Below are 144,179 nucleotides of genomic sequence, written 5' to 3'. Positions count from 1 at the left end.
GCCCAGGCCTCCATTGTTGAATGTGCTGCAGAGGGAGGTTGTTTGTTTCCCCAGCGACATGTGACTGGCTGATTAGATTATCTGTCTGGAAACTGTAGAAATGGCTCCCTTTCTTTAAGATTTTTCAGAAATGTGAGTTGAACCCCATAAAAATGGGGCTTTTCCTCTTTGCTTTTCCCTCTTTGCAAAAGGAGCTTTGCTTTTCCCCCTTTGCAAAAAAGCTGCAAAACTTTTAGCTAACCCTAAAAAAACAGGGCTTTTAAAGAAGGAAAACCAGAAAAATATTTTTTTTCTTGTTTCCTCCTCTAAAAACGAGGTGCGCCCTATGGTCCGGTGCGCCCTATGGAGTGAAAAATACGGTAACCATCTCATCCTCTGTTGTCCCCTTCTCCTTGTGCCCTCCATCTTTCCCAACATCAGGGTCTTTTCCAGGGAGTCTTCTCTTCTCATGAGGTGGCCAAAGTACTGGAGCCTCAACTTCAGGATCTGCCCTTCCAGTGAGCACTCAGGGCTGATTTCTTTAAGGATGGATAAGTTTGGTCTTTTTGCAGTCCATGGGACTCTCAAGAGTCTCCTCCAGGACCATAATTCAAAAGCATCAATTCTTCGGTGATCAGCCTTCTCCAAGGCTGAATTACTTGGTTTCATACAACTTCATAAACCATAGCTTTAACTATACGGACCTTTGTCGGCAAGGTGATGTCTCTGCTTTTTAAGATGCTGTCTAGGTTTGTCATTGCTTTCCTCCCAAGAAGTCCTAATTTCGTGACTGCTGTCACCATCTGCAGTGATCATGGAACCCAAGAAAGTAAAATCTCTCATTGCCTTCATTTCTTCCCCTTCTATTTGCCAGGAGGCGATGGGACCAGTGGCCATGATCTTAGTTTTTTTGATGTTGAGCTTCAGACTCTCCTCTTTCACCCTCATTAAAAGGTTCTTTAACTCCTCCTCACTTTCTGCCATCAAGGTTGTGTCATCAGCATATCTGAGGTTGTTGATATTTCTTCCGGCAATCTTAATTCTGGCTTGGGATTCATCCAGTCCAGCCTTTCGCATGATAAATTCTGCATATAAGTTAAATAAGCAGGGAGACAACATACAGCCTTGTCATACTCCTTTCCCAATTTTGAACCAATCAGTTGTTCCATATCCAGTTCTAACTGTAGCTTCTTGTCCCACATAGAGATTTCTCAGGAGACAAATGAGGTGATCCGGCACTCCCATTTCTTTAAGAACTTACCATAGTTTGCTGTGGTCGACACAGTCAAATGCTTTTGTGTAGTCAATGAAGCAGATGTTTTTCTGGAACTCTCTAGCTTTCTCCATAATCCAGCACATGTTACCAATTTGGTCTCTGGTTTCTATATATGCTCACCCCTATTTTTTCAGGAAGTTCTTAATGTTGGCCTACTAATAACTTCTGGTTTGTGCATTTAAAGTGGATTAAAAAGCTTTCTCTGCCACACTAGAGCAGCAAATCCACTTCAAAAGCAAAACAAAGAAACGGAGATGAGGCTTAAGTAGGAAAATCCACTGAGAAGTGTGGGGTGAGCAAATGATTCACGGGAAGATATGTAAACACTCTGCAGGCAAATTGGGATGAAAGAAGCAAGAGGGATGGTTATTGTTGCATAACTGCCCGGTAAACATGTCAGGGGATGTGTGTGTTCTGTTTTCTCAACAGGGGAAATGTGAGAACTCCTTGTTTGGAAAGGCCCTTTGCCAAACCAAACCAACACCCTAATTGTCAAACAAAGACCCAGTTTAAAGTGTTTGCTCCGGCTGCTCTTAAGAGAGCGGTGAAGTAAGAGCCTTAGAAACTGTTGTGTCGCTGAGAGCCGCATCACAGAGTGGCTTCAGTGAAGATGCCAAGGCAAAATTTTGAGTTGGCCACCCCAAGCAACACCCTCCAGAAGCAATGCAACTATTGGTGCAGCATTGCACAATCCAGCCCCCTCTTTAAGATAAGCATCCAGAGGTTGTTGCGTTTGAACCTGCTCTTTGAAATATATGTAGGCATGAATTCGGCTGCCAGATTCCGTGTGTGTGTGTGTGTGTGTGTGTGTGTGTGTGTGTGTTTGCCTTTCAGAAACTATTATAGAGGCTTTACTCTGATCAGTTAGATATGATTTTGTAGAGTGTGCCTTCCAGTAATATGACGCATACATAACCTGAGATCAGGTGTTGTGTGCTACAAAAATTGGATTGTGAAGTGTGTACCTTCACAATCTGTACCTTTAAAGCGTATTTGAAGCACATTTCCCCCCTCAGGTTTGTTAAGCATTGTTGGGAACTATAACTCTATGAGGGGAAAACTCATGCTGCCCAACTTTTTCAGATCCAAAACCAGGATGCACGTCTTCCAGGACACACTCCCGGGCGAGTTACGTAAGCTGTGTGGCGATCTCACTCTGGAAAAAAAACCCAACACTTTTAGGGGTGCCATCTTGCATGGTGCCCGAAATGCCCTTTTGGGGGGGACAAGAACCCATGAGGTCACTTTGGCTGGGGAAACCCAGATGGGTGGAGTATAAATAAAAATGAAAACTTTTTCCGGGACAATTGGTGGGTATGAAAACAGCAGTGCTTAGAATTCTTTGAGGTAAAGAACGTGCTTCAAATGTGTTTTAAAGTTACAGTGTAGACACAGCCAGAGAGAAAAAATGAAAACGCCAAGCCTGCTTTGGGGCTACTCAGGAAGCTTCCAGAACAGGAATGGGGAACTTCAGGCCTGGGAACCAAATACAGCCAGCCTTCCAGTGCTCTGTTGGGGCCTTGGGATTTTCCCTGGGCCACAGCCCTCACCAGCCATGCCCTTTGACTGCTTTTGCCTGGCTGGACTGTGTCCTTGAACAGTGAAAATGCTTCTTGCTTGGCAAGGATGGAGGATGGGGAAACAGTGTGTAGTAGAAAGGTCTGGCTTTTCTGTGGCTCAGAGTAGCCTACTGCACATACGTTAAGCCCGCCACTGAAATGTGAAGAAGAAGAAGAAGAAGAAGAAGAAGAAGAAGAAGAAGAAGAAGAAGAAGAAGAAGAAGAGGAGTTTGGATTTGATATCCCACTTTATCACTACCCGACGGAGTCTCAAAGCGGCTCACATTCTCCTTTCCCTTCCTCCCCCACAACAAACACTCTGTGAGGTGAGTGGGGCTGAGAGACTTCAGAGAAGTGTGACTAGCCCAAGGTCAACCAGCAGCTGCATGTGGAGGAGTGGAGACACGAACCCCGTTCCCCAGATTACGAGTCTACCACTCGTAACCACTACACCACACTGGCTCTCTGTGGCCCTCAGAAGACTCCCCATGAGGGAATCCAGCCCACTGGCTAGAAAAAAGGTTGCAACAGTTGGCCTTGGTCATAAACATTGCTAAATGAAAAATATTCTGATGTACCCTGGAGTCCTCAGAAGAGTGCTTACCTCTCTTGCACCCTGGTACCAGAGGCTTTGTTATTATATGGGCAAAGGTTCCAGTTCTAAATGTTTTGCTCTAAAGCACCCGAGGAGCATGGCTACATCCCTGCTGCATGTACCATGTGGACCAAGGAACGGCTTTTACAGACATGCACATCATACTTCCCAACTACAGAGCATGAGTTGACTCCAGTCCTCTGAAGGGCAAATACACTTCACAAGCAGCTAGCACCAAAGAAAGCCCCCTTCTGTTGTATTAGAGGAGGATATGTGGCCTGAAATAATAGGAAATGGTTTCAGGTGGTTTCCACTGAACTCCCTCTATCTGCCCTTGGTCATGAACTTTCTATGCATCTTCTTGTTTTCTAAATTGTAAGCAGTGATAATGGATAAAACTTTGCTTCCTTCCTCCCCCTTTTTATTTTTATTTTATTTTGCAGAGTGGAGAAGTGTACTATGTCAGTTTGATTGAAGCTTCTTTAACTGTACCATCTGAGGGTAAGTGACGTGGCGTTTGAACAGTTAGCAATTACGAAATTTCGAAGCTTCTCTTAAGAGTCAAGGCACTGGGTCACGCAGAGCCACCAGAACTCATAGCTGGCATCTGAGTAGCATGTAAAGGAAGTTAGAAATGCCTTTTTCAGCACTTCACTGTGTGCATTGATTTAAGATGTGCTGGGTATGCATCAAGCTTTCAGTTTCATTTTCTCTCAGCTTCTATTTTCTCTAGCCTTCAGCTTGACCTGTTTCCAAATCAATTTGCATTTTTAAAATATATATATATTTGTGAAAATTTGCATGCATTTTGCTCACATTTCTCTTAATATACATATTTTTGTGCACCAAACTGAACACATATTTCCAAGCAATTTCCCCTAATATTATGCTCCCCCCAAAAAAATATTATATTGGGTGGTATTCAACTAAATTTTATTCAGTTCCAGTTACAGGTGGGTAGCCGTGTTGGTCTGCCATAGTCGAAACAAAATAGAAAATTCTTTCCAGTAGCACCTTAGAGACCAACTGAGTTTGTTCTTGGTATGAGCTTTCGTGTGCATGCACACTTATTCAGTTGTTGGCCTGCATCTGTCTTGAGAGACAATGGAGTGTGCCTATGGGGGTGAAGTTAAACCACTAGAGGATCACAGCGCCAGCTGTGGGTAAGGAGCATAGCATGGGCAGGGGCTGCCAGGGTGCCATTTTTCGGGGGGTGCTGCTCACGCCACCCTACCAGCCCTGTGCTACTTTGCAAGGCTAGGATCAAAGAGTGCATGGCTGCTGTGTCCTTTGTAAGCCACCCTCCCTGAGCCACTTTGCAAGGCTGAGATGATACAGTGGGAGTTGGGCTGGTAAGGCAGTATCCCTTAGCCCAGGGGTCCCCAAACTAAGGCCTGGGGGCTGGATGCGGCCCAATCGCCTTCTAAATGCGACCTGTGGACGGTCTGGGAATCAGCGTGTTTTTACATGAGTAGAATGTGTCCTTTTATTTTAAATGCATCTCTGGATTATTTGTGGGGCATAGGAATTCGTTCATTTTTTTCCTCCAAAATATAGTCCGGCCCCCCACAAGGTCTGAAGGACAGTGGACCGGCCCCCTGCTGAAAAAGTTTGCTGACCCCTGCCTTAGCCCTCCATGCCCTGCCCACCCGCCCCAGGCACCAGCTAAACATGCTCCACCACTGCTATGGCTGCAGAGAATGGTAACTTGTAACTACCGCCTCCTGCATTATTTCTGCTGTGTGGGTCATTCCACGTCAGTTCAACGCGGTCATGCCACCCACCGTCTCGGATTTTGATTAAAATTGGTGTACACCCTTCCCTTATGGTTGAAAGAAACCCCCTTAAATCCCGCCCCCCTCTATCACAAACGGTTTTGATTTTATAGCACTTCAAAGTTTCATGAAATCTGCGTTTCTGTCCATCTTGAGAGCCTCGGCCTTGTGTGCATTTTATTTTTCTCCATAACCAATGATCAGATCTGTTTGAAATTTTACAGAGCTCGATAACATGATGAGGATTTCAGGGGGGAAAATACACCAGCACTCAAAAGATTTTATAAATTCCATAAAAAATGTATAAATGTAGGTTTTTTTGGTGGAGGGAAGAGGCAGGGCAAACGGAAGTGTATTCAGACAGTATTTTGTTGTTGTTTAGTCATTTAGTCGTGTCTGACTCTTCGTGACCCCATGGACCAGAGCACACCAGGCACTCCTGTCTTCCCAGACAGTATTAGCACCCTCATATTTTAGACGGTGGAGGGGGCTGAAGCTGCGTGCCTTGCATTATGTATGTAATGAGTTTGTGGGAGAAGTGAGATTGCATTTAAGGATTCCTGGGTGAAGACTTTCCTTTTTGCCACCACACTCAACTTTTTCTGGATTGCACTTCTGAGGCTTATTTTATGAGGATTAAAAAAACAACAACAGTGGAACTTGAGCATACATTTAAAGTACTTCTTAAAGTACTGACTTCAAAGAAGCCGACTCTCTGCAGAATTTAGAATTGTAGCAGGCTGTTCTTTTCCTGAATAATCATCCACTAAGAGTCAGTAGAATAGCAACACATGAAACCCCACTCCAATCCTGGGAACTATAGTTTACCCCTCACAAAGCTATAATCCCCAGTACCCTTAAGAAACCAGTTCTCAGAAGTCATGTGCTTTAAATGTATAGTGTGTGCGCAGAGCTAGTTTGACCCTAGTTCTTCATAAATTTGCACAAATGTCTAATGACCAGGTGGAACAGGCACTGTAGGAGACAGCTCCGAAGAGCAGCCAAGAGAAAGCTGGTCTTAGCAGAGCTGGTGTCTCGTCTGCTGCGGTCAGGTGAAACTAGTGCTATGGAAAGACAGTTCTGGGACTGGAGGAGATGGATGAACCTGTAGCCTGCCATATGTGCAACATATTTGCCTCCCACTGTCAGGCACCCAGTTCTAAGTAGAAAGGGGTGGCAGGCTGGCCGGCCAGTTGGCAGGTAAACAGTCCGGTGGTAATGAAGATTTGTATGGTGGCTTTGGGGCACTCTTGGGGGTTATCTCATCCCCTGAACAGATCTGAGGTCTTAGTGTTTGCAGTTGAACTGCCTGCAATCCATCCTCTAAGCAGCAGACCTAACAGCAAACCAAACAGGGCAATGTGCTTGATCTATAGCGGGGTTTTCCAAACTTAAGTCACCAGCTGTTTTTGGACTACAACTCCCACCATTCCTAGCTAGTAGGCGCAGTGGTCGGGGAAGATGTGAACTGTAGTCCAAAACCAGCTGGAGACCCAAGTTTGAGAAATCCTGATCTATAAGATCGCAGCTCAAGCTATGCAGCGCCTATTGCACATCAGTTGGTGGCCCTTCATCCAAGGAAAGATTTTGCTTCCAACAACACCATCTGTCATTTTTTTATTTCTGTATTCTTCAGGTGTGCTGTACAGTGGAATTAAAAGCGACCAGCTCTTTTCAGTGTCTTTAGGGAATTGCTTCAAGTGTCTCAGCATGCAAACTATAGAGCTGTCCAACAACCTTCAACTCCTGCTTTCCAGCTCTCAACTTCAAGCCTTTAATATCGTTGGCAACCAGTTTGGGAAAGGTTGGTAGCAGTGCTTGTTACTGGACCTGTGTTGAGGCACTCCTTCTCATTCAGTTGATTTAAACACACCACTGTGAGCAAGTCCAGGCCAGTTGCATGTTTTTAAACAGCTAGATACTCCTGTTGTAATCAACAGTGTGAAGTACGGTTCAGTTTCAAGTTATTATCAAGGACTTTCTCTCAAAAAAATATGAAATGCAGGCTCAGGTAGTATTTCTTGCTTTCATTTGTAGCTTAACTGGAATAGCTAGTCTGTTCATTTCACCAGCAAGCACATAGCAACTGCAGTCTGACTGTGGCAGGTGGCAGCTCTTTTCCCATGGCAATTGACAATTGCATGGGGATTGCAGGTAACCTGTATGCATGAAAGGGGATTCCACTTGCTATCCCCAGCCAACGTGCCTTCAGCCAATGGTCTGAACAAAACCTGTATGCATGCAACTGTGGGTGCAATTTGTGACTCTGCCATTTATTTGCAGGATTCCCAGCTGCAGAGATATGCCATTCACATGTTGCAATTTATAGACATAACCCACACCTTCAGTTGAACAAGTGAGGACCAAGAAGGGGGGCACCAGGTGGGATCCAGATCCCCATACCCACGTGGTGGCTAATAGGAAATGTTCAGTTCACATTTCTGCACTGAGTTTGTAAATTTTCGTTTAGTCCTCATGAAAATTCTTGAATATTCTAGCGAGCATATCTGAGCACATTCACACTTTTACGCAGCTTTGCCCAATATACACCTTTGCAATTCATGTAATGAATTATGTTTGTTTTCACAAACTTGTGCATTTTTCTCAGGGCCATGATGTGGGGGTGGATAGTAGCTGTATTTTACTGAGCAAGAAACTGATAAAAGCATATGATAATTGTGTAATACGCCATAACATCCTGATTTTTATTGCAGAGGAAGAATGTGCTCTTGACAGAAACAAGAGATTAATTCCAGTTACCGTGGGCCTCAGTCTCGCAGGATTATTTGTCATTGTCTTTGCCACCTGTGCGATTTACAGAAAAAAACACACCTCAAGCTATGAACGAATCTAAACCACTTCATTAAAGATCTGTGCAGCAGCGAGTGAAAAGGTTATAGATAATGGAACGCTCTGCTTCTGCCTACTTATTCTATTGTGGCAACTACAATTGTAAACTGATTGTGTTGTGTATTCACTTGTGTGCACTTGAAAATTGACACTATTATGTTGTTATTTCTATATTCATAATTTGCCTTTCTGCTTAGGCAAGAGCAGATATAGCCTATATATGTGTGTGTGTGTGTGTGTGTGTGTGTGTGTGTATGTATATATATATATATATATATATATATCACCTTTAAGGAGGATGCAGCAGATTTTTAAAATATTATTTTTAATACAAGTGCTTACAAAAAAAAATCAGGTTTCTATCTTCAAAAAAGCATTTCCCCTTCTCTCATACAACAGGGAATGCTTCTATTCTATTATGTCTCATCTATAAACAAAGGATGTATGCCTTTTGCTTCAAACTATGGTTGTTTTTACTCATATGCAAATATAATTAAATTAATAAATTAATCAACTAAAATTTCTTTAATTGTGTCCTATCCCTAATAAGAATAATCTCTTTTTCTCTATCTTTCACACATACAGAAACATATACACATCTCACCCACATCTCTGTCTTAGGTCCAAGGAACCCAGTTCGGACAAAGGCCTCAAAAGAAAATTCCAGCACAGCTTTGATTAAGGAGGTGCCATTCCCCATGTCCTAAACCTAATATGGACTCATGTAGCCAGTGATGGGAATTTGCTTTTGTTGATGCAAGTGGTGGCATTCATTCTTCAGATAGTTTGATTAGATCTAGATTTGAGCAATGTTTTCCTCCCTGGAAGGCAAAGACATGCAACTATTTTTGGATTGCAATGATTGCATTGTGAAATCCTGTGCATATGACTTGCAACATCACTTCCACTGCGTTGACTCATTTAACACTTTCCCATCGGGTCTCCTGAAGCCTCTTTACCAAGAGAACCAAACAAAAGCCGTTCTTATAATCATACATGCAAGACATAGTAGGGTGGAGTGTCTCCCAGGTTCATAAGTCCCCCAACACTACAACCTTTGCTCAGTTACTTGGAGCTTCCCAGAATGGTAAATGGAGAATCTCCTCACTTTCTCTGGCCCTGGGAGCAGATCCTGTCTCCAGGCAACTGTAGGGGTTTGTCAGGGGTCATACCATTAGGGCCCAAGAAAAGGCACACCGGGTTAGCCTCAAAATTTTAACACGGAAGCAACCTTGCCAAAGAGTTTCCTCCCACACTTAAAAGTGTTGATAGATATGATTTCCATAGAGGAAAAAAACAATTACTGCTACTTGTGAAGAGTGGCATAGTATCTGCTTTACTATTACAGGAGTTGTGAAACTGCTATAAAATGTTACCATTGTGGGGAGGGGCATAATGACAAGAATATATTTTTAAAAATAATTGAAGTCATTAGGCCTTAATTGATGCCTCAACGCCTTCCACATGTGTGTCAGGAAGATTTTGGGCATCACATGGCAAAACAGTCTGTGCTTTCCCAAGCCCACATTCCCAGCATGTTTGCACTCCTGTCTCAGCGACGTCTACGCTGGCTTGGTCGTGTCCACAGAATAAAGATGGCAGGATCCCCAAGGATGTGCTCTAGGGGGAGCTGGCTTCAGGCACCAGACCAGCTTTGCACTACAAATATGTAAACGTGGCGTGAAGGCTGCCAACATCAACCTCACTGTGTGGGAAACCCTTTCGGAGGACCACAGTGCCTGGAGTCAGACAGTCAGGTTGCGTATCCACAGCAGCGACCACAGGAGGAATGACCACTGGGAGGAGGGCAGAGAGAAGAAATGCCATGGTATATCTGCATCAGCAGAACTGAGTGCCTTCATCTGCCCCAGCTGCAACAAACCATGTCTCTCCCATATCGGTCTCTACAGCCACAGCAGACGCTGCAACCTTCCAACAGTTAGACTTCACTCCCAAATGTGCACTCCTCCATTGTCTCCAGAGACAGACGGATGTAAACAACTGAAGTTATGTAAACCTATTTATATAAAAGGTCATTGGGGTTTTGTTTTTTAGGGTTGCAAGGATCTCATCAACTGGAACATTCCTAAATTCTTAACAGCCTTCCCCGCCCCCAGCTGTTTGTAGTGTCTTCTTGTTTGGAATCTTGGCTTCCACGTGATTATATGTCTCACAAGGGGCGCATTTTCTATGGTACTTGCCTCAAACGCAAACCATCAGTTTATGAAGAAGCCCTGCTGATAACTAAACAATTTCAGAAAAAGGAATGATAGGGGAATTAACCTTACTAGATATTGTAGACAAGCTGTATGTAAAATGTGAAAATGCTAACACCTCCCTCCCTCATGTGCCTGATTAAGATGGCACCGCCAGTGTATTCATTACAGAGTAACAAGCAAAAAGAACAGGTCCCTGCCCTGAGAAGACTGCAATCTAAAATTCAACAGAGAGTGGCTATTTACAATTTACAATTACAGGTGCCACATAATACTCATTCCACAGGGGTAAGAAATTGATATTCTAGTGTGGCAGCAGCTACTCTTTGGAACTCCCTGCCTCCTAACATAGCCATCAAGTGCTCCTACGGAAGGAAGGGTAGGATGTAAATTCAATAAAAGCTGAGGCTTTTGCTCCTTAGCTGTGAAGATAAATAGCAAAAATGCATGTCACAGTACTTAATCAATTATCATTTAAATGTATGGTAAAGAAAGCAGTGTCCTGTGACTTTTGTCTGACTGAAGCATAATAAATGCATTATACAGTTTATTTCTGATTTTGGGTTGAGTAGCAGAGCCACTAATTTTGACAAAAACATGATTCAGAGGTCATCCTTGAAACACTGTTCTTTGTTTATAAGAGAAATGCTTACCAAAATTGGTGGAGTCCTTTTTCCTTGAGCCCTCCTTTCTCTGAAGGTAGAATATTCTCAATTCCTGTAGCAATACGTCAAATTTATTTTGGCATTAGAGATATTTTATATGCATACAAATATTCAGCCCCATGAACAGGACTACTAATTCCCATAGATAGGATGAGAAAATAGTTTCCTAATCACACTAAAATGTGTGTCCTCCTAAAGTCAGTAAAAACTCCTATTTACCGGTATTGGCTCATTAAAAACAACACTGTCTCTTGTTTTTTTTAAAAAAATAAAGCTTAATGAGAACAAATTCTTGTGATGATTCACATTATTAAGTTGCATATTGTTATTTTCTAATCTAAATTGACAAGTAACTTCTACGCACGTTAAATGCTATTTAGCAACCTCTTTTTCAACAAAACTCAGCATTGCTTTCCAAGACTGCTAAATGATTACGTAGGTTGCCACCTAGTGTACAGAAGCACATATTACCCAGTCACCAAGGAGCAATATTGAACTTGATCTGGCTCTTTGGAACAATCCATGAACACTCAGTCACACCTACAGAATGCGGATAATTGGCAAAGTTTTCATTAGTTTTTGGTTAAACCTTGTCTAGTACGGTGCTTTCCTGTTTCTGCAATGCTCTATCCAGGGAGGCTCATCTCGTGCCTTCTTTGCATATACAGTATTTAGGTGCCAGGCAAAAACATTCCTATTCTCCTATATATCTCCTATAGAAGCACAGAAATTACTTTTCACCAAAAATAAAAATAAAATGCACAGGTTGCCTCAAATAAATATCGATACACTATATTTTAATTCTCTTTCTTTTTCTTTCAAGTGCTCTGTTTCTGCCCATGGGCCTGATTCCTTTGCTTCTGGGGAATCGGGTAGATTAACGGCCTGCCCGGTTTAAAATTTATTTTTTAAAATATCTAATGGGTACATACTTGGTTTTGACCAATAAATTTGTACAAGGCTGTGATGTGGGGGGAAACCAGGAAACATAGTTTGATGCTGACTAGTTTATAATTTTGTTTTGTTAACAGCCACTGGAAGGAACCTAGAGCACCCAACCCTACCCTGTAACTCATCTTTTCAGCTTCGTTATTTAACATGCTGCTATTATTTTCTGCTTTATACACATCATGACTATCTATCTCCCCACTCCCTCACTATATTTAAGAGTCAATGACCAACACGGCTACCTACCTGTAACTGTATCTATCTATCTTTCTATCTATGCTTCTTTATTTCTGCCTTATACTGTACACATCATGACCTGCACGATTTTAGCTGTTCTTATTTTCATCTGTGAACTGTCTTGAGTCCCCGACAGGGAAAAAGGTTGGTGTTTATAAATACATATAGAATTATCATCATCATCATCATTTTGCTTTGTACCTGGTGACCAAGACCCATTATTTGTTGTTTTGCGTTGTTTCATATTATTCTTACTATAACTTCTATATAGAAGGCTCCTGGTAGATATATATTTCTTTATTATTATTATTATTATTATTATTATTATTATTATTAAAAACAACACTTGCAGACAAATAACAAGTGCTCGTGTTTCTGAGGTGGCCGCTCGCAGCTCTCTGCTTTTCCCCTCAGAGAGGCGACAGCCCTTCGCCTTCGCCGCCTCAACCTGAGGCGGGAACGGAAGAATTCATTCGCTCGGCCGGGAGGAGGGCGCTTCCACTTCCCGCGTCGTCGTCCTCCTCCTGCGGCCGCCCCTGCCCTGCCTCCTCCCGGGCCTTCCTGATAGGCCCCTCCGCCGCCGCGGCCCAGCCTCCCGTCCCCGCCCGGCCCACCTTCCTCTCAGCAGCCATGGCGGCCTCTGCTCTGGCGGCGGCGGAGTGGCGTCTCCAGGCCCTGCGGGGCCTGCAATGCCCGTGAGTGCGGCTGGGCCCCGACAGGGAGGACGGGGCGCGGAGCGGGAGGCGCAGGACGGTCAAGGCCGACGCCTCGGGGCCTCGTCGTAGGTCCGGGGGGGGGGTGGGGAGCTGAGCAGCAGCATCCTTCCCCCTCCCCGCTTTTCCTTCAGCTGGAGGGGGGAAGGGACGAGGCTTCACCCCGGGGCTCAGAGGCTCCAGAGAAGAAGGCGCCTCTGAGCATGTGCAGAGTGCATTTTTATTCCTCCCTCCAGTCAACAAGCAGGACACTCGCATGTCTTTCGTCCGAGGCAGAGTAGATGAGGGATACTTCTACTGTTAATTTTCACAAAACTGCTGGGTTGGTTGTTTTTTCCGGTGTGTGTGTTATGTTTGTGCGCTCATAGCGAGGGGAATGGGAACCCTTCTGAATAATAATAATAATTTATTTATTTATACCCCACCCATCTGGCTGGGTTTCCCCAGCCACTCTGGGCAGCTTCCAGCAAAATATTAAAATACAATAATTCATCAAATATTCTGAAAACAGTGCTCGCATTTAATAAGAAGCAGCTCTGGCTCCTTCAGATCTTCCAGATGCCTCTTGAAATAAATAAATACAGGTGTGCCAGGGCCAGATTTCACCTGACCAGCTGGCAGCTTGAAAGGGCATTGGAGTAATGTGTGTATGTTGTCCAGGAGGAAGCAAGATCTGTTTTTCTCAGGCAAAGTATTACTCAAGAGGTATCGGAAGGAAATGTTTGAAAACTGATGAACGACTATTATAGATAGATAGAAGAGGAATTACCCTACTTGACTATTTTGTGGACAGGTAACAATGTATAAAAGCCATAGCAGAAATTGGTAATTGAACAGGTGATGTGTAGGGGGGAGAAGGGATAAAATGTATTTTGAAATGATAGTTGGGAAACTTATTTTACTGGGAGCAGCAAAGGAAGGGGGAAAATAAATTATAGAATATCGATACTGTGAAAATAAATGGCAAAAAATTAAAGGGCATTGCTTCTTGGCCACAGTGTTACTTATGCGATATAAGTGGTTTGCGTGTGGAAAACCAGGCTCTGCCATAGGGTCCCGGTGATGCTACAAAGCATTGCTGCCAACGAGTGGGTTATGTTTTTGTGTTTTTGTCTGCAGAGGCTGGCTTGCATGGCAAACTGTTGCACGAGGATGGCACGGCTGCATGGAGCAGCTGGAAGAAGGGTGGTGGTGTTTGGGCGAAATGGACCTTAGGGCTGTATTCTTAAGGCTGTATTCTTAAGTTGCTGGATCGGCGTGGGTAAACAGTTCCCGTCATCTGTAAATAGAGCCAAGCAAATTCCTGCATTGCAGAGGGCTGGACTAGAGTACCCTCGGGGTTCCCTTCGCACTCTACAATTCCCATGATTCTATATACTCTTAAAGGACACAATGGAGGAGCTTTTGTGGGATCAGACCACAGGCCCATCCAGTCCCACCATTGTGTCCTCACAGTAGCCAGCCAGGTGCCTGTGGGAAGCACAACAGCGCTCTTCACACCTGCCATTCCCAGCAACCGGTCAGAGGTTTACTGCCTCCCACAGTGGAGGCAGAAGATAGCTATTGTGGCTGATAGCCATTTATAACCTAATCCTCTGTGAATTGGTCTGAACTTCTTTTAAAGCCACCTGTTTGCTGCAAGGAACCAGACACCCCAAAGGGCTCGTCCTTGTGGAAATTGTTGAAGGGGTGTGGGATTTTGCCCTGGGAATCCAGTAACATGAATTCAAAACAACTAGGCAGGGGTGTAGTAGGACAAGGACCTAAGTAGCTACACCCCGTAGGTGAGACAATATTGCAATCATGCTTCGTGGGATGAGCCCCATAACTTGCCTTCAGACATTTGATAAGGCAGCTTTCTGTATAAATAATAGTATTATTATTATTATTATTATTATTATTTATTTATTTGCTTCCTAGCCTGGAATTTCAAACTTGATGCTGTATACTGAGCTGACATTTCTGTTGACTCCTGAGATTTCTCTTTTGGTTAGTTACCATCAGTTCAGACAACGCCATCAGCACATAGGTGAAGTTAGGGTTGTCCCTATGTGCATTACTTTACACTTAATGCATAGCTGTCAACTCTCCCTGCTGTTTCCCAATGCTATAATAAGGGAATTTCCTGCAAAAAGGAAAGGTTGAAAGCTATGTTAATGGAACCACACCTTACTTTTCTTCTCTATCTTGCTCTCAGCCATGTAGATATGGCCAAGTGTACATTTTAAGTGCTGCATTCACATAGCTGTGTTCTTCAGAACAGTTACCATGTAGTAGCTCAACTGCAAAAAGAATTGTTCTAGATCAGTCAGGTGTTTTTTTCTTATTGGGTTTCTCTATCCTTAACAATTGTAACCATCATTTTATTTCCACCCCAAGAATAGCTCAACCGGCTAAATTTTTACTTTTGTTTCATACTATGCTGTTTCCCTCTTACAGAAAATGGATCTGGACAGCAAGAGTCAGAAAATACTCTTCTGCAAAAGGTGAACTGTTTGGATTATTGTATTTACAGGGGGGGAAATGTGTTTTTAATGTTAACATTTTCGTAGCATCAGCTCTGCTTTTTTTAAAAAAAAATTTAAATGCTCACCCTGGGTGCTTGCCTCTGAAAGTTTTATTTGCAAAACGCTTGCTGAAATATGCCAAGCAGGTAGATGGCAACAATGTTTCTTCACGTATTGAGATTTCCTCTAGAAAGTGTAAATCCAGATTAAATGGGAGAAATACACAAGCTGACATTTCGATGGTGTTGATGCTGCAAAAAACTTGCATGCATGCGGAGCACCCATCTCACGCACACACAAAAACCCTCCTCTGCAAGTACCCACTTCCTTAAGCGAAGCTTTTATTCATGATATGGAAGACATGTTAAAAAGAATAATAGGAATGAAGTTGTGCTACTGTTATCAGTAACAATCATGGTTTAACACTTTTGAAGCTTATTTTCTCCTTTTCTAAAACAAACAAACAGGACAAAGAAATATTGAGAAGGTCCTTGTGGCAAATAGAGGTGAAATAGCATGCCGAGTGATGCGGACTGCCAGGAAGATGGGAGTGAAATCTGTGGCCGTTTACAGTGATGCTGACAAGAATTCAATGCATGTAGCAATGGTAAAACACACATTCGTTAAAACATGCAAGGGGCCAACCCTGAAAACAATTGTAAAGCGGAATAAAGTTCAACATGCAAAGCTGATTTAAACTGAGTCAGATTGTTGTACCATATGGAAGTGGGTTGTCTGCTCTGTCTTCTCCCCTCCATCTGGCAGATTCGTTCCCCAGAGTTTGCAGGTGTTGGCTTTCCGATTGTAAATTGAAGTGACATCTTTTCTTTTAAAAGGAAGGGACAACTGAACTTGGAAGAAACAGAAAATGCTTGTACACTCATACCTTGGTTTTCAAACAGCTTAGTTCTCGAACCTTTTGGCTCCCGAATGCCGCAAACCCGGAAGTGAGTGTTCCAGTTTGCGAACTATTTTTGGAAGCCGAACGTCCGATGGAGCTTCTGTGGCTTCCAATTGGCTGCAGGAGTTTCCTGCAGCCAATCAGAATCCGCGCTTTGGTTTCCAAACGTTTTTGAAGTCGAATGGACTTCGGAACGGATTCCGTTCAACTTCCAAGGTACGACTGTAGTAATTACCGGTAATGCAATCATTTCCACATCTGGGAACTAATGACTCAGTCCTGCTTGGTTTGTATCTAGCCTTGTTCCCAGTTCCCTGGAATATGTTGGAAAGCCAGTATACAGATTTATTCTTAATTATGTTGCAGATCCAAGTTAAGGGCTGCTTTTTTCTTTCCTTACTTTTTTGTCATGCATCCAAACCTTTATCTAATGCTTCAGACCTACACACTTTCTTATGTTTAGGTATCTGTATACTCAGTAGAACATAAAGAAGACTATAAATTCTGATTCAAGAAATTACTAAAGATGATTCACAAGGAACACAGAAAGTGGAGACAGGAAGAAGTCAGGATACAATGTTAAGGATAGATGTTAAGGATAGCATAGGTTTTTTGTTTTTATTGTAGTTTTGTTTTTGTTTATTATAGTTGTATTGTTTTGTATTGGTGTGTTTGTATTGTTTATATAAAATTTAATAAATATTTTTTTTTTAAAAAAAATCTGATTCAATTGTGGTTCTGCCGTTTAAGGTTTTTCTTCTTCTGAAAAAAGGTGTCTTGGAATGTAGCTCTAAAATTAGCTGTTCTGCAATTGTCTGAAATGTAGCCAAATAATAATGTAAACACAGGTCCCTTTATTTCATTACAGGCAGATGAAGCGTATTTCATTGGACCAGCACCATCTCAACAAAGTTACCTGTCCATGGAAAAGATAATGCAGGTGGCCAAAAAGTCAGCAGCACAGGTATGTATTATAACTCGCTTCTTCATTCAACCTGCTTCTACATGTCTTTTTAAATAGATGTCAACTCTGGATGCTATTCAGTATTGAGTTTTATGGGGCAGCCAAGGCCTTAGGAGCAACTTAGCACAGAGTTCTGTAGTTCTACAATTGTTTAAAAAGGTAAAGGGACCCCTGACCGTTAGTTCCAGTCACAGACGACTTTCGGGTTGCAGTGCCCATCTTGCTTTACTGGCCGAGATGTTTAGGGAAGCTTTTAATAATAATTTATTAAATAATTTATTAGCCTTAGTCCTATGTATATTCCCAACATGGACACTGTCGTCACGCCCGCTAGTGCTTTTTATTTTATTTGTTTTAACCCGTACAATTTTACTGCCAATTGTTTTAACTGTATCTGTTGTATTCTCTGCATAATCGTGCCAGGCTACTGCCTGGTCTTTTACTATGTGCTATGGCCATAGGGCTAATGCAATAAATAAATTGCTTGCTTGCTATCTATAATAAAAAGTAGTATAATCAATAATTTATTTATACCCGCACATCTGGCTGGGTTTCCCCAGCCACTCTGGGAGGCTTCCAACAGAACATTAAAATGCAATAATCTATTAAACATTAAAAGCCTCCCTTCAGATGTCTTTTAAAAGTCTGGTAGTTGTTTTTCTCTTTGACATCTGATGGGAGGGCGTTCCACAGGGCGGGTGCCACTTTTAATGTTTGACAGACTATTGTATTTTAATATTTTGTTGGAAGCCGCCCAGAGTGGTTGGGTATAAATAAATAAATTATTATTATTATTATTAAGATATGAACTTCACTTTAAATCAGATAATTTTCCTTGGATCCCCCACAAGACATTTTTGCCTTTCTCCACTAAAGCTACTTGTGTGGCTCATCTGAACTTTACAGGGAGTGTGTTCTCTCATGCGCTCCTCCCTGTGCCCTGCTTCATAATGCCTTGCCTGTTGCTGAGGGGAAGTTGGTGAGGATATGGGACAGGATTTTATTCGTGATGGCACACACATTGTGGAATTTGCTTCCACATGAGGTCCGCCTGACTCTCTCCTTAGTGTTTTCCACCAGAAACCAAGGATATCTTAGAATAATAAAATCCCAGAATCATAAAACTGTAGAGCTGGAAGGGACCCCGAGGGTAATCTAATCCAACCCCCTGCAATGCAGGAATATTTTGCCCAACGTGAGGCTGGAATCCACAACCCTGAGATTATGATTCTCATGCTCTAATCTTAATCATGAGCTTTCCCATTTAGCTAAAACATTGCTATTTTCTTTTGACTCTGATATTCCAGTTGGTTTTGTTAGTTTATACATTTGCTGGTATTTTAGCTTTCATTTTAAGTTTGTAAGGTTGTATATCTAGCATTTAAAAAACAAAACAAAAACATGGATTGTGTGTTTATTTCATTGGTTTGTTGTTTTATTTTGCTGCTTTGAATGTCCATTTGGTGGAGAATGCTGTAAACAAATGGTTCAAATTAATTATTAGGGCTTTAGCTACATAGGGATCTGCTTTATACCAGATCAGATTTCTTCTTCATCCAACTCAGCATTGTCTGCTCTGACCAGCAGCAGAGGACTTTCCTACCACCTGCTAATGAAAGATGCCAGGAACTGAACCTAAGTTATTCCACATGCATTGAGCTGTGGCCATTTCCCATAAGTCTGAGCTAGGGAAGGCTGTGCTCTTGCAGCACTGCTGATGCTACTGGGGTGTTCTGTGCTTCGGCAGAGCTTAGTAGTTGCATCCAGGTTCCTGGTTACACTTCAGTGACACAACATGTGCTGACTGAAGCAAATGAAAATTTGTGCATTAGATATAAAAGTATAGAACTGTTTGTGCCATAAGCAGTTAATAAAACGGCATTTCTCGTATCCAATCCCAGAACTTGATGCTATGTACCTCACTGACTTTCAAAGTAAGCTACAAGAAACCAAGGCAGACTGTGGAGCATCAGAATGTCCTTCTGATGGGCAGCATCCATCAGATATTAGGTCGCAGCATTTGGGGCTCTCTGCAGCTTCTGAAATAGTTAATTGAGGGAAAGCTCATGCAGGGCACTGTGAGACCTGCAAGTCTCATACAATATGCCCTTGATACTTCCTGTTTTAGGCTATCCATCCAGGCTATGGCTTCCTGTCAGAAAATACAGAGTTTGCAGAGCTCTGCAACAAAGAAGGAATCATTTTTATAGGTCCTCCTTCATCTGCCATCAGAGATATGGGCATTAAGAGGTACTCTGTTTTGCTTCACGGCTAAACCTTTTTATACAGGGATGTTAACTATAATGGTTAAGATGGTTTTGTGTCTGACTGTGATGGTGCTTTACCAGCCTAGTGCTTTCCAGATGTTTTGGACTACAATTCCCATCAGCCCCAGCTGATGGGAGTTGTAGTCCAAAGTGTCTGGAGGTTACCCAGTTTGGGCAAGGCTGTTAATATAGCCTTGTGTTTGGGCACCTCCATCCCCTCTTCTGTATGTGCAATGAATTAAGCCTACAGCGTTTTCACTGGTCTGTGGGAATGACCACAAAGCGATATGGTGAACCTCAGCATGGAAGGAAACCTGACTGTGTACAAGGCTGTAGAGCAAGACTAGAATCAGGTTTCAGAGCGTGACATGGCAGTTTTCTTATGCAAGCATAAAATTTGCGCTTTTTGAAATTAGCCCTCATAGTAGAGTTGTGGGAAGAACTCTATAAAGAAAAATAAAACAGACAGGAATTTCCCATGTGCTAAAACTGTGTTTTAAATCTCATGGGCTGATCAAATAAGCATTTTATATGCTGCATACCAGCAAGTTCTAGTTTGCCCCCTTGTGGCTTCCCAGCATGCATACATGGCATGGAATACAGTTCCTTTCTGTATGAGAAAATTGTAATGTTTGAAGTAGTCCTAGATTGTGGGAATAAAATGCAGACAATGAGATGTGTAACAAGAAGCCCTCACTGTCATTGCCACTGAGTATCAAAAAATATTCTTTTGAAGCACCTCCAAAGCTATCATGTCTGCTGCCGGGGTTCCTGTTGTTGAAGGTTACCATGGTGAAGATCAGTCTGACAATTGCTTGGAAGAGCAAGCCAGAAGAATAGGGTATCCAGTCATGATCAAAGCAGTTCGTGGAGGTGGAGGAAAGGTAAGGGCAAAGGAATTTGATCCTCGGCTGATCTACTGTACAAACAGAACAGAGCAAAGATCTTCAGCTCCGGGAAATAAATGCTTAAGGTGTAATGTGCCAATCATTGTGCCAGCCTGATATCTTGAACCCTGGTCGCACTACAGAGTTATCCTTTATACCAAGGGTGGCTAATTTGTGGTCCTCCAGATGTTGCTAGATCACAACTCCCACCAGCTGCAGCTGGCATGGTCAATGGTTAAGGATGCTGGGAGTAGTTTCAGCCACATCTGGAGGACCACAGAATAGTCAGGCCTGCTACACATTAATAGTGAACTCAACTTCTTTGTGAGAATCTGTTTAATCAAACAGCACCATTCATATTCAGGTTTGCAGGAATACAACCCCCCCCCCGCAAAAAACCCTCATGGGGGGAAACTAAAGGGTTTGGGGACAGGGGCAAGCATGCAACAGGACTTCAGAAGCTGCCTAATGAGGACTGGCTGCTCAGTGGGCACAGAATGCTGATGGGACAGAAACAGAAAACCAGGGAGGCATAGGAATGGCGTGTCCTGGAAAAGACATGATGACTAGCTTGACTGGTGGAAATATGAGCCAGAGCACTCCATGTTGCAACATTTGCATGTGGGCCTCAGTTGTCTTTTATCCTTATTTAAATTGCTAGCTGTCATCTCTCCATTAGCACCAGGGCTTCTTGTTGTTGTTTAGTCGTTTAGTCCTGTCCAACTCTTCATGACCCCATGGACCAGAGCACGCCAGGCACTCCTGTCTTCCACTGCCTCCCGCAGTTTGGTCAAACTCATGTTAGTCGCTTCGAGAACACTGTCCAACCATCTCATCCTCTGTCGTCCCCTTCTCCTTGTGCCCTCAATCTTTCCCAACATCAGGGTCTTTTCCAGGGAGTCTTCTCTTCTCATGAGGTGGTCAAAGTATTGGAGCTTCAGCTTCAGGATCTGTCCTTCCAGTGAGCAGTCAGGGCTGATTTCCTTCAGAATGGATAGGTTTGATCTTCTTGCAGTCCATGGGACTCTCAAGAGTCTCCTCCAGCACCATAATTCAAAAGCATCAATTCTTCGGTGATCAGCCTTCTCCAAGGCTGAATTACTTGGTTTCATACAACTTCGCCATAATGCATGTTTTGACCGTTGCGGTAATGCTCCTAACAGGAAAGCATCAGACAGCGGTTGCCAGTTGGGTCCCTCCTCAAAGTTACTAAAACTACATGTTATGTACTCAGTGGCATCTGAAAAGCAGCTGATTCAAAGTTAGTACTTGTGTGAGTGATGCATCCATATTGTAAAGCAACTTAGCAAAAATGGATTTGGGACATCCTATTGTTTTTCACTCACAATTTTTTGCTCAATATTATTCTAATACTGTATACTGGTTTTGTCACACCGTAGGGCATGAGAATTGCTCTTTCTGAAAAGGAGTTTAAGGAACAATTGGAATCAGCCAGGAGAGAAGCCAAGAAGTCTTTCAACGACGATGCCATGTTGATAGAGAAATTTGTTGATAATCCAAGGTAACTAAACCATCCATCTGCTTGTAATCTCTTTAATGAATTTGTAGAACAAAAGTAGGGAAATTGATTGGGGTGTCTCTGTGTGTGCATCCTATGGCAGGTGAAGCACCAGCAGTGAATTTGCCCCCCCCCCCCAGCAAAAAACACAAAAAATCGGAAAAGCATGTTTGGGACATTGGGTAGGTGCACAGCACTCGTGCTGCCCTGGAAAATCCAGCCCTGGTTGGAGGGAGGTCAAAGCTTGGGTAGCTGTTGGGGCGTTGAGCAAGGGAAACTGAAGATGCCTGATAGACCACTTCCCCAGAGCTCTAGGGACATGGCACTGATCTCCCCAAACTTGCTGTTTTTGCTGGGTAAGGATGGAATTTATGATAGTAAGAGATGCAGCTATCTCAACCCCCCCCCCAAAAAACCCTCTTTCTCTTATCACTTTCCCCACCTCAAGATACTTGCAGACTACAATGTAACAATGAACTATCTATTTAGAAGGCATATGCTGTGTTGTATGGTGCATGCTACAGTAGACTTCACTACAGTATAAAATATTTCAGGGTTATAGTGATCTCTCTAATCCGTGTTAACAATTGTGAAGCCCCCTTAAAGTAATTGCAAATCACAGGTCCTTCAAGATAACAATTGTGAGAACAAAACTTATAACACACTGAAAAAAACAGGCAATAATAGTTTATTTATATGTGTATACTTTGGTAGCCTCGTGACACATAATGTGTGAAAATGCATTCTGAAGTGTGTAGTATTGATTCCAATATATTAGTGATAATTATTCTGGAATATGCTCTGGCCCTGTAGACATATATAGTTGTGACAGTGCAAAGTGTAGCTTGCTATCAAAACTTCCTAAATGGGACACTTTAAGTTCTATGATAACAGTTTACTACAATGCAGATCACTTGCTTGGTTGTCTTTCTGATCCTTCTGTTCATTTAGGGTTTTTAGCACAAGGTAATGATTCAAGACCTGGTATGTGATATTGCAAGCATCAGACATGTTGACCTTGTTCTGAATTGCTATGTTTGAATTCTGGATCTCTCTGATAACTTACTACTATTTAAAAACAAAAGTGTGCTTTTGATAAATGTTTGCTTAAGTACACAGACCTTCCTTTTCCTAGAATATGATGTTAGAGATTAGCATGTTTAAAGTTATTTTAAGTATGATGAAGGGTAGAAGAAAACACTGATCTCCCCGAAGCTTACATTGTTTCCAATTCTGAAAAATAAGATTATCTTTAATATATGATATGTTGTGCTAGTTGTCTTGAAGTGGCACAGACTACTGTGATGGAATAATGCACTTTGCTCTTTAAAAAATGGCACTAATGGTCATTGCCACTGATGGACATAAACCTTTATTTATTAACATTTGCATCTGAACCTTTATTTATTAATTTTTACACCCGAAACAGGCATGTAGAAGTTCAGGTATTTGGAGACCAGCATGGCAATGCAGTTTATCTGTTTGAAAGAGATTGTAGTGTACAGAGAAGACATCAGAAAATTATTGAAGAAGCTCCAGGGGTGAGTGACTAGTTTCTGAAAAGGTGATTGAAATAGACGTAAGTGTCTTTTTTTTGTTTACTTTATTAACATAATTTTTGTTTTTCACATGTGATACCAATGGCTTCTTGGTGTGTGTGTGTGTATATATATGTGTGTATACAGAATATGATACTAGTTTCAGAGACACCCAAACACTTCTAACATGGGATTTTGTGTGGGGTTTTTTTTTTTTTTTTTTACTATATTGAGTTTGGAAATCATGTTAGCAACCCCAGTATCCTGTTGCTAAACTGTATAGCACATGCACACACTTCTGAAGAGCTACTTTTTCTGGAATATTTTGTTAGTTTATCCAGGGTATTCTCAGCTATCTAAGCTATTCCTGAAATGTATTTTATACTAGTCATGCCTCTTACTTCTTCCGTCAACGTGCTTATATTTAAAGGGGCTGGATATTTTTCTTTGCAGGGTTTTGAAACCATCAGCGTTCAGTTAGGTGATCTGTTCTGGTACAGTTTACCAGTGAGGTTCATATAGATGAAATGTGGCTTGAATAACTGCATGTGAAAAGAAGGGTTTTTTTTAAAAAAAAATCTGTTTTTCCCCAGGTAGATGACACCTGCATACAAGCACACGATGCTGTGTGTGGTATAAATGTAGTAACATCATTTCAACCTTTTCTTAGCCAGGAATTAAGCCTGAAGTAAGAAGGAAGCTTGGAGAGGCAGCTGTCAAGGCAGCTAAAGCTGTGAACTATGTTGGAGCAGGTATTGCAAACTTAACTTCCTTTTAGTGCTGTATTTAGGTTCACATTGGAAGTTACGTACCCATATGGGAGGCATGTTTAGAGGAAGGCTGATTTGAGTGGAACTGTAGAGTTTATAAAGTGATTCTAGCTCTAACTTGGGTGGTTAAAATTCTAAACTTAAAAGGAAAGATTGAAAAAAACACCACCCAGAATAATATTGTCTGTACATTTATTTATTTTTTCAATCTAGACGTGAAGTCTGCAGCCAAAGATTTAGCTAGCTATTTTAAGTGAACATGTAAAGGTCACTCGTCTTTATCTTTGTGGCTCTTGGCTGTGTGTTCCCTTTCTCTCTGCCCTTTCATTCCTTGTTGCCTTTCCCCTCTCAGTCTCCTGCCTTTTGGCTTTCTTTTCATGCCCTTCATAATTCCCTGCACCTTGTACTTTTATTTTCCTGGGGTGTTCAGCCCGGACACTGAGATCCAGCGCTGAGGGCCTTCTGGCGGTTCCCTCACTGCGAGAAGTGAGGTTACAGGGAACCAGGCAGAGGGCCTTCTCGGTGGTGGCACCCTCCCTGTGGAATGCCCTCCCTTCAGATGTTAAGGAAAAATATCCTACTTTTAAAAGACATCTGAAGGCAGCCCTGTTTAGGGAAGTTTTTAATGTTTAATGCTGTATTGTGTTTTTAATATTCAATTGGGAGCCGCCCAGAGTGGCTGGGGAAACAACAGAGTGGCTGTCCTGCACTATCCCAAAAAGCCCAGGGAGGGGCAAAGTGACTGCAAGCTTCTTTTCTGAAGCCAGTGTGTTTGTGTGGTCACAGTAAGCCAGAATCTGGACAGGTTTAAGGCTGCATTTGACTGAGAAATATTCCCACTGGATTAGAGTGTTACAATTCCTGGAGGATTTCCAAGCTGTGGTTTTGGATCAGGTTTTTAAAAACATAGTTTCTATTTAAGATGCTTCATATTGACAACAGACAGCAAACTCTGTGGACAATGGCGTTATGCTGATTTTTGTATCTGATTTTTGTTGGAAGCCGCCCAGAGTGGCTGGGGAAATCCAGCCAGATGGGCGGGGTACTAATAATAATAATAATAATAATAATAATAATAATAATAATAAGTGTTATCCTGGGACTTTGTTTAGAGAAAGCATTTCCACCGCTATTAAATGTACCAATCTTAAATATTTCAGGAACAGTGGAATTTATTATGGATAGTGAGCATAATTTCTATTTCATGGAGATGAACACCAGGCTGCAAGTGGAGCACCCAGTTACTGAGATGATCACTGGGACCGACTTGGTAGAATGGCAACTTAAGGTAATGGCTTATAAGGGCAGCATCCATAGGAACACAGGAAGCTGACTTATACTGAGCCAGACCCTTGGTCCTTCTTATTGGCAGAAGCTCTCTATAGAGTTTCAGACTGTGGGCATTCCCAACCCTACCTGAAGATGCTGGGGATTGAACCAGGGACTTTGTGCATGCCACTAAGATGCTCTGCCTGTGCCCCCATTTGAAGCCAAGCATTGCTTCTTACCACCAGTGTGGGAAGGTTTCTCCTTGCATCTGGGACAGTGAATTCTCACTTTTTCTGTCTGGGCTGATGCTAAATTGGGCACTGAATGAGGGTATGTAAACGCAATAATATTAGAAGATAAGAATGCATCAAGAACAGCACACGGGAAGTCACTTGAACAAAATTGTATTAATTAGGAAATATTTTGTATACTTGGGTTGAGATCTGGAAAATCAATAAAAATAATTGGCAAAAACATGAACGAGGATCTGGAATGGATTTGCTTCAAGTTATTCCACTGTGCGAGTGCTCTCCCACACAACGTTTGCTACAGTCTGAATTAAAAATGGGAAGGATTAGCTAGTTGCAGGTATTATAGAATTCAATCTGTTGCTCTGTAGATGGTTTGTGAATGAGTGTTTAAAGCAGGAATTGCCAACCTGCTTGTCTGTCTGCTGTACAGCTGTCAAAGGCACAAGAACCCTTTTTTGTGTGCAGTGTAAACACTAAACCTCAAATACCTCAAGGATTTCTACTACTTAAATTTTGCTGCACGATTTCTCTGTGATTCCTTGATACCCTCACAAGCCAAAGACACTATTCTCAATCCTGTGGAAAAAGCAAAACTCTTTTTCTTTACAGGTTGCTTCAGGGGAGAAGATTCCTTTGGCTCAGGAAGAGATCTCTCTTAATGGACATGCTTTTGAAGCTAGGATCTATGCCGAAGATCCAAACAACAACTTCATGCCGGGGGCTGGACCCTTATTGCATTTGTCTACACCACCCTCTGACAGTTGCACCAGGATAGAAACCGGGGTAAGACAAGGTAAACTCCTTGCTGCAAATTAGTGTCGGGAACATTTTTTTCGCTTTAAGGGTGCGATCATCGTTTCAAAAGCAAAGGGGATGGTTTACTAGTCTACCCTTTGCCATGACCAGGTTTTCCATACCTGACTAAAGGAAGTAACGCGGGACGAACTGACTGCTTTTTAAGTTACTCATTCTGGCAAATTGCTTTCCCAACTCTTCCTATTTCAGGGGATGAGGTTTCTATATACTATGACCCAATGATTGCTAAGTTAGTCGTTTGGGCAGAGGATCGTCAAGCAGCATTAAGGAAATTAAGATACTGCCTTCGACAATATAATGTAAGTACAGACAACATTATGATTTATAAAATTTGGGTCCTTTCCAGTGCTTTTTCTCTGGGGGGATGCAGAGGTACACGTACCCCTAAACATTTTATGTTGCCCTGACCGACCGACATGCCAGCTGTCTCCGCAATAGCAGTGCGGACTGGAGTTTTGTCATTTTCCCCGCCGGTGCCCGGGGATGGGAGTCTGGGGTGGCCGTGGTGAAAGCGATGGCACTCCTCCTCCTCCTCTTAGCGGGCTAGAGCCAGCCAGTGAGTGCTCGTCCCTCCTTGTTCAAGCTGACTCCACCGTTGTGAGTGCCTTCCCGTCTTCTCAGCGCCACCGCCTCGAGTCCCTCGTGAGAGGGTTAGGGAGGAGGGAGAGGGGGAGCAGCCAAAATGAGAATACCCCTAAACAGTTTTTTTAAAGAAAAAAAGCACTGGTCCTATCTGATAAAGTAGGGGAGGGAGACCTGTGGCCTTCTGGATATTCTTGGACTGCATCTCCCATCATCTGTGACTATGCCTGTTGGAGCACGTGACTGCGGCAAATGGCTTGCCTTCACCTGGTGTGCTTTCTTTGTTCCCCTCCCTCGGCAGATTGTAGGGCTAAGCACCAATGTCGATTTCTTGCTGGACCTCTCAGGCCACCCGGAGTTTGAGGCTGGAAATGTTCACACCAATTTTATCCCACAACATTACGATGAGCTATTTCCACCCAAAGAGGCAATATCTGAAGTGGCCTTATGCCAGGCAGCGCTTGGACTCATACTGAGGGAGAAAATTGTGACCGACACTTTTAGAATGCAATCAGGAGGTAGGCTTGAGGCATCTTTGGCTTTTTAGAATACTTTCTGTTACAGGGGAGAATGTGCCATGTATGTGTACACACACAATCTCTCTTTTATTTATTTGTTTCACATTCATAAGCAACAATTTTTGAGATCCCATAATTGCTAACAAACAGAATTCTCTACTTGAAAGAGCTCCCCCATTTATTTCAGTGGAGCATTGACGGAATCTTTCTCTCTCCATTTTTTATATTCCAGATAAGTTCTCTCCATTTGCATCCAGCAGCGGAAGAAGAATAAATATACCTTATGTTAGAAACCTGACTCTTTTAGATGGTGAAAATAGTAAGTGACTTAGTTCTGAATGCCGTGAATTTGAGTGTCAATCTTTATTCTATAGCTGAGAAGGACAATTAGACATACAATAGTACAATAATTCAAAATGCCGTTCTTTTATGTACATTGGATTGATTTATATAGATCGCTTGGCATGTACTTAAACTGCAAGCATGGCTTTTTTGTTTTCTTTGTTACTTTCATCAGAGCTGTCCCATATTTCCTGGTTGTTTTTGCAAAGACCTGTTTTGTTCATGCTGTTCAACATTCTCAACACTTCGGGAAGCAGGCCTTGCCACTACTGCATGCTTACATAGGATTAGATGTGCCCTAGGTATAATATTGAGGGATTTTAGTATTTTGTGGGAGACCTTTTTGTGCTAAGGGCTGCTTCACCCTGCTGGAAAGCTGTTGGGAGGCTACATATATTTTTCAGTGTTGGATGGGGGCCAGGCCCATGCACAGTCACACACCTTTAAGACATGCAAAGTCATATATGCACAGAAAGCTATTTCCCATGAAAACTCGAGTTTCACATTCTGTTTCCTCTAAAGTTGCTGAAAAGAAAGGAAGTTCTCCAACACCCTGCCCTGACATGCAAAAAGAACTCAGTTGTCTAAACAGCACATCTGAACCACAACCCCTCCCTTAAAACGATACATTTCAGGATGCAGTTGCATCCTAAAAATTGATGGCATGCAGTTGCAAAATGCATGGATGGCTTTTTTGCACACTTGCAAGGGGCCACAAGTCAAGACTGAGCCCGAGAAGGCCTGCTTCTGCATTGACACCAAGTGGATATCCGCAACTGGCAGTGCCTTCTCAGAAGTTCTTAAAGATCAGCTTGGGCTGTATTGAGGAAGGTGGCCTGCTAGGTAGCCTAGTCCTAAGTTGTTTGTGGCTTTAACCACTAACAACAAAACATTGAGCATGGCTCAGTAGCTGACAGGTAGCCAGTGCATATCTAATACAGTGGTACCTCTAGTTACAAACTTAATTCATTCCGGAGGTCCGTTCTTAACCTGAAACTGTTCTTAACTTGTTGTTGTTCAGTCGTTCAGTCGTGTCCGACTCTTCGTGACCCCATGGACCAGAGCACGCCAGGCACGCCTATCATTCACTGCCTCCCGCAGTTTGGCCAAACTCATGTTAGTAGCTTCGAGGATACTGTCCAACCATCTCATCCTTTGTCGTCCCCTTCTCCTTGTGCCCTCCATCTTTCCCAACATCAGGGTCTTTTCCAGGGAGTCTTCTCTTCTCATGAGGTGGCCAAAGTACTGGAGCCTCAACTTCAGGATCTGTCCTTCTAGTGAGCACTCAGGGCCGATTTCCTTGAGAATGGATAGGTTTGATCTTCTTGCAGTCCATGGGACTCTCAAGAGTCTCCTCCAGCACCATAATTCAAAAACATCAATTCTTCAGCGATCAGCCTTCTTGATGGTCCAGCTCTCACTTCCGTACATTACTACTGGGAAAACCATAGCTTTAACTATACGGACCTTTGTTGGCAAGGTGATGTCTTTGCTTTTTAAGATGCTGTCTAGGTTTGTCATTGCTTTTCTCTAGTTCTTAACTAGAGGCGTGCTTTTGCTAATGGGGCCTCTTGCTGCCACTGCGCCGCCGGCACATGATTTCCATTCTCATCCTGGGGCAAAGTTTGTAACCTGAAGCGTTTGTAACTCGAGGTACCACTGTATGTGTAAAACTGTGTCTCCCACTGAGCAACCTAGCAGCTACATTTTGTACTTTTTGGCCACCTAAACCAGGTGCAAGGGTAGCCTCACATTAGTTTAATTGTGAATCACTGTAGCGGCACAGTGTGGCAGAAGGTGGAAGATGACGACGGGAACAAGGAGCCCACACTTGTGGAGAATGGGGAGAGAGAGTGGAGGTGAAACTACTTAGAGCTTTCAACGGATAAGTGGAATAAATTTTTAAAAAATAAAGATAAATGGAGAGGAGGTGACTTCAAACTTCAAAGAGGTGCAGCTCAGTTGGATGTGCATTATATTTGGGTTTTAATTCCTCCTCTCCCCTAAAAAAACAACACAAAAAACACACTCGGAAGTAATTTAAATCTTTATTTTCTAACAGAAGTGAATATGACCGTAACCTACAATCGTGATGGATCATATGACATGCAGGTAAACGTCTTCTATGTAGTTTGAGTTACTTTTTCTGTGTAGTTTTTTTGCAAATCCTTTGTGGCCTATATGTATTTGACCTAATCTGTGGACTGAGACAAATTGGATAGAGTTTCTAAGGGGCATATTCCCTGTATGGGTGCCTTTTTTCATATTGGTGAGCCTTAATGTTTTCTCCTCTCATCCATCCTTGGAATGCAGCATGATATATCCATCTCCCAAGCTTATTTCCTCAAAAGTGGTACATGGACCAGGGAGTTAAAATCCTGTATTCCTGCATTGCAAGAGGTTGGTCTAGATCAGGCATGGCCAAACTTGGCCCTCCAGCTGTTTTGGGACTACAACTCCCATCATCCCTAGCTAACAGGACCAGTGGTCAGGGATGATGGGAATTGTCATCCCAAAACAGCTGGAGGGCCAAGTTTGGCCATGCCTGGTCTAGATGATCCTCAGGATACCTTCCAACTCTGCAATTGTATGATGCTGTGTAATTGTATTTCAGATACAGAATAAATCTTTCCATGTTTCTGGAGATCTTTCGAGTGATGGTGATTTGGATTGCATGACATGTTCAGTAAACGGAGTTGTTCATAAATCCAAGGTGGTAATTTTGGGCGACGCCATTCACCTCTTCTCACCGGTAATATTTTCTACTTAATTTATCTGGAGAATAAATTTCCAGCCAGGGAAATGAGTGTTTTTTCAAAAGGGAAAAAATTATATAGATACATCTACCCGGTATTTACATTTGGGAGAACAGGGACTGAATGTGTGGCTCTAAACTTTTATGTAAGCAGCCCATCATATTTTTGTAACATTTGAAAATCCATAGCTTTAATTAGTAGCTAAGGCTAATTAGTCAATACTGAACTGTTCAGTGAATAAATTGGCTTGTAAAGCTAAATGCCTCACATCTTTAAGTCATAAGGATGGGGAGATGGGGCATGGATCTTAAAATTTAAAAGAATATCCTAAATGACCAGATGTCTGTGATAAGCTCCTGTGAATCAGGGCTGCAATATTTGAAATGTCTTCATGAGGAATTACACATTTTTAATCCAGCCCATTCATATTCATGCTTTATATCATTTCCAAAATATGTGTTGGCTTAGACTCACATCCTTTTCATACACTACTTTATTGTTATTGCTACATCTTGGAAGTAAGTTAAGTCTAAGTAGGCTAGGGAAGTAAATCCAAAGTAAGGTAACAAATTACCTTGGTGTTTTCTGAATTACATTGACAACCTCCTTTATAAGAAGGAATATTCTGTTGGTGGTCTCAGAATGCTGCTTTTTCAGTAAAAAGTGATTAAAGGGAATTAAAATGGTTCTCTTAATGAACATCATGTAAACTCCCTGTCAATAAATCAAGTGTTTAATGTCCATCCTAGTTACACCTGTCATTTCAGGATGTGGAAAATGCAGGTGTGTACTAGCTGTAAAAAGTGTTGTTGCACTCATTTGCTCTTGGTGTATTTTTATTTTCTCCAGGAAGGTAGTGAGCAGATTGGTCTTCCTGTGCCAAAGTATTTATCCGGAGTGGGTTCGGTTGGAGATCAGGGTGGGGCTGTGGCCCCCATGACGGGAACAATAGAAAAGGTAATTCTGGAGGGATCTGTGTGTGGGTGTGGCAGAGCCTTTTCTCTCTGTAAACCACTTTACATGTTTTTTTTAATCAATTGGCATATGAATTTTATGAAATAAATAAATAAATAATAAATAAATAAATAAATAAATAAATATAGGAGGTGCGTTTCCCTTTTGTATCAAAGGTGATGCATTGATGTGTCCTGCAGAGACTGTTTTGCACATGACATTCACTCCTGGTTACTTATCATCCTTCCTTACTTATCATCCTTCCTTACTGGAGAGAAACTCTATATTTGTATAGGAGGAACGTGACACCTGGCTTCTCACTCACTTTTCAATTTGTTAGGTGTTTGTGAAAGCTGGTGATAAAGTCCAAGTCGGAGACCCGCTGATGGTTATGATAGCTATGAAAATGGAGGTGAGTATCATAACATTTTAATCAGGAAGACAAGAGGGATTTGGTTTTGGTTTATTACCACAAAATATAAAGTGTGCCTTAAATGTTGCAAACATAGTATGTTAACTGACTAGTTGTTTAAGGATTGTGCTGGTTTTATTGGCACGAGTGATTTCTAGCTGTAACAGGCTATCCTGATGTTTCCCAGGAGCAAATCTTCCATTGCGTTTGCATGCTGGAATATTATTTATAATTTAGAAAAATGACCCCTCGCCCCACCCTGCCATTTAAGCATTTCTGTTCTATCCAAGGCTTGGTGCTATACAAATTCCGACAAGCAAAGAATCTCTCTAAAAACCACTGCATTTTTTCTTCACAATGCTCCTAGTAATTAATCTAAACCATTGCAGGGTATACATTTATAACTTGTTTTTGCCTTGCTGGGTTCCTTAATAATAACCTCAAACAAACTGGCTCAGTTTGCCTTATTAATTGATGCTGGATTCCACCTTGCGCACTGATAAATGGAGTTAAGCACTGTTGTAGGGCAGTGTGTAAACAAAAGTGGTGCCGTGTCAGAAATTGTAGTAATCATAACTTGATGCTAAGTGACCCTTTTCCTCCTCAAGCATTACCGGTATATCATGTGCGAGCTTTTGACCCCATCATTTTGATATAGCCTTGCATGACACACACTTAATTTCTAAAGCCAAAACCCAAAAATATCCTCTTAAGCACTCAGTCTAGCCTTAAAGGTTTGGAGCAGGGGAGAAAAAGACAAAATCTAGGGCTGGTAGATGCAGCTCATGGAGGGCCAGGTGATATAACCTTCAGCATCCTACCAGAACTTTGGCCAATGTCCCAGCCACCTCTGCCGAAGTAATTAAAATGTGGTCTTCAATAGAATATAATTCATAATATGCTTTTACAGGTATAAATCTGTGAAATTTGTAGGCCAACAATAAAAGTACTCTGGGAACAGTGCTATCATGGCACCGGTCTGTTTGGGAGGAAGGAAGAACCTCAGCTGAGTCTGGGCACCACTTCCTCCCCAGCAGACAGTGTGATCACCTGATTGGCTGATGGGAGGATGCCCCATAGTTCTGATGCACCACAGTGCAATAGATAATCAGCGTTCGCACAGAAGGGTTCACACTGACCCATCCTACTCTGCAGATAATTGTTGCTGTGGTAAGGTTACCTAAAAGCAAAGCGAGATGTTCTTATCTCTAGGGATGGAACAGAGGAATCTAATACTGATGCTAAGTAGCTCTCTCTACCCCCCCCCCAAAAAAAAATCTGTCTGCTGGGTGTGAGGCAGGTATTGGGACTGAATTTCCCCCTAACATTTCTGCATACATTGTTGTACTTGGATATTTATATGTATCGATAAAAATTAATAATTTCTGTTCAGTAAATCAGAATTCTTTCATTTGAGCCCTGAACCATTGGTTTTGGGTATACATGTCTTCACAGGAATCCTGTATTGGCAGGCGTGACGACAGTCTCCATGTTGGGAATGTACATAAGACTAAGGCTAGGGGAAGTTGGCCAAAAAGGTGGTCCTGAATTTCAGGGCCTGTAATATGTAGATGGCCACTCCACGTCAAACCAAGGGGTTGGCATCCACCAGAAGATATTTCATGCGGTATTGGCTTATAGACGATCTGCATATTTTAAACGAGGTGCCCTAATGTATAGCTCTTATTTGTACAACTGCTGGTGGCAGCCTGAAGTTTTAAATAGAGAAACAGCGATTGTTTAGCTAATGTATACTTCTTTCTCTGCAGCATACCATACGGGCTCCAAAGGCGGGAATAATTAAGAAGGTTCATTACCAGGAAGGATCACAGGCCAACAGACATGCTCCACTAGTTGAGTTGGTGGAAGAAGACTCTGAATCCGAATAATCCCTGGTGAATGTCGGTGATGCCTTTTGATTTTTCCTTGATTCTTTTTTACTCCTCAAGAAAACATCTTTATATTTCATTAATTTAATTATTACTAATAAAATGCTATTATTTTCTCTGCCTTTGAATAGTTTCTCATCACAACTTTAGACGACTGCCTCCAAATTCTGTGCTTCACTTGATTACTCAACAGCTGATGCAAAAAGGACAGTTTTGTGGCCCCTTAAAGACTTAACACATTTATCACTTCCATGGGCTACAGCCCATTTCACCAGACACAGGAAGTGTCATTCTGAGTTGTGGGCGCTTTGCGCATGGTTGGGATGGAATTATAAGCAGTGAGGTCACTAAATTGGAGAGAAGAACAGTGATAATTACCAGCCAGATGGGCAGGGTATAAATGATAAATTATATGAATTATTATTGCATATTTAACCGTGGTCATTCAGACACACACACACAGTTGGAGTATTCAGGCGAGCAAATCATCACTGGATGCTGTAGTCAATGAGTGGTAAGGATGCATCATTGTGGACTCTCCTTCATTTGAGGTTTTAAAGCAGAGGTTAGATGGCCATCTGCCATGGATTGCGGGGGGTTGGACTGCAGGGGGCTGCATTGCGGGGGGTTGGACTGGATGATCTTCGGGGTCCCTGCCAACTCTGCAATTCTATGATTCTATAGTACATGCCACGTAATGGCTAGCTGGTTGTGATGTACGCTGACAGAGCACTCCAAGCACAAAAGTCGAAAGAAAGACACTTGTTTATAAAAGTGCAGTCTCCTCACTTTTTGCACAGCTGAATGTGTTCCAGGTATGTTAATGCAGTTTAATTTAGCTAGGCTAGTTTGTACAAAGGTTTCATTTTGGACAGCTGGCCAGCTCTTTTGGCAAGAGTGCCACATCAGTTCCAAAGTGCGCTTAGTACAGAATGCTCCACTCCATCTGAAGGCAGCCCTGAATCGGGAAGTTTTTAAAGTTTGATGCTTTATTATGTTTTATATACTCTGTAAGCCACCCAGAGTTCCTGGGGAAACCCAGCCAGATGGGCGGGGTATTATTATTATTATTATTATTATTATTATTATTATTAAAGTTGCTCCAGCTTACAGTTGCACTATTCAGTTTCTTTTCTAAACTCAGCGTTTAGAAAATGCAAGTAGAAAGACATAGGTTGAAGTTGGCCTGTATCAAAAGGGGTTCTGATGCTTCTCCAATGCATTGAAAAAATGCATAGGAGGGGCTCTGTGAGTTGTCATGTCCTCCTCACAGTTGGATTAACATATGTACTAAAATACAGTATGTACTTAGAGCTCTTCCAATGACTCTTTCCTTGTATGAATCTCTTAGCACATTATTATGGTTCTGTATTCATTTACACCCAATTTCCCCCCCTGTTGGGACTCAATGCAGCTTGCATATAAAAATGAGAAGATGATATAGATAGATAAGATAGTGTCTATTAAAACCATACAAATAATTACAATAGAAGCAGCATGACACCAGCCCTTTCATTAAAAGCAGTCAATTCCCAAAAGCCTGTTGCAACAAAAAAAGTCTTCCCCTGCTGGCGTAAAGAGAAGCAAGCCAGTCTAGCTTCTCTAGGGAGTTCCAAAGTCTGAGCAGTGGCGGAAAAGGCTCACATGGACCCCCTTAATCCACCAATCACATGTGGAGTATAGTTAACACTCCACAACAAACCATAGTTACACACAATTGATCACAATTTTTTGGGTTGACTGTCTGACAAGCTATGCTTAAATCAAAAATGGAAGCTAAAGCTTCCAAATGTCTTGTGGCAATGTGGGAGTAAGAGAGGGGAATTGTGATGCTAACATAATTTATTCTCATCATGCCAAACTTGTTTATTAGCACAGGTGGGAATCTATGGCCCTCCAGTAACTCTGGTTACTACCAGGCCCAACCCTTATAGCCAATGATCAGGGGTGATGGGAGTTGTTCAGCTACAGCTGGAGGACCAAAGGTTCCCCAGCCCTGTTTTAGTGTGAACAGGCCACTGCCTCTGCCTCTGTTTACACCTGAATGATAATTAGGTAGCAATGCCTTAGAGCACCCAGGAAGAAGAATTGGGTCAGAGATTCAGGCAACACAGCTAGGACACCCTTGACCTGTAACCCTGATATATGTGCCATAAACTAATTGCCACTTCAAAGTTGTCATACTATTAGGAGTAAACAGGAAGAGAAAAGTTACATCAGCCTTTTCCTACGTTGCTTTGTAGGTTTGTAAGCTTTGAACAATTTAATTATCCATCAACTAAAGCAGCAATCGTAGATTTGCCGCGTGATGAATCGGTGAACCAGTGAAACTGAAGCAGGGCTTGAAGGTGGCAGTATTATCTGCAGCCCCTCCTTGGCAAGTGGTACCCAGCTGCGTATTGCCTCTGAACCTGTCACTTCTGTATCGCCGTTGTGGCTAATAGCCACTGACAGAACTATCATGCGTGAATTTGTCTCATGCCTTTTCCAGGCCAGTGGGTGAACTCCGCAAATTAATTGCACGTCGTGGGAAGAAGTACTTTATTTGGCTTGCACCCAAATCTATTCCCAATCTATTTCATAGCACAGTCCTGAGTTCCAGTTACCTTTGTCTGCTTTCTCAACACATTGGGAGACTGTACATTGGAAGGATAAATCAGATCAAAACAAAACAAAACAAAACAAAAAAAATTTGCATGCTGAATAGTTTTTCAGAAATGACAATTTACAGTAATGCCAGGCAGGGGACTGGCAAGATCAGCGAAAGCTTCAATGAAGTCTGATTAAGTACAGTAGTAGGTTCTGCACTAATTGTTCTTGTTTATTGAGTCATAGAGGTACCAGGAACCAGACACATCCAAGCCAAGATCCTCCAGGCTTCCCAGTAGCTGACACATCCACATTGTGTCACAAGCAGGACTTGCCAGGAAATATAGGGCATTAATTCAAACTTATTGCCTGATTGTGTGTAGTGTTAGCTGTGCCTTAACCAGCCTAGTTAAAAAAGCTGCAGTAGCACCTCTCCATGCTGGCTGCATAGCTGGAGAAATCTCATTCACAACCAATACGGAAGTGCAAGGTACTAGCCCCTTAGTAGGTTTATAAAAATATATATGGATAGGCCCATCAGTCACCTGTGTGAAATTCCTAGTTGCAAGATGGTGAGTTGTTAAATACAATCTAGCCTAAGCTCATTGAAAACTGCAAACGATTGGGCTGCATGATGCCTACAGAGTAGAAACTATTTCCCTTTCCTAGTTGCCTGGCTAGTCCTGCATCTTTTCCCCTCCCTGGCTTTTGTGAAATCTATTTTTGGGAAATATGAAAATAGCCATGTTGGTTCATAGGAAAAGAAAACACATTCCAAAATATAGGGCATCACCTTTGTTAGAATTAACATTTGTGATTGTTTTTGAAAGATTGCCCACTATTTGGGAGGAAATGGAGTCTTTGAACTGCATTGCCTGAAACACCTTGGAGGAGTTGAGAGACAATGTTGGGAGTATGTATAAATAATTGTTTTCTCTTGCTTTGGAGCTCCTATATCACACTCTTGAGCAAAAAGAGATGGAAACAGGAGGTGGGAAGATCTGGACTTGCCAGGAAAAACAGGGCACTAATCCAGATAGTTGGATTCAGGAATTAGCACCCCAACATAATATACATGTATTTTTGAAAGATCATCAAATAAAGAGAATTGGAAAGGGTCTCAGGGACACCAAACAGCATACATCATTTTGCAAATGTTGGAAGGTTATAGCATTGTGAGCAACCTACAACTTCAAGGAGGAGGAGGATGATGATGATGATGATGATAATAATAATAATAATAACAACAACAGTATTATTATTATTAATAATAATAATAATATTTATACCCTGCCCATCTGGCTGGGTTTCCCCAGCCACTCTGGGCGGTTTCCAACCGAATATTAAAAACAATACAGCATCAATCATTAAAAACTTCCCTAAACAGTTGTCTTTTAAGAGTAAAATAGTTGCTGATTGCCTTGACATCTGCTGGGAGGGCGTTCCACAGGGCAGGTGCCATTACCGAGAAGGTCTCTTTCCCAGTAGGTGGTCAGTCACAGTGAACTGTGCGATTCTGTTGTTTACCCAATTCCCTTCTCTCTGCCCACTGGAGTTTGTGTGTGAAAGGCAATTGCAATTTTAGTCAATCTGGAGGGAGAGGAAGGTGAGATTTCTCCCCAGTACTATCTACCCCATGGGATATTCCTCTCCCCCACTGCTTTCTTCACACAATATAGGTGTTTTCACTCCCATCAATTTGCTACCCTCAAACCAGAATCAAACTGCTGTGATCGCTGCCATTACAGATCTATCCCAACCTTGGGAATTGTAGGGTGGGGGGTACATTGGGGTCGCCCCGTTTTCTCTCCACAATGACCCCTGTGATGTGGGTTAGGGGGGGGCATATGCAACTATAGTCCAATACCACCTAGTGAGTTTCATGGCTAAGTAGGGATTTGATCCTGCATCACCTGAGCCAAAGTCCAAAGCTCTCCTGCATCCAAGTCCAATGTTCTCCTATTTCACCACGCCATTTCAGCCACCCCAAACAGGCGTGCACATACAAACATATACACAGACACACGTCCACATGAACTTTCCAATACCCTCCCTATCGGGATACCAGTTTTCTTCCTTTTCCTCATTCATGAACCACCTCATTAAAGCCCAAGTGTCTCAGTGGATCATGGATACAGGATCATGATCCTCATTCACATGTCAGGGAAGGCGTCATTAGCCAGAAGAGGGGTGTGAAGGAGTGACCCTGCTCACCTTTGCCCCTTAGGGGTCTCCATCTCAGGTGTGGCCCTACAGGGAGGTGTTTCATTTGCTTCCTCCGGGTGTGTGACCATCAGAGGTGCCAACTCGAATACAATATTGGAGGGGGGCCCTGCCCCACATAACAGACCACCCACCCACCCATTGAATGGCAATGCCTATTAAATATGCACCCTCCACGGCCCTTTCAAATATTTAATGGGGGGAGTAAAGGGACCCTGGCCCCAAGGACTATCTAAAGGAGGAGGAGGAGGAGGAGGAGGAGAAAAGGACCAAATCTCTCCCCCCCCCTCACACACCCCACCCCATAAAGAACCCCTGTGATACGAGGCACGACTCACATTGCCTTGGGGTTTTTGCACGGGCGTAGCCAATATTTTTGTTAAGGGGGGAGGCAGCCAAAGCTGCTTCTTTTTTGGGGAGGGGAGATTGCCCCCTAAAGTTGTTGAACTTTTTTGGGGGGGGGTCACAGGTAAAAATACCCCCCCTCCAAAGAGGCCACTATTGGGAGCAAGCTTTCCTGGATGTTTCCTTTTCGATGCTTTTCGATCATTTTTAAAATGCTCTCTCTCCCCCCCCCCAAAAAAATTGGGATTCGCCCGCCCCCAACTGAAAGAGAGTTGAGCAGCTCCATAAGGCCTCCCTCTGCCCTTTCCCCACATAGGTCACCCCACTGAGCCCCAGGCTCCCGCTGTCACCCCGGGAGACCCCAATCTCCGCCCATCTTATACCAGGCCTCCTCCGCTTCGCCCCTAAATTTGTGTGTCGGGGGTGTGTGTGTCGGGAAGATCTCTCCCCCCCCCCGCCTCCCTTGGAGGCTTCCTCGCGCGTGAGGAGAAGCGCCCCCCCCCCACGGCCTATTCGCCTCGCCGGATCCCCGGCGGGCGCCGTTCTCGCTCTCTCCCCACACCGGTCGGTCTCGGCCCGGGGCGGCCCCGCCGCAGTGCGCATGAGCGGGTCGGCGGCGGAAGGCAGGGCCCGCGAGGAGGAGCCCCGGGAGCCGCCGCCGCCGCCGCCACCGACCCTCCTCCCGCCTCCTCAGTGTCCGCCTCAGCCGGCCCGGGAGGGGAGAGAGGCCCGCGCGCAGCCCCCACCATGGTGAGGCCCTTCGGCCCCGGGAGGGAGGGAGAGCGGGCGGAGGGAAGGAGGGAGGAAGCGCCGCCATCGCCTGGCAACGCGGGGCCTAGTCGGAGGTGGGGTGGGGGGTTGAGAGTCGGGGGGTGCAGGGGTTGGGGGGGGGCGCTGGCCTCGGCGCCGGTGAGAAGCAGCCCGGCCCTCACCCGGTTCCCACAAGCCGCATATGCTGTGAGGGTCGGGGGCTTTGAGATATAGGGGCTGGGGGTGGGCCCTTGTGTGGAAATCCACCCCCCACCACCCCTCAGGGAGCTGAAGTGGGGTGGGAGGGATTTTGGGGGTGCCCCGTTGGGGTGTATGGAGGGGCTCCAAAGGGTTTGCGTGTGGCTGGGCTTCAGGGGTGTCTGTGTAGGATGTGTCAGGGAGGTTTAGGGTTATTTTCTCTCCCCCCCCTTAAAAAAAACCTTGGAGGAGGTAACTGGTAGGGGGAGAAAAAACCCCTGGGCATATGGGTGCTGCTTGATCTTGGGTGCCTGGGCCTCCTCTTCCTTGTTTCGTCCCCCCCTTTTTTCCTCCACCCCCCTCCAACCTGGAGGAAGCATCTCTCTCTCCCTTTGCATGCTGCACCTATCTCTGTTTGCAGTTGCGTTTTGTGCAGACACCTCTTTTGTTGCCGTGTGTGCACGTGTGCATGCAAGCAGGCGGGTACTCCAGAGAGGGTTAGCTGGGGTTAGCCTGTTTTCAGCAGAAGCTCCCCCATTGCCTCGTGGCACCTCAAAAGACAGTTTTAACCCAGCGAAAGCGTCCGTGGGCAGGAGCAGCAGCTGCATGGTGGTTGTCCTTAACTGGCAGTAGGGGTGGCATCCTGGCACTTTGTCCTCCAGCTCTGCCTTGTGGTAGGCATTGTTAAATCTGCAACACGTCATGAGGCTGGTGCCCAGGAGTTGACGCTCACTACAGGACAGGACCTGGAAGAGAAAGTGGAGGAAATGTGCTTGTTGCCCTCTGCGGCCGCCAGCCGAAAACTGCTTCGGAGTGACATAAATGACCTATGGAAAGGCCCATTTTGCCAATGGACAGCTCCATAATCCAGCGGTTGCTCACTTGCAACAACTGGCCGCCTGATAGAGATTCAGACAAAGGGGCTGAGCCCTGCTATGAACCCAGATGCCAACTCTGCTCCTGTATTGTGTCAGGTGGTGCTATTGCAGGACCTGACGCCAGTAATTCCCCTTAGGGGCTTGGTTGCTTGCTCATCCTGCGATGTGAATGTGCCATCACCTCTCATTAATGCCTTTTCGTTATTCACATAAAAGAAACAGGTAAATGCCAAAAAAGAAGAAGGGAAAATAGAGACAGAAGGAAAAACAATACTGAAAAATGGAAGTGTTCAGAAGGTAGTGGGAGAGAATCTATTGCTCACCTCAAAATTGCCACATTTCAACAGAAGACTCCAAAGTGAGGCTCCGGTTTGAAATTGCTGCACTACAGTTTATGAGCAAATTCGGTTCCGGTTGATTTAAGCTTGACTTTTCTTCCCACTCCAGATGTTAAATTAGCATAGTGCACCTAGAAAGATATTGAATAGTACCACCACTGACTGCTGTTGTGAACAGTTTGCAAACCTGTTGCTATGCTGCCACCTGGATATCATGACTTTTTGACCTCACTGTGTTTATTTGTGCATCCCATGCTGTCCTTCTGTTCTTTGCAGTCCCCCTGTGCCAGTGTGCATGCTATTTAGGGAGTGGGGTGTGCAGAGGCAGCACAGGGAAGGCGGGATTTCCCCCCCCCCAAAAAAATGCCTTCTTCCCTCTTTCATTCACAGAAAGCTTTACTGAATCAAAAAGCTTTCCATGAATGGAAGCACAACATTGGATACATACTATATACTATATATATCCGAGGAATAATCTCAGGTAACTGCTGAGTAATCTTTTATGCATCTGTTGGAATGAGATCCAGTTCACAGAAGCTTAAGACCATAGAAATCTGTTAGTCTTTAAGATGCCACAAGGCTGCTTGTGGATGCATGTTTCATATATGTTTCTATGTGTTACACATTTTTTCTTGCTTAAGTGGCAAGGAAACCATATCAACCATATTTATTCAGATGTAATCCCCTCTTATTTCAGTGGGAAAGCATTTTAAGACAACAATCATATGCACACTTACTTTAGGAGTCTGTCTCATTTAGATTGGTAGCTCTTACTTCCTGGTTGTTGTTGCAATTATTTATTAAATTTATATATTGCTGTTCATCCGAGGATCACAGGGCAGCTTCAGATATTTATGTTAGAATAGGGTTATAGGGTGCAGTCATCTGTATTTACCTCTTAGACTAGATTTTAAACATCATGCTGAAAGGCTTCAGTTTACATACCATTTTTTGCTATTATAAATCCTTACTAAAATGCAAGCAGAAGAGGAACAGATTTTTAAAAATGATTTTCTAGGTAAAATTATTTTGCAGAATTTATTCAAGTTAATGGGGTTGTTCCATAGTAAGTAGCTTGAAAATTGTAGCTTATGTAAATTTAGTTTACCGTATTAGTGGGCTTCTGAGGTTCTTTCAGGTACTTTAGCCTGTTAAGCAGTTTGAGAACTTCTAACTACTGGCTTCCTCTGCCACATTTCACAGGCTTCATGAAAATGTCATGCAAGATTCTTCAGGAAATACAGTGAGTGTACCAAGGCTCCTGAACTACTCAAGGTGTTTTGAGTGCCTTTAACTTTGGCCTCACAGCACACACACCCAGGATGTTTTCTTCTTAAAACTAATTTATTGCCTTTGCACAAATCAACACCCAACTTCCTGTGAGGAGACTAACAATGGAGCACTTATCCAGTCTAAATATAAGCTGTGGCAAGACATATTTACACTGTAATAAGTGTCTCAAGAGGTGTGGGACACCTTCCTCTTTCTATAAATAGTTGGGCTAAAGAACTAGAAAATGATTGGATATGTCATCTGGACTTGACACGTTTGGATATATAATTAGGTTCCAAGTTTGTTCTTGCTATCATAAGTTGGTGTTCTTCAGTAAATGTGGGCCAGTAAATTGAAGCCGAATCTTGAAAAAATAGAGGTGCTGTTATGCGTTATGAGTTCTTGAGTGCGGAAGATGGGAAGACGGCCTATTTCATCTGAAAGGTGCAGATTTGTAACTTGGGGGTGTTCCTGGATCCAGCACTGTCACTGGAGGCTCAGATGTGCCTTTTCCCAACTCTGACTGTTTTGCCCCTCATGGATAGAGATGACTTGGCAATGCATTTTACTTCAGGCAGCCCTTGAAAACAATTTAGAAACTTTATCTGGTTCAAAATGTGGCAACCAGATCACTGGCCAGGGTTGCTCTTAGATGTCATATAAACCCTGTTTTAAAACTGCTGCACTGGTTGCCAGTGTGTGAATTAGGCCTCAGATATATGAAAAATATATATATGAAAAACTGCCTTCATCCAGAGGGGCTTTTCTTGGTAGTTTCACCGCCCTCAGGATTGTGAGGAATGGCAACCCGGGGGAAGGACTTTCTTTGTAGCGACCCCCAAATTGGGGAACTCCTTTTGCACAGAGGTTATGTTCTGCGGTTGGTGCATAGACATAAAAGCACATGAACAGTCTTACCTTCTGGAGCCAGTGTGTCAAATGGTCTTCGCCCTCAAGCAAGGTACAGAGCTTTAAAACTCCCACTCTGGTAGGCTTTGCAAGATCTTGTGGGGCTGTTGGAGATCTTGTGAGAGCCTCCCAGAGCGTTGTAAGAAAATCATAGAGAGCTTAAAAGTTCATACTGGCATCAGCCCATTGCCGGATAGGCACATCAGCAACAGCAGTTTGGTCGCAGTATGGGGGCAAAGATTACTGCTCTGTTGTCCTCATCACCTGCTCATGATACTGCGTTTTGGGATCATTCACCGATATTTAAAGAAATGTAGCCCCATTAAAAGTGGTTCACGGGTACTGAAGTGCTGAGGACATGGAGTTGCTGTTCAAAACGGCACTATCCCTTCTCCCTTGTAACCTGCCACGTCATAATGTCAGCATGCAGCACATTTCTCTGCCTGCGCTCCACCCCTTGAATGATAGGGACGGGGAAATACACAACACAGTGACATCATAACATGGCTAAGTGCTGATGAACACTATTGTGGGGAGTGGAGAGACTTTAACAGGGAGGTTCTTTCTTTCTTTCCCCCTCTTTTTTAACAGCAACACACCTGTTATATGTAGTTCCACTCCAAGATGTTTCCTTAAGTGTTGAGTTAGCACTCCAAAATGTCACCTCCTTAAAGCTGTGCTAAGGTGCCTTATCTTATGTCCATTGCTGAGGGCTGAGATCCCAGCCTCACTGAACAGCCAGCATGTGCGTTGTGCTCATTTATCTTAGCACCTGTTTTTCAAAGGGAAAAAGTAAACAACCTGCCATTTTTAAATTTGTGTAAACAGCATTATGGAATTTTATGACTTTTTTCAACCTCCTTTGTTTAAATTTGCTGTGGCTGGGATGCAAAGCTAGTTTGTTTGTTTATTAAACTTGCATACTGCCCTTCATCCATAGATATCAGGGCAGTTCACAAGATAAAAACGCAGAATAGGCCAAGGGGGCAGTGGGCTTTAGTTTCTCAAGCAACAGCCCCTGTGCTGTAAGGCAAACTGAGACAAGGTTAAAAAGTAGTTTGTGATAAGGCACTCTGTGCATTTCCTGCTCTTTGAAAAAGGAAGGACAAAGGTCCCATGGGTCATTCCCAGACCCTTGGGCACACCTAAAGTGACTGTGGATTTTGGCCTGCATAATTAGATTTTCTAACTATCGGGGTACTATCGTCTGACTTTATATAGAATGTTGGTATTTGCTTTCATGTGTTTGGGTACTTTGTGTGTAGTTGTACAAACTTTGAGATCTTTTTTGTAGGTTCTGTTCTGAGTATTCCTGAGTGCCTGTTGAGGTTTGGTGGGTGGGGGTCTGGGCTAAGGTATTCCCCCCCCCAAGTGGTGGTGTCCCATCTCTGAGGTGTCAAGGTGGCAGCAAATTTGCCATTTTCCAGGAGACAAGTCAAGAAGGTGGTTTTTATTGTACAATGTATTTGACAGATGATCTCCTTTATTGCTTATCACTGCCCTTTTCGGTTTAATTTGTAATGTTCTTTGTTGTATGCATTGTTTTCACTGTTTGTCTTGTTAGCCACCTTGAATATTTATTGATAAAAAAGCAAGGGAGAATCTCTTCAAATAAACAATACAAGATAGAAACACTTTAATTGTTTTTTATGTACAGAAGCAATTAAAATAGGAATGCCTATAAATAAACTTGTAATACAGCATATTTCCTTGTATAAGTTGAGAGACATGAATAGGAATTCAGTGAAGCTATATTCTGTTTGTACCATTTGTGGCTTTTACACTTGCCTTCTTAAGCCAGGGGAAAATAGGTAACCATAGATAGATGTGGATTCTTATCACAGTCGTAATGTCTGAAACCACTTGCTTTATCATGTGACTGTTTGGTGTAGTTTCTCCACCAGATGATGCTATCATATGGCCTTGTTTACTGGCTATGAATCTCCATTAGTCAGGAAGCCAAATTAATTGTTGTGTGATAATGGAGCAAATACACCAACAATTTGCAATACTGAAGACTGTGCCAGGCTGTTAGCAATAAGGCTTCAGGGAAGGTATAGGCTGTGATCTAAAGGGCCATATGCATATGCTTCCTGCATGCTCCTGCATTGTTGCGTTTTCATTGCAACCTCACATAGCTCTTATACAACACTTCAGCCAGTAGTTTGGGGAATTTGGTGTGAGAACAGTTTATCGGAAACATGCCAGTTGTGTCTGCGTAGTGCTGAAACCTGTTGGGCAGGTTTCCCTTTTAACTGCTGTCCTGGAAACTGACATATTTGGATGCATGGTGTCTCTTTGTGTCACAGCTGTTGTCCCCTCCTAAGCCCTGTAATGTTCTTTCTGTGGAACATTTAGAGGATCTGCCACGAGTGTTTCTGTGGCTGCTACATCTTCCCTGTCACAAAAGAGTGGGACACATCCATGAGCCAAGTTGCTGGCTGTCTCAAGTAGAAAGGAGAGCCATCACACAATGTTTTATCCTTGATTCTGTTGCATAGCTTGTTTGTTGAACTTGTGAGCTGCTTTGGGCACCATTGAACTTGGAATTAAATTCTTAATTAGAAGGAGTTGAACACCACAGGTAGGCTTTCTCTATGTCCACCTTAATTCTCTATCAGGTACCATTCACTTGAGGAGACTGGCCCCTTTGAGCTACAGGTTGAATTTGGATATTCCTCCTCAGGTAAGCACACGGGAGATCTCACTGTTCTTGTGTTTCCTTATTCTTTTCTAGAACAAGCTGAAGTCATCACAGAAAGATAAAGTTCGGCAGTTTATGATCTTCACACAGTCCAGCGAAAAGACCGCAGTGAATTGCCTGTCTCAGAATGACTGGAAGCTAGATGTTGCAACAGATAACTTTTTCCAAAATCCTGAACTGTATATACGAGAAAACAAAGGATCATTGGACAGAAAGAAGTTAGAACAGCTATATAATAGATATAAAGGTAAATATAGTGCAGTTTTCCTTTTCCTTTTCAAAAAGACGTGTTATGTGCATCATTTTGCTGGCAATAGATTCCATTTGGAATCTAGGCCAGAAACTTGAGTTTCAGCTGTGGCCAGAACAGACCAAGAACGCAATGCCCTATAAGCATTACAACAAAGGCTACCCTTTATTTATGACATTTCTACCCCACCCTTCCTCTAGGCAGCTCAGGGTGGCAAACATTCCCCCACCATCCCACATTGTATTCTTGCAACAACCATGTGAGGTGGGTTAGACTGAGAGATGGTTAAAGGGTCTTAAGGGGAGTGTCATGGCTGAAAGTAGATCTGGGTCTTCCTTCTGATTGCTACACAGATGCTCGTTCTTGCCATCATGCTGCTAGACTTACTGGCAGAGCATCTGGGTTGCCCGGTTTGTTCTCATCCTCCCAGGCAATCATTTGTCAAGCCATCTCATCCACCCTGAGACACAGGAAAGCCTTCCTTTTTCTTCTCCCTAGAATCTTTTGTCCTGGACTGCATTTTAACTCCTCCTCACAGAGGTAAAATCCAGTCCTTCAGGGAGCACATTGGGTTGAGTCATGCTCTCTTTCTTGAAATGGGAATAAGTGACCCACCTTCCAGTGCAATTGTGATTGCAGGTAAGATGAGGTTTGCAGAGGGAGCACACTTAAAACAGCACATAAAAGTGACTGCTATGTAGCAGCTGACAGCATTTAATGCCCTTAGGAAGCAGGTTCTTGAACTTGTGCTCGGCTCCCATACCTTTTATTAGAAATGGTTTCAAAAAGACGGAGACTTCCATTCATTTTATTTTCTTTCATTCTTATACTCCAAGATCCTCAAGATGAGAATAAAATTGGCATAGATGGCATACAGCAGTTTTGTGATGACCTTGCGCTTGACCCTGCCAGTATTAGTGTATTGATCATTGCCTGGAAGTTCAGAGCTGCGACGCAATGTGAATTCTTAAAAACGGAATTCATGGATGGGATGACAGAACTAGGGTAAGTGCTCAACAACTCTATGAAAGTAGGCCGACCATGCTATTCTGTGCAAGGAAAGGTTTGTACTTCCATGCTTGAAGCAGAATCTTACATAACTTGGGAAGAGCCATTCAAACTCTTATCTGGTGGAGGAATGTGTATTATGTATCTGTGTCTCTATGAATGAACACAATTTATTTCACACACACACACATACTTGATTTCCCAGTGCCAGCCTCAGGTGCAGCTTTGCAGTAGCACCTCTGGGCTCCTTTCAATGCCATGCAAAGGGCTCCTAGCAGCTCCCTCAATCCCCCACGAAGCTCCTAGGAAATAATACGTACTGCTACTTTCAACTCAGTAAAAATATAGGTCTGGGCCATATGCTGAAATTTAAAACAAAATGCTCCATGCAAATCTTCAGCTGCAAGGAATTCAAACTATCTGATGCATACATTTGCTCAGTGTTTTGTCTTCTAAATGCCAATAAGCATGTCGGTGCAAGATTCGATTGAGGTATGAGGGAGCACAGATGGTGTATTTGAGCATGGCATTCTTTGCACTCCTGATAATGCATTTCTTTGAGACCTTGTCTGTTCACAAGAACAACTCGCCATCTGCCAGATCGTTGAGATTAAACAGCCTGTTTTCAAATGTTGCCCCTTTCCAGCTGTGGTATTTTGTTTGATTTTTCTTGGATGATGTTTGCCGCTGTAATCGTATTCATAGATTTGAACAGAAGAGGAGTTGGTGCCTAAAGGGGGTTTCTTGCATTTCTTGGAGAGGTGGCCTCAGCCCCTGCCTCCCAGGAAAGTTCCACAAATGTATTGGTGATAATGTATTTTCAGCACCACTTAATAGAAAAGAGAGCTTCAGCAATGATCAAACTATATATTCTTCCCATAATGAATGTGACATTACTTTTTTTTTGTTAAAGCAACTATTTAGTAATGCCAGTTTACAAAGTATTTAGAACATGATCCGAAACTAATGCACAAACTTTTTTTTTAAACCAAATAAATAAACCCAACAACAGATGTGACAGCATAGAAAAACTAAAGGCCCAGCTTCCAAAAATGGAACAAGAATTGAAAGAGCCGGGAAGATTTAAGGATTTTTATCAGTTTACCTTCAACTTTGCAAAGAATCCGGGACAAAAAGGTTTAGGTATGTATGCCAATATTTCCTTGTACAGAAATGAGTGATCCAAGTCACGGTCTATACTGGGCTACAGCTGAATGTGATGAGAGAAAACACCCCTTGCCTCCAATGTGGTGTTTATACACATTGAGATTACCCCATCAAGGTTCCCTAAGCAAACATAACTTCTTGCAAAAGTGTCCTGATATTTTAGCACGCTTGTGCACTGGAGGACTGCCGATAAGTTTGGTGCGTTCAGTAGTGTTTCTAAGTTCTCTTTTCCCAAAAGCATTTTCAGTTGACAGGGAATTGTAAGAATTAAAACAAATAAGTTGTCTTTGAAACTTGGTGTAGTTTAGGAAGCAGTCTTTGTCACAGCATGCAAGGCTGTCCAGGGGGAGGGAGGGAGAAGGTGATGCCGCATTGAACATGGGTGAACTCCTGCCTGCCCGCTGCCTTTAATATCTCAAGGAAAGGTCGGATACCCAGGATCAGGACTGGGAAGCCTTGGGCCTTACAGATGTGGCTGGACTACGACTTCCATCATCCCTGACCATTGGCCAGGCTAGCTGGGACAAACAGGAATTGGAGCCCAACCACATCTGGAGAACCACTCATTCCCCAGTCCAAGATCCCAAAACACTCTTAAGTGTTATTGTACTAAGAGAGTGTTCTTTTTAACCCCCACTTTTACTGTACAATTCCCGAACAGGTGTGTCTGGACAAGGGGGGGGAGGAAGAAAGCCTCAATTACTTATTTAATTACACATTTTCTTTAATGTTGCAGACTTAGAAATGGCCATCGCCTACTGGAATTTAGTACTTCACGGACGATTTAAATTCCTAGACTTGTGGAACAAATTTTTATTGGTAAGCGCAAGTATGAATTGCCTCATTAGTAATGACTAAGTGCCCAGTTCTGGGAGGTTCTGCAGCCAGCATTATTGCCTGACTCTCCCCTACGGGACCCAGGTCAACAACCTTTTGCCGCACGTGGCATTGGTCAGCAGCTAGCGGCCCACCAGCCAAATCCACACCGTAGATAACCAGCAGCTTTCCTTGCCCCAAAACCTTGTTTGATTTTAAAACCTGAAGAAAGAGGGTGTTGGGATGACAACCAAAAGCTGAAATCCCAAATGGCATTCCTTTTTAAAAGGATTATTTTGGATATCTCTTACCAATTTTTTTTGTTGGTCCCCCCCCCCCCCGACCCACCATGGTTCTAAAGCCTGTGGGACTTGCAGCTGTGTAAGGCGCCTGACTGGCTTTGCTGCAAAAGCAGGCCTGGTTGGTGGGTTGTGTTTGACTTCAGGGCTGTCTTACCCATTAGGGTTAGTGGCGCCTGCCCATCAGGGGCACCCAGCAGCGGGAGTCCAGGATCGACTGCGAACAGCTGCGAGGGCATGCTGGGCGGTGGCAGCGGCGGTGGCTCTTCCTATGGCCAGCCGCACTCTCTTGCTTCCTGCCTGGGAGAGGAGGCAGCGGCGCCGAGAACGTCGCCCCCACCCCTTCTGCACCACGGCGCCGGATATGCTTAAGACGGCCCTGTTTGACTTCACAGGTCATATGTGAACATGCAGTGGTACTGCATGTTTTGTATCTTGAGCCACTAGCCCAGTATGTTCTTACTGGCAGCAGCTCCCAAGGAATAAGAACAGGATTCATAGCCAGTCCTAAGGGCCTCTCAACTGGAGATTGAAGCTGGGACATTGTGCATGCTCTTCCGTTAAGACAAAGCCTCTCTCCTTCTGGCCCTTCCAGGGATGTCATGTATAGCTAATGCTTTTCACACTCTGATTTCCCTCAAACAGGAACATCATAAAAGATCTATACCAAAGGACACTTGGAACCTTCTTCTAGACTTCAGCGCGATGATCGCAGATGATATGTCAAATTATGACGAGGAAGGTAAAGTTGCTATTTTTTCCTTTTGGGGCACTTTGGCCCGTGTGGAGTGAGTGCTCTGTCCCCAAGAAGCTTCTCTTCCTAAGTGATCCTGCTTTTGCCCTGGACCTTCAATATTTTTCTGTTGGCTTCCCCTCCTAGCATAATTTTCAATTTGTTGGAAATCTCTGATATCATAAGGGGCACAGTGGGTATTAAAACAGTTTCTGGAAAAATAAAGCCACTCACTTCTTGCGTATACCAAGCTCAATCCAGGACGCAAACAATTCTAGTCATTGCCATCCTCATAGTGACCACGAATCTAATTCTGGCAAGCGAGCCTCTCCACAGCAAGGAGCACCTGCTGCTGTCTCCACTATTGAGTTGCTTCTCTTCTTACGCTGCTCAGTTGGGTTGCCAGGCTGGCGCCTGCGCCACTGAATCTGCCGCACCTCCGTGTCCGATTGGCTGAACTAACCACCATGTGTGACTTCCCGTTCTGCCTGCCCTTGAGTGTCCTGCTCAGCTCCCCAGACTTGCTCTCTTCACGTCCCTTGGGTGCGAACGAGGAGCTGCCTGTTTCTGCATGAGGGCAAAACCAAGATGGTGGGGATGAAAGACAGCTCTTAGCTGTGTACAGCAGGAGAGGGGGATATTGTTCAGTTTGAGGGCTGCCTTTCCTTCTTAGCCATCTTCCTTCCAGGGGCCACTTGGCAGTGGTGGATGGGACCAGATGTGGATAGAGCAATGAATGTGAACTGTACTTTCATATAGTGGGCAAGTTCCTGCACATGTTCTCCCCTCCAACCAGCCGAACAAGGCATTTTCAGAACACAATCCAGCCAGGAGTAACACCCCATGAAAGGAGCGAAGCAGGACAAAGGGTGTGGGTGGTGGTCTGGGGAGACTCTCAAGCATCAGATAGAGAGGCTTGGAGCATCTCTATAAAGAGGAGTGCAGAAAACAAGGGGGGGCAAGCCTTGTAAACTTCTCTTTTGTGCTGGGCAGGGGTAAGGCTGCACTTGCTTGGTGGGGAGTGAAAGGCACTCTGCCCATGTTTCGAAGCTTTTTAAATATAACCCTGCTGGTCCTGGCTTGATCCAAAGATCTCCTTCTGTAGCAGGGTGCTGTGTATGGCTCTGTGAATGCTAATCTTTCTTTCCTTTTCTTTTAAAAATTGTATAAAAACCCCAAAATTAGCATTCAGTCTTATAGAACCTTGTATAAAGTTTTCTGACTAATTGCTCTCACTTTTTAAAAAGTGTGTGTCAAAAGAGTGGCTGTCCCAGGATTAAAAATTTAAAGATTTTTTTTTAATTAAATGATGAAAATAAAAATACTAAATAAAATGCTAAATATTTTCTGGTGACTTTTTCTTGTAACAGATGGGGGGGGCAGCATAGTCCCCAACTCTTCTGATAAGGCATTCTGGAAGCTTAATAATTCCACCCCTCCCCCTCTTTTCTTCCAGGGGCATGGCCTGTTCTTATTGACGACTTCGTGGAATTTGCACGCCCTCAAATTGCTGGAATAAAAAGTACGACAGTGTAGTGCTAAATGAACCTTCTAGAATGTACATAGTCTGTACAAAATAAACAACATGGGGGAAAATTGCACAGTCAATTTCTGCTGACTGACTGAACAGGACTGAAGACCAATCCTCAAGAAATAAAGGCTGGGGGTTGAGTCAAACCTTTAAGGATCTACTTTGGACCATATCAGACGATGGGTGGTTTGGGCTTCTCATCTAGCCTGGGCCAGCCTTGCCCATTTGAAAACTCCAGCATTGTGGATATCATTATTTTTCTTTTTCTTTTTAAATGAAGCACCCTAATCCTTTCCATAAATCTTAAAATGCTTTTTGGATTTTTTATTTTTTATTTTTTGTTCCTCCTAAAGGCACATGCTGTCTTTACCAAGCAAAATCTTTTGACGTAATAATTTCACAGATGAGCATCGCAGTCTGTTTCAGAAAAGCTTCAAGTAGCACATCTTTGGGCTAGCTGCAAAGACTTCGCTGGGAATATCCTAAAAGAGTGATTCGTTGGATCTGGTTCCGTACGGTCCGTTCACAGCTATTGTCTATGTGAGTGGCAAGGGGTTTCTTTGCTTTTTTCTAAAGCAAGTGTCAAAAATACCCCAGCAAAAGGTCTGGGCTTTTCTGCCCACCAATATCGGGCTATCCATCTATGTAGGTGCTTGTCTGAAGTTCTGTTGTGTCTAACAGTGAACACTGCTGAAACGCAGGACAGATACGGCGCTCAACAGTATCCATATTTTAATAATCTAGTCGGAAACACTGGGTGCCTAATGTTGCAAGGGGAACCATCCTTTAGGGCCCCGATCCTCAGTAGCTGGGCCATGTGAATCTTGCTAAGTCTCTGCCTGTCCCTCACACTTCATGCTGTTCCCCCCCGCCCCCCGCCAACACTCGGCGGCTTCCCATGTCTGCCAGCACTCCAGCCTTGACCACCATGTTTCTTTGCAATGCTATGCATGCAGAGAGAAAGAGGCAGGGCCTGGAATACCTGTGCCCACCTAAATTAGTGATCCCCTCTCCACCACCACACCTCCAGCAGACTGTTGCAGCTAACTTGGATGACACCATTCCAAGACGGCAGGGGTGTCCACCTTCAGGGAATTGGGGCACTTCTCATTACCCCTCAATCCTTGGGGCGAAGTATCATGGGTCATCTTATTTCTAACTTCCAAGAGTGGGGTCGGGTTTTCTGATAGAAAGGCCAGCAGGATTCAACCTAGAATGTGGGTGATAAGTTGCTCACAACTGCTCTTAGTTACCCAATATTTTTTTTTTTTTGTAGCATCTCTTTGTCCAGGAAATCTTTCCCGCCCCCATTAACTTCTACTGAAATGTTAAAACTTGAATACAGTACTGAATTTATAATGTTTGCTACACAATACATAGAATCCTTGATTAGGGCCAACAGAGGTTTTTGATCGTGGGTATAACAATGAGTGTGATATGCATTTTCTTCTATACTTGATGGTTTGAGCCATTAATACAAAATTTTTATGATGTTAGCGGTACTGACATTATGGTCCACGTCCTTCATCAGTGACAGGCAACTTACCGTATTAATTGCAGATCGCTGTGCTTGTCAAACAGAGGCATCCCTACTGCGAGCAAAGTTCTGCCAGGCTCTAGCACATAAGACACCTTGAGCAAGTAGGAACGCCTCAATTTTTTTTTGCAATCGTGGCCACAGAAATCCCTGCGCGAGGTTATTGCTAGCACAGGAGCTCTCCTGCCTAAGTGAAGCCTTTGCGCGAGCTCCAGACATGCTGGGTTCACAAGTTTATCTTTCCCAAGCAAGTACATATTATAACTAGCGTAATCCGGCCAAATGGGTTAAGCGCTATTAGTGGGAGAGTCTTAAGTGTATCGTTGACTCTTTTGTGGTGCTTAGCTTTGGCTGGGTCAGGCGAAAGAAATGTTTTGCTTAACCATGGTGGAGAAATTGGGAGTTGCGCTTTGGGCTCATGATCCCCTCTTCCCTTTTAGCCGTGTGTAGCAATCCCATCTCCCCAATGCTTTTAAGACAGAGTTTGAAACTTAAGTGAAGGAGCTCGTTTGCATACCTTGGTTAAAGTTGACCACAGTATTGATCTTGGTTCAATTGCCACACTAAACATGGTTAATAAAAGGAATGGGGAGAGAACTGGCATGGGAGAGAGTTGGTGGGATCCCCTGGGATCTCCCAGTCTTCCCCAGTGCCTAAGCAACAGGGAAACTTTTGCATCTGAACTGGGCTCCAGTGCACTTCATTTGCTTCTACACTTGTGTCCAGTTCAGAGTTTGGCTTTTCCTTTTGAACCACAGCTTTAGTCCTTGTGTTTTTACATGGCAAAAGCAGCACTTGAAACGCCTTCTGGCTATAATGTCATGTAACTTCATGAGTGATACTAAGCTGTTTTCTGGAAATCATTTCACAGAGAAAACAGGAGTTGTTTTCTCATCCAATATTAGAAGTCCTTTTCTAATCTTTTAAAAAAGAAAGAGTTCAGGCTTGGCATATTGTGTCCTGTCTCATTTATCCATAAAAATTGAAAGAAAGAAAAAAACACTTATGCACATGCTAAATAATTTTAGGGGAAATAACTTGAGTATTAAATTGCTTTATCTTTTTTAAAACCTGTATGAAGTTGTGAGAAAGGGGCTTCCCTTTTTCCCAGCTGTGCCCTTTTGGTAAAGCTCAGACTTGTGTTAATTTAAGAAAACCATTAGATAAAAATTGGGAATCCCTTCTTCAGAAGCCAGAGTTGGCAAAGTCAAATATATTGCTTTACTGCTTGCATTGTTTATTTTCTCTCTCTCGTGTAAATATCAGTGGAGACTTGAATTATGAAAACTACAAGGTGTGTGTGCTGTTTTCGGTCTTAAGAAAATTTGGGTACAGTTTTTTCAGAATGAGTCATTGATGTATGCCGTGTATTTTTGTGTTTTGGTGTGTTTTTTTTTTCAAATGAGATGTACTTAACTCTGTCCCTGTGGAGAAGGTTGGGGCATAAATGCTGTGCTGTTTTTTGTTTCTTTTTAAAGATAATTCCTTTTGCAATGTTGAGGCCTTTTCAACAAAATGGATTTTGCCATCAGTTTGGTACTACACAATTTATAATTACTGTGTAATTATAAAACTGCATTACATAAAGCATTGCTGTCTTAAGTAGCAGAGAAACTAAGGTTATTTGTGTGATCGCATCTCTGAATTTTAAGAAGAGTTTTCAGTTCAACAGGCACAAACTGGTCAAATTTTCTTTTCAGTGGGAAGTGTGCTATCAAATCAGCGCTTGGTTGGATTGTGTCCAGTGGCAAGAGATGTTTGGCTTATTGTTGGCTTGCTTCTGAATGTAAATGGCCAGCTCTTCGAGAGACTGAAAAATGCCCAAACTTTATGCCCATTTGTATGTGTGTGTTGATTTTTAAAAAAATAATAATTAAAAGTTGTGAACCTTTTTGGGTTGATAGTATTCATAAAATCAACCCACTCTTCAACTTGGCAGCAATCTTCCCCTTCACAAATCACTTTCTTTTGCCAAATATTAGAAAAAGTGAATGCTTAAAACAAAATTCAAACCCTCGTATTTGATTTATATATATATATATACACCAATATGTAGAATTAGAAATACCTTGCTACATGAAAATATTTGGGAATCAAGGCTTTTATTTCAGTCACATGATCAGAATCTGTAAGTTAAATTGTAACTACCTAGAAAAATCCCTCCGACAGACCAGAGGCAATAAAGTTCCAGCCCAGTTGTCATGGTGAAACTTTCTCATGAATTACTTTGTTTAAAAAACCATCCCGAAATTGATGCATTCTAAAAAAAAATTAAAGCAAAAGCAACTCATGGCAAGGAATGAGAAAGCAGAACCTTGCTAACAGCCTCCTGTTTGCCATGACATGCCACGACTTTCTGGTTGCGCAGTGGAGGGGTTTTTATTCCCAGTCGTGTCACATTGCTTTGAGATTACTTGGGGTGGGTGGGGGAGAGAGACTGAGGTACCTCCATGTTTAATGTGGTTGGTCCAAAAGCTACAGCATTTGTCTCTTGAACAACCTGTTAAATAAAGTAACTTATTTCTTAAAACTATTCTCTGATGAAAATCCATTTGAGTAAGTTAAAAGACGATTCATATAGCTTTAAAAGCTTTAAGGTAACTTTTCTCACGGGTCTTCTGTTTCCAAGATGTGACAGGAATTTCCAGAGGGCTCTCTTGAGAAAGAGGAGGTTAACTTAGGAGCGTTTTACACATTACACAGAGTCAGATCTCGATTTTGCCCTCGATTGTGCCACGAGTGTAAACTCTACATGGCTTCTTCATGAATGCACCTACGTGCTATGTGCATTTACGGTATATTTATGACATTTTGGGTGTACACCTAGAATTGACGTGGAGGTAAGGTTACCACCCTGTGCACCAAACTCCATACCTCTGAATAAACACTTGTGTAATGATGTTACAAAATCAGCAGCCTCAAGAGTATGGTACACAAAAAGTTTCAATTTCTTGGCTTCCCCCAATTTGCAAGTGCTGTATTGATGCTTAGGTGCTTGTGAGCCAACTCTCCATTCACTATTTAGAACACTGGCTGACACCCCCCCCCCAGCCTAATTTCATGTGGGTGGCAAGGATGGGGTAAATGGAGCTGCTCCCTACCCGCTGCCAGCTTCGTGTGCCAGCCACCAGCACTTGGCCTGAGAGCTTCCCTTGGAGGAAACGAAGGTTTTTATCCCTGCACTTGAGTATCCCAAGAGGTCACCTCAATCTCTTCCTAGCACAGCGTGACGACGGGTGCTCAGGAATCCAAACTGAGTAATTCAAGAGCATCATTTGCAATGCTTGCTACACATGCAGCTGCCTTTGTGGTTGTACAGCAATTTCTGATTTGAGCAATCAGGTTGGTATGCACTGGCCCTATTTTTTTCTTCAATGAAAAGCACAATATAAGCCATGGCTATTTGTTGTGGTGGATTATTTGTGTAAATGTAAAGCACTGTATTAACAGGTTGTTTTTTAGCTTGGTATTTTAATTGTAGACCCGACAGTGTAGGTTAACAAACAACAGATAATGGATTATTGTTCAATGGGTGAATGAGTGTGAACACTAGCTGCTACTGTGGTGCACCCTAAAGAAAGCTTGCAAGTATTGCAGCCCTGCTTTTAATGTGACTAAACAAGAATCTAAACCAATGCGTTAAAATCTGCAGAGTAAGGATGGGGAGCCTGTGGCCCTCCAGATGTTAGAATCAAAAAGTTTGAAGGGCCCTTGGATTCAAGTGGGAGGCTACTGAAGACTCATCCCTACCGTGGAAGCACAATGAAATACACAAAACACTGGAAAAAGCTGCCACCTTCTAACTATTTGAACTCCCCCCCCCTTTTTTTTTTAATGTAATTTGCAGAATGCACTGAAACACACAATTCCTCGCCCTCAAATCCTTAAGCACCCATTCTTAAGCAGTGAAGAAAAGACAAGCGGCATAAAAGTCAAAAGATTTATTCAATAAATATAATTTCCACAAACTTTTGTAGAACAACCTATTGACATAGCAGTACGGTCAGCACGCTATATTAAACTCTGTTTCCACAGAGAAACTAAAAACAATGGTAGAAGTGGCCACAGTGCCCATGGTCAAGATTACTTGGTACCAATTATTGCTCTGGTTTCCAACAGGCAATGCTGCTTTAATGTCCAGCTTGCACAGTTTCAAACAGCTAAGATGGGGCTGCATTTGTGCACCACACCATGCTTGTGAGAATCAAGAGGGCTTGCTGTTTCTTCGTGAAGGAGTACCAATTTGCAGGACCTTGAATCAAGCATGTTTGATGAAGCGCAGTCTTTGGCATAGTAAGAATGTCTCGTACCTGAAACCACCCTCGTTTTAAAAATAAAGTATTTCCCAGCTTCTTAAAAAAAAAACACAAGTCAGTAAATATTTAAACCTGCAGCTAAGTAACAAAATAGGCTTTCTCTGAAATGGCAATTCTTGTTGAAAACGGTGAGTACACACACAACAAGCACGATCTGTTGCACGGGATCTCATCGAAACCTAAATTCTGCCCCAAGGCGGAGATTATGAGCTGTGCATTACCCCCCACCCCCAACTGATTTCAGTGAGGCCGAATTACAGCACAATCCTATCCAAGTTCACTCTGCTACAAAAGTCTACCATGCACAGTGGAGCTCAGAGACAGCAGGTATGAGCATGATCAACCATCCCTTTGCAGCAATTTTTCTCCAACTTGGTGCCCTCCGGCCACTGCATGTGGTACTTCAACAAGAGGACACCAAGTGAAGGAAAACACACCCCACATACTTCCTAATGTGTCTCTGGGCCCTTCTCAGTCACTGATCATTCTACTGTCCATCAGCTGTTAAGGAGGTTTAACACATTTACATGACACATGGCAAAAAAGGATAAAGATGGCCATAGTTGTGTCTGCCACCAAATTATTGTTGGCATTGTTCCATGATGAGCACACAGGCTCTACTTGTAGTTAGTCCTTCAACATTTCCAGGGTCCAGCGTTAGCTACATTTCTCAATGTGGGGCCTGAGTTTAACACAAGTGTCCCTCCTCCCTCAGGCCAGTCTACACTGCAAATGTTTGGGTTTGCATTCCTTATCCTTGGGGAACCCTGGAGGTTCTGTGTTGGCAATATGTTACAATGTGTAGTACCTGCACCCAATTGCAATCCCCAGGATTTTAGGGAGCGGAGCCACAGCAGGTTTCCACAGCATCCTTATGACAATGTGTTACAGGAAGCCACTATGCATCAACTCCCTAGTCCATCTAGCTCAGCAGTGTCTACACTGGTTGGCAGCTCTTCGAGGTTCAGTCCAAAGTGTTTCAACGCCCTACCAGTTGACGCCAGGGCCTAAGCTTGGAACCTTCTGCATTCAAAACAAGGTCTCTACACTTGAGCTACCTGAACTCCAGCTCCTGGCTGCTTTTCTCCAGCTTTTCCTATTGGGCATTTAAGTCACTCCCTGCACAATATATAAAGAGATTTTGATATACAAATGTTCTACTGATTGCATGTTAGATACACTTGGAAAGTGAAGTTCACAAAGTAATCAAATTTGAAATATTAATTTTTAAAAAGAGATTCTATTCAGTCTTAAAACTTTTTGGGGGGAGGGGGAGGTAGGTCAAAAGAATGTTTCAGACTACCTTCTTTCAATGGCTGAGCAATGTTTAGCACTACAAAATACAGGGTGAAACTTTACATGGGCAGAGGCTGTGCAGGCCCACTGGAGGCAATGGGACTTTGCAGGTAGCATTTTTGGTACAATGCCCCCTCCCCCAAAATCCTTAAATATGCATAACATGTTTTAAGTAGAGAAAACTCCATAGTATTTGGAAATAAATTAAGTAGTATCCTTGGGGCTCTGTAGATACCCCAAAAATAGAGCTGCATGTAGGAGATGCCTGACCTGCTGAGTCCCTGTATAATAATAATAATAATAATAATAATAATAATAATAATAATAATAATAATAATAATAATAATAATAATATTTGTACCCCGCCCATCTGGCTGGGTCTCCCCAGCCACTCTGGGCGGCTTCCACCAAACAATAAAATACATGCTTATTTATATAAATAAGCATGTATGCATGCTTATTTCCTGTCTGTTGTCATTTAGTGTAAACAGAGTGGCTGAGTTTCTTTCTCCAAGCAGCTGCACATCTGAGGATGGCCAAGTCCCCTTTTGTGGAAAAATCTGTAAAGTCTGAACTGATTCTAAACAAGGGGGCCTAAACACCTGCTGATTTCCTTGGGCATTTAAGTCTCCTCTGAACTGCACACATTGTACTCTCCAAGCCATGGGTGAAGAACTCATGGCCTGCCCCACCATCATCCCAGACCACTGGCCATTTTGTATAAGGCTGGTGGGAGCTGGACGTTCCTTACGCCTGTTCTCATGATAAACAAGGCCCAATTGTCAAAGGTTACTGTGCGAGGAGGATTCTATTCTGTCCCTTTTGAGACAGTTACATCCAAATATTTTCTGCTGGATCTCTTGAGGGTAACATTTGGGGCAGCAGCAGAAAGCTTGTCAGCAATGCCAAAATACAACAGATGCAAGTTGCAAAAAGACAGCTGCAAAACCCTTCCCGGAACCACTCCCACACCAACACAAAAGTGGAGAGCAGGGATCATGCTCTACAATCAAAGTGTGGCATTTAGAAAAGGCACACCCCGCTATGATTGGGGATGCCACAAACCTGGCCATGTGCTGACTGGGGTTGCAAGAAAGAACGGACTTGGCCAACTTGAAGCAACGCACAGAGCTGCCTGGCAAGATTTAAGTGTAAGGTAGAGGACAATCCATGTTGGTTTCTTCTGGGCAGGACTGTGCCAGACAGCATGAGGTTATATGCACGATATCAAACTGTGTAAGAGAGATGGCTTTCTGAGTCATTTGAGTACCTCCAGAAGCCCCATCTAGCAATCCTAAGGAGCAAAGTCAAGGGTTTGATGCAGATGCGGTTCTCCATTGCCAATGTTTTTGAAGACAGCTCCTTGCTCGAGTTCCTACCTTGGTGAAGGCTTCCACAGTGATATGAATGAAGATGGCCCTGTTCGTACATCATGCCTCTTCGCAGGGTTTTGGACTGGGAATCTTGTATGAACATTTGACTGCTGAACTGGGATTTTGCAGTTCAGATTCTTCCAGGGGATCAGCAATACGCAATGCTAATTTGACACTAGGTTTCCTTGTGTGTATTCCGTGAACTAGAGAGACTTAACAGAACTTACCTACCCCTTACCTAAAAACAGTAAAATTGGGAAATGGGCCCACTCTACTTTTCCTGGCTGGTCTTGACAGGTACAAATATGTTATAATTCATGAATTTCACACTCGATTCATTTTGTTCTGCCTATGGCTGAACCTAGAACTAATCAGACCAAGAAACCAAAATGCACAAACATATATATATATTTAAAAAAGATAAAATTATAAAAGCATCTGTGGTCCAATACAAAATATATTAGCTCTGCTTCCATTCACCCCAGGTCCTGTTTATCATGCACAAAACAAATGGTACAATGAAATAAATCTTCTCTGACTTTGCTTTTTTCCCTTAGATAGAAAATTATACCTGGGCTTGGACAGATGGACTCTTATACTCTTCCTGAATTTGTTTAAATACATGCTTCTTCTGCGCCCTTACATACACTGAGGAGGGGAGGGGAGAGGGGGGGGGAGAAATGGGAAGTTTTGAAAAAATTAAGTCAATCACTCTTCAAATTGCGCAACTGTGGACAAAAATATTTAAAAATCTAACTCTTCAAACACTTAAAAAAAAAAGTAACTTAAGTTATACACTTCAATAAATGCTTGGAGCTGAATTATTTGTCAAGCCCGATGCCTTTTCTAACCCTTTGCCTGAAAAGATGAAATGAAAGGATGAAATGAAAAACCAGGAGGGCAACAGCATGGATGAATTAGTGGTTTATGTCACTGACAAAATGGATTGAATAAGGAGGAAAAAATGGAGACAAAATCACTTATGCAAACAGTAGCTATCTGATCACAAGGGATGTCATCCACCGGGAACGCCTTCCTTCCTTTGCGTATCTAAATTGAAATGCACGAGAGCCGTGTCAGAGTGCTGCTGGCATATATTTCCCCCTTCTAAGGAAAACATGAACTTGTGGCAAAAAACACAACACCTGCAGCCATTCCTAAAAGTGACACAGACTGCAAGCAGAGAGCCCAACCCAGAGGTCAACGCAATGAGATCCAAACACAGAACGGGGTTCTTCGAGGCTTGCCGCATTTTTGAAAGCAGCCACCGACGCAGCTAGTTAAGGCCGCCTCAAAAACAGCGTGGTGGGAAAAGAAATGGGAATTCCAAAGTGGACATTATAGGGGCACATGGCTGGTGAGAACAGCAACCCCACTGGTGCCTGGCAAAAGATGATGGGTGTCAAGAGCTCATTGCACTCAATGCGGTTGAGCCCCGATACGGAATCGAAACACAATGGCCTCATTTTACACATTGTTTTTAACAGGTCAAAAAGGAAACTGCAGTGGACATGCGAGCAATTTGCACGGGGGTTGCATTTTGAAATGTGAACTCCTGCACAGGGGTGATATGGGATTCATAAAAGGGCTGTCACTAAGTCTGCAGTCCCTGCAAAAACTGAATAATGAACTGCTTAAAAGTGCTCTCGTATTAAGAGGATAATATTACTAAATAAATATATGGAGGGGGAAAAATGTGTACAAAAAGCAGCCCCCTGATCATGCATGCCTGGGGAACAAAACTATTATTCATTCAGCAACACTTTGCTGTGATTTTCCATGTTCAAAACTTCCAGGTAGTCTTAACAAGGGTATGATAAATATTGAGTTCTCAAATTTGTGGATGATGGAGCTACCACATTAATAGTGCCAGCAATGTCCAATCTTGATTATCTTCTTAAGAGTACGGATCTCTGGAGAGCAAATCAAACCACGACTTTCTTTTTAAAGTGATTCCAACATATTGTTGATTGACTCGATCATGGAAAACAAAGAGTATCCATTTGAAGAATGCCAATAGGTTGCGGCTCAATTAAATGGCATTTTCAACATGGTTCGTTACAAATGATAAGCTGGAACCTTCAAAATCAATATTCTTATAGTAGAACAACCCATAATTGCCTTCCAGCGACATTCAAATGAAATACAAACTATTCCACCCAGGCTGTTTGGCACAGAACCCAGAGGAAAATCTCCTTAAATCTTCTGCAACAATTTGGGGGGAAATAAGAGACTGTGGGAGGCAGTGGAGGATAGGGGTGCCTGGCGTGCTCTGGTCCATGGGGTCACGAAGAGTCGGACATGACTGAACAACAACAAAAGACACTCCAGGACAAAAATATTTTTCTTTTTTAAAAAATGGGGGTGGGTAGCAGATTTGCGAAACCAGTGGTATGCTACTGAATCTGTTTGTAAGCTAGCAAACCTATGGATTTCCACAAGACACTGAGAAAAGTTTCAACATATGATTGAGTCCATTGTGGACAACGTCAAGATGCTTCGGTCGTTGGTATAGAAGGGTTCCGTAGAGCTCCATGATCTAAAGTAACAATAAGAAAGAAGTTTTGCTGACTGGAAATGTGAATTTCTGTTTGGAAAAAGTGGGGAGGGGGATTTTAAACGGATTAAAAAAATAAAAGCAAAAGGAAGTGAGCCAAGGGTCCATGTTTCCCCCCTCTGATGTGAATAGTTTAAAAGCAGGGATGGGGAACCTGAGCCCTTCCAGAAGTTGCTGGACTCCAACTCCCATGAGCTCCAGCCAGCACGGCCAGTGACCAGGGATGATCATGGGCAATATCTGGAAGGGCCCCGGATTTCAAATCTGTGCTTTGTAACATTTTGGATGTGATCAACAGAGATGCAGAACATTCCCAGAATGCAGAAGAAAAATGGGAAATAGCTTCATGTTAGAAGCACCCCCATCACTAGCTCATAATTATGTAATCAAGGCCCCTTTATACATATGGGGCTTGTTTTCATGTAGTGGCCATGATTCGGGACCCAACTCCCATGGAGGATTCTCAGGATTTTATACAGGGGAATTGCTGCTTATCATGCACTAGAGGTGGCTAACCTATGGCCCCCCAGAAGAATATCCACCATTCCTGACAATTGGCCACACTCGATGGGGCCAAAGAGAATTGCAAGTCAACATATGGAAGGGGCCATAGGTTAGTCACCCGTGGCATGCAGTGAAGAGCAGGATCGTCTAGTCATTGTGGAATATTTTCCTCTCAATCGAACGAGCGCAAAACCTTTGTGTTCTGTGGTTAAAGATGCATATTAGTGGCATGCAATTGTGCCACATGTATTTTGGGAGAAGGGTGTAAATGAGCACAGGTAAAAAAAAAAAACACATTTGGAACAAAAAAACAAAAATAAAGAATAATGGAAACACACATCTCCATCCCAGCTATTGAAATATCTTGAGGAAGTAGCTATGAACATGTATCGTTAATAAAACCACACGATCCGGTATTAACACTTGAGTGACTTAATGCAATGACGAACAGTTTGATTGATGGAAGACAGACGAGCAACATATTTTGGCAACTTAGAAAAGTCATGCACAAATTCTTGTTTTGAAAAATCAATGAAAGCTCAGAATAGAAATCATATTTTAATTTTAAAGCATTAAAAGAGGATTTCAAGTGCTGTACCCATTTCCCCTTCACTCCAAGCATTTAACACCATTAGATGAAACAAAAGCATTCCCATTCAGAATGTCACCAGGTACTGATTTCACATTCCAATCCTCTTATTTGACAGAATATTCAGTGCTGGTAAAGATGGGTGTCACACAATGTCTCTGAGCCAATAAACCAGGTAAATTGTCAGCATGGGTAAGTCAAGAGACTTGATGGATAATGGACCTGTTGGCCATGTGGAAAAATCGCAATATTGGAAGTGGATAGCTGAAATGGCTGAAACAGACGTTCTACCTATACTACCAATCATATGGAAAACAGAGCCTGAATATGTGTGCTTCGTTTGACAACAGATAGTCAGTCCTGGGACAGATAACTAGAAAGTTCTCAGCTCACACCCAGAGTGTTATCAGTACAAGCCGAGTCTACTGTCATGAAGCTTACTTATTTCACCCTGGCCCAATGACTCAGGACAGACACTAGGGGCTCCCTGCTAAGAACAGGTTCCCCATTCATTCCCAGTGCACCAACTGACCTGAATACATGCTCTGCAGCCTTTCATGAAAGTGAATGAGGACTCCAGGTGCCCAAGAGTCTATTCTGGGTGCACATCTCAGTGCTCTGATAGATTCAGCGAAGAAATACTGAAGGACTGATACTGTGCTGTCTGTCTCAGATCACAGTGATTTGGGCAACATCTACTCCGTGTCTAGAGTACAACTGCTCTAAATCCATGATTTTAGGGAATCAACTTTTACTCTACAATTGCTGCAGTATAGTCTTGGCGAAGAGACGAGCTACAATTCCAAACTGTCTGAGGAAAAGTGCTGTGCAATTACAGTCATACCTCTGGATACAAACGCTGCGTGTTGCGTTTGTCACGGGTTACGAACGTGCCAAACCCGGAAGTACCGGAACGGGTTACTTCTGGGTTTGGTGGTTCGCGCATATGCAGAAGCGCAGAATGGTATCGCGCAGGTTGCGCACTGCTCACGTTGTGAACAGGGCTCCGGAACGGATCCAGTTCACAACCAGAGGTATGACTGTACAAAGTAAAACTGGGACAGGAAAGTTATTAAGTCTCTTTCAAGTGATGATCTAAAGGGAAACCAAATTATTTCAGCAGAATTTCAAACCAAAACAGAAAATGCTGCGGGGTGGGATGCTGCGCTGGGATGGTGCCAAGTCATGTTCTCGGATTGCTTTTTAAGATGCATGGCAAGTTCGAGAGGGTACTATTCTGTCAAATAGGAGACTTTAGTCACACCATGCTGGCCATACACTTATAGATGATGCAGAAACAAAAGCAAAAATGATCAGAATTGTAAGCCAAAGTTGAACATGAAGCAGATTATACCTACCTTTTGTGAGAACCATGCATAGGCAGAACCTTTGTGACACTGGCCTGGTTTGCAAATAACACTAAACCCAACGATCGCTTAGGAAGAATGAGAAAGCTTTGCTCCACCCCCAGTCTTGCTGCTGCTGCTACTCAGAGCTAAACCACAGCTGCACACTCTTGCCTTGCATGAGAATCTGTGCTCATAGTTTGTCTCACTTCCAGCAAATCAGGAGCTGCAACCAATTTTTTTCCTTTGAGTAGTCGCTCGTGGCGAGCCAGATTTGCAGGCAACTCTAAGTCTATCCATGGTTTAGGTCCGAGTAGTATGGTGGCCACAGGGCCAGAGAGGGAGTGAAGTGGCTATGATTTTACAGAACATGTTATCGTTCGGAGGTGTTAGGAGAAATTCAGCTGCAACAGGTGATTTTCTACCCCACAAATATCTCTCTGTGTTTTTGTTGTGCTGTTTCCTCCCAGCTACCCTAGTTTCAGCCGAAGGATGAAGTTGCAGACAAATTCTGCAGATTCTAAAATTTGCTGTTCTAAAACGGTTCCAAACATAACCGTGCTCATCAAGGATATTTATATGGGCTCTACTGGATATACTGCTTTTTTAAATTATAAAAAATAGGTATCTACAACTGAAGGAACATTTAGCACTGATTTATGAATGGCATGTATTGCAGGTAGAAGTAGAAAAGTCCTGAAAAATTAAAAACTGTTATATTGAGCTGCTTTAGCTCTGTCAAGTTTTGCTGTTCAATTATAAGTATATAAAACTCCTGTTCCATATTGTTCCAAAAACGTTTTAAAAAAAAAAAAAAAAAAAAACTGCCAGTGAACAAATAAAAGCCCCAAAATAAAATAACACCCTCCCCAAAGCGTTCCTTTTACATTTGCAGAGGGAGTTATATTTCAGGGGAGAAAATCCAACCTTTGTATAACTAGAATCAGACACTGGAATATATGACTAGTGAGCAGACAAACACTGAACAAACAAGGGATTGCACAAACCGTTTTCTAATTTGCGAACACAAGGAAGAGCTAAATCAGGGGAATAAATCAGGACAGTGATCAGATTTTGAGGAAAAGGAAATACAAGGCAAGAGAGGAGGGGGGAAATCATACTGATATATGCACACAAGAAAAGGAGAAGCAAAAAACGGAGCTTTTTTTTTTTTGGACTGCGGCACACACACAAAGCTTGGCATGAGCAGAAGCTACTCTCTTCTGCTCACTGGCAAATGCACTCGTATCACTTGTTGGTATTGCAGAGAGCAGGGGAACCCCGGCTCATGTGCAGCTTCATGCGTATGTCAAAGCCACTCTAGGCACACTGCAGCTGCTGGATCGGACGACGTTGCGGGAAAAATTCAGCAAGTTTTCGGAACAAAATACAAATACAAAGGCAGCTTCCTTTCTTGCGCTCCACTGAAAGGGCTTCCAGGAGAAGCAGAAACACTGATCTTTTGAGATCCAAAAATTAAAAAGGGGGCTGGGCCCTGCGAGGAGCGCCTCCTCCTGCCTTTCACTAGACATCTACAGCTGCCGGCTCGTCGTGCTCCAGTTTATAAGAGAACCGTCGGCAGCAAAGGCAATTGAGAGAAATTCCACACCTGTTGATTCGCGTCGGGCTGCAGCTCCCCATCATTCGCTCCAGCATTCTTCTAAGAGGCGCACATGCTGTTTCTCCATCTGAGAAGCAGCACATGGAGTCCAAGCAGTTGATACCTGCACTTGTCTCAGTAAGCTGAGGGGGTGGGGTGGGGGGTGGGCAGGTAGGGAAGACAAATGGGAGATCAGCGTATCAGATTCCTTTTCTTTTTTTCCCCTTTCTTTGCTATTACAGGTCATAAATCTCTTTAGAGAAAAGGGGGAGGGGAAGCAACACAAATCTTAGGAGCGTGAACGCAACACGTACGAGCTAGCCTACATGCAACCTTCTTGCAGATCCTGTAAACTTACGTTGGGCAGTTCAGTGTAATGCAGCAGTGATGGGGCACCATTTAAAACCTGGACACCTTGTGATTAATGAGAGCACTTTCCTTTGCAATGGATCCAAAATGGGAAGCCAAAACAACAACATTAGCTAGGCGGTCTGGGACCCAGGATACCCACCCCTCGTCCCTGACCCATGGTGCCCCACTAGCTATTTCTGCTTTCTCTTTAGGTCTCATTGGCCTAACCCGGACCATACATTTGCCCCCGTTGTGGCTTTCCCCACTATCCAGCAGTGCCCACAAGGTCAAAAGCAGCTTTGACTCGGCAACCTACTGACGAAGTCTCGTTGACCTGCTGGGTTTGAACTCAACAAGTGGGAATCACTGCTGTGGTTGCGTAAATGGAGAGAAATTTGAAAAAGGAAACGACGAGGAAACCATTTCGAATTGGCATATGCCTGACATCCTGCCAACAGCTGCTGCTGCTGCTGCTACCGTGACAGCAGGCCTTATTTTTATCGAGAAGCAAACCAAGGGACATCTGTTTTCTTACGTGGCGTCAAGGGGCTAAACCTGAGAAGGTAGGTGATTGGAACTCCTTGGAGGAAGTGTGTGGTACAAATACCAATGAATAAAATTATTTCCACTTGAATTAGGGAGTTTGGGGAGACAGAGCTGGGCAAAGGAGGAAAAAAACCACGTTTAAAGTAGTAGCATTAACAACAACCAATAGCACAAAGGGTAAACAAGCAGCGGGGCATTCAAGCTGAAATGAACAAAAAAAAGTAGGCTTGTCTTATTAGTTAGTATGAAACTGGCTAGCAGAAAAAGGGCACTGAGGATTCCCCCCCCAAAAAAAACCCAAATTGTTAGTGAGGGGAAAAGCAACAATTACATACACGCTTGAACATCTTAGCTGAAACCCATGTCAGAAGTGTCACAACTTTTTGTACAACTTCAAAACCACATTTTAGAAATCTCACAAATGCTGCAATTGTCAATTGCATTGAAGCTTATCTCTGGCACTTAAAACAGCCATTTTCTACTGTAAGACTCATAAGCCTAAAGTCTGCACACCCCTGCCTTAAACGGCCTCAGCCCAGTATACCTGAAGGAGCATCTCCACCCCCATCGTTTAGCTCCGAGGGCCTTCTGGCGGCTCCCTCCCTGAGAGAAGTGAGGTTACAGGGAACCAGGCAGAGGGCCTCCTTGGTAGTGGCACCCACCCTGTGGAACGCCCTCCCATCAGATGTCAAGGATATAAACAACTACCTGACTTTTAGAAGACATCTAAAGGCAGCCCTGTTTAGGGAAGTTTTGAATGTTTGACATTTTATCATGTTTTAAATGTTCTTTTGGGAGCCGCCCAGAGTGGCTGGGGAAGCCCAGCCAGATGGGCGGGTTATAAATATTATTATTGCTACTACTACTACTACTACTACTACTACTACTATTAGACAGCTTAATGCCCTTCTCTCCTCTTTCTTCCTTTCACTCCTATATTACCACAGTCCTGCTGAAATATAACCAATTTTCTCCCAACTTCTACCTACCAGGACAGATTTTATTACATTTGAGAACAGTGCCCCTGGACCAGGAGTAGGCAACCTAAGGCCCGTGGGCCGGATGCGGCCCAATCGCCTTCTCAATCCAGCCCGTGGATGGACTGGGAATCAGCATGTTTTTACATGAGTAGAATGTGTCCTTTTGTTTAAAATGCATCTCTGGGTTGTTTGTGGGGCCTGCCGGTGTTTTTACATGAGTAGAATGTGTGTTTTTATTTAAAATGCATCTCTGGGTTATTTGTGGGGCACAGGAATTTGTTCATTTCCCCCCACCCCCACCCCAAATATAGTCCGGCCCACCACATGGTCTGAGGGACAGTGGACCGGCCCACGGCTGAAAAGGGTTGCTGACCCCTGCCTTGGACACTTCAGGTCTCTCTCCACCTGTTCCTTCCACATACCCACCCATCCCACCCTACCCCACCTCTCTGGTGGGTCTCCAACCCTCCAGCGGTGCTTGGAGATGTCCAAGAGACTACAAGCAGAAGAGAAAACTAATGGGCCCTCCTACAGACAGATCTCTTTGGGTCCTGCCCAGGAAGTCTTACCTCAGAAGGAAAAAAAAATTCTATGGACACCCTGGAGCAAACCAGACTACAGGCTACAAAAATAAAAGGAACTAGCTGAAATCTGCTACATTTCAGAGGAGGATAACCAACATGTGGCATTCCCATCATTCCTGAGCACTGACCATATTACTTGGGGCTGATGGGACTTGGAGTTCAAAAACACCCAGAAGGCCACAAGACTAGCCATCCCAACTTTAAATATAATCAGTGGTCTTAAAACGCTTTTTTAAAAAAACCTTCAGACTGCAATGCAGCACGTCCTCCCCTCCCCATTAGTTCTTAATGGAATCAAGAAACCAAATTAAATCAATGTGACAATATTAGTGATCGAGTTTGTTAGGAAAAACACAAAACCAGAGGCATTCCGAGATGTCAAAAGTGCTTCATGATGAAAAGTGCAGGGCATAGGGCACCACAGATGAATTGATTCATGATGAGCTAGATTATTAGGATATAGAACTCGGGTACTACCTAGGGCACACGGTCACTCTCGCTGCCTAAGAACATCTGTTAGCAGTTGCCTGCTGTCCTCCCCTCTGTGCCTGCCTTCAGTAAAATCACATGCTGAGGTGAATGAACCCCTTTCTTCTTCCATCTAAAAAAGGACACAAAAAGCAATAGACCTTATAAAGCACCCAGCCATTCTGCAGAAATAAAGACAGCCGTTACACTCAAGTAAACGAGGTGCTCGGGGCAACGCTCGATGCTAGTGTACGCAATTTGCTTACCCACAAGCTGAAATGCCAGTGAACAGAAAACAAAAATTAACAGAGAAGTTGCAAATGTTTAATCAGGAATCTGTCATAAGTGGTTTGGTTCTATGCTTGAGCAACGCAGCATAGTCCACTGGGGGACGTTACCTGCAAACCAGGGGGGTCTTGAGTGCCACCCCGTGTTCTGTACAGCACCTTGCACAATAGTGAGTACCATGAAAAAGGCTACAGACGTGTGCTTTGTTGGACCCAAGAGAAGCATACTGGCACTTGAGCATGGCTGTTCTTACAGTTTCCACAGCTGGTGGCTGTATAAATTGTGGGGGGAGATGCATCAAAGGCTAATGGCTTAAGCAGCACGCCCTGCTAGCTGAACTAGACCCAGGGACAGTGGCTAATTTAAGACAAAAAGATGTAGAAACTCAAGCCTGTGATTAGTGTCAAGACAACGACTTGGGAGACCAGGTTTCAATCTCCCGTCATCCATGAAGCTCTCACTGGGTGACCTTGGGCCAGTCACTGCTTCTCAGCCCAATCTACGGTACCTCACAAAGTTGTAGGGATTAAGTGAGGAGGGGAAGAACAATGTTTCCCATCTTGAGCACTTTGGAGGAAAATGCGGGATATAAATGCAATTAATAATAATTGTAATACCACCAACCTTTCCCCCCTGCTCCTACAACTTGCTCTGAGAACAGAATGAAAAATTCCAGGAGTTCTCTTGGTTTGCCAAGGTATCTCTGATGACCACAGAGGGAGTGGCTACTTTCTCTCTTTTCTCTCTCTCTACAGCAGCTTGCAATGACTTATGGTCAAGTTGCCAGAACGCTCTTGGACCCACCCCCTGCCTTAGTTGTGATTTCACAGAATATGCTCTTCCTTGCAGGGTAAATACGGACCTGAGCATTACAGTTGCTTTTCAGTAATGCAAGTAAGCTTCGTTGAGAAAAGATGAAATGGGCGGGGATGGATTTTTATATCTTGTAAATACAATGCAAGAAATCCAATTCATGACGTACATAAACAAATTAGGGCTTTAAAACAAAATAAGGGGACCACTGGTCTGCTGTTTTGCATGTGCATCTGTTAGAAAGGAGTTAATTCCTAAAAGCTGTTTCAGCATCCCTTTTCAATATACTTCATATACAGTATCTAATGGCACTATTCTACCGACTGTTTTAACTTTTACTAAAAGCATATTTAAACCACCTTACTATTGCTTTGGGTCAACATGCTCCTGGTTGCTGCCTGATTTACTTCACAACTTCAGAATGAGCAATGAGGGATTCATTCCTGGGGAAATAATGTCATTTACATGAGATACTGTCCAAGATTAGATCTGGATGCTCTGATGGCAGCAAGAAGTTGCACAATAATTATTTTATATTGGTAAAAGCAAAAAGCATGAGATCTAAACCAGGGTTTCCCAAACTTGTGTCTCCAGCTGTTTTCGGACTACAGTTCCCATCATCCCTGACCCTTGGGTCTTGCTAGCTAGAGATGGTGGGAGTTAGTGCAAAAACAGCTGAAGACCCAAGTTTGGGAAACACTGATCCAAACAAATCTAAAAGTAATTACTATGCTCATTGTTTTTGCAGTACAGTACTGATTTGCAACAGGCTTTGATAATTGGTATTTATTTTTCATTTGACAAGATTCACATACTACTTGATCAATGAAAACCTCCAAGGGCTTTTTAAAGTAGTATAGTCCCAAGTCAGCTTTCCATGTTAACTAGCAATTCATTTTTAACTGCAGTTTTTGCAAGCTTCAAAATTAGAACTTCAGATTTCTGAGCGCCTTTTGTGAAGGCACTCTGGCCAGTGGCCCAGGTTCTGGAACACAACTTTCTCCTGGAAACAGGGAATTATGCAGAATAGCTTTAAATTTGAGGGGGCTTGCAGCCTGATCCTCAGAAGTAAATGCCACCAAGTTCAATGGTATTTACTCTCATGTGTGCAGCCTTGGTCCTGTAAGCTCAGTGGAACTACAGGCTATTAGACATTTATCCATTAAAGTGATCCGTATCCTTCTTTACAAATTTGTTTGCAAGCTTTAAAGATAGAAAGCAATTGAGCTCAAGGCTTTATGCTTCTGTGGGCTCTGTAATATGGTGGCATGCTCATTCCTGCACCTCCAGGCAAGGAAGAAGTGATATGACCTTAAACACTACACTGGTCCAATTGAGATTTTAGCATATCAACTCTTCCAGCAGTGGAAGGTTAACATAATAGCCAAACCACATGTCTTAGGCGCAATACATTTACCAATGAAGCTACTGTGCCATGTGGAGTCCTTTTTGGCCTTCCTGGTAAATGGTAATTAACATTTTAGCTGGGAGGGGTCATTTATCAGTAAGCCTGAAGAACAGTTAAAGCAGGCTTCCTCAACCTCGGCCCTCCAGATGTTTTTGGCCTACAACTCCCTTGATCCCTAGCTAGCAGAACCAGTGGTCAGGGATGATGGGAATTGTAGTCCCAAAACATCTGGAGGGCCGAGGTTGAGGAAGCCTGCATTAAAGTATTTAGCTTATGACCTCCCATTTTTATCTTCTGCAGATTTAGCAAGGCATGCTGGGAAACACCCACAATTATGAGGTGCTGAATTAATGTTTCTGGGAAGTCTTAACTCCTTTCAAAAGTATAAGATCAGCATTATCCTTAATATTTCTGTTATCTGAAAGCTGCTATTCTGAGGAAAGGTACAGAAATGCTTGAGGGTTTATTGACAACAGAAGAAAAGCAGCATATAAACAGAGATACAGGGACCCATTTATTCATGTTACACGTGGGTAGCCGTGTTGGTCTGCCAGTCGAAACAAAATAGAAAATTCTTTCCAGTAGCACCTTAGAGACCAACTGAGTTTGTTCTTGGTATGAGCTGAGTTTGTTCTTGGTATCTGAAGAAGTGTACATGCACACGAAAGCTCATACCAAGAACAAACTCAGTTGGTCTCTAAGGTGCTACTGAAAAGAATTTTCTATTTTGTTTCCATTTATTCATGTCTGCAAAACTAATGTCCGGAATGACTTACTCATGTCTGGAAAACAGGTTTTCTTAATTTCTATTGCTAATACATCATTAGAATTTAAAACAAAATAAAAAATATAAAAAATCCTTCCAGTAGCAACGTAGAGACCAATTAAGTTTGTTCTTGGTATGAGCTTTCGTGTGCATGCACACTTCTTCAGATATTCATTAGAATTTGTTATTGTTGTTGATCAAAAAAGAGATACTGGGTCATTGATTGCAGCAACCATGGAATTGGGTTTTTGATTCTGACATTTAGTAGCAGCCAGCGACTGACTAGGAAAGGGATTTTGGATCATAGTTGATAGCTCAATGTGAATGTTGCCCCTGCGTGTGGTTGCTGAGAACGGTGCAAATTCCACGGAAAGAACCCAAAAATAAAACGGGCAACATCATAATGTCGTTATACAAATTTATGGTCTGATGGCACTTGGAATATCATGTATGATTCTGGTTGCTGTACCCCATTATATTATTGCCAGGAAAGCTGAAGAAAAGGGAAATCAAAATCATGAAGTGGTTGGAACAAGTGCCCTATGAGCAAAGGCTAAAATGTTTTGGAGAAAAATGTGAGGAGCGACAAAAGAGAGGCATGTAAAATTATGCATGGCATGGAGACGGTGCAGAGAGGTTTCTCCCTCTCTCATGATGCCAGAACCTGAGACCATCTATTTCAAGATGGATGGGTAAGGATTCAGGACAGACAGAAGTAAGCACTTCACACACTGAAACCAGGGTTTCCTGAATGTGGGTCTCCAGCTTTGCCGGACTACAAATCCCATTATCTCTAGCTAGCAGGACCAGTGGTCAGGGATGATGGGAGTTGTAGTCCAAAAAACAGCTGGGGACCCAAGTCTGGGAAACCCTGAGCTAGTTCATGGAATTTGCTGGCTAAAGCTGTACTACTACCAACTTCAAGAGGTTTAATAGGTCAACCATATTAATGGAGATTAAGGCTGTCAGTGGTTACTAACCATAGTGACTACTAACCACTGTTGGAGGCAGTGTGGTTCTAAATACCTGCTGCTGGGGACCGCAAGTGGGTAGAATGCTATGGCACGTAAATCCTGGCTTGTGGGCATCCCATAGGAAACAGGATGCTGGGCTAGACACGCCTTTATCAGATGGACCAGAGGTCTTCCTTTGAGATTTAATGCCTTGGGAAACATCAATATTTACTATTAAATGACAGAAATCAAGCTGAAACTCAAGTCATTCTGCAAAAGCACTTGGGTGATTTGTGTTTTCACTGTTCTGTGTCAGTTTTCTGACCTTCCCCACTACACTTCCACACCACCACCATGGCAGAAAGGCTGCTTATGACTTTTGAAAAAAAAGATAAATGGAATGAGCCACTTGTATGGTATGGCATGGCTAGAAGCAGCATAAGTACTTCAGTGGCCAAGTTTCATTTTCACTTTAAGATATGCTATTGGCTTAAAACTATGCAAACTGGGGGAAATGTGCTTTGGATAGGTTGAAAACCACAAAAGCCTGTGTGATGAGCAAGAGTACCTAAGACATCATATGAGAACTTCCAAATATCAAAGTAAATGCTGACACATTATTAGTACTTATTGTGATGACATTCTACCCGCCAGCGACAAGAAGTCTCGACAGTTCAATTTTTTGACAGGTCGGAATGGAAAGTGTTTGCTTACATACTGCCAAGGAAACATCTGTATTGACTCCGCTGCAAAACCAATTCATTTTTTTTTCTTGTGCTGTGTCACACACCAGCCCAGTTTGGAGAAATGTATATTGACTTACTTCACTAAGATATGCACGAGCCTTGTGTGCACATGCTCTGTCCTTGAATTGCCCCTTTTTCTGCCCATCATGAAAGAATACTTCCAAGTTTAATTGACCATAGCTCCCCATTATGTCTGAGCTGAAAAACTACAGTTACCACAGCCAGAACAGGCCAGGACCTTAAAAACAACTTCCAACTGTGTTTTCAGATTCCCCGATTCAGATGCAACATGGAACTCTGGCAGATTGATCCAGGAAGTGAATCACAGTGCATCCAAAAGGCAGGAAAGCGCCAATATGAGGGCAGAGCACATGGGCAGAAGGCTTGTGCATATCCTGGCATGTTAAGCTTGGAAAGGTAGGCATGTCTGAATTCATAATTTACAGTTGCAATTCAGGATGTCAGTTTTAAACCTTGGATAAGAAACACCACCTTATAACATGGATGAAGAGCAGAGCTGGAGGCCTACGGGCCTTTAAACTGGGCCTTCATTTTTGTGTAAGTTTCTCCTTTATTTGCTCTCTTTAAGTCCCATCCCTGTAGAATATCACCTGCTGATCAAGTCAAGTATGTTTTGGCTGGTAATGCATTCGCTCAGTCTAATCAACACCGTCCCATCAACCCCTTGCTTACAGTAAACACATCCATAGGGCATTCAGGTGCAAAACACAATATAAAGCTGCACAAAATTTACACATATATACACAAACCACAAGGAAGTTGCCCGTCACTTGTGCTTTTTTTTAAAAAAAATCAAATTAGCAGAAGTCAAAGTAGTCAAGAATGAACAGTTATGTTTGCTGCAGCTGCAACTGTCTGACATGCAAAAAGCAGTTAACATCATGGATGGTTAAGTTAAGCAGAAGCGCTGGGACCATGCTTGAAAGATTTTTGTTATTTTACACAGCAGAGCAGGGAGACGACTTGGGATTCTGAACATTGATAGTCATGCTTGCAACCTCTCCCTCATCCCCCCAAGCCCCCTCCCCAATAAGAACTCTTTGTGTTTTTAAAATGCATGCTGCGTTTGGGTCTGCAAACACAGAGCGAAGCTAAGGGCTGTGGGGGAGGCAGGAAGGCACGAATGTGCGCTGCCGCTACTGCGCTCTCAGTCCACACCACTGCCCATGCCTCTTGCCCCTTTCTCTCTCACATTGCTGGTTAGCTGGCCCTCAGCATGCATAAAAGTGGGTAAGGAGCTCCTCCTCCTCCTACTCTACCTAATTTTGCTCAGCTGACTCGGAGCCCTGGACAATGGCTGCAGTGCGATGCATTCCTCGCTTAAAGCAACTCTGCTGGAGTACATCTACAGGTGGACAAAGAAGGGATGGAACACACAGGTCAGTGAGAAGCAGTCACCTTTATATATATATATATAAAAGACAGACACAGGACAGGATCTTTGTTGTCAAAGATCTTTTTTTCCCCAAAACGCAGGGACTAATCTCGTAGGCAGAGCACACAAGCGCAGGGACACTGGTTTCCGAATGGTTAACACGCGTCACCTAGCCCAATATGGACGGTGCGTAATGGTTTGATAAAGGAAGAGGAAAAGCTTATGTTAGCACACGGAATTAACACGCGGCTGTGTCAGCTCTGGGCAACATATGCTCAACCTGCACAGCGTGGATTCCCTGGCTGCATTTGTCTTTTCAACTTGTTGCAAACCAGTGTTCCTCCACATAGGGGATTTAATACAAGCAGGTCAGTTTCTAACACCATCCATGCCATTTGGTCTTTGCCATCCCATTTTCAACTTCCCTTCATGTGGGTGGGTGTGGAAAATAGGGATAGGCAAACTAAAAACCTGACTTATACCCCATCATTTGTACATACACACACACACACACACACAGGTGAAACTCGGAAAATTAGAATATCGTGGAAAAGTCCATTTATATAAGCAATTGTTTTCATTAGCTACTGGAATTTAATATATAAGATAGACTCATGACATGCAAAGCGAGATATGTCAAGCCTTTGTTTGTTATAATTGTGATGATTATGGCGTACAGCTGATGAAAACCCCAAAGTTGAGACTGTTAATTTGGGGTTCTCATCAGCTGTACACCATAATCGTCACAATTATAACAAATAAAGGCTTGACATTTCTCACTTTGCATGTCATGAGTCTATCTCATATATTAGTTTCACCTTTAAAGTTGAATTACTAAAAGAAATGAAACTTTCCGTGATATTCTAATCTTTTGAGTTGTGTGTGTGTGTGTGTGTGTGTGTGTGCGCGTATTTCCTCCGTGGGTCATTTCTTCTGACAAAGTTTTACATAAGCTCTGGTACAAAAGCCAAGAGGAGGAGGTTGCACAGCAACCATGGACTGGTTTGCACATCATGGTAAGCCAGAATACAGTTTACTGTGACCACACAAATGTGCTCGCTCTCTCCTGGCAAGGAACTTGAATCCACTTTGCTCCTCCTTGGGTTTTTTCGGCAAGTGTGGGATGGCAACAAAGCAAAGGTTTGACTCAGTGTGTCATCCAAACCAGGGATCATGGATAAGGCCCCTCTATCTCCTTGACCTTAATTTGTAATCACAGGACAAACCTTGGCTACAGAACATGATTAAGGAGGAGCACAATCTTAGGTTCGGAAAATATGTTAAGTCAAACTATGGCTTAGCTACGAGGTCAAGAAAGCCAGGGAAGGAGCCAGTGGGCTCATGCTAAGCCATAGTTTAATGACCTCTGCAAACTTGGCCGCTGTGAACTGAAGCTGTGGCTTTGAGCCAAAAATGAACATTTTACAGGCACACAAATATGACACAAAACGGGAAACAGAAAAAGCACATCCTTGGATATATACTGAGAGCAGACTCCCCATGAACTAATCTTCATTAAGAGGAACTGGAGCACATAATTTTAATTTAAGGCTTTTTCAAATGCCATTGTTGGTGAGTGTTTCTATTAGTATGTTAACAATGCACACTAAGTGAGGAGACCTGTCTCTACAGAGGATGGATTTGAAGCCATTTATGATTAATGGAGCTACTATTTATTTCATATTTTCATCAGTTATTGGCATCGCTCACGCACAGCAAATCAACACTAAACACATTTAATGCTTTATTACTTAAGCATGAAAGCTGCAAACTAGAAAAAGCATTAGGGGGTGTGTGGTTCAAGCATTCTTGTTGTGGCACAAGACTAATTGTGTAGTTAAATCACACAAGCAGCTGAACAGTAAACATTCACTTCGGCTGCTTTAATGCCACTTCTGAACAGCTAGATGTCTGCTTTCAACTTTGACTCCCTAGACATAAACTGACATGAAAACCATATGTTTTATTTTTTTTAAAAGAGACACAATGTGGGTCTCATTGCATTCTCCTTTACAGCTAAATGTTTAGTGCTCAGTTCCAAATATATTTTTCTCCTTTTCTGAGCTGAAAATAGCATCTTAAATGCCAGCTTTAGTCAGGTTAAAAAAAAAATCTAGCTTAACAACTGATGAACTTAAACAGGAATTGCAATGCATAAAGTGGTGTGAATATTGGCAGAGAATTCTCTAATCTGCTCTCTAATGAAGGACTAGTTGTCACTTGAGTTATCAACTGTGTCTGGGCTATACCAATTCAGACGACAGGATGGATATGTAAGATATTTATATGGATGATGGCTCAGACTAGTACATCAAACGGGAGGATTCTAGGCTAGCTGTCTTCTCTCTGATGTGTCAGTTTTCTAGGTATAGGGGTAAACCCCAGTCTAATGTGGTGCAGTCCAAATACAGGATTGTTGCCTCTGCGAGGGGCTCACTGTTGTCCATTCTGGCCCCAATGTTGGATACTTTTAGTAGAAAGGTCGTTTAGAAAATTTAACAATAAAGTTCAATAAAAACAATAAATAAATATCAATAAAACTGAGATGTAATGAGTCACTTGCATGATGAGTTAAGTAGGGCCATAAAATATGGCAGGCGTAAGACTGCTAGGAGAAACAGAAGTACTGCCCCCTAAAGTGACCATGTTTGATTTTCACCTCTTGAGAAAGTATTTTGTATTAGAGGGTTGCCTGCGAAAAAGTAGTTAGGGATACAATCCAAGTGCATGGAATGAATTTTGCATCCCTTGCACTTAACTAAACTCACATTTATAAGTGTTTTAAACATGTCTTAAGGCATGACTCAGTATGGTTGGGAAGGATGAGATTGATTTCAATAGGCTGTATGCAAACAAGAAGGAAATATGACTGATGTTTTCAGATGCAGCTTAAATGAGACATTCCATTACTGCACAAAATACTGATCACATTTTATTAACTGCACATCACAAATTGCTGGAGGACCATTCAAGGTCTTGAAAGACCACTGATAATTATATGCAGATATTAGCTGCTGTGTTGGCAGTCTTGTTTAAGAAATACCTAGAACTGGACTTTCCTAGCAACTGCCCCTTGTACAGCATCACAGGTGGTTAATGGACCACCTACCAAGTTTAAGCTGAGGAAAATAAACATCTAAATGGAACTGAATTCCTAAAGCATAAAACAATGAGTTCACACACCCTGGGCTGGATCCAGGCTTCCTGTGAACTGAGTTCTGCTCATAGGGAATACCTGCTGGAGAAAAGCAATTTTTGCCAATTCTTCTTTCCACCTGTAGCCCTGTGTCCTATGAAAAGCAGCCCCAAGAGGGTTGGGGACTCCCCTACAAACAACATGGAAGATGGTGCAGAGAGCTGCAGAGTGAACTGGGGTCTCCCTGTTTTTCCTACACTGGGAGCTCCTACAGCAGTATTTACTGAACATGGGTCTCCAGCTGTTTGGGGACTACAATTCCCATTGTCCCTGACTACTGGTCTTGCTAGCTGGGCGTGATGGGATATGTAGCTGGAGACCCAAGTTTGGGAAACACTGCACTACGGAATCCAAGCCAATGATTTTTACCCCCCTGCTAGCTGCATATGGAGCCTACTTTTAAGACAAATAAGAAATGAATTGCAGATATTGCTGGAGTAGAGAAGTGCTGGAGGAGGCTTCCTGTGGCTTATAGACCTACAATTCAAAGCAATAAACAAGTCACTCTGATTGGACAGAATGTTATTCTGTGCCACAACATGCTCCGGTCTTCAGGAAGGCATTATTTATAATGGACTGTATTGTGGAAGAGAGTTGTTAAGTACAGATTCTGAATAGCCACTGGCGTAGCTTGAGACTTTGTGGCATCCTGAATGTAAGAAGAGGATTGTTCTGTTTATCAAATAATCACACACACAAAAACCAGGGATAGGGAAAAGACCAGCAGGAGACCAACCTTCACAAGCCTCACCCTAATACAAATCACCATGATGCTTCTCCATGCGCCATGTCTAGCAGGAATAGAGTGTAAGAGGCCCAGGCAGGGCTCAAGGAGACTGCCAAGCATGAAGTACTACAGCAGGAGATTTACTGCCTGCGCAAGGAGCAAGATGCTACTGGGAAGGAGTTCTCTTGTGTAACTCACTAAAATACAGGACCTTCTACTGTTTGGCGGTACACAGAGGAAGTGCTGCCTCTACATCATCTTCTCATACTTGGCTCTGCTTGTCTGGGAAAGGGGAAGGAAGGATCTACTGTGCATTCAGCTGCCATCCGCTGAATGCGGAATAGTGGATCTGTATAGTTAACGGGCAATATTAGCACACATGTGTGCGTGTGTATATAGAAAGGGCACATTTGTTGCCCAAATGGCTCCAACCAAGAAGTTCCCCGAGCTTGAACCGAGACTCAGAATGAATGCTTAGGATGCACATTTATAAGACATGCTACCATGTCAGCAATGGCTGATCTCCCACTATGACTTAAATGCCGGAATCCATGGAAAATGAACTTGTGGCTACCAACAGCACTGAAACACAGCCCCAAAACGACAGGAGCACTAGAGTGGGAGGCCGTTACTTTGGGCTGCCAAGGATCAAGAGGAAACCTGGTATAGTATGTGGTGATCTGACAAATGCAGAGGGTTGGGTTCACAAACCAAATTTTACACATTTTCCTATGTTCCCAGATCCATTGCAGATTAGAGCTCAGGCTTCTCGGGGTCTGGCCTTATCCAAAACAGATCCATAATTGCCTCAGCTCTGTCATGGTGTTACTTGAGGAATTACAATCACATACAGGTACACATGCCTTTTCTGGACAATGTCCTGGAGGCAAGGGGGCAATGCTGGGGGCAGATCCAGGCACAGGAACTATGATCCAAGGTGTTGTGCATGCAAGAGAAGCTGAGAATTGTGGGGAAAGTAGTTCTCTTGATGCTGTAATCATGTGGATTATCAAATCATTATCAGTGAGGAGTTGCAGTGATCCACTTGTCACTAAAAGTAAAGTGACCTTGACTGTACCTGGAAGAATTCATAAGACCTTAAGCAAGAATATTTATCACTGAAAATTTCCATCCCTGGCAATATTCATATTTTCACTTCCATTCTAGTCAAGAGACTAACAAAAAAAGCCATTTACAATCTTCCATGTAGAAGGAGATTTCTATTTTACACACAGCAGCATCACAGTAATTCATCCAAGAACCACAGGAAAGGTTTCATATGCAAAGAAAAGTTCATTAGACTTGCGGAGGGTCTCCCTGGTAAAGCCTCCTCTTTTAATGTTAGAAAAACCACATGTAGGTGCAAGTTACCTGGGCTTTTTCTGTACTTGTGGGCTGCAGGTGTCGGTACAGTACTTTTTTCACAATATCGAAAAACAAACAAGTGACAACTATGATGATTATGGCAAACCAAGCAGAGCCGCTGGAAAGCAACTGGACAAATACGAAGTACATGTCTTGGGTGTGCAAAAATGGCCTGGAATAGTAAGAACAAGTTACAGGAAAACAGATGAACAAGAACAAATCAATTTTTACCACTGGCTAAAATAGAAAAGCATGCAGAATCCCCCACCCTCCACCCCAGCTGCCCAGCAAGGAACTAGTAGCAGAAGACTCACATTTTATACTATTTTCTAGGGGTAGCTTAAAATTTCTGGTACCAGACATCACTCCTTTTTTGTCTTTTGAGCAGATTTTGGGGATGTCTATCAAACACACCGCTGGTATGTATGCGTGTTCACTGACTCAAGTCCTGGGATGCTCCTTGGTTCTAGAGCATCTAGATGATTTACCACTGAAATACTACCCACCATTTTTTGACCCATGGGGCTGTGACTTGCCTGCTCAGGGGAGTACTTGAAAGAGCCAATAACAGCAATCCAAGTTTCTTGGGCACATGCATATGTACGGTGATCCTGCATTCTGCTCACTGACCTTTTAAAACTTGTCACTTAAGTTATTCCCATCAATCCACTTCACTGCATTCATAGTAAATATCCCCCTCCCGCCCCCTGCACACAGCACAGACTACAAGATATTTACTCTTCTGTTGGCACGCAAACACACACACACACACACACTTACCAGATAATTCCCCCATAGAACAAGGAGAATACAAAGTAAAACACAATGGAACCCCAGGTAACAAAATGGTTTATCCAGGTCCAGAAATGAGTCTCTAAAGCCATCTGAAAGCAAAAGAACACAACAAAGTTGGCATAAAATCACCAAATAGAAAATACATTTAATTAGTATAAAACCCCACTCTTTAATGTGGGTTCACCATGAGGCTGTGCAGTTATTGGAAAAAGCAACGCTGGGATTCGTTCCCAAGTTGACACCTTTTGGCCTAGGCTGGTGGCAGAACAGGTTCCCTTTAAAGAAGTCTTCCAGTACTTCCTCTTAGGGTTCACTGGGAAATACACAATTTTTCCAACTGGTGTATTCTTTTAAAGTTTGCCTGAGAACTCCAAAGCCAAGGAAATCCCTTTGAAACAACCCAAATCCAAATATGTATTTGAAACTATTTTCTCGGCCTCACTGAAAGGTGAAATTTTCAATGTGAAAATGAAAAATGATAAAAAGTTCAGTTCAGCCCTAGTTTACGTCTAGATTTGGTTGTTCTTGAACATTCGAGAAAAAGCTAAAGAAGGTGTGTGAAAGCCTCGCTTTCTAAACCATTAGGGAAATCTAAAACAATTAAACACGCATAGCCAAGTCACAACTGTGTTACTATACCTTCATTGTCACTGTTATAACCATAATCGTGAAGACCAGAGTACCAAATGTCCAGTTTCCAAACATCTGTGAAAGGAGACAGAACAAGATGTTGTGTGTTTAAAGCAGATGAAAGTTACTTTAACTCCCACCCTCCCAGTGAATGCAGCTACAAGTGATGCAGCTACACTGGTGAAACTAATTCTACTGAAAGCACAGAAATGCAAAACGCTAACTATTTAGTAAGGCAAGAGGGGAAAGTGCAAAGCAAAACAGGGAAGAGGAGTATGAGTTACAACATTCAGATCCCCACCAATTATATGTAAACACCCAGCTACTGAAAAATTCTACAGCAGTGGGAAAGCAAGTAGCCTTTAAACTACTGGGGTTGGGATATTTTCCTTTCAGTGCAGCATCACATTTAGATTTTGCAAACCAGAGCCTGCAAAACTCAAAAATAATGGTGGGCACTTATTTCAAGGTTCAACTGTACAACTATTTAAAGCAAGGCTGTGCAGACTTTTCTGAAAGAAACAGTGTGAACTAAGAGAATTCAGGCACATGTCCATCAGTTGTGGTATTTGTATTCCTGCTACAATAAATGCAATCAATCCAAGTATGTAATCGTTCACATCCTCCCATCTTAAATCTGAACCTGATAGCCTTGTTGTTGTTTTCGTCAGAATCTGGATATACTGTACTCCCTGGACTCTACTATCAGAATCTGACCACATATTTTTAACTGCTACCCTTAACGACAATGAAGTCTTAAAATATTGCTGTGTAGATTAGATGAAAGTGTGAGAAGATGCATTTCATCTCACAGGTCATTCCGAGGGTTACCAGAATGGAGACAATGAAAGACTCTAGCCAGAAATGTACAAGGAAAGAAAGAATATTCTACTAAATTGTATTCAATGGAAACCTATAGAGGAAGAAGAGATCTTCACTTCACCCCTTAGCCACACACTGGAGGAAACAAAGTACATGGAAGTTGCATCTTCAGCCCCAACACAATAGCTGCTTTAAAGACAGGAACACATGGCAACTCTGAGGCCTATTTATTGAGATGCTCAATATCAAGACACCATAGTCTCCTAAAGAGGGAATTTATCCCACACCCCATTTCTTGGTTTGCCCTTCCAATTTCTCCCTAAAAACTGTACAGCAAACCCTCTTGACAGCTACCAAAAACTGAAAACCAGGAGCACTGCTGGGCTCACTTAAAGTGCGGTCTGTGTTCTGCCCCCACCCAAAAACCACTTAATGGACGACTTGTCCACAAAGACTCCCCCTAGCAAGCAAGCAGGAGGCACTTCTGACCAACAGCTTGTGGCTATGGTGATACTATTCCATGGAGGAGCACTAGATGATGGTAAACATCTGAAATCAGCAACAATTTTTTGGAGGGGGGTGAAGAGAAGCAGCCCACACTTGGGCAGCAGTTATGCTCATCTGCTCTGTGCTCAGCATTGTAAGAAATAGACTGTCAGTCTGTTTACACAGACAGTCCTTTAATACTGTGTTTAGTACAAGGGTTTCTTCATCTATAGAAGTACTGCTAGAGTAAAATTACACCTAACACATAAAGTGTCTATCCATCACATGGTGCTGCTGTCACCTGAAGTGAGACACAGACAGACAGACAATCTCTTGCCACCATTTATTTTTGAATGTGTTCAGGGAGGATACATGCTGCATTCTTCACCACAGATACAAAGACACTGTATCTGCTGATTTTCATATCACTCTTCCTACAACACACTCTTACCATTTGCCTGTTAGATTTCAATATCTGATGACATGCACAGCGTGAAAAAAGGGGGAAAGAAAACTAAAAGATCAAATTGAAGTACAGTACTACAGAGTAAGGCTATGAATCAGAAAGGGGGGGAGAGATAGATAGGAGAGAGAGAGAGGCAGAGACATTCACAGAAAAACATTATCTCTTAGATTCAACCGTGCCAAAATTCTTGGTTAAAACCACTGTGTCCCATTCTACCGCAGATTTAAGGTTGCTTAAAAGGATCTCATGGAGAGGGGAAAGAAACTCTGCTTGCAGTGCAACTATGACCCATAACTAATAAGCATTTAGCCACAGCTGATGCATGGCCAAGCTCCTCCTTATCACTTGGCAGTGATTTTCATTGTGGCAGACGTGGACCATCAAAACCCTCAGTCTCACTTTCAGTGTGGGCAGGCTAGGAATGGCCTAGGAAGCAACCGAAAAAGGAGCGCCTGGAGGCTTGAATGGACTACTGAATTATTTTAGCTATGGTACCAAGGTTGCTGGCAACTGCCAGCAATAGGTGATTTTGCTGCAATGACATGAATCCCACAGAAACAAGTTGCTGAATTCTGTTCTGGGACACCAACACTAAATGCCACTCCCCGATCCTATGCATGCACAGACAAGGAGGAAAGCAGACACAACCCTCCTTCACTCCTAAATGGAAGGAATGTTATGACTAAGTTATAAACCCAGAAGTCCTTGTTCTGATAGCACTTCCCCCATAAACTAGCCAGGTAGCCTTAATGCAATTCCCAACCTCTCAACCCGCCTACATCCAATCTGTAATACAGGAAAGAGTAATGCAATCACCCCGTAAGGATTAGAGGGGATATATGTCAGCCCAATTAACACGGTTAAGCACTCTATAAAAGCATTTTGAGTTATTCGCCACCTTATCAAGGCACTGAGTGCATTGACATGGTGCTCCTCAAGTTGGGCAAGCCAACAGCATTTTTAACATTTCCAAACAACTGGACATAAGAGACTGGAGTAACCACCACATGATAAACACAAAGACCATTATGCTCTGCTATGAACTGGGCAGCCCAAGAACAAGATCTCTGCATTATCCACATGGAGGTACCCTCACATTATTCTTGTTTAAAGACCATATGCTTCTGCACACTTATAACAATGGCTGATTTAGCCCTGGCTGCATGAGAGGTCAAAGCCTACTTCTTCTCCACAGAAAATCATCTTTAAATAGTTTAAGACACCTATGGTTTAAATATGCCTGACAATGGTTTTGCAATCAACAGAACATTAACTTCCCAGAAATGTTACAGGTTATACCAAACAGGTGATTGTAATTTCTCTATCGTAAGTGTGCATTCTACCTTACCTGGCCATTTCCCAGCAATGAAGTGTCTTCTCCCATCAGAATATATGAGCCAAAGAAGAAAACAAAAGCATGGACAAATCCCAGGAAGGTCCAGTAAAGGAAAGGCTTAAAGCCCAAGTGGGCATTTTTACTGATGTCTCTGTAAAGGGAAAGGATACAAGACCTTTACTGCTACTTTACAATAAATAGAAAGCCCATTTTAATTCTGTATGCACTTGAGATACAATCACTATTGCATCATAGAGCACCTGTTCTGGTAAAACCATAAAAAATGTTCTCTAGCCACCTGAGATGCAATAGGATAAGCATCTGATAGCATTGCTGCAAAATAAAATGATGTATTGACCTTGTGGCCTCCAGGAACATTCCCCAATGAGCCAGTTTTCCCCATATGTCAAAACACAATTGGCTTGATTGATGGATTTATGGGAGCCAGGACTTAAACAAATATATTGACCTTTTAACAGATCAAGTAGTACATTTCAAGCTTTGAAGCCAGAGGGCTTCACGGGTTCTTAGCTTTTGCAGCTCTGTGGTGATGTGGCTCAGCCCAGTCTCTCAAATAAATCTCTTGGCATTCTCTAGCAAAATTCTTAAATTAACAAAATCTAGGATTCAAATGTTAAGGGTAGCGTCTCCTTAGTTTTCAGAATGGAATGGAAACATCTGTGACCGACCTCCCTCAACAAATGAAGGCAGCTAGCTATCCATCCTGACATTTGATTTTGAAGTTTGTACCACCATACCCGATTTGAAGAATGAAAAAGTACCATTGCAGGTTCAATAGTTTTCCAAGCCAAGAAAACTATTTTGCGTATTCCGAGTTTCATTCTGTCAGACAGATGAGAAGTTGTTCTGTCATACTAACAAAGAAGGGAGAGGGCAGCTTTCTGGTGTTCCCTGCACCAACACAAACGTTCCTGGACATTATTAAAAACTGACCTCGTGAGCATGTGGTTGCCTTATAGCAGGGGGTGGGGAACCTGTGGATCTTCCAGATGTTGCTGAACTACAACTCCCATCATCTCTCACATTTGGGACCATGCTGAGGCGGATGGGAGTTGCAGTTCAGCAACATCTGAAGGGCCAGGGGTTCCCTAGCCTCAGAGTTACAGTCTGACCCTTGGACCCATTTAGCCTAGTGTTGCCTCCCCTTCTTTGCAACAGTCTCAGCCCAGTCCTGCCGTCATAAATGGGAGGGGGCTAGACTGAGCAAGGAATCTTCCATGTGCAAACTATATACAGTGGTACCTGTGGTTACAAACTTAATTCGTTTCGGAGGTCCGTTCTTAAGCTGAAACCGTTCTTATCCTGAGGCGCACTTTTGCTAGTGGGGCCTCTGGTGCGCGATTTCCGTTCACATCCTGGGGCAAAGTTCACAACCAGGAGCAGCTACTTCCAGGTTAGCGGAGCTCATAACCTGAAGCATTCGTAACAAGAAGCGTTCGTAACCAGAGGTACCACTGTATTTGCTTTGACGACTGACTGTGGCTCATCCACTTTTCAGTTATTCAGTGTTCACAAGAAGAATATCTGCCAGTTACATGGAAACAAGCAGGCTGGGATCATCTAGTGCTGGTGTTTTTAACAGCTTATGGTGCCGCTGTTTTTCTACCACTTTTCTACCATTACTCATTTATTAAGCACAGCTGACCCACCAGGAGAGCATGCTTACCGATACAGCGTTGGCTTGCTGTGTAATACATGGGGATGCACGTGCTGCTCAAAAAGACTGTACATGAGGACTGGCAGGGAGGTGAAACAAATGTTGTACAAAGTCAGGTACACACTGTCATACAGAGTCTGAAATGCAGGAAAGGAGGGGAATTAGTGCTTCTGAAATGCAGAAACAGGAGACAGGACTTAAGAGTCAAAAGTGCTCAGTTGCGAGCAATTCAAAAGCCAGGTTTTATTTCTATAAAACCAAAAGGCATCCAGTTCTATAATGTCAAAGGCACACCACAAAACCAATATGCCCCCATTCCCTCACTGCAGCTTACTTACAGTGATGTTTCAAACCACAAGAACTAGTGAATGCTATGAGTTCATCATGCTCTAAATGTGTTCTTAGCTTCCTAGCACAAGTCTACCTCTTTTGAAGTTTCTCATAGACCCTAACACCTCAGAGAAAGGGAAAAGGTTGGCACCCAACCAACTGGTACAAAGATGGGTGTCACTTCACTTTGTGCATCTCTCATTCTGTAGTCTTTAAATGACCCTTGAGGCTATTTTCACATTGAAAATAAAAATCTTCCCCGCGGACACAGAAAAGTTCTTGTATATTTCTATGACTTTACAGATGATAATTTTAAAGGTAGATAGACAAAGGGGGGGTGGATAGAGAAGAGCAGTGATACCAAGATGTTACTTAAGGGTTATTTGGCTGTAGGAACAGCCATTCTGTTTTAGCTATCATATAATATAAAATATTCTATGCATGGGGGTGGGGTGAGGAACTGGAAGAAACATTCAAATGAATACTTACTTGTTGTGAAAACAAGCAAAAGAATTGATATAAAAACTGTGGTGTAATAAAGCACACATTCTGGAAAACAAAAAGTGAAGCAGAACCAGTTAAGCGACGAAGCAAATACAGCATATCACGGATATTGAAACGGGTCTGTCTAAGTTTATACAGACCACTAGCCATAATATTTAATTAGGAATCCTAGGGGGAACAGAGCAAATCCCAACCTTACACAGATTTTTAATCCTGGACACTATCAAATTCAGGATCAGGGTAATAAGATATAGCTAGCTAGGACACACTGGCTGGACTAAAAAGGAAAGTTCTAATGTGGGTAATATTCATGATACACTAAAATGCTTTACTGTGTCTCAGATACCATCATTTCCATTACCAAATAAAGAATCTCAGGTCCTAAGTGTACACTAGACTGAAGACTTAACAGCTCTCACAATTATGGTTTACAAATAGAGAGCAGGTGGATCCCCCCCCCCTTTGAGGGATCCCTCCTTCCTTGTCTATTGACCATGGTTTTTCATTATGTGTTCATCACATGGAAGCCAGTTACCTTGTAAAACTAGGTAAAGCATGATCACATCTTGTGCACAATGAACTTGCACAATTTCAACCTTGTGTGGTTGAAAACTGGCCAGCTCAAATCCTAAAAATTAATTGCACATGAGGCAGAGAGCTTAAAAGCTCCTTTTGCACTGGGTTTTCCCGGCGTGGAAAGAGCTGTTAAGCTCTCATACTTACTTCCTGGGCTCCAGGATGCGCTTGTGAGATCTTGCGAGAGCATCCCAGAGCCTGGAAAGCAAGCTGGAGAACTTAAAAGCTCTCTGCCTTGCTTAGAAAGTAAGGTTCACCATATGGGGGCAGTTCAAGTATATACACATTTTTGTGTAGTTGTGCCATCCCTGGAATGTAACCCCCGACCCATGACACAATACTACTGTACTGAAACTACCTGTTTTGCAAACCATGCCATTTAAATGACAATCATTTTCAGCTTGAATCCCAAGGGAAGTTACCATACTCTTGAATGAATGAATGGTTACCATACTCTTCTCCCATCTGCAAACCCCAAAAGGCTTATCTGGAAGACCAGAGGGCCTTCTTGAACAATGCAGGATGGAGCAAAAGAAGAAAAAGGAAAGTTTTCTTCTCTAACATAAGAAAGTTCCAGACTGAGTCAGTTAAAGGTATCTCAGCTCTGCCAATAAATGTTAAGAATGCAAAGTACCACGCTGAATATAATTGCATATTATAGCTTTGAATGATGTGTGTGGTAATGCAGAGTCATTAAAAGGCCAGCAGTGGATAACTTCTGAAGTTATGTGTTTGGTTAACAGAGGTCCTGTTTAGGTGTTTCTGAATGGTTCTTCCACCTGGAGCAGTTAACCTTAAGGAAGTACCATCAGAACAAAATGTTTCTAGCAATGGGAAGATGCAGTCATGATCTGCAGGGACTTACCTTGTAAAAAAAGTACTGTACAAGGGTTGCTATTCTAATATAATAAAGGTGGCCGTGGACCAAAAGTAATTTGGAAAGAAATTTAAATCTTGCAATTGCATAGTCACTGTTTCTTACAGCTTGTCTTCCTTCTTTACCCATAATACCTGTAATATATGGAGAACAAAAGAAAAATTAAGGTGACTTTATCACCTGCCCCCGAGGCATGCAAAAATCAAAGGCAGTAGCCTAAAACACAATAAAACTAACACACAACACCTGGAAAAATGACTAGAAGATAGTCAGGTCTTGCACGTGTAAGGCTGTGTTGTTCGTTGTTGTTGTTGTTATCTATTCTGGGGCTTTTAATAACAACAACAAGCCCATTAATGCTCAGTTCCTTACTGCAAGAATAAACTCAATTTATGTAGTGCAGGTTTCTAAAAAATCACTTGCCCATTGGTTTGGATTTGAAATAAAAAGGCCACATGTAATTAGCATCACTGTGTGAGAGCAAGTAGGCCAATAAAACTGAGGGCTTCTAATTTTTGCAAGAAAATACTGGCATTGTATTTTCTCTGTGCAAATGGTCTTCTAGAACTGATTCTGCCCAACTTTATGCACTGTCCTACAGATGCTGTAGTGCTACAGAAAAGGGCTGGTATTTTGAATTGTTGTGAGTGTGTATCAAATTGTATTAATTCATCAATGGTTTGGGGGTTGTTGTTGTTTTGCTTTATTTGTATGCTGCTGCATTTTTGATATTATTATAGTGATTGTGATGTTTGCTAATTTCCAATGCCACTGCCATTATTGTGAGCTGCTTTGAGCGCAATACAAACGTTAAATCAATGGATTGGAAAGCAAGCCAAGTGTCTCCAAAGGAAGAACACACAAACTGAAGTCACACGTATGCCTCCCCCCTTCTTTACATAGGTATTTCCCCAATTTTCTTTTTGGCGCCAGGAGCCTGAAGGTCAATCAAAGGGCTGCTTCTGCAGACTGGCATTTTCACCATCTGCTAGCCTCTTCCGTCACTTCCCTCTGGATGAAAGAACCTGGACTGGACCATATATTCCCAGGGTTCAGAAGACACTCCCCCCCCCCCAAGCATATCCTCCAAATCAGCCTTCCTCAAATGGGTGCCCTCTGGATGTTTTGCGCTACAACTCCCATCAGCCCAAGCCAGGCACCAGGTTGAGGAAGGCTGCCCTAAACTATATCATACCTTTGGCTTTAAAAATTGTAAGCCTCTTTAGAAGAAAACCTTGGCTAAAAGGGGAGCTATAAATACATTTTATATGTCATCCGTGTGCAAACAGAGCCTCTTGTTTATCCCCCAGGTCTTTCGTGCACAGAGCAGATACGTATCATAACTCCGCTTACAGAACGCAGGGAGACTCTGAAGACTTCAAAACAAAAAACCTAGATAGAACTGCACAACGAGAAGGCTCTTACCTATCCCAACATGAGCTTCCTGTATCATGCTCACATCATTAGCTCCATCTCCTATAGCTAACGTGATAGGCTTCTCTGGAGAGGTTTTCAACAGCCGCACAACCTGTACAGAAAAACAGGGTTTTAAAAAATGGAACCCCAAGCTTTTGGGGTTGTTTTTTTTTTTTGGTTTTGGAGCTGCTCAAATAACAAAATGCCATTAGCATAGTCAGTAGGCAGGACAGTGATTAAGAATCCACCAAAGCTTGCATACATAAAAAAAAAATACTTGAAGCTCCTTGGGGTAAGGACCTACCACCTCTGTTCTCCGGGAACAGATTAAGGGAGTAATGTATTATTGGATGGTAGCTGGAAGTCTAATTTTTGATGCCTAGAGTAAGAATGTGGACTGTAATGTTTTTGTATGTTTCAGACTTGCTCTATAACCATTCAAGTGTGAGAGACTGCACCAGTATAGAGTACTTGAATGGGAGATAGGAAGGGAGTGGCTATGCGGTTGTTTGGCTTTCATACAGTCTATTAGCAAGGCATTGAATAAAAGCATTGAATAAATAACAGAGGATGCTATAAGTGTTGAGGGTGCCTCCACAGCAGATCCACAGCTGCCAGATGCCCCTACAACAGTCCCACCTTTAAAAACCAGAGCAAATTACCTTTGCTTTCTGCAGAGGCGCCATGCGACAGCACAGGACGGCAGAGCAATTTCTGCAGACTTCCATGAAGAGCTTCTCATGCTGCCTGAGTGCGAGGGAGAGGCTGGTCCCGTCCACCACCAGCCCATGCTGGATTACATGGTCCTCCTCTATTCTAACAAGGGAAGGAGGAAATGTTACTGCTTGCTATCCATTCCTCACCCCGCCCCCTTTTTGTGAAGACCAAATCCTCAAAAGAACCTGAAGGACAAAGATTCCTTCTCCCTTCCCAAAGCAACAGGCTTGTTAGCATCAGGTGAAGAGTCATGCAGCAAAGATGGGAGATGCAAAGCGACTGGTTTATTTATGTATCGAGAGAGTTCTGCATTAAGAGCTGTTAACGTTATCTACCCAGACACGGCACAGCATTTTACCTTCTGGCTAGCTGCCTCAGCTGCTCTGCACACGTACTGTCTGATTTGTGCTGCACAAGTTCCAGGATGTTCATGGTTCTATGGAAGTGTCCGCAAGATAAACTGACATTGACAGCGGTTTCATGCTTGTCACCAGTGAGCACCCACACTTTAATTCCTGCCAGTCGGAGCGCTTCTATGGTTTCTTGGACTTTGTCTTGGAGTCTGAAAGTAAAACAAGCCATCCTCATCAACAATGCTACAACTGATTTCTTTATGATTATAATGTGTCTCACTGTGCTTGATTTAGTCTGGTTTCGCTAAACAATCCCTGTTCTCAAATCACCGGAAGAGTTATTCTAGAAATGCTCTGGCTTCTGAGATTATCCTATCTGCAGTCCGCACACTCTCAAGCATACCTTTTCCAACCACAAATGTTTAAAAACCCTCCACAAATTCTCATTACGCTGAATTCCAGTTTTAATACCAAGTTCAGTGCTTTGTTTCAGGCTCCAGTAGAGCTTATAATGTACATTATATATGTATATTATGTATATAATACCTGCACTAGCTTCAAGAGGCACCCATTATCTTAGGCTTCTACACCAAGCCTTTACACACCTCAATTTTAAACATTTGTATTTAGTAACCTACTTCACCAAATTCAATGAATGCTCATGCCTGCTACTGAAGTGGTCAGAGGACAATCCCAAGGGGGACTATTGCCAGGCATTTTTTCTAGTGTAAGGCTGGCTGGCACAAGGTATATAGCACAGCCACACAATTATGATCCAGCCACTGAACACCTAAGGTTTTCATGCCGAGAGCATTGATTTCAGCCCGATACATAGAACCTGCATGCTGCCTATTCACTTCCCAAGATAGTATGGAGTTCAGAGCGAAGCTACTGCACTCGCAACTACAGAGGCAATGGCCCTAACTGTACTCTCTTGCATTCTGAGAAGGTGAGAAGCATCACAGACTCTGGCTACATGCACATAGCTTACCATGGCACATTATGTGATTGAGGGGTGGGATATATGCTCAGATCACCCCCACAGGAAGGGAACCAACCCCCAATTTGCATGGAACGGATTAATTTGCAAGCTGCCCTGCAGTGGGCAAAAGTCCCACATCTGAATAATTAGCTCAGGTAGCACATACTTGTCTTCCACTCCTGTAGCTCCAAGTAGTTCCAGGTCATTTTCTATAAAGTTATACACCTCTGACAATCGCTCTTCCCGCTGTTGTAAAGCGGTTTTTGCCTCAAAAAGGCGTTTTTCAACTTCCTGATACTCCTTAGCGGTGAATTTTCTGTAAGCTACACACAGAGTTCTTAATCCTTTCTGTGAAAAGCAAAAAGGGTTACTTCAGCATTAGGCAGGCTCACAGCTGACATCCATCAGATTTTTAAATGATTTACTGTTTTTACAAGCTGGGTGGTGACCCATTCTGTACTTTACTCTCTTTCACATACTTTGCATTGGTTTTGTTCGTCACTGTGGTGTTAAACGAGATCTTGTACACGGCATATATTTTATATGTGTTTGCGGTACAGAAATAAATAAATCATTGACATCCAGAGACCTATTGTTGCTGCCCCATATCTTGTAATAAACAAAATGAAGAGAAAGGGTAGGAAGAGCATCTGAAGGACAAAAGCAATGCAAAAGCCAATTCCACAATACAACTGGTTGACCATAATCTGTAGGTGCTCTGGGCAAGGCTGCTTTCATTCTATTACTATTCAGATTCAAAAATGGGATAGCCCCCATGTCACTGCTCTGGCCTCTCGCAAGGGAGTGGCACTTTTTCAAAGCGTTCACATCATGGGTATGACTGTGGCCATAGAAGCCTATCAGCAGGGAGTAGCTGACACAAATTCAACTTTTACACAACCCTGCCTGGGTGTCTGAGCTCACAAGCCCCTGAAGGAGACAGCAAGGGGCGGGGAATCCCCCATGTACGAATCAGCTCTTAGTCCCACATTGAACAGTCATCAATCTTCTGTATCTGTAAATCATTTCTGTCAACCACAGCTCTAACTGGTTCTCAAGTTTAGCAGAAGTTTTACATAGATCTACTAGCAAATTTTAAAGAAAAGCAAAAAAACACTTGTACCTACCAAAGCAAATTCATCCACATGAATTCTGGTTTTTTCTACCTCTCCACTTGTACTGCGAGGAAGAATAACGGATTCTGCACCTTTGGTGAATAAGAGCTTCTCACCTGCAAAGAAACAGATTTAAGTCAAGTGCTTACAGTTCATAGTAACCTGTTCAGCATCCTGAAGAGTCCCCAACAAGGAAACTGATGCAGGAATTTTTGGTTAAAAAGCAAGGTAAGAAGCAATAAATATGCATGATGTTTCTTACCTGATGGGCTTTCTACAATTACGCTCATCCTTCTGCGATTTGCATCAAACGCCAAAACATGTAGTAATTTGTACCTTCAAAAGGGAAAGATCATGTTTACAGTATGTATTAAAAACTGCAGGCAAAAATATTAATATTACTTGTTAAACCTAACAAAGAGTCTTGTAGCACCTTAAAGACTTAACAAATCTATTACGGCACAAGCTTTTGTGGACCGTACCATAATAAGTTTTGTTAGTTACTTAAGGTACTCAAGACACTTGCAGTTTGCTGCCCAAAACTAAGGCAGCTACTCCTCTAGAAACTGTTGAATCTAAAGAACCACAAGGGCTACAGAAAACTACATGCCCGCTGCTGCGCTGAGGCTGGAGAAAAGCAGCAGCATTCTCCTAGCTCAGAGACTGGGTGGATGCAGGGACAGGGAGCAGCTTTTAATCCTCAAACATGGATGAGGTGCCGAGACTCAAGGGGCAGGTGGAGAGAAAGAGAATATGTGTACAGAAACAAGCATGTTTCTAGATATAATCCTTCTACCAAAGCTCTTCCATTTATCTAGTCTACGTTCCTTGTGTTTTCAGAATTCCTTTCCTTCGGAGGAACTCAATTTAGGACCACACACTTCTCTTCATTGTATATTAGAATATACACTTTGAAAAAACAGAATGTTCGCTACATATTTATCCGAACGTGTTTTAAAACACTGGAATGTTTTAAAGCTGTAACCTGTCAAGCAACAGTTAAAAGCAACAAGCTTCTAGTGCGTGGCTTATGAAGAGCCATTGCCAATCAGACAAGAATGTATCTGAGACCGACATACAGCTATCATATTTTCAAGCAAACACATTATATAACTGGCATTACCCCCCCCCCATGCAGTTGCAATGTATCATAGATAATGACTAAATAAGCTAACTATGGTGTGGATATTGCAATCAAATCTGCCTTCAGGCCTGCCTCCATTTGTCATTTGTGAATAATAATACATAACTGGACAAATTGATCAATAGGCATAATAAGTCCAACCAATGGCCCATCTAACTAAGTCTTGTTTAACCTCCACCCTAATATATAAGAATCTATAACTGGAAATGCCAGAGACAGAACTTGGATGCCCAATGAGTTTCAGTTAAACTTAAAAATGGAAAGCGTACTGCTGGTGGTCAACAAAAGAGGTTTAAAGACTGTCTCAAGGCAAATCTTAAAAAAAAATGTAGTATAAACACTGACAACTGGGAAACACTGGCCTGCAAGCTCTCCAACTGGAGAACAGCCTTTACCAAAGGTGTCATGGGCTTTGAAGACACTCGAACTTTGGACGAAAGGGAGAAATGTGCTAAGAGGAAGGCTTGCTTGGCAAACCCTCACCGTGATCAACTCCCACCCAGAAGCCTATGTCCCCACCGTGGAAGGACGTGTGGATCCAGAACTGGCCTCCACAGTCACTTATGGACTCACTGTTAAAACCGTGTTTATGGAAGACAATCTTACTCAGCTACGAGTGATTGCCAAAGAGAGTTCTCCTCTGAGATTAAAGGCAAGCCAATTAAACTGCTCTTTGCTAAGAGGGCATAATGCAGATTAGTTTGATATATCAAAACTGATTGAGACACCTTACAGAATCTTAGCAGTCTGAGAAACATTATTACTGCTTAATTACTGACCTTTCTGGCTTTCCACAGCTTTTAAGCTCCATACTTTCTGCACTTGCTCCAGTAAACACAACACCAACCCTTCAACATTTGGAAGAAAGAAGTCAGTTTTAAAAAGTGTCCTCATGAAAACAATTTGCTTGGATAATACCAAAAAGCATTACACTGCCCCGCCCCAGCAGGAACAATCAGCTTAGAAAAAAAGATTTTAAAGAAGAATTATAGTCATTGTACAAGCAGTCGTGATTCCAGACATAGAGCTAATCAGTAATACTTCTTAATTTCCCCTTCTGTGTCAGTGGCCACTAATCGAGCTCAGTGATCATTGAGCTGTTTGGGGTTGGTATTCTTTTTCTAACTTTTTCCCCCTAACATTTTTTCTGCAAATCTTTTGGTTCCTCTAAATATCATGGTACTTCTACTTCATTACCTGTATTGGAAAATTATTGTTTTATTATTTATTACTTTTATATTATTTCAATACAGTACACTTTGTCCCATCAATGAAATGGTCCATATAATTTAAAACATCTAACAATACCCCCCTCTGTATATATTTGTGTATATATCATACAAAAAAGTATCAGTGGCTGACATTCCAGCTGACCTTGTCTCAAAAGCACCTTTTCATTAAAGGAAAGTGACCAATGAGAAAGGGATATAGCTTGAAGAGGAAACAAAGGGGCTAAAAGTCACTGCTACCTTCCTGCCAGAGATCTGGCCTTGTGCAAAGTTCCTCTGGATGACGACCTTGAGTCACTGCCGCTGGACTACTTCATTATGCACAGCTGCTCCAGGGGCCCCATGAGATGTTAAAGAAAGTCATAGTCTCTACCATGACAGACTGGCACTCCAATAGCTACACTTGCTTTATAAGCTAAATCAAGGAAAGGCAAAAAGCTTGTTTCATCACTCTCATTGCTCTTCCCCTGCACTTCCGGGCTCAACGGGACAAACAATGCAAGTTTCAACTTCTCCAGCGTTGCCATTTTTTGCCTGCTAAATAATGCACAGAACCTTGGCTTTTAATCCTCACCTGCGGGCAGCTTCGACTAAAGCCTTTTCATCTGGGGAGGAGGCATAGTACTCCAGCTGAGAGGATATGCCATTGCTACGCCAAGGACTATCACAAATGCCGTCAGTTTGGTCATTATTAATCTGCACTGTGTGACAGAGGCAAACAGCTTTCAGGAAGATTTCTTCCTCTTCCGTCTGTTTTTAAAATATGAAGACAAAACATGGTATTAATACAGGTTAACAAAAAATTGACAAGCAACTCTTTTTATTCTTCTCTAAAGAAAGGAATTACTAAAACCTGCAGAATTTTCAGACCAAAAGGGAAGAGAGGCAACTTCTCAGCAAACAACATGATCACTTTCTTCTCCAGAACCCTAAGACTGTGATACTTGCCTACTGGAAAAATCTAACATGGCATCATAAAATATCCTAAGTGCTGCAGGGTTATAGTGGATCCGCATCTTACAGCTAACATGGTGCTACCAATCCTTTGCAGCGGTGGTATTATGAGCTCGGGCAATACACAAGGCAACATTTCATAAAATCCAGAAGTCTCTCTCACACAAAAATGAGTCGAGGATGCACAATGTATACAGTCGCTCTTGCTAAAGGTTGCACTCCTATGCAGCACTTACTTGGGGTAAAGCCCCACTGCAAGAAATCAGATTTGCTTCCAAGCAAGAACATGGAAAGGCTCAAGATGCCTGACTGCAATCCAATGAAACTTAACTTGGAAAATGTCCCATGGAACACTGTTCGAAGTAAGCATGCACATCATCTGGCTGTTCTCCCCATATAAACAATTCACTGTCCCTCAAAAAAAAGCACCTAAACCTCTGCTCAACAATCATTCAATTCTCCTACTGAACACTTCATTAAATCCCTTTTGCAACACAATCTTGAGGAGTGTTAAGCTACTTAACCAGAATATTACATGAGACATTAATCAATTATAACTGGGAGAAAACCTTACCAGTCTAGGCTGTATTCCATCTGGAAAATCCTCAATCAGCCCTTCCGGAACCAGTTTGCCATTGATCTCTTGGTACTTTATACCATTAATGGAACATTCCCGAAACTGCATCACATTTTCAGTTAATGTACCAGTTTTATCTGTAAACACATACTCCACCTATGGTAAATTGAGAAGAGAGATAAGGAAAATAGGTTTAGCTGCAGTGAAACCAAGTTTGTCTGTTCCCCCACCTGCACACAAAATGTTGATGTGGTCTGTAGGACATAGGGCTGAACCGAGAGCGGTACTCAAATCCCACTACATAGCAAAAGGCTGGGGAAAAGGCACTCTCTAACCTACTGTTTATAAAAGTACTTTCTTTTGTCTATCATGAATCGCTCAACACTGTTGACCTAACAGACAAACATGCATCAAGATAACACAATGTGCTATACAATTTGTTCTACCATCAGTAAGTAATAAAAAGAATCGAGGCACTATTGCATCACATTGAAGCCCCAACCCACAGCAACTATAAAGCCCATCAAATTCTCTCTGGTCTCAGAGATTTCTACACATTTTCTAAGGGGTAGAAAACAGCTTTTTAAAATTAAAGTTCTCAAGATAATGAATGTCAGTTCAAAATTCTGCACCTTTCCCATGCTTGTGTGAATTGTGCATCACTCTGCTTATAGGTAATGCAAGGTGAGTACACAAAATCACTGATCAGCAACAAATTTAGAATAAATTCAGCAGGTACTGGAATTATAGACTGTTCTGAACCTGGGTGGGGGAAATCATATTGAAACATCCATTCTATACCTGTCCCAGCTCTTCATTGAGATCTGAAGTATTCACTTGGGCCTTCTCATTTGTTTCTTCATGATAGAGGTCAAGATCCCAACCAATAAAAAAAGATCCTAGAAATTTCTGCATCTCAACAGTCACGTACAGTGAAATGGGAATAATGAAGTTGTAAAGGACCAGGAAAGCAAGGAAATCTGAAATAAATCTCAGAATCTGAATGAGAAAGAGAGAGAAACAGTATTCACCAAACTGAAAGTGAAACATATTTATTTAAGAATAAACATCATTGCAAAATGCCCCGCTGTCCTTTAGTCACATTAATTATAAACTGGACAGTGCAACACCTCCTTCGAAAAGCTAACCTTTCTGTTTGGGTTGATATGAAAGTTTTGAACTGGGATGATTATTTTGTTTTTATTTTATTTAGGTTACAGTTACATCCCACCATTTCTTCAGATAGCTTTGAGCGGCATCCATGGTTGCTCCCCCCCCCCCAATCTTTTATCTACAATGCAACCATGTGAGGTCAGTTAGTCTGAGAGATAGCGACAGAACCAAGATGACCCAGTACGCTTTGTTGTGGTTCAGTCAGGAACAGAACTCAATTCTCTGCAATGTAAGCCAAACCACTGTGCCACATCTTAAAATATACCTTTGCTATAAAATACTGGGCCCTTTGCAAACTGCCACCTAGGATGCAATGCACCATTTTCCTAGGAGATCCTTTTGCAGTACTAACTTCATAGGCCAAAACACCTCTGTAGACTTAGCTAGCGCATGCACAAACCAATGCCAGTATCAGTTACTCAGTGTGCAAAATGGCTTATAACAACGGGATGTTTCTCACACTTGGGAAACTTTCATACTGGCGCTGTTCCCTAGAAGTGAAGACAAGCAATCTCTGAGCAAGTAACTGTCAAACCAGCAAGACTACATCCCTCTAGTACTAAGGCAAGGAAGCATGGGGAGGGGGAGAATCACCTAGAATCTACACTAATAAAGTGAAAGTGTCTCTGCGTCCAGTCCCTGTGTCCGTGGGATTGCGCTACTGCGCATGTGCCCCACGGACAGCCGTTGGGACTTGGAACGCAAAGACTTCGGGCGCCGCGTGCCACTCAGTGACCCCGAGAGCAACTACGGCGCCTACCAGGTGGGAGCAAGGGAGCGCAGGGGCCCCGGTATCTCCAAGGGATCGAGCAGAAACCACCAGGCGGCTCTTTCCTGGGGGCGGCCCAGCCATGAAGCATGGCGGGCGAGGCAGAGAGAGAGCTGGCGGGCGGAACAGAAAGGCCGTGCGGAGAGGGAGCCGGGGGGACCCATGGCGGGAGCGAGCGCGGCCGGGCGGAAGACCGGAAGGTAACCGAGGGAGCACGGGCGGAAGCGAAGCGGCGGAGGAGAGCGACGGAAGAGACGGCGGAAGGAATGTTCTAGCGTCTGTTAATTTAACGGGTTTAAAGCACTAGTGTGCACATAATTTTACACTGTACCTTGCTGCTGTTTCTTTCATGATCAGTTTGCTGGTTATACCAAGGCTCATGCCACTTTTCTTCAGACTGCCAGGCATATTTCAATATTGTACTCAAGATTGCTTCAAAGAGGAGGATTATTAGATAGATAATCAAAAAGGAATTCATAGACCTAAGGAAACAAAATTGGTGGGTGCCAATTTAATGCACAAATACCCACAGGATGGCAATATCCCTGTGAAAAATAGCTTCATTAGCAAGCATGGAAGACTGGGCACAATTTAAACACAACCATACACTGCTCCAAAAACACATCCCCATGCATGTTTGTGGATGGAGATAAAAGCAACTCCAGTTTAAAAATAAGAGGGCGATTCGGTCACTGCGTGAATATGACCTTTTAGTTTGTAGCCAAAGAGGTCAAAATTGCCCACAGCAGAGGAAGATTATCTTGCTCAGGACAGAAGAAAGGAAGAACTGTTCAGTCTTATGTTCCCCTCCTGTTTCTAACCATCTCTGGTTGCGCAAGAACAACGCTGCCCTTCCCTATGATGAACAGGGTATGCAAAGTCAGGAGGAGAAATCCTCTGCTCCCAACCTAGGTAGGAAAGGGACTGGAAAGACAATATGGCTATGGGGGAGTTTGGAAAGGACAGGCTCATTAAGCAGAAAGTGCAGTAAAGCAAATCCTTGGAGAGTGAAGGGCAAGTAGACACGGCTGATCGGTCTTAGAATACTCTGGACTATGTCAAATATTGTTGTTGTTGTTGTTGTTGTTTAGTCATGTCCGACTCTTCGTGACCCCATGAACCAGAGCACGCCAGGCACTCTTCACGTCAAATATAGAAGGCCCAATTCTCATGTCATTTCCCAGCACGACACCTCAGTTCTCTTCAAAAACTTAAAGAGATTACAATAGGATTATTTTTCCATTCCCCCGAAAATTAGCACTTAAAACTTCCAGTTTTGCAGCTTACAATACCCGATGAGAAGTTTTAAAGCATTACAATTTCCCAGTTAGTGAAAATCTGCAGGACACATACTTTTCTACTGCTGATCGTTTCTGTGATTTACTCTTGTAATTTAATGCCATCTTCGTCTCCATTCCTGTATACACTGCAACACCTACAACAAACAAAATCGATGTTTAGACTTGGTATCTGCAGCATGTGCTGATTAAAAAAAAAGCAGGGTGCTATTTTTATCGTTGTGACTGCCAGTGCAAAGCCATACAAGAAACATAAGATTTGTAGCAATACTCTGTTATGAGAAACTGTGGGCTTGTTCAGATACAAAGCTAAATCCCAGCTTAGCGTCATGAGAACTAGCTGCAGTGAGCCCCTGGGTTATACACTCACTGCTACCACCACTGCCTCCCCAACACCGGCAACAGCTGTAAGGAGGCATTTGAGAGTTGTTGCTTCTGTTTTAACTGCAGCTTGTTTTGCCATCCCAAACTATGGACAAACTGTCACTCACTATGCTTAGGGAAAAACCAACTGCTAACTGTTGTTTATGAAGCTGTTTTATTTCAACTAATTTTTGTTAATCTTAACTATAATCTGGACTAACCATTGCTTACGATGAACTGTGATGCATCTAAATCGAAGAAGCAGCCGCTGCTTTTCTCATGGTCACGCCAGAAGGGTAAAACAGGCCTGCCTTGTACAAAGTTATGTCCAAACACAGCAAATTTAAGTCCTATTGTGAGCTTTTTCTGAAATCTGTGCTAATATCAATTATACAAGGGGTATATGAAATCCGTTAACCATAAAGTTTTAAGTCGTGGAATTTCCTCCCTGAAGAGTTGTGTCTAGCATTTTCATTAAGCAGTTTGTGTTAAACACTGAAGATGGACTTCTTTACTAAGGCTTTTGACCCCAGAGAGAGGGATTTTTAGGACCCAGCCTACTCTTGTGACTGCCATTTGTTTTCAACTGTTTTTAATATTGTCTTTTAAATTGCTGCAACCCACCCCGAGACTTTATGGTGAAGGGCAGGGATTACATCAAAGTATTAATTATCATTATTATTACATTTCATCTAATATACTGCAGTTGCACTTGAAATCTGCTTTGAAAGTAATAGCCACCTAAGTCAAATGCTCCACAAAACTGCACCAGCTTTTTCACTCTTTGAAACATGCTTGGGAAACAGCTGGTCAAGCATATAACCACCAGGGTATTAATTAAGGCATTCCAAATGGAGATATGCTGGTTTTGCAACATCTTCATTGACTTTCAGTTGGTTTCAGAGTCCAATTCAAGGTGCTGCTTTTGCCCTTTAAAAGCCCTATATTGTTTGTGTCCAGGATACGTCAAACTATCTTTTCCTAAGGGGCTCTGCTCTGTATTCACCCACAGAGTCAAAGTATGGTTGGCAGAGTCAGAATCATGGTACCTGGGACAGGGTCATCTCTGCAATGGCAGGAAGTCTGTGGAACTCCTTTCCCGAGGGACCAACTCCAACCTTTCTGTTAGCTTTTAGAAGCCAGACAGACATTTTATTCTAAAAGAAGGCTTTGGGGGGGGGGGTGGTAACTGCATTTCTGGTTGATGGGTCTGCTGGGTTTCTGCACATTTAGTCTGTGACTATTTTAGCAGACTGCAGAAACTGTTCATTAATAATTATGGGTGTGGGCCCTTAAGCCATCCTGATTACTCAGGCTATGCTGGCAAATGGCAACGCCAGTGGCCTAGTCAAAGTGAGAGTGGGAAGATGATTCAAGGTACACCAAGGTGCCCCCCTCTGACTGACACTCAGGAGGTAAGTACATTCTGGGGACCCTGCCTCAAGAATCTTTGAGCAATTCGTGAAATACTTATGTGGTTACAAACCAAAAATTTCTTTGGTGTTTTTCAATCTTGCTCCACGAAGTAACAGACTTTCGGGTCCAAGAGGTCTGAAAAAGAAAGAGGTTAATTTTTATGTTGACAGAACACAATATATCAACAGCCATTTGCTTAGATGTCCACTCCACCAATTCCAAAAGGAAACTTGCACCAAACGAGGATATAAAACAGGGATAAAGCTAAGGTTCATTCAAGGTGAAGAGAGCTATGCGTGACATTTCATCCTTGGTTAAGAGCCAAATAGAACAGGTAACATTCCTATTACAGGTAGGTAGCCGTGCTGGTCTGCCATAGTCAAAACAAAATAAAATAAAAAATTCCTTCCAGTAGCACCTTAGAGACCAACTAAGTTCGTTCTTGGTATGAGCTTTCGTGTGCATGCACACTTCTTCGGATACACTGAAACCAGACCCTTAAATATAGTGAGGGAGTGGGGAGGGGTATTACTCAGAAGGGTGGTGGGAATGGGTGATCGGCTGATAGGTGTGGAAAACCTGTTGACTCTTAACGACTGCAATTGGTCTTCCAGGGAAAGGCAAGGGGTGAGATGGCTAAAGATAGCTTTGTCATGTATGAGATAAGAATCCAATGTCTTTGTTCAGACCAGGTTTCTCCATGGTTTTAAGTTTGGTGATTAGTTGCAATTCAGCCACTTCTCTTTCCAGTCTATTTCTGAAATTCCATTGTATTAAGACAGCTACTTTGAGATCTTTTATAGAATGTCCTGGGAGATTGAAGTGTTCTCCTACTGGTTTCTCTGTCTTGTGATTCCCGATATCAGATTTATGTCCATTTATCCTTTGGCGTAGGGTTTGGCCTGTTTGTCCAATATAGAGAGCTGAAGGGCACTGTTGGCATTTGATTGCATACACAATGTTGGAAGATGAGCAATTAAATAGTCCTGAGATGGTATGTTTGATGTTGTTGGGGCCAGTAATGGTGTTGTCCGGGTTTATGTGGCAGCAAAGAAACAGAAGATGGAATGGGGAGGGAGGGGGTGGAGATATACACTGCAGTTAAGATCGCTTGTTCATAAAAGGGGCTAGGACAAGTTAATGGAAGACTGCCCTCGATAGTATTATAGTATACTATAGTATACTATATAGTATTGATAGTAATATAGTATTAACACTATATGGACTCTCTCTGGTGTGGAGGCTACTAAATACCAGCTGATGGGGTAGCAGTCCCCTACTGCTGTTGATCCTCTAATCCAGTTTCTGAGCATCCTGCAGGCATCTGACTGGCCACTGGAGAAATAAAATGCTAAACTAAAACGGACTTATAGCATGATCCCAAAGGACTTTTAATTCTACTGTGCACATCTAAGAACTAAATAACATTTGGTTTCAATAAATTCAAGTAACATTAATTATCTGCACATTTCAAAAATTCCTGCAGTAACAACTAGAGGATTATTTGTACCTGTAGCAAGTGTAGCATCTGCATGTAATGCTCGCACCACTGGCTGTATTAGCTTGTGTTTCTTTAAGAACATCATTATTATCCTACCATTTAACAAGGCACAAACCTTGGGCAACTCACAATTTCATTTCCCTTTGCAAAAAGGAGGTTGAACTTGTAAAATTACAGTTCTGTGTTATTTTTTGCTGCAAGGACAAGAGTAACAACTGCAACTCCTGCAGTTACTCTTAACAGATACCCCTGGGGTGCTTGAAACTCCTGCTGTTCCAGTAGCTACTGTACCAGTATTTAAGGACATGTTTAGGACTCCAGGAGAGTCAAGTCAGTAAGTGGAGGCCATTGGTCAAATAAGGCCGCTACCCAGACAAGTGCTGTAAGTCTCTTTCGCACTGCTATCACCCCACAGAGGAAAGATATGGGGAAATGTTATGGGGAAAAGTTGGTGCAAGGACTTGTTTGTAAGCTACTTTAGGGGAGAAGCATGGTGCACGCCAGAAACCTCTCTGGCTGACTGTCCACAGAAACCAAGCTGTTTAGGCATAAATGGGGGAACAATCAATTGCATTAGATCACATTTCACCAGGTGGTGGGGCAGTCTACTTAGGGGGAAACCGTTTCTATAAGACATCTGAAAATTCAGGATTAGTATATATGTGTGAGAGAGATACATATTCTTAAAGGATTGACATGATTAATGGAACTTATCAGCAAGAAATAAAAACTGGCTTTGCAAGTTAGTTCACTCCAAACTGGTCAAGCTGGGATGCAGCAGTTCATGGCATCACTAAGTGCAGGAAGTAGTCACAACCTATAGCTACCTCTTCACAGTTTCTGCTACAAAGAAAGCCTAATTAGCTGTCAGAGATTATGTAAGAAGCACTGGAACTGAAGTTGGCACACTCCCTACAAGCATTTATGCGCTAGCAAAACAAGGTCTGGAATAAGGAAGCAAATTCTTCACTAACTACCTAAACATTCTCTGCTACACAAATAAGATGGTCATTTTCTCATAAAAATGCTATCAAAATGTTGAGGAAGTAGGATGCTAGACTAAAACAGACCTATGGCCTGATCCAGCAGTGTTTTTGAGGGTTTTAATTCTGCTATGAATACCTGTTAAAGAAGATTGGTGGTTTCAATAAATACACCAAATTTTTCAAGTAGCACAAAAGAAGGAAATTAGGAAGCAATCCTAAATGTGGGAAGCCAGGATAAGTTACGATGGGTTAGATAATGCTAGCATAAAGTATGCTAGAGCCAATCTCCATTCAGGAGTCTGGCCTAAGTCTGGAAGAGGAAAAACGAGTCTTTAAAATAGAGTTGCAACACCCCTTTTGCAAGCTTAACTTACACGAGATTGCCAGGTCATGTAACCAAACTGAATGGGCTTAGCATAAATTAGAGGTTTTTTAAAAAAATTAACTCAACCCCAGTTAAGGAACTGCAGCTCATGCCTCCATGATCCAGCAGCCACACCTATGTCTGATCTTGGCAGTCCCAGGCAGGCAGCAAAAACACAAAATTGTCCCATACAGAGTCAGGTCCTTGGCTCATTTTGCACAGTATTTTGTACTGGCAGCACTTCACCAAGGCCTGAGGAAGATGCCTTTACAAAGCATTGCTATGAACTGGAGATGCGAGGCACTGAATCTGGAAAGTCTTATGTGCAAATTATGTGCTCTACACTGAGCTTCAAGCCATTTACTGAGTCCCTGGTGGCTGATGGATTGCCCCCAGCTTGGTGGTTCACAAGCTGTGGAGCCCTGCTGTAAACACATGCTGTTTAAATTCAAGGCAAATCACATGACCTTTACCAACGTTTGGCTTACCGTACTATTTCCTCAATTTGTTCACTTATTGTTATTCGTCCAACGAATCTGCAAAAGAGATTAATATGTCAGAAAGACGCATTTCTTCTACTCCAGCTCTGCAAGTTAGGAACAACTATGCAATAGAAGGAAGAGGGTGTTTATTTATTTATTAAATTTATAAAAATTGTATACCACCCTTCATCCGAAGATCATAGGGCAGCTGACCAAAAAATAAAATAAATACGATAATAAATAAAATAAACACAAAATAAAACAAAACCAAAACAAACCAATAAACCCCCTCCTGTGATCTGACAAAGAAATCCTCCTGGTCTGTGAAGGATTCCAGAACGTTGCAGAGATTTGTTCCCAATGCTGAAGATGTTTACCACAATAGGGCAGTGCAAAAGTAACTGATTTAAAAAAGAAACTACACAGATCTCCAGAGCTTTTGAAAATTATGGGATAGTTGTTCTCATTCTACAGCTGCACAGAGTGATGCAGATGAATGTTCAAGTCCATTGACCCATTAAGTAATCTGGTCCTTGCCAGGCCTTGCAACCAGGTTTATCATTTAAAAAGTGGATGTTTCAGTCAGGAGTGTTATGTATGCACCATCACTGCAAGGTTCTCTTCTAGTACTTACAGATTTATGTAGCTCATGCATTCACATAAAAATGAGAATTTCTAGAAGAGTTTCCTGCAAAATCATCTAATCCTTAGAACAGTATAAACATTGCTTTCCAAATCATCTTGGGGGGGGGGAGAATTGTATTTTAAAAAATGACACCTGTATAGATCTGCTTCTGGTTGCTGACATTCTATAACAGCTACAAGTTTGTCCAGATTGGCAACTGACTGCAATACTGCTGTTTCGGGGACTGCAACATGTGTCTGAAATAAAAAGAAATAATCACTCAGGTTCCATTAGGCAACAACGAGCAGCATATTGTGCAAATGCTATAAAGACATAGGCTTGCAACTTACACACGCACACATATACACACATTAAACAGAGCTGTCTGGTTAAGATACCAACTAAGCCTCCAAACCGCATCTTAAATTTTCCAGTACACTGTCAGCTCCCAAAGCAACACTGAGTGAACATAAACAACGATTTGTCAAGCGCTAACTTGCCAAAATGTGCCTATTACCTTTCGAAAAATCAGTCAGCTGTACTGTGCTGCATCTGTTCAGAAATCCAAAGTATTTAGATTTCTCATCATTTAGCAGAGCAATGCAGATGACAGGCTTATCAGGTGATTTACATGCACACCACTTGATAAAACAGTTGCAGGCTTCTGACTGATGAGCAAACACAGAAGATCAATCTTGGGCGGGGCAGCCATCCCCTCAAGTTACTGACCCCTATGCATACAGAATGCACACATCATCACATGCACATATGCCTTGCATCTCTGGTACGCCAGTAGTACGCACACAGTTTTGTACATAGCACAGCACATGCTTTTCTTGCAGATTCTTCTATCTATAGAGAGTTATAAAATTATTTTCAAGGGCAGACTTGGTAGTAACTATTTCAGAATCAGAATACCGTAAAAGCATATGTCAATTGCAGTTTTGTCACTTGCTATTTTAACTGTGTACAGGTATAACCAAAATTAGGTTCATTTTTTTCCAGGTCATGTCACTACTGATTGGTTTGAACAACATGCTTTTGAGATTTTGATATTCTGAGGTGCACCCAGGAGAATTCAACATTCTCCTTTTCTGTAAGAAGGATTTGGAATATATCAATCTTGGTTATGTGGAAGCAAAACCTAAATCTGTTTCTAACTTAAGGTATACAAAAGGTAATGAAAACAGACCTTAAGATTAGTTTCTCCATCCAAGCTTGCAGTAGTAACGTAGCAAGAGCCATCTGCTCTGTCAGATGACAGAAGTACGAGATCAACAGGGAAAGTTTCATCTTTGGCTACTCTGACAATATCTCCCACCTGAGAAGACAGGCAAAAATATCTGTTCAAATACACCTTCACAAAAATATTTTTGTAACTTTCATTAACACATGCTATGTAAAGCAACAACTCTTTGAATTGCCTTTTTAATTTGCATGTATATTTGCATGTATATACACACACAAAAAACACACACATATAAACATACATGCACACACACTTTTGAAATGTTCAAAATCATTTTGTACCGCTCACACATACCCGAATGTTCTTTGATCTTGTTTTTACAAGGCCACCACTACGAACAACATACACTGGAGCTCCATTCACTTCATTGTCTGCTTTATGGCGTAACCAATCTTCATAGCCCTGGAAAGATGCAACAAAGCATTTTTTGGGGAGGGGAAAGCCAACAATACACATAACTGCCTAAGAAAGAGCACCTATGTAACCAATTTGCTGAGAACTACAGGCAACTCCCAATTAATGCACATTCTACTTGCTCGCAACCGTGCACACGAGCAGTGCTGGGGAACTGGAAATGGGGAGCATCCTGGAGAGTCTGCCTGGCTCACAAACAGACCCTCCCCAGAGCCTGAAGAGGATGTCCTCTGTAGGCTCCAGGCAGATTATCCTCACAAGCTGGAGAGGCAGCAGGGCTTTATTGAGCTGCTCAGCCTAAGAGCTGACATCTGGGGTAGCACAGCAACAGCCATGGCTTCCCTGTGTGTCAGCTGAGAAGTCCCACTGCCCCTCCAAGCTCATGTGGAGGCTGTCACCAGAGCCTGAAGAGGAGCTCCTCTTCAGACTCTGGGGAGTAAGCCAGAGGCTTGTTGAGGTTACTCAGCTGATGCGCGCAGGAAAGCTTCTTTCCTGTGCGTCAGCTAGGCTGGTTGAAAAAGCTCTGCTGTCCCTCTGGCTCACATGAGATGAACTGTGGCTCTTGTTTGTGCAATATGGAGGGACAATGGTGCTTGATCAACCAGCCCAACTAATGCACGGCGAAGATTCCTGCACATCAGCTGAGTGAGCCAGGGTGAGGAAGCAGGGCTTCCTCAACTGACACACAAGGAAGCTGCAGCTGCTACTACTATACTACCCTGCACATCAGTTCAACAAAGCCCCACTGCCCCTCCTTGAGGACTCTTCCAGGGGTGCTCTCCATTTTATACAATTTTATGCGCATTGGAGTCCAGACTGTAACCCCCATGTAAATGGGGAGTCACCTGTATAACATATCAAGCCAAGAACAAGGATCAGCAACTGGCAGCCCAGTTGGCTCTAGGTATGGTGTTGTTTCCACTTTAAATTGTGTTCTGTGACCAGAAACATAACTTTTCAGCTGGCTTTGTGATAGCTGGGCTGAGAAGACTGACTTGGGATAGAAAAAGAAGGGGAAATAAGCAGTATTTTGTATTGTTGATATGCAACTCAAATTCACTAGGAAAGAGGTGACACAGATAGCCTCAGAAACTTATTAGAATTTCCATCACAGCACCTGCCTACAGACATGCTATGACAAATGTCCTCTACAAATGGGACAGGTCACGTCCACTAATGGGATAATTTGCTAGATGTTGCAGTTCAGTTCATGTGGAATCTCCCACTACATTGTCAAATACAGTTAATGCCGCCTTCAAGACACACTCAAGTGATTTTGCCATATTTACGGCCAGCATGTGTATTACAGAAATGTTCCCAAAGAAGACAGAGCTGGTGTGAGAAATCCTGTAGGCATGCCTGGAAAAGGGACATGAGAGTCTAGAGGAAGCCACAGGTGTCTGGCCTTCCCTTAGTTACCACTAACTTGACTGAATGCAAGGCAGTGACAGGCTGTGACAAGGCAATTACAATAGGCCTGGAGACTGGGAAGAACAAAAACAAAAACAAAATGTGTGCAGCTTTCAAATACAGCATAGCTTCTCTCAGTACATAAGCTATTGTTATGCAAGAACTTACTCCTCTGGGTAAGTGTGAGGCTGCTGGAAATAAGAATTTATGATGCATACTGACATACAAAGTCCTCGCACAAAAACTGGGGGTCAGTCTGTCACTGCCCACTTAGGGATGTTGCTATGAGTCACTGACTGCATGGCAGCGAGACAAAAATAACCCTAGGCTGATCTGCTGATTGGCAACATAAAACATATTTACTTTTTTTCAGCTAGAAGCTAGAGTCTAGTAGAATGCTGCTCAAATTTCATGAAGGTCCAAACAGATGCAACAGCAGCAGACGTGCCCAGAACTTGGCTGACTGAGCTCCATTACATACAAACCATCTCCCATTCTATCTCATATTAACTGACAAGTACGACAAACTCATATCTGGACTCTGCTCCACAACTGTCCATTTCTGCCCAAAATTCTTCACTCACTGGTGCATAGAAATGATGAATTTGACATGTTTCAGGTCAGAATTGTAGGTCACATAAGCCATTCTTGTAGCAAGTTTATTCCCTACAACATACATGATTGCATAGGGCTGCATCGTGGCATCATGTTAACCACTGCTTTTCAGTGTGATGCTGCCACAACACAAGGTAAGCAGCCCTACACATTCTGGAAGACAGGGAAGCAACCTGAACACAGGGATGTTCTGTTCTGTATTGCACAAAGCATGTCCATCTGCCCTAAGCGAGTGCCTTCTAAAGCTCCTGTGTTTCCTTACCTGCTTTATGGCAGTCACAGTTATTACAAAAAACAATGGCAATCCACTGGTTATTGGACTTGTAGGTGTATCTATCATAAGCTGAAGAGGAAAAACAAAGATGAAGACAGCATCAGCACATGCCCAGATTGGGAGAAGCTATAGCCACAATAGTACACTGAACGCAGGGCTCTACAAGCTGGGCTTGGTAGCTAGCCAATGTTTATGGCTGGCACTGACTCTGTCCCATCCCCAACTCTTCTCCTCTACTACATGAACTTTTGGGAATGGCATGCTGGTTCCAAGTGGCTGCAAAGCCTGGTCGAACGTCAGGCATGTACCAATCAAAGTGCAGGGCTCATCCCCGATGTTATGTTGGGCATTAGAAGCCTTTAGGACAGCAGCAAGTGGGAATGAAGAAAACATGGTGTTCCATCAGTCTAGGCTGAGCACAAGGAGTGGACACAGGTCTTAAAAGTAGCTCCCTAGATTTCCACTCTCAGCACAGAGAGAACTGCTCACAGAGCTGCTGGGAGAAGGGCACATGTGAAACAAGATTTCAGCATGATTGAGAGTATGAAGTTGCACAATGCCTAGTAATGTACCTTAATCTGCACTAACAGGTTCCCTTTGCTCTTATTGCAAAATAGGCCATCACAATCTGCCCTATTACCACTGTTGTGCTAACTGCAGCAGAAAATATCAACAAGCTCTGCTTTTATTGCTTTCATGCTGGAAAGAAAACGCCATCTTGCAGGATATCCTGCATGTGTTCAAGAAAACAAATGAACGGAACAGCAATTATTCAGAAACTAACATTAATCCAAGAGACTTCCTACCTCTAAGGAGGATTTAACACATCTCTAGGAAGCTAGAATAAGAGATTTTATGCAAACAATCATGAAGGAATTTCAAGGATTAGCATCCTATATAGTCAATCTTTCTTGAAAAACAGTTTAGGGCAACATAGTGACAATCTGTCGGCCACTTTGCACACTGAAGTTTCATTTAAAGGAGGCAATATGGTGGGGGGGGGGGTTAGTAGTCCAAGTTGCTTTGTTTGTAGAGAACTACCGGTAGTTTTAAGGCTTGCCTACTTATTAGGTATCAGTTTGCAGCTAAGTACCACTTGGTATTTGTTTTGACAACAAGCTTAGTCACACTTTCATGCAGTGGCATGGGAGGTGCTGCCTTGTGGTCCATCTAAACCATCTGGAGCAAAGTAACCACACAGTGGCACCAGTTAAGTTCTTTCCCACCCACTCACTAAGACAACTGTCACCGACCAATTCAAGCATACACCTAAGTGGTATGGCATTGAACAAGAGGCGAGCATAACCCTGTGTAGGAGAGAATACAGTGAACACAGAAACAGGGCTCACACACAGCACAGATTTGACTAATGGCTTGTAGCTTCTTAAAATCCCAGGTGTTGGCTCTAACCACCATAAGCACAGCACCACAAACATGTGGGAAAGGATATCTTTGAAACTGTTAGCTAGCAATGCATTTATCAGGACATGCTGTTTCCAACTCTACACCAAGACTCCTAGATTCTGTGCTCCTGAGTTACAAATTCATTTACATCCAATTTTGCATGCTCCAAAGGCACCTTTTGCAGCATCCTTTATGTTCCGTAAGGACTTGTCAAATGCTACTTACAAGTTTTAAAAATACATCAAAAGGCATCTAAGGCATCTCTAATGAACCCAAAGGCTATACCAACAGCCAGGTTGAAGGAGCCTGGGCTGCAGATTCCAGTGTGCATGGTAAGCCATGAAACCTGTATGCTATCTTCAGAGCTCTAAAGCTCTGCAAAGAGTGAAATGTCTCCAGTTCCCATAAACTGCAGCCGGTATGTCCAGTAATCAGGGATGGGAGCTGTAGTCCTGCAACATCTGGAAAGCCACAGTGTCTGCCTTTTCCAAGTTTAGCATCATGCATGAATGTGGCCTATAGGACTTCACTTTTGCAACCATGAAGTATGTAGGTCGGTCTTTCATTTCCTGGATTTTGTTTGTTTGTTTGTTAACTGTATGCTAGATGGCTCCTTGCTTTGTTTTTTGTTTTCATTATAAATCCAGTCTGAACTCCTTTGTGGAAGAGGTATAAAAAATGAAATACGTAAGTTCAAGCCAATGTCATTGGGGGGGGGGGTGAGGAGTATATATGTATGTACTGAAATCCATTACTATTATCCCAGTATTGATTCTAGCCTTATTTGCAAACAGAACAAGTGTTGCAAATTAAATTGCATTTTTCTTTTTTTTATATATAATTTTTTATTATTTTTATACTAAACTACTACAATAATTTTTAAACAAACATTTTCATACATTTCCAATTTGGCTGTCAAGCCTTGACTTCCATCAGTCCCTTCAAATGGCTTTCTAATTTTTTTAACTTAACATTATACTTCTTTAATCAACCATTGCTTACATTATCAACAAAAGAAATTCCCTTACTTTACTATCCTACTTACAATAATAATTCTACACATTCACTACAAAACTTCTTGAAACCCTATTAACGTATTCAGATATAAATTGTCTTTTAAATAGTTCGTGAATTTTAACCAGTCTTTGATGAATTTCTGGTCCCGCTGCTCTCGGATTCTTCCCGTTAATTTATCCATTTCTGCATATTCAGTCATTTTCACTGTCCATTCCTCTTTCGTCGGTAATTCTTCTTGTTTCCATTTTTGTGCTAGAAGAATTCTAGCTGCCGCCATTGCGTATTGGAAAAGTCTAATGTCCTTTTTTTCAATGTCTGTACCTACAATACCTAACAAAAAGGCTTCAGGTTTCTTAACAAAATTATATCTCAACATTTTTCTTAACTCATGATATATCATATCCCAGTACACTCTCACCTTTTTACATTCCCACCACATATGATAAAAAGTACCGACATTTTCTTTACATTTCCAACACTTATTGTCCGTCTTATACATCTTAGCTAGTTTAACTGGGGTGATATGCCATCTATACATCATTTTCAATAAGTTTTCTTTTATTGACGTACATGCCGTAAATTTCATTCCTTCCCTCCAAAGTTTTTCCCAGTCTTCTAGCAAAATGTTATATCCAAAATCTTTTGCCCAATGGATCATCACCGACTTCACTTCTTCATCTTTTAAGTTCCATTCCAACAGCATTTTATACATCTTAGCAAGTACTTTAAAGTCACTATTAAGTACCTCAACTTCAAACTTTGATTTCGTCTCACTAAATCCCGTCTTTTTCATATCGCTTTTAAACATTTCATTGATTTGATGGTACTGCAACCAATTATTAACATGTTCTTTCACTTCCTCATATGATTTTAATTTCCATTTATTACCTTCTTTTTTAAGCAATGTCTCATAAGTCATCCATTTTTTACTCATATTTGTCTTTTTCATGCTGATTATTTCAATTGGGGATAGCCACCATGGTGTTTTCCTTTCCAATAGATTTTTATATCTGTCCCATACTTCATAGAGGGACTTCCGGAAGATGTGGTTTCCAAAACTTCTGTGTACCTTTATCTTTTCTTGCCAAAGGTATGCGTGCCATCCGAATCTGTTATCATGTCCTTCCAAATCTAAGAGATCTGGTTTCTTCAAATTTATCCATTCCTTTATCCAACATAGACAAGCTGCTTCATAGTATAGCTTCAAATCCGGTAAGGAAAAACCTCCTCTTTCCTTACTATCTGTTAATAGCTTAAATCTTATCCGGGGGTTTTTCCCCTGCCAGATAAATCTTGAAATTTTCTTTTGCCATTCTCTGAAAACAGCTGTCCCTTTTATTATTGGTATTGTTTGAAACAAAAATAACATTCTCGGTAGCACGCTCATTTTTACCGCTGAGATTCTTCCCAATAAAGAAAGTTTCATCCTTTCCCACACTTCCAGGTCTCTCTTAATTTTATTCCATGTTAGTTCATAGTTATCCTGATACAGATTAATACTCTTAGGTGTTATCCATATTCCCAAGTATTTAACTTTCTTTGCCACTTCAATTTGTACTTGTTGTTGCAGTTCCTGTGCTTCTCCGTTTTTCATGTTCTTAACCAAAATTTTAGTCTTTTTCCTATTAAGTTTAAATCCTGCGATTTGTCCAAATTCTTCCATCTCCTCTAATACTGCGTTCGCGCTTTCTAAAGGTTCTTCTACTGTCAGTACCAAGTCATCGGCATAGGCTTTCACTTTATGTTGAGTCTTTCCGATTGTAATTCCTTTTATTCTTTCTGATTGCCTTATCTTCAAAAGGACTTCCAGGACCGAGATGAATAATAGCGGTGAAAGTGGACATCCTTGTCTTGTTCCCTTCTCAATCTCTATACTTTCAGTTAGCGTGTTATTTACAATTATTTTTGCTCTTTGCTGTGAATATATTGCCTTGATACTTCTTATAAATTTTTCTCCCATATCCATTGCTTCAAAATTCTTTACCATGAACTCCCACGAGATATTATCAAAGGCCTTTTCCGCATCCACAAAAATCATAGCGGCTTGCTTCTCATTCCTGACAGTCAGATATTCAATAATATTAATTATATTTCTTACGTTATCTTTTAACTGTCTGCCTGGTAAGAAGCCCGCCTGGTCTTCATGAATTATCTCTTTCAATATATTCTTCATTCTATTTGCTAATATACTAGCAAAAATCTTGTATTCATTGTTCAATAGCGAAATTGGCCTATAATTCTTAATTTGGAGCAAATCTGAATCAGGTTTTGGTATCAATGTTATGTACGCATCCTTCCAAGTGTCTGGTATTTCCGCTTTCTCTAAAATATTATTCATCACTTCCTTGAAGGGTTCAAGTAGAATGTCTCTAAATTTTTTGTAATATCTTGCCGTAAATCCATCCGGTCCTGGAGCCTTCCCACTTTGCAGATTTTTAATTGCTTTGGTAATCTCCTCCTTTTCAATTTTTTGGTTTAATCGGTTCTTCATTTCTGTCGTTATCTTCCGCACCTCTTTTCCTTTCAAATATTTCACAATTTTATTAATGTCTTGATTTCCAGATTTTTTGTATAGTTGTCTGTAATATTTTGCGAAACCTTTTCTTATCTTTGACGGACTTTCAACTTCTTTATCCTCAATTTGTATTTTATTTATTGTATTTTGTTCTTTTCTCTTCTTAATTTGCCAAGCTAGCCACTTTCCTGGTTTATTTGCATGTTCAAAGGATCTCTGTTTCATCCATTTTATTTTCCATTCCACTTCCTGATTTACAATCATTGAGAATTGGTTTTGTAATATCTTAATATTTTGGTTTGCTTTTGTATCATTTGGTTTTATTGCCATTTTTTTCTCATTTTCCATAATTTGTTTTAATATTTCTTAATTTCTTTAATATTTCTTTCTTTTTAATAGTATCAAAAAGAAGAATAGAGAAAAGAAAAAAGAAGAAATATTAAATTGCATTTTTCAATTTGTCTCCCTGACAGAAATTGAAAGCATTCAAGTACGGGAAAGTGAGACAAATGAGTCAAAGTAGTTTATATTGACAATACAGTTCAATAGAACTCACTGCTCAAATATTAACATTTGTGTGTTTTCTTATGAACCAGCTTTTCCTGGATGTCAGGATTCCTTTCTTTCTATGATCTATTTTTAGAGGGGAAGAGGCTTCAACAGAACTTGGGAAATAAGCTGTAAAAAGTCTAAAGGAAAGCCTGCTCCCAATGACTCACAACTAGATGACATCACTGTATGCCAACCTGCATAGACAGGATGAATGACTACCCAGAAGAGAGAAAAGAACCTTTAAACACGTTTATTGAAACCTGATTTTCCAGGTGCTTTTAGAGGTTTCATGGTTTCCCGGCCTTTTTTGCCCTCACTTTTTAAAAATTTATTAAATGGCTACAAATGGATTTTTAATGTACTATTAATGTACTATTTTTATGCAGAAATCCCAGTATTCTGAAATCACCAAGTACAGAACTGACCAATGAAACAAACAAATGAAACCAAACCAAGCCCAGTTTGCAAAAGGGGTGTGCATGTGCACAAGATGGAACCAAAGGTTGTGTCAACACTTGTGTCCTGTTGTCAGGGGCCGGTAACTGCTACCACACAGCTCACGCTGCATTGAATCCAACAGGCTGGTCCTAGTTGTTCATGGTTGTGACACATCAAGGGGACATGTTTAGTTCCAGGTTGAAGCTTAAGAGCCCATGCCAGGAGGCAGTACTTTTGTTAAGACCCCGCCTACACAGCTGGAGGAAGGACGCATGTCTAATACCTTTGGACTGCAATGTTCTGTCATGACCCAATATTACAACTGGAGGGAAGGTGCATGAGACCAAAAGTAAAAGGGGTGAGTTGAGGTTTAAACTGCACATTTATTATCTATCACCAAGAGACATCAAGGTTGTAAAGGAACACTTCAGTAATGCTCTCTTAGGAAATTATGCTCTCTCATATACATTTCTAGAAGGGTGCTTTATAACTTTGCAGTCTAAAGAGCGCTTTGAAATTACTTAGCAGTTTTGGACAATATTCAAACTTTAGGTTGCCTGATAGGTATTGCACCTGTTATTACAAAGCAATTTAGAGGCATTTTAATACTCTGCTATAGCACTGCAGCAAAACAGCCATTATAACTCCAAGCACAGCCAGCCCAAAGGCCAGCTCAACTGAGTAACAGGGCTGATCAGGTCGCCAGGGAGAAATCTACCCTGCCATCTGACTGGTTATTAAATAAATAGCAGAGGAGAAAGAGATGAATTAACTCTCAATCTCTCCTTCATATGTTATAGGGGGATGATCCTCATTGACAGGGATTTGAGAAACTCCCTATCAGATTACCAAAACAAGCAAAAAAGGATGTCCTTTCTTATTTTGACAGTGATGGGAATACAGGTCACCATGCATTTATGCTCCAAAGCTGATGCCTGAGAATTCTAACTTTCCTGAATTGTTTTCTATGCATGGTAGGTGGGTAGTGAGAATATGCAAAGTGTATCACTTCAAGGAATTTAGGCAAAACTATTTTTCTGCAGCAAATGGTGATTTATTGTTGTCTAAGTTAGGCTAAGGCCAAGTGGTCCACATACCTGAAGTGGTTTACAATTCTTATCCAAAAACACCTTTGTCAAAGCTAAAGAGATGGTGGTATCAAGCAAGTTACCTGGTCATTTTCAGGCTCAGCAAGAAATGAATAGAGATGACCTCTCCCACTCCACCTCAGAGCAAATCCATCACTATTGACTGTCTCACTCTTACCAACAACATTTTCAGGGTTTTAACTCTTCCTTCTAAATTATTGTGTTAAAAATCAAATTCCTTGGAAACCAGCCCCTCATATTTGCAATCTGTCAAGGCTTAATTCTATGAATTAAGGGTTACTAAACCAAACCCTCATACACTAGCATCCTTATATTCAACAATCAACAACCATAACAATCAATTCCCATATGCCAGAGTCCACATCTGTTATATCCTAAAGCAATGCTAGATTACCCAATCACTTAGAAGCCTATAAATCACTTAGAAGCTTATTTTGGTATTAAGCAGAATATAAATGACTTACCTGAACCAAAAATATAATAAGAAAATAAAAGTTGGCTATCCTTCTGAACTGCTCAAATAAATTTTTGGGAACAAAATTCCATACAGTATACTGTAAGAGAAAGAAATATCAACGGTTATAAGCAGCGTCACATGCCACACTGCAGAAGATTAAACAATTTTCAGATTTAAATATTAGGGAGTTTCCCCAAGAAATTTATTAAATGGATCTAAAATAAGATAATCCTCTTCCCAAAATTTGTTCCTATTAGTTTAACACCACACCAAGGAAAAGACTTGAGAGAAAGCAATAAGCAACTGAAAAACTTATTTTCCAAGTTCAGCTTTTGACCCCCTAAAATCTGGCAGAGGGATGGGAACCTCCAGTCCAGAGACCTAATTTGGCCTGGTTTGGATTCTACTTTGGACCATAAAACCATTTCCCCTAAATCACAGTCACCTGCCCCACACTTGACATCACATGTTGTGTCAGATGAGGGGCAACTGGAGATGCAATTGCCAATACGCAAGCAGGAGCCTTCAAATGTACTCCTGCTTATACACTGACAAGGAAATCTTACTGTCAAAACCAATCAGCTGAAAATAAGTACCATATTTTTACATATATAAGACTAGGTTTTTTTTTTTTACAAAAAAATGGTTTAAAATTGGGGCTCGTCTTATGCACGGGTAGCACTAAGGGATGTTTTCTTAATTTGGGATCCCCCAAAATAGGGGGATGTCTTATACACAGAAAAATATGGTAGATTAAAAAGGTAAAGGGACCCCTGACCATTAGGTCCAGTCGTGTCCGACTCTGGGGTTGCGGCGCTCATCTCGCATTACTGGCCGAGGTAGCCGGCGTACAGCTTCCGGGTCATGTGGCCAGCATGACAAAGCCACTTCTGGCGAACCAGAGCAGCACACGGAAACACCATTTACCTTCCCGCTGGAGCGGTACCTATGTATCTACTTGCACTTTGACGTGCTTTTGAACTGCTAGGTGGGCAGGAGCTGGGACCGAGCAACGGGAGCTCACCTCATCGCGGGGATTCGAACCGCCGACCTTCTGATCAGCAAGCCCTAGGCTCTGTGGTTTAACCCACAGCGCCACCCGCTAATAAAGGATTTACATTTTCCTGAACTTACACCAATGCATTATAAATGCACTCCTTTCTCACAAAATGGCCATAAAATTGTTTGGCCTCTCTGACTTTGAATACATTAGTCACTTTGATTGTTTATACATTTAACAAAGTCAAACTGGACTGGATTGCTTTCCTTGCATTGACACAGAATGCATTGACTTCTTAATCCATAATTTTGTCCATGCAGCTATTGCCTATTTGCCTACTGCAAAGCATAAGATCCCATTCCCAACATTCTTTTAGTCTTTGCAGGGTTCTCATTTCTAAAACGTTATCTAAAGGAATAAACTGACGGTGAGTTTTAGAAATCTGCCCTGCAGAATCTATGGTTGCCGCCAGCACCATTGATTCAAATTCACTCAGATTTATCACCAGCCAAGTTTCACCAAAATATTGTGCTCATAGTCATTCACTCTTCTATTCTTTTTCAGCATCCACTGTCATGACATCTGGCCAGCACTGGGGGGAGTTTATCTTTTTATTATTTTATGGAATACAGACAGTCCCTAACAAATTCTCTTTTAAAGCAGTGAGCAGAAAATCAGTGTACTGACCAAGAATAGGCAGTTTGGGGAATATACTGGACTTTGGTTTAATGAATTAATTGGAAAGGTCAATCATACATTAAGCATTAATTTTAAAGAAGCCCCAATCTCTATGTGAGTCACAGGATTGCTTTGTAAACATTTCCTACTTAAAGAAATCATCCTCACACCCTAGATGTGCTGGTGCATGTCAAACCATGCCCCAAAACTCAGAATTAGGACCAACCCAATAATTTCCTTGTACATGATGCAAATGGAGCCGTCAACACATATTCAGCAGGTGGATGAGCAGTTTTGCATTATTTGATAATGCTGTAACAGCAGTTTTAGACTATAGGAAAACAAGGCATTCAGAAGTCAAGTGTGCTATAATCAATGCAGTCTGTGAAACAATGTAAAAACACACAAATATGTAGGTACATACAGTATTATTGCTGGTACGAAATCTGAGCTTTTGGACATATGTTTTTGAGTTGGGCTGCTGGTTGGTTATTTTTTGTATTCTGACATGACCTGAATAGACAAAGACAAAACCTACCTTTATCCAGCATGCGGAACAAAGCAAAAATGCAGGTAGGTAAAGGTTTCCCTTACCTTAGAGGAGATTATTCTGTTTTCTGCAAACTTCTGAGGAACATAATGACCATGCTGAGGAAAACGATTGGCTATATAAATAGTTCGGTTATCACTCTGATGTGGTGGGTCAAAACCCTGAAAGAAGAAAAGTGATTCTACTTATATCCACAAATAATTTCTACAGCATTTACAATACGTGATATCAAATAAGTCTTGATTTTATCCTCAGAAGATAGTGGGTGGTTCTCAGCTAAGTTTTACTCAGAGCAGATCCATTGAAATTAATGGTCCTAACTTGGCACTATCTTCAATATAACTACTGAGTAATACCACCAAATGACTCCTTGCCCAAGGGCAACCGGTAGACCTCAGTGATAAGCATGCACTGAAACTAGCATTCAACATCTAACCCAAAAATTATGTTTACTGCTATAGAAATCCCCAACATTTTAAACAATTAATTTCCACAATTAAAAAACTCTGCTGAATTCAACATAAGGTAGAAAGAAGGAACATCTGCTATTCATTCCTTAAATGCTCTTTAATATAATTTAAATACATTGATTAATGGTATTATTTTAACCTTTGTAGTGTTTCCCAAGAGTTTTGGACAAGAGCCATGAAAACAAGTATGAATTTAGGCAAGTGTCAAAAAGTATACAAGTGTCAGAAGAAATTAGCACCTGCAGGCAGTGCAAATTAAGGGAAAATTACTGGTTTTCTGCCAGAGCACATAAAAAGCAGGAACTGGAGTGAGGGTGCAGAATGAATACAGCAAAGCAAAGTGGAAACAAGATACCAAAAGGCAGAAGACATTTGCACAGAAAGTAGCAAGTGAGATCCAAAAAGTAGCAAGTGAGGTGGCAAAAGGTTTGACACAGAGCAAAAACCACAAGAGTTAGTCACCGGATAAGAGACCCACACATCCGTTGCCCGGATTTCGCACTCTGAGGAGTGGGGGGGGGGAGGGAGAGGGAGAAAGAGAGGGAGAGAGACCGCAGGAGAAGAGCACCCCACCCTAAATTATTTGACTCTTGCCACTTGAGAGTGTGTTCCATCATCCCTGACTACTGGTCCTGTTAGCTAGGGATGATGGGAGTTGTAGTCCCAAAACATCTGGAGGGCCGAGTTTGCCTATGCCTGATTTAGTGAAATGTGAGGACATTCTCTCACTTCCTGCTAAGCTTTGGAATCTCACTATTTCTGACTATCCCTGACACATGGAGCCAAGATGACTCCTCCCACTGGACCTGCAAGTGAAGGCCAGCCTACCTTTTAGAGCTGCACAGTCACAACCCCACAGTGGACCAAGGACTTGCCTTATCCTGCCCAGCCTTTCCCACTGTTGATGGTGCAAAGAGAGAGAAGACTGCATTTCACAACCTGTTTCACTATCTCACGTAATTTCCCTTTCTGAACCTCAGCTGCTAAGGCCAGACTACTGCCAAGTGGGCAAGAAGAAGCTATACTTCTCCAGCCCAGTTCCAGAGTGAAGGATTCCACCTCAGGCCCCACTGCTACCATGCAAATTCCTTGCCAATTTCAGCCTTGGCTGCTTTGAAAAGGCACAAACTGGCAAAGGCGCTTTCTAAATTGAGGATCAATCTGGACTACAACTCCCATTATCCTTGGCCATTAGCCATACTGGGTTGAGTTAATGGGAGCTGGAATCCAACAACATCTGGAAAACAAGACTTCTCTTTTAAGGATGGAAACTGGGTCTGGAGCCCCAGCAGGTAGAAGAGTGGCAGGTGGGGCTGCAAAGTGGGGTTCAAAGCCTACAGCCCCTCTCCTGCAAATTTCCCTCTGCAGATGCCACCACACATGCCTTTCTCTGGCTGGGATGTGTCCTTGAACAGTGGTAACGTCTCATGCTTGGATGGATGGAGGAAGTGTGTATGGGGAAACTGCTGGCTTCTGTGTAGCCTACTGGACGAAGGTGAAGATCACCCCTATTCTCTTGCTCACTTTAGCCTGTAGCCCCCCCACACCATCACCAATCTTCCCATCAGGGAAAGTACCCCTTATGACTGAAAAAGGTTCCCCACTCCCAGCCTTTATCAAGACTTGAGAGTCTGTAAAAATAAATGATTATGCACTAGCATCAACCTGCATAAGTTACTATATAGAACTTCTGCACAAATTTGGGTTCAGTACTTCCAGGCTAGGGGATTCTCCTCAAATTAGCTTAAAGGGGTAGGACTTCCTTTCACTGATGGACATTTCAGATTGGAAAGCAAACATACCAGGTATCCATCATTTCAAGAGGTATTATACCAAAGGCTATGCCCCTTTCTAAAAAGTCTACAGAAGTAGAGACAGAAAACATTTAGAACTCACTTGTAAATGTAGGTTTAACTGTGGGCCAACATCACTAAGCCTGAAGCATCTGACCATTAAACAAAATTTCCTCTAATGGTTCATTCCATTCCCTAGTAGCTAAGCATTATAAAGCCAAAATGCCAAAACAGAGCAAGAAAACTCATCAATACAGAGAACAGAAAAAACTACTTGCAATCAAAATGATGTATAAAGGAAAAGAAGCAGGGCAACATGTGCAACGGAAGGTCAATAGAGAATTAAAACCAAACTATTTGGTGCCAAACTATGGTCAGGGTCCAAAAAGCAATTTTGTGGCATGACCAAGGAATTGACTGTGACCAGTGGCCTTCTTTTTAACAAAATTCTGAGGTTTTTATATATTAAAAGCAGTTTAGTTAAAAGCCTTTATAAACAATAAACTCTCTTTTAATACTCCCCTGGGTTTCAAAGATGTTTGTTATGGGGCAAAATGAGCTGAAGATCCCTTGGGCCTATGGTTTTATGAGCCAGATTTGGGAAATAGAAGATGTTATACCTTTTCTGTGTATCCTATACAACTCAGCAGTTATTAAACAAATTGTAGTTGCAACACTGGCAAGTTATTAGGCAGGGCAGAACTGAAAAAAGTTGGAAAGTATCTTTTCAGTCAAAATTACTTAAGATACAAAATTATTTGTCAATGTTCCACACGGCACTGGCAAAACACCATGTTATTATCTTAACTGGAAGGGGTAAGTCCATTACTAGATGTTTTATTATGTGACAATGAGTCAGCGGCAATGAGTTTGAGATTTTTTTAAAAAAAATGCCGATGCACAACCATTTTGCAAAGTTACTTTTCCCACTATATTTTCCTCTCCAAATGCACTAATTCAACAGCTGATATTTGGCCCTGTGTAGATAAAATGTTTGTTGTCATATTTTTCAACTGAAGGCCACAGCCAGCTGCTCCTAGTTAAAAAGACTTGGAACTGGAATTTCCTGATGTGGGAAATTGCTATGAAGAGCCTTCAACTGTTCAGTTTCGATCAGCCTTCTCCAGAGTATTTGGAGAGTATGACTTCCACTTTCCTACCACACATTGGCCATGTGACTGAGGCTGATGGGTGCTGCAGTCCGAAATAATACAGAGAACACCAAGTACATGAAGGCCGGTTTGGAGAGGTTCTTATGCATTCATTCTTACACTCAGAAGCAATTACTGTCCCCTGAAATGTTCATTATTAAGGTAATTTCCCCCTTATCTTACATCAACTCACACATGCCGTGACCTAGTAAACGAAACTAGATCACATGATCAGCTGAGAGGAAGTTAGACAACCTCAAAGGTAAATCAAGTTATGAAGAAGCACGGAATGCCATTTTCCAAAGTCATCCTTTCACCTCTCAACTGCTGTATCTTCCAAAAACAAAAGCAAAACACCCCCTCTCTCTAGTTAAAGTTGTTGTTGTTCAGTCGTGTCCAACTCTTCGTGACCCCATGGACCAGAGCACACCAGGCACCCCTACCCCCCACCGCCTCCCGCAGTTTGGCCAAACTCATGCCAGTCGCTTCGAGAACACTGTCCAACCATCTCGTCCTCAGTTGCCCCCTTTTCCTTGTGCCCTCCATCTTTCCCAACATCAGGGTCTTTTCCAGGGAGTCTTCTCTTCTCATGAGGTGGCCAAAGTACTGGAGCCTCAGCTTCAGGATCTGCCCTTCCAGTGAGCACTCAGGGCTGATTTCTTTAAGGATGGATAAGTTTGATCTTTTTGCAGTCCATGGGACTCTCAAGAGTCTCCTCCAGCACCACTGGAGTCTCCTCCAGTTAATAAACAGTAGCAATAAATAAAAGGTATTATTAAAAGAAAACTGTGTACGTCTCATTCACTAGTACAAAAGCAAGGATGCATGTGATCCATAAGTAGATCAGGTTATAGCCAAGTACACCCCCCGCTGAAATCAATGTATTTAAACTATTCACCCACTGATTTTAATAGGTCTATTCTAAGTAGCTCAATTGGCTACAACGAAACATAACCAAACCCTTTCCCTGATGTATTTTGAATGTTAATTACATGACAGAGACTAATTGTTGGGAGCTTGTTCACATTACGAACAGACTCCATGACAAAATGTTTCATGTAAACAAGCCATCAAGTGACAAAAATGTCATCTGGATCTTATCTAACAGAGGCATATTTTGGAACATTACTTAATAAATTCAGATCTCTCATATCCTCTAAGGAGCTCAAGGCAGTGTACATGGTGCTCCCCTCCTCAATTTATCCTCACAGCCACTCTGTGAGGTAGGTGAGGCAGAGACACAGTTACACTCTGCTATACCAACACTGGCTCCCAGAACCTAAGTTTTTCCATTCTTTTAAACAGGGCAGTCAGTTCACTGCAGCCTGGTGCTTACCCTACAGCAATGCTTCTGCATAAAAACTGCAGTGTTTAATATTTCAGTTTCCAAGCCATAAAGTAAACAAGAGCCTTTCCCAGTTTCCTAAGTTTCAGCATGAAAACATTGCCACTGATGGCACATAAATCCTCCTCAGAGCCCCCGAATTCTGTAGTATAGAAAGTTCTGTAATATAGTTCTATAATAAAGTTCTATAATCTAGAAAGCTTTCACTGAATTGCTGCATTTCAAAAATCTGACAAGGATGTGGGTTTTAATTAGGTTTAGACTGGGATTCATGCTTCCATTCCTTTTTCAAGCATAAAAGCATTTCATTTACTAAATTGTTTCTCTCCAAAATCTTTTCACAGGGAAGGAGACATTTACATAAAATAGAGCTTAGCTGCAATCGTGCCACCTGCATTCTGACAGAGATGACCTTGTGTTTCAGGAAGTGCTTTGTCAGATCAAATCCAGCTATTTGCTGGCTCTCAAAACTTTCATGAAAGCAATTAAAAGGCTCTTGTGCTTTTTTTCCTAAAAGGCATGGCTATAGGAGGGTTAGAATGAGTTGTGAGTGCTGGCCATAAGCTACAGGGGACCATTGAAAATCAGGTCAATGAAGTAACTACTGAACACTACAGACAAGATGCTATGTTTTTAAATGAACCTTTTTTTAAAAAAAGCAATTCTATTCCTCCTCCAGGCTTCTGGGGTCAGCATCCTTCTCCCAGCCAAAACAGAGATAAAAGGTTAGCAAACACAATTTCTAACTGCAAGCACAATCAAGGAGTGGAACAAAGGATGTTTTATTGTTAACTTACTAGAAACCTTACAAAGTACTTTTCAGCAATGTTCAGTTTCTTGCTAAGAGCTCTCACATCCTCTGGTTTCATTTTAATTATAGTCCTAACGTTTACTGATTGAAGAGATGTGTTCATAACCAGGATAGTAAAGCTGTAGAACTGCTAACAAGAATAGAACCAGGCGTGCTTCCACTACTTGAGAGAACTAGATAAAATCAATATTGTAGCATGTGAAAAGTGTGTTGTTTATTATTATTTATTGCATTTATATACCACTTTTCACGGTGGTTTACAATTTTAAATATTATTACAATCTCCTTAAAGAGAGAAGCAGTTCACGTTCAATAAAAATTTGGTACACAGAATTGTAGTATTGTAGAGATGGAAGTGACCCTAAGTCCAATCCTCTGCAATGTAGCAATCACAGCTAAATAATCCCCGTTGGATGTCTACATGGAAATATATCAAGGAACAGTGTATGAGCTGCCCAGTGTGTGAGGACAGTGTATGTCCACTGAGAATAGTGTACGAGCAGAAGCACAGCAGTGTTAGAAACTGGGATAGAAAAGCTAGGAGTTAAATGGCTTCTGGGACCTGGTCTCAGGCGCCAAAACAGAATGTCTAGTTGCCATGGGGGTGGGGTGGGGGGAGTCAGCAACACTTTTTCTTATTTTGATAAGCATGAATTAATACACAATTCACATAAGTGACACATTGTTAATACAGTATCACATTTTAGCAGAAATTGTTAATACATGTTTAATTTGGTGTTTACAATAAAAATATTGTTAATATGCTTGTTTTCAAAACACTACTCTTTATTGTTAAACTCCTTAACATAATGTCTATCCTTAACATATACTTCGAGGCTCCAAAGCACATGCATTTCAGTAATCCTTGAGTGTCAGCCAGGCACAAAAAATGGCACCCAGACTTTTTGAGGTGCTCGCAAATGGAGAATATTTAGATGCAGAATGCATCTGGTGCCCTGCTAATTTTGAACCCTGAGAAGAAGATGCATATAGTTCCCCTAAAGTCAGTCAATATTGTCAGCTTTTATTACAAATTTTTATCTTGTGAAGAGGAGAAAGTAAATCCCATCCACAGAGAACAAGTTTACTGAACTTAGTATGTCCTGGGAAACGGGGGGGGGGGGGGGGAAGAGAGAGAGAGAGAGAGAGAAGAGTTGGAATTTTGTTTTAGTATTCTTTTTTCTCTTTTTTGTAATTGTCATATACAGTGGTACATCGGGTTAAGAACTTAATTCGTTCTGAAGGCCCGTTCTTAACCTGAAACTCTTCTTAACATGAAGCACCACTTTAGCTAATGGGACTTCCCGCTGTTGCTGCGCCACCAGAGCACGATTTCTGTTCTTATCCTGAAGCAAAGTTCTTAACCTGAAGTGTTATTTCTGGGTTAGCGGAGTATGTAACCTGAAGTGTCTGTAACCTGAGGTACCACTGCATTGGAAATCTATCTATCTATCTATCTGAATTTTGCATGCCTATAGCAAAATGATCCCCCAAGCGGATACACAAAACTATTGGTCTGCCATCCACACCAAGGGAGCCCCACTAGTGCAAACATCCCTGGATCAGAGCCACCACCAATCCATAGTTAACTGTGATACAAAAGAAAACAATTCCATAACGAACAAAGATAAGCACTGATCTTTAAGCTTTGCTCCACCTTAAACAGAGTTATAATTCCATAATATTCACTCACACCCTGAACTGACCTTACAAATGTGTTGGGCCATGTTTAGAATGATAGACAGATTTGGGGGGGGGGGAGTTTAAGCAGTAATTGTCTGTGGCCCACAAGACTCTTTGATTGCACACTGCTTGAGGTGAACACTTTGTCCTTCAATTTGACTGATAAAAAATGCAAACTGTGCACTTGGCAAGATGCGCTGGCATATCACCTCACACACAAGCATACAGATGGGGCAGGGTGGGCAGCACAGCATTATCAACGACGGGAAATCACACTTGCAAAAATTTAATGAAATGTTATGACTTAGTGCAAGTTGAGGATCTCGGAAATTATTTTATGCAGGCGTTCCAGAGAAATATTCCTACACTCCCAAGTGTTTAGCATTGGACAGCACTGGCTGCATATTAAAGTTTCCAAAAAGGTTCAGGAGACACTTTCACAAATCCTAGATGGAATACCAGTTATGTCCCATGGAGAGAACTGGGCCTACTCAATAGTTCATTTGCAAAGTTGCATTCATACAGTGAAAGATTCAAACATACCATTGTAAATAATCTAGGCTACAGAAGCTGGACAGGTATCAAATCAAATATCTTTATAGCGGTCCATAGACCCACAAAACAGTTTCAAAACAAGATACAGTTAAAACAACCAAACAACAGGCAAAAGAGACCAAGGTAGTCATTTTGTTAAGTCTAGAGCATGATGGTCTTTGTTTCTTGCAACCTCCGAAAGAAACTTTGCCACGGTCAGTGTATTAGCATTTGACCTATCCTCCAGAAGGTATTTAATATGGGACATTTCAGATTTTCCTGGCAAATTTGCTAGTAAGGGTATCTGAAAGCCTTCCTATTTGCCCAGACATTTCAGAATGTAGATGATTCTCCTTGGAATTATTTTATATTTTTCTTAGCTTTTGGTTTGGTTTGGTCTTTTTATCTGGTTGCATTTTTATTTGTTAAGTTTTAAAGTGCATGTATATGCTGTGTGGAATCTTTTAATGAAAAACAGCTAAGATTTTTTTAAAAATATACACGATGAATAAGTCATCACAAATGGGGGAATTTTGCAGGTAGCATACATAGACATTGTGAACATCCCTTTCAAATGTAGCACTGTCTCTCAGTCAAACTAATTTTCATGAAGATGTGGGATAAACAAGTTGATATCTGTATTGAATTTTAAGTTATTTTTTTCACATTGTGTGTGTGTGCATGCACAAATGCAGTGTTTTTCATATTGGTTATATATGAACTGCATTTAAACATGCAGATGTTTTAGCTGCTTTTATATATTTAAGTGTTCTGTATGTTCTTACTTCAGGATGCCTCATGGGAAACATTTTATTATTAAATAATTAATAAAAGTTACTTTTTAAGGAACATTTGCAGTAAACTCTGCGTATCCATATGCACTGCCAACTAACCCCTGCAAAGAGGATGCTGGCCAGTTGTTTGTGCCAGCATGGCGTAAAATACAAATAACAAGTTGGCTATATTGAAAATTGGCGCACAAAAGAGGTTTGAGTGCAGAAAAGCAGCTGGCTGACAAATAATACTTGGAAAATTCTCAGCTGTATCTGTTCCCAGATGCAGCCTAAGTGATGCTTATTTTATAAATTTATTTTCCAAATGTACACCTAATATTGTGGAACAAGCAGGAATATCTGACCTGCACATTGCTACTGTGCGGCGGGAAGGTAAACAGTGTTTCCATGCGCTCTGGCTTCCAACATGGTGTTCCACTGCACCAGAAGCAGTTTAGTCATGCTGGCCACATGACCTGGAAAGCTTTCTGTGGACAAATGCTGGCTCCCTTGGCCTGAAAGCAAGATGAGCACTGCAACCCCACAGTAACCTTTGACTGGACTTAACCGTCCAGGGGTCCTTTACCTTTTACCTTACTGCTTTTTTAAAGGGGAGTTTTGACATTAAACAGGAAGCCAACGAAAGGCAAGCTAAATGTTTCTAGAACAGAGTGTCCACTTCAGGGAGAAAGACAAAAGCAGTATCTGGGACCAATAACAAAAGGACAAGTAAAACGAGAAGATTTATGAATGGAACATCTGTAAAACGACTACAGCAAAGGCAATGCTTGTGCACAGTATCGGAGGGAAAAAGCAGCTTCTCCGTCCTTCATGACACAAATGAAGACACTCGTGTTTATACACACAGAGTCAACTCAGTACAGGATGAGCAGGAAGAGTGTGAAGCACAGCAATACATTTCAGGAGTTGTTATAAACCAGTCTGATTCTCAAATGACTCTAGCTTTATGTGATGCTCCAATTACATGTTATTGTGAAGCTCAAGGGACCACAGACCACTGGGAACTGATGGAGCCAAGCCAGGGATATCCTTTATTCAGCCACTGTCGCCGCCAGAACCCTCACCATCTGTTCCACATAAATGATGTAACAATGCCAGAATCCCCAACAGAAAGGCTGACCTATTAGGATTACTGCACATTATCAGGAGTGCTCCAAGAACTAGCTAGTTGTTTCAAAAGGAAACTCAATAGCAGTTTAAAAATCCACCCTTCTTCCAGACTCAGAGATGCCTTCAGTTAAGTTAGATCAAGCTTCAGGGGATGCTCAGACGTAAGTGCTTCTAAATGCTTTTCTTTGCAAGTGCAGCAAATTCTGTCTCCTTCAGGCTACTTTTAACAGCTGCAACCCGTGATATCTGTGTTTACTTCAGCTCATCCGCACTTACCTTTTGCCTTGTGCTTTCTAAGCCCAGATCTGCACTCTTCCTGGACAGTGTCTGAGCACTTTTGTTTTGGTTCCGGTTTTTTGCCCCACTGCTTATCACTTTCCACACGAAAACCCACTCTTTACCACTGAATTGGAGCAAAAGTCAATTCAGGTTCTCTGCAGATTGCTGTATGCTCCAATTCAGTGGTAAAGAATGGGTTTTCATGGGGAAAGAGGCAATGCAAACCACCACCACCAGACCTAGACCTGGACAGCTCAGATGTGTGCCTAGAAATGCAGAGCAAAGGGAAGTGTGGATGAGCCCTCAGTCAGCTTTCCCCATTCTCCAGGCTGCATGGAGGCAGCTATTTCCCCAGGTGTGCCTTAAGCTTAAGAAAAGCTGGAGAACAAAAGCAGATGCCCAATCAACAGCCAGGGATGAGCCAGACTCTCTCCATCTGGGGTGAATTAAAGTTCATTTTTAAAATAATAATAATAATAATAATAATAATAATAATAATATGAGATTTCAATAAGGCTAAGCCTTACTTAAACCACATTAAGACTAAATCCTCAGAACATGAAAACCCTCTCTCCCTCACACACACTTAAAATTAAAGACTGCTTTTCTATGGAAACACACATAGAGAAACAGACATCAAGTACTCTCGAATGACACAATGAATTGCAGATTGTTTTTATACTGGGCTTCCTAATGAACTCATTGAATAGCACATTAGCAAAGATGATTTCACCAGGATCATCTAGAACAGGTGTCACCAAACTCTTCAGACCTAGGACAAACATTCATTTGGGTACTAATAGAATGGCATGGACCACTGGGCTGCAACCCACTAGTGGGTCCTAAGCTCCTGGCCCACCAGCTGAAAGCGAGTGTTCTAGAGAATTTATAGAGATGAAATTTTGTACAGGTACTCGTTTCATGTCCTTCCAAGCACCTCTGCAATCTATTCAGTTCTCAAATTTGTGGATATTTACAATTCTTCCAAACACGCACTTGGATTATACAAATGCTCAATTTAGCTCCTAACCAATATGCTTTTAGTATGCATGCCTGCTCAAGAAATATAAGAATTTCAAAATGGGTAAAACTTGGTTGCCTTGAGGAATCTACCCTTTCTCCACCACTTGGATCCAACGTCCCGCACAACACTGCAGGAGCTTATCCAGCATTCATGCTTCAAAACCAATGTCTATTAACACAGTATTTATTACTGAATCAGTGCAGCTGGCTTGCTAACTGCTTCTTTCCAATTTGGCTGGGCTTTTCTGCACAAATAGCTGCACCTAGCATGTTATGCAACTCTCCACAAATTCACTCAGGCCAGAGAAGGTTACTGGCTCCTTCACTGCCGATAAGCAGCACTGAATTTCATTTACATAGCACTCCTTATCTCTTCATACTTTTCACAATAGTCCAGTTAAGTCACTATTGTTCCTACTGGGGAAAGGTGAACTATGGCCGAGACTTTCTTATCTGCATTCACCACAAAGGCAGCATGTGAAACCAAGAACCTGAAGCCCATGCCTAACATTCCATTTACTGCATCCATATCAGCTTTCAGAAAGCTTTCTCCCAGTGACAGCAATGTTTTTACAATATTCAAAATCTTTTTTACCGCAAGGACTGTTTGCAATATAAGAATAACTCAGCTGGCTCACTCCTAGCCGTTCTACTAATACTTCAGTGCTAGAAATGGGACTTGAAATGAATCAAACAACTGCTGTAGGATCTTGAACTTCTGGAATTCATCTTATCTATTTGCTCCTTTCCTTATTCTAGTACCAGCTATGTATCCCCATTACAATATTAGATTTTAAAAATTCCATTACTTTGCTCTTATGAACTGCGTTATTTTTTTTGTAAACTGTCACAGAATCAATTTCAATGAAAAGTAATACAAAAATATTTTGAAAAACTAATGCCTACAGATGCTTCTGCTTTTTGATTATTAGAATTATAGAGCAAAGATTAATCCTGGAGAAAAGTAGATTTAGAATCATATAGTGACAAATTTGTTTGTATCCTGATGTTTTCTCTCAAATTTCTACACTTATCATGAGGATGTGAAAAGTTTTCTCAGTGTATAACTGAATAATGCCATTTTGGGCCAGACAGATGGGGAAGGGGACTTAATCCAAGTGAGATGGAGGTACTGTTGACTGGGAAATTTAATGATCCCTGGAGTGGTGTTCAACTTGTTCTGAATGGGGTAATATTTCCTCAAAAGTAAGAATTTGCCATTTTAGAGTACTCCTAGATACTCAGGTGGGGGGGTAATATTGTCTCTAACCAGGTTAATGTGGAAAGACAAGCTACATGCTTCTGAGTAGGCACCAGACTTAGTTTAGTCATTCATTCATACTCTAGTCTCCTCCAAGCTGGACTACTGTAACATGCTCCCCATGGGGTTCCAAGGGTTTGGGAAGGGACTATGAGATCAGAGCATATTACTCCAATCCAGGGGTCAGCAACCTTTGTCAGCCGTGGGCCGGTCCACTGTCCCTCAGACCATGTGGTGGGCCAGACTGTATTTTTTTTGGGGGGGGGGAATTGAATGAATTCCTATGACCCACAAATAACCCAGAGATGCATTTTAAATAAAAGCACACATTCTACTCATGTAAAAACAAGCTGATTCTGGGACCGTCTACGGGCCGGATTGAGAAGGCGATTGGGCTACATCTAGCCCCCAGGCCTTACGTTGCCTACCCCTGCTCCAATCCTTTACGAACTGCGCTGACAGCCAATTTGTTCCTGGTCTGGATTTAAGGTACTGGCTTTGACCTTTAAATCAACTAATTGTCTGAGGCCAGGGCATTTCTGAATCGCCTCCTTGCATATGAACAAGCCTGAGAGAGAACTCTGCCCCTCTATGGAGACTGTCCTCTATGTGCCCTTGCCATCTGAGATGTTGGGGATGGGCAGAAAGGAGGGGCCTTCCCAGTTGTGGCAGCCATGTACATCTGGCCCCTGTCACTGCATGCCACAGTGTTATATTATCGTTCTGCTATACCAGTCCTTTTTTCTATCGTGAGCTGCCTCGTGTACACTTGGTGGAGAAAGGCAGGATATACAGTAAACACATGTAAGGAACACATACAGTCAAAAAAATCATAGACACAAGATTAAACTGTGTATATAGAAACTGTAGTGCTCATTGCCATATAGAAGTACTAGATGTAGGTGTTTAACAGCTGTACAATAAATTGTGATTATCATTCTCCTTTATTATATAAATTAGGAGTAGTAAAAGAACAATGTAAAGAAAAACTCCAACTTCCTAACTGAACTCTATAGCAAAGCATTTTCAGATCTTGGTGCCTGTTTGCAAAGCTGTGCAATTGTTATTCTGTTTGGACATTCTGACAGCACAGTCTTACATGTTTATGCATTATAATAAAAGCAAACAACTCTTTCAATTATTATTTCAGAGAACAGCGAGATACTAGAATTGGCTTCTTTGCAAGTAAATGCTAATAAGCCAGTGGTACATGATATAACACTGGCAAAAATCAGTGACCATTTTCCTTAGAAAATAATTTTGGGATTCTATATCCTTCCAAGTTGCTTGGGAAGGTACTTTTGACCCCTGATTTACCCCACCCCAATCTTAAGTGTTCTGTAGCTGGAATCTCAATAATAATAATAATAATAATACAAGTGGGACTTGCAACTAATGTTAGGAGTTCTGTTGTTCAGGGTTCTAACCAACCATGTTCTCCACTAGGAGACTCAATTCCACCCCACCTGCTTTTCAATCCCCCCCACTGAAACAAAATATTCTGTGAGCTTACTACACAGTATTTTGCTGGGCATGCTCAGTCCTCATTGGGCTCTTGAGGTGGGTGTAGGTTTTTAAATATATTTTTAATGTACTTTTTGTAACTATCAGGTTTCCCACAAGAATGCAGATTTTTCCCTTCTGACTTCTCAGTAACCCCATTTTGGCTCCATTTTTACGGTACAGTATTCACCATCAGAGTTCAGAATTAAGAGGGAGCAATAGGAAAGACCCACCATTCCATTTCTCAAGGCATGAAAATGCAAATAGGTAAATGGTATTATCTGGATGCTACAAAACCAATCCGGTTAAATAAATGAAATAATTAAGTTATGAAACCTTCCTGTTTGCTATGGTTGCTTAAAATTTCATTCATGCTCTCACCACTGAATTTGACCTCACTTCTACACTCTTGGCAACTGCATTAAGCCCTGGATTTTAATCCAATCTCAGTACAATCAACTGTGCAGACTCTTCTACTTTGCACTGCAGATAACCAATCTTTGGCAAGTGCACATACACCTGGGTGCTGACACCACAAGCTCCCTATATAACCATTGCAAGTGCTATTGTGACAAGCTGGAGGAGTGGAACCGCCATTGGTTTCAACGGAGCACACTGATCTTACAATTCAAGACCCCATGCGATGAAGTATCCCATGTTGTTGTTCAGTCATTCAGTCGTGTCCAACTCTTCGTGACCCCATGGACCAGAGCACGCCAGGCATGCCTATCCCATACATCACATTAAATTGTTCACCCTGTGGGGTCTGGTATGGACCCCAGGGAAGTCTGAAGTTTGATGGGGCTCTAATTGCCTTTAACTTTAAATTCCCTGCCTCATTGTACTGAAACACTAATTTTAATAAATTTTAATAAATCCTCCTTATGAATCGCTGCTTCCAACACACAAATTAAACTTTTGCTCAGCTTACATCTTTTTTTCAATTCCAAAGCAACCACGTAAACATTCTTCCCACTTTGTTTTCAACAAGTACCGGTATGCTACCCACACCTTGTCTCTACTTACAGGTATCTCTTCCCTATTCAAGGAATGTTCATCCCCACACCTTGATGAGCTATTCTTCTTCTCTGCTATTCAGAAAGAGTGTTATGTTCCTTGTTGCTTCTGCAGCAGCACCAGCAGCAACCACCACCACCCACAACAACAACAATAGAGGAAGAGAACAACCTCGCTTTGAAGGAATAGCCATGTGGGATATCACAGGTAAAACGTGCTGCAATTTGAAAGCTAATAAAATTGCCTATCCCAACAAAAGAAGCTCTCCCATGAGGGTAAAGATAAATTAAAGGGACCCCTGACCATTAGGTCCAGTCACAAATGACTCTGGGGTTGCGGTGCTCATCTTGCTTTACTGGCCGAGGGAGCTGGCGTATACAGCTTCCAGGTCATGTGGGCAGCATGATTAAGCTGCTTCTGGCGAACCAGAGCAGCACACGAAAACGCCGTTTACCTTCCCGCCAGAGCGGTACCTATTTATCTACTTGCACTTTGACGTGCTTTCGAACTGCTAGGTTGGCAGGAGCTGGGACCGAGCAACGTGAGCTCACCCCGTCGTGGGAATTCGAACTGCCAACCTTCCGATCAGCAAGCCCTAGGCTCTGTGGTTTAGACCACAGCACCACCCACGTCCCATGCATTTATTACATGCAAAAACCCCAACTTCTGAGCTTGCAGATAAAGCATTCTCTCAGCACCACATTTAGTTTATTATAGTATCTGGTAAAATCGTAATAAATGGATGAATAAAGTTAGCCCCATGTAAAATTTACTCATTGTAATGTTAAAAAGACAAGATATCTGGTTGATCATATGCAAGTGATCAAAATACACATCCAAAGGTTTGTTCGTTTTCAAAAAAAGCAAAAGTTAAAAACCAAGTTCCCTCCACCAAACACACATAAAACTGTTGGTCATAAAATTGACAAAGTACAGCTAAATATAATGGCCATTATACTTGAAGCATTTTATTCATTTAGTGTAGCATTCTATAAATTTAAGTACATTATTGTGGTTTACCTCCTAGATGACTTATATGAGCAGACAGTTGATATCAATGGTTGTTTCTTCCCTTGTAAACAAGCTGCAGATTTACTGTCTGTTACTATATTTTGTATCACGTCACTGTTGTGTAGGCGTGTGAAGCATTAGGACGCAACTCCCCTTAAATCATTACTTTCAATCCAACACTTTTGTTCCAAAAAGCAGGAAGGAAGTTGTTGCATTTTGAATCACATTTACTACTTTACTTATTTTGTTGTAACAGTTTTCAAGAGCCTGAGTATTGAGAAATGAAGCTGAAGTGGCTGTTAGAAGATAAAGTTTCTCTCTCTCTTTCTCTTTCTCATTCTGAAGGCAGCCCTGTGTAGGGAAGTTTTTAATGTTGGATGTTTTATTCTGTTTTTAATCTGTTGAGAGTTGCCCAGCATGGTTGGAGAAACCCAGCTGGATGGGTGGGGTATAAATAATAAATTTATTATTACTATTATTCTAAGAAAGAAATAGGCAAGAGGCAACAGTCCAGACCCTCTGTACCAGAGGTTTCTAAAACTTTTTTTAGTTGGCTTGCAGCCTGTAGCAGCCAAAAGAATCTTATTCAAATACTGTACAGTATTTACAAACTTCCAATAGGCTTAAATTTTTGCCATTGCGCAAAAGTGATCCTAATCCCTGGTCAAGAAATCAGGGAAGGCTTCAACAATGACTTCCGGGTCAAATATCACTGCCATTTATCATAGTTGCATTCTTGGATCAGATACAAATTATTTTGAATCGTAACATCTTGGTTAAAAAGCCAGAACTTGCTGGCAATTGAAAGCCATTATCGTAAGCCCAAGAAATGCAGACCTCATCCCATGATTCATTCAAGAAACAACAGGATCCTAAGTGTCTACTCTCTAGAAGAAATAATGGAAAATAAAATATTACATTCAGTATTAAATAGTTATAGGTCATGTTGTAGAGCCAAAATATTGTCCCCACAAACCCCTTCAGGCTTGTGACTACCCCCAGGCTACTTCCTTCTCCACCTGGCCCCCAACCTAACTTTCCCCATATCTGTTTCCCTCACCTACTGCTACTAAACTGACTCAACCAAAATGCTTAAATTTGAAAGTAGGAAATTGCACCTGTGGGGAGACAACAGCGAGCAGAAAGAGAAAAGAAGAAGATGCAGTCGTCACAAACCACAAGGAAGAGTTTTTTAACACACTAGGCTAGGCAAACCCAGATTTGTCACCGAGCAGGAAGCTAGATACAAGATGTCCCACATCTCCCCAGAGAGCACACATTTATGTACAAACCGGCACACCCTTAAGAAAAGCCATTTCAGGGTTAGTCCTAAAAACTTAAAGGGAACAGGGCGCAAAAAGCTGAGTGAGGTGGGCAGAAAGAAGACCCATTTAGCAGACGTTGACGTTGAAAGCAGGCAGGTTTTTTGGGGGCGGGAGCTAGTGTCCCCCCTTTCACCACTGAAAAAGTAACAAGTGGGGAGGGGAGAGAAAGGAAGCAAGAAACTAATGGAGGCAGGAAGAAAGGAGGGGGGGAGAGAGAAAATATATTATTTGTGGAGTGGGAGTGAGGACAGAACCCCCCCCCCCAAAAAAAGGACGGGAACGGGACCAGGTGTGGCACCCGCCTCAGAAAAAAGAGGGAGGGAGGGCGACGTAAGAGAGAAAAGAAAGTTGAAGAGGACCCCCCCCCCCCACACACACACACACATACACACTTTCCTCAGGGAGGGGCAAAAGCGAGCCCCCTTTTCCTGAGGCGAAACCCCAACGCCCCACCTACCAGCTGCTGCCGGATCCACCGCAACATCCCCTCGACGGGCCTCTTCGGTGGCTCCCAGCCCCCGCTTCTCCGCGGGCGAGGCTCACCCGCCCGAAACCCCCCCACCCGCTAAAATACAAAAACGAAAGCCGCCGCCCCTCAGTCCGGCACTAGCGGTGCTGCTGCTGCTACTGCTCGTGCTGCTGCTGCTGCTGCGGTCGCCTCCTCCTCCGCCTCCTCCGCCGTCGTCGTCTTTTTCTTCGTCTTCTTTCGCAACCGCCGCTCCCGCTCCCCATCAGCGCAGGGGCCGGGCGCTTCCCTTCAGCGGCAACGCGGAAGCCCGGCCGCCGCCGGCAGCCGAGGCAGCGGGGGCCCGGAGGAGGTGCACGAGGCGCAGGTGCCGCTGCCGACGCCGCGGCCGCATCCCGGCCGCCATCCTGGAGCCCGCCCGACGCCGCCTTGCGCCCGTCACCAAAAGGGGTCTCCCCGCGCGCCGGGACCCGCCTCCCGGAAGTGACGGCGCGCTGGGGGAAACGGGGCGGGGCCCGGCCGAGCGCGCGGCGGGGAAAGAGGCCCAGTGAGGAGCGAAGCAGCTGAGGTAATTTCAGTCCCTTCCGGCGCGGTGTTTTAAACTCCTCACATGCGTGTATTTAAAGTAAGGTTTACACCCCGCTTTTGTTTTTCTGTAAAAATGATAATGATGATGATAGTTGTTATTACTATTATTATTTTAAAAATATAATATAGAAATAAGTTTTGTTTTTCTGTAAAAATGATAATGATGATGATAGTTGTTATTACTATTATTATTTTAAAAATATAATATAGAAATAAGTTTTGTTTTTTTGTAAAAATAATAGAGATAATAATTGTTGCTATTATTATTTTAAAGATATAATATAATATTGTTTCTGTTAAAATGATAATGATAATAAGCGTTATTATTTTTAAAATCTAATATAATAATGTTTTTTCTGTAAAAATAATAATGATAATGATAGTAAGTGTTATTATTTTTTAAAAATCTTATTATTATTATTATGTTTTATATCCAAAGAGAGTTGGAAATGTTTTATTGACTTATTATTATTATTATTATTATTATTAAACAACACCATGATCAGTAGCCACCAACCTTTCCTTTGATGAAAATAGGGACGTCCTGATCAATAGTAATAATAATTTTACTATTTATATCCCGCCCATCTGACTGGGTTACCCCAGCCACTCTCTGGGCAGCTTCCAACATATATAAAAACACAATAAAACGTTAAACATTAAAAAAAAAACCCTTCCTTAGAATAGCTGCGATAAAAATGAATGTGCTACCAAAAATGCTCATTCTTTTCCAGACAGTCCCAGTAATGGTCAAAGATGATTGCCTCATTAGAAATTTCCCCATAGGAATCAATGGGAAACCTAGACTCATCATGCGAATGATCACCCAGCAAAAACCCTGCCCACTTCTAAAGGTCTCAGATAGTTATGAGATTAAAGGCCTGATTATAGAGGAATGTTTTTGCCAGGCCCTTTAAAAATATGCAATAATGGTGGCAGCTGAGCCTTCCTGGGGTGAGCATTCCACAAATGAGGAACCACTGAGTTTTACATACAGAAGGGGGGGGGGAGAGAAACTTATGGGCCCTCCAGATGATGTACTACAACTCCCATCAGCCCCCTGCCCCAGCTTGTATGGCCAGTGCTGGAGGATGCTATGATTTGTAGTCCAACAACATCTGGAGGGCCACAGGTTCCCCTGTCCTTCGGTATGTAGTATTTCAAGCAGCAGTTTAAGAGGTGGTGGTGTATTTGAATGCCCCTGCCTGCCAATGTGTAATTTTTTAAAAAAACAATAACATCCTGCAAGTGAAACATTAGCATTTCAGAGCAATGAGATTTCAACACTGGGGAAGATTTCTGACAGTTGGTGAGTTAGGAATCAGTGCAGCTTTGAAAGGTTCAGTCATTCATCCTGATTCAAAATGGCATTTAATTGCAGCCCAGCCAAAACCTGCACCTCTGTGTCAGGAACCACCATGCAAATTTTTGTGACAATATTTTAAGAAGTGCCCATACCAGTTAAGTTTTGAAAGGTTCAGTCTGCTCTCTTGAGTCAACATGTCTTTCAGTTATAGGGAAACTTAAACTTACTTCTTGATCTTGGGGATCATAATGCAAAATTTGGTAAGAGGTGTCCAAATGCATGCAATTTGGAATGATTCCAATTGACATCCAGTGGTGTTGAAACATAGTAAAAAAAAAAAAAACTCAGTTTCAGGAACCATCGTATTTTATGAGGTGTCTGAATGTATGGAGAACAGATGGAAAGTGAACAAGTTTCCAAAATATAAATATAGTATATGTACTTGAAAATGTTTCTGTGTCATGTCAATTAATCTATGCTTGTGAGACTTGGAGTGAGACAATCACTATGGACTTGCATTGAGTACATTTCCAATTTTTCAAAAATGTTGTTTTGAGCAGTGTTTTGAACATTAGAGAAAAACATTTTTTTTATCTCTGTGTGACCCGGGTCATGCCTTAATCTCAGTTCAATTTACTTTATCATAGTCAAAGCATCAAACTGAGTAAACCCTAAATCCCTGTTCAGATGACCTGTTCTAACAAATAGTAATCCGCGTTTAAAATCTGCTTTCCAGGGACTAGTTTTGAAGCTATGGGAGACCAGTGCTACCGGTATTACAAACTTGAAGTTAGCATACTACTGTGATGAGTACCTTAATTTCAGAACAAAGGTGGTTGGTGGAGGAGAAAGTGTTTTAACTGCAGTGGGAGAAACATTTTTTTTTTTAATAAGAATTTATTGACATTTTTTTCTTATAACAACATATACCCACACCCACACCTACATTTATACAAATACAAAACAAATACACTCATAAAACAGATACAAACATTGCCAAGTTTTCTTATTTAAATCTTTCCTAAAAAAAAAAAATCCTATTTCTAAATCTTGACCATTGACTTCCCCCGCCTTTTCACCTTCGGTTTTATATCCTTGATCTATTTTTTAACCACTTCTTCTAAAAGTTAAACACAGTTATGTATTTAAAATTTTACTAATAATACATCATCATAATAATACATCATCATAAATCTTCATAAATTATTCTTATCAAATTCTATACTTACTCCTCTATCCTTTGACCTGCTGCTAGTAACATAAAACTTCAAATATCTCCTTTCTTATTTAAAAACAAAAAAGCTAAATAGAACTAACGGTCTTCACCCTCCGATTTCAGAATACCATAACAAACCATTTTAAATTTTACTTAATACTTCACCCCACTCCCCCTCTGTCCATTGTCTTTCTCCTAGTGACACCAGAGCCAGATTCCCAATTACCGTCTTTTCCCAAATAACCACAGATCCAGGCACAGTTCAGAACGCTCCTTGCAGCGAGCTTCAGGGTATCCAACTCATCTTCTTTCGGCTGCTCCGTTTCTTTAAACCATTCTTCTTCTTCTTCTTGTAAATATCTTAATTATTTGTCCCTTGCCCCCGAGCTCACACCTCGGGGTCTGGATACAACAAATCTTATCATCGTCTTGGGGCTGCCACCCCCAAAAAATGAATCCTTTTTCCGGAGTCGCCCTGTCATTTCTCTCCATCCTTCAAGCAACCCTCTCAGCTCCTTGCCAAGGTTTCCTTCCAAAGTGTCAAAATTTTTAAAAGCCTCCTCTGTGGGTAGTAAATTTCTTTTCAAATCCCCACACAAGACTTTCACTTTCCGATAAAGAAGTTCCAGTCTCAGCTCAGTGAACCTTTGTTCATCCGTTAATCCAGAGTTCAAAACAAGTTCGAAGACAAAGTTCAACATAGTGGAAGAGGGGGAGGGAGGGAGTGTCAAGTTACAGTTCCTGTCTCTATGTTCTTCCTTTTGTGAGAGTTGTTTTTCACCTCAGTTTAAACTTTTCGTCGCCATTTTTCTTGAAGCCAGAGTGCAAAGACCGACACTTCAAACGGAGATATCTTTCACAAATTTACTCCCCAAAGGGAGATTGTAACAGTCTCACTCATCATAGTTCAAATACTTTGTAACCAGTTCTGTAGCAGCAGTCACTCAAACTGGTTAGCTTCTTTCATCCGAAGGGAGGGAGGCAGGCTGCCTTTCTCCTTCCCCCGGGTCGTCTAAAAAGCATAATAACTAGTCCAATCAAGTACTCACAACCTCCGGGTTCTTCAAATCCATGCATCACAGGTAGAACTTCAACGCTCATTTCGGGATTTGTCGCCGCATTTACATCCCGGTTGGGGCATGTCCCCTATAGCCCGGCTCCGTAGTCCCTTCACCCCCACTCCCCCTTTACAGGGGAAGCGAGGGAAGGGTTCGGAGCCACAACGGGCACAGCCGGGGAGCCCAGGGTGCGGGACGCTCTTCCCGCACCCCATCGGAGCCCCGCTTTGCGGTAGCGGGGCTCCAACCCCCGGGATGGACTGGGCGCTTCACAGCTGAAGCAGCCCACGACCACCCGGAATGGCGTCGCCGCCGGAAGTCCGGGAGAAACATATTTAAAACTATTGAGTTGTGTATCGAGATAGGGAGGTAATTACAAGTTGTTCCTTTTTAAAATTTATATTCCAGTCCATTAAATTAATCTCTCGTGTTTAAGTTACATCACTGAAGTACAGTCCTAATGTGCCATAGCTGCAACGCTATACTGATTTGGGTCCATTATCCTAGGGATATAGAGCATGACACAGCAGCCCACAAACCTTCACCAATTATGCCTAGTTCACCCTATTTTAAATAGGAAATATTAAAAATATTTCTGGGCTGCACCACTTCGTTCTTCAGGTGTGGGAAATCACATGACCTAAATGTTCTTTCCCATTAACACATATAAAAATGTAGAAAAGTAGACACTGGGGATGTGAATTTCTAGCCTGTACCTCTAAACTAATATATGGACATTTGGGATTCAGCCATGCATTTCCAGAATTTACCACCTTCAAACAGGACCTTAGTTACTTCAGAGTCCCATTAAAGGTAATGGAATTGGAGGATATTGGTGCTTAAGACCCACTGATTTGATTTTAGAGGGAGAGGCACTGTTCAATTGGATTTGGGCTGCAATCCCTCAGTGGGGCTTACTGCTGAGTAAATCATACCATAGGTTCAGGCTGCACAGTTTCCAGACTAAGCAGACTTGCTAGTAATAAATACAGGATGCTTCTAGACAATGTTTATTGAGCATTCATCCTGCAGTAACTGATGTGAGGTAATAGTTGAGGAATCGGACACAATGAATAGCAAACTGCTCCGACTCGGTGTAAAGTGCAGATGTAAAATTAG

At 42.2% G+C, this 144,179-nt stretch overlaps 4 protein-coding genes across 14 annotated transcripts in view; 3 read left to right on the top strand and 1 right to left on the bottom strand.

Annotated features, from left to right (window-relative positions):
• Positions 1 to 8,241, top strand: part of LAMP3 (lysosomal associated membrane protein 3) — a 13,207-nt gene extending 4,966 nt beyond the window's left edge. Inside the window, exons 4-6 of the mRNA XM_033150737.1 lie at positions 3,853 to 3,910; positions 6,821 to 6,988; positions 7,899 to 8,241. Coding sequence (XP_033006628.1) covers positions 3,853 to 3,910; positions 6,821 to 6,988; positions 7,899 to 8,038 — 366 coding nt within the window. The 3' untranslated portion in view covers positions 8,039 to 8,241. The remainder of the gene's footprint in view (positions 1 to 3,852; positions 3,911 to 6,820; positions 6,989 to 7,898) is intronic.
• A 4,430-nt stretch (positions 8,242 to 12,671) lies between these two features.
• On the top strand, positions 12,672 to 34,077 carry MCCC1 (methylcrotonoyl-CoA carboxylase 1). Its single transcript, XM_033150736.1, has 19 exons — positions 12,672 to 12,795; positions 15,253 to 15,299; positions 15,788 to 15,927; positions 17,090 to 17,185; positions 19,314 to 19,435; positions 20,189 to 20,336; positions 21,740 to 21,861; positions 23,288 to 23,399; positions 24,067 to 24,148; positions 25,327 to 25,454; positions 26,296 to 26,479; positions 26,692 to 26,801; positions 27,386 to 27,602; positions 27,835 to 27,921; positions 30,007 to 30,056; positions 30,559 to 30,696; positions 31,550 to 31,657; positions 31,995 to 32,066; positions 33,836 to 34,077. The coding sequence occupies exons 1-19, from the start codon at positions 12,731 to 12,733 to the stop codon at positions 33,953 to 33,955; spliced, it is 2,148 nt and encodes a 715-aa protein (XP_033006627.1). The 5' UTR covers positions 12,672 to 12,730; the 3' UTR covers positions 33,956 to 34,077.
• Positions 34,078 to 39,687: 5,610 nt separating this feature from the next.
• On the top strand, positions 39,688 to 52,231 carry DCUN1D1 (defective in cullin neddylation 1 domain containing 1). The gene is made up of 7 exons (XM_033150734.1): positions 39,688 to 39,862; positions 46,195 to 46,408; positions 47,248 to 47,416; positions 48,432 to 48,562; positions 49,323 to 49,405; positions 50,347 to 50,443; positions 51,891 to 52,231. Exons 1-7 carry the CDS (start codon positions 39,860 to 39,862, stop codon positions 51,968 to 51,970), a joined length of 777 nt encoding a protein of 258 aa, XP_033006625.1. The 5' UTR covers positions 39,688 to 39,859; the 3' UTR covers positions 51,971 to 52,231.
• Positions 52,232 to 60,897: 8,666 nt separating this feature from the next.
• ATP11B (ATPase phospholipid transporting 11B (putative)) lies at positions 60,898 to 138,999 on the bottom strand. 11 transcript variants are annotated; one of them, XM_033150728.1, is made up of 32 exons: positions 138,884 to 138,999; positions 121,361 to 121,477; positions 119,096 to 119,185; positions 111,585 to 111,665; positions 109,178 to 109,285; positions 108,827 to 108,955; positions 107,788 to 107,891; positions 107,016 to 107,063; positions 103,747 to 103,811; positions 101,953 to 102,034; positions 100,931 to 101,081; positions 99,459 to 99,656; positions 98,655 to 98,813; positions 97,701 to 97,876; positions 96,677 to 96,745; positions 95,016 to 95,089; positions 94,766 to 94,869; positions 93,805 to 93,986; positions 92,662 to 92,865; positions 92,249 to 92,402; positions 91,596 to 91,698; positions 90,159 to 90,304; positions 88,703 to 88,762; positions 87,893 to 88,020; positions 86,218 to 86,356; positions 84,855 to 84,878; positions 83,105 to 83,170; positions 82,451 to 82,554; positions 81,677 to 81,842; positions 76,267 to 76,352; positions 67,093 to 67,226; positions 60,898 to 61,135 (listed from the first exon to the last, which is right to left on the bottom strand). In XM_033150728.1, exons 1-31 carry the CDS (start codon positions 138,908 to 138,910, stop codon positions 67,124 to 67,126), a joined length of 3,447 nt encoding a protein of 1,148 aa, XP_033006619.1. In that variant the 5' UTR covers positions 138,911 to 138,999; the 3' UTR covers positions 60,898 to 61,135; positions 67,093 to 67,123. The 11 variants fall into 11 exon arrangements, with proteins under 11 accessions (XP_033006619.1, XP_033006621.1, XP_033006614.1 ...); XM_033150727.1 differs by lacking the exon at positions 60,898 to 61,135 and adding an exon at positions 62,872 to 63,026; XM_033150729.1 differs by lacking the exon at positions 60,898 to 61,135 and adding an exon at positions 70,022 to 70,145 and having other exon boundaries at positions 67,108 to 67,226.
• Between the last annotated feature and the right edge of the window lie 5,180 nt (positions 139,000 to 144,179).

Source organism: Lacerta agilis, chromosome 5 (assembly GCF_009819535.1).
Source record: "Lacerta agilis isolate rLacAgi1 chromosome 5, rLacAgi1.pri, whole genome shotgun sequence".
Lineage (NCBI taxonomy): Eukaryota > Metazoa > Chordata > Lepidosauria > Squamata > Lacertidae > Lacerta > Lacerta agilis.
Note: the sequence above shows the minus strand (reverse complement) of the source record. Positions and strands in the feature narration are given on the sequence as shown.

Bases quoted from the DNA above. Each gene is read 5' to 3' on its own strand.
- MCCC1 (XM_033150736.1), top strand. From the start codon at position 12,731: ATGGCGGCCTCTGCTCTGGCGGCGGCGGAGTGGCGTCTCCAGGCCCTG. The intron at 20,337-21,739 runs GTAAGGGCAAAG...GTCACACCGTAG, and splicing joins TTCGTGGAGGTGGAGGAAAG to GGCATGAGAATTGCTCTTTC. The intron at 27,922-30,006 runs GTAAGTGACTTA...ATTTTCTAACAG, and splicing joins TCTTTTAGATGGTGAAAATA to AAGTGAATATGACCGTAACC.
- DCUN1D1 (XM_033150734.1), top strand. The intron at 46,409-47,247 runs GTAAATATAGTG...TTATACTCCAAG, and splicing joins GCTATATAATAGATATAAAG to ATCCTCAAGATGAGAATAAA. The intron at 47,417-48,431 runs GTAAGTGCTCAA...ACCCAACAACAG, and splicing joins GATGGGATGACAGAACTAGG to ATGTGACAGCATAGAAAAAC.
- ATP11B (XM_033150722.1), bottom strand. From the start codon at position 138,910: ATGTTGCGGTGGATCCGGCAGCAGCTG. The intron at 98,814-99,458 runs GTATAGAATGGA...AATTTACCATAG, and splicing joins TCAATGAAGAGCTGGGACAG to GTGGAGTATGTGTTTACAGA. The intron at 92,866-93,804 runs GTATGTGCTACC...TTTTACTTTCAG, and splicing joins GCTACAGGAGTGGAAGACAA to ACTCCAAGACAAAGTCCAAG.